The following is a 144,179-nucleotide window of genomic DNA, read 5'->3' on the forward strand; positions in this document are numbered from 1 at the left end:
CAAAATCCCTCATATCATATTCTACAGCTAGCCGTTTGCTTGGTCTCATAACGAAAATTTGTTGTAGCCAGCAAAGGCGAGACCCCAAATAACGACGCTTATATTTGTGCTCATTATGTATAATAGGCATATTGTTTCTCTCACTGATTATTCCTAGAGCCGCAAGCAAATATTTTTTCACACAAAACGCGCGATGATGCATCAGCAACTTGTTGTCGTAGCAGATTGCAACTTGATCCCGTGACTGCTGCTTAATCGCAGTTTTTCTGTAAGCGAGGTCTTTTTAAAAAAAAAGCAACTCAAGTTTCAAAAGCTGTATTTCACGATTTCCTGTAGGAGACACTGCAGTAAGATCAAGATGAAATTTCATATCAGGCTCTCTGTGTAAGTTTACGATAGCTTCGAACACTATTTATATCTTTCGCAAATAAACGTCTATCCGATAAATACTAGTATCTCGCATAATATCTAACTTCCTTCGATAAGGATGTCTGATTCTGATGAAAGCGAAAATGGGAATGTTCGTGGCTTCGACGAATACGACTACGTTTGAAACGCCTATTTACATAACAAAAGAATGAAGCAGAACTATAGCCGATGCGATTTAACTTGTCCTATGAAGAGTTGACGCCTTATAACGAAATCTGTTTCATATGTATCACCAGAAACCTGCCAGGATGAGAAGAATTCATTATGATTTGATTACGTCTTCTAAAATCTAAATTTGATGCTAGATATAAAAAACAAGTCTGCGATGTACAAGCCAGTAGCTAGCAAAAATGTGCTGGAAGAATATGGCGTAATTATTTCTCAGTACCTACCTGCAGACGTTAACATAAATATAATTTCTCTGTAAAACGTAAATATTTTGTTGCAGAAAACCGATATGATTGTTTGCAGTGAGGATATATTGTTTGCGGAATGCAGATATGATTGTTGGCTAACTGCAGATACACTGCTTTTTTCATAGTGTATACTGCGGACGTAATAGATATTTTCCTTCTGTGTCTGAGAAATGTAGCGGAACATTTTTGCTCATAAAATGGTCCTGACGTACTAAGGCCTGCTATCTTGTATGTCATGGCAAATATCCTTAATATTTCTAATTAAACAAAACAAAATTTTAGTTCAAGTTTTCGTATGGCCTTTCCCGAACATTTTGGCTAAGTCTAACTTGTCCACTTTATACTCTCTCCTAAAGAATAATTTCTCTATTACATCGCATTGATTTCCTTTAGCTTATCGTCATCCATATATTCAAGTTTCATGTTATTGTATTTGTCCACTAGAGAAATGATTTCACATATTCTTTAGCGTCCTATTAAATCTTTTAACAGTTTTGCAATTATAAACTTAGAGGACTGAAGGATTCTGTTTTTCTCAAGTCTCTTCTCAAACGTTTTATTATAAGATTCGTCGCCATGAACTACCTAGAATTTTGCTGGTTTACGTAACAAAGATGCACACTAGTCTCTGACAGCAGCGCCTGTTTTACCTTTTAGTGGCGAGATCCAGGCATATGTAAAGAAGACGTCAATAATATTTCGCAAATATTTTACACATGTGTTCTCTCCTTCATGTCTGCACTCCCAATATCATCAACACCATTTGCAATAACTCTACGCCTAAGAAAATATTATTTTGCCCCACTATGTAATTCTTCTGCAAGTATGTCGTCAACTTTCGTTTGGGCGACATATTTTTTATTTGCTGGCTGCTGGTTGGCCGGCCTGCGGGTTTGGGGGTTTTACTGTTACTACGCCAACTTTAAATTTTGAGTTCAAAAGCTTCCTCTGTGCGCTCTGTCATTCCTGTTGGCATAATTGCATCAAGCATAACTTTATCGCATTGTTCTTATTTTTTATCAGTCTCTATAGCAATATGTCGTTTGTGGCGCCTACTTGGTTCCATGGTTCTTGGCCAAGAGGTGGCCGATTATTGACATCAAGCTGTTTGTGCAAAGGATTTTATGGGCCAGTATACTTGTGGCCAATCAGAGTCCAACGGCCTTTTGGCTTAGGACGTTTTCCAATAGTGCACGTAGATCAAAGACGCTGCCGTATATTTTGCGCCGCTTGCAGACGGCGCAGTGGCCAACTATCTTGTTGCCTTCCATACCAATATTTTTGGAGCAGGACTGAGTTATATATCAGCAAAACACAAAATAAAGTTTGTGGACATTCAGTATCCAGAAACATTATAGGCTGCACGGATATGTCAAAGCGGGATTATTTTTTTCTTTTAGATAAAGTTGAATGAAGACTTTTCTTTCTGTACGATAGGCACCATAATGATGTCGAATTTGTGACCTATTATGATAATACGATCTGTCATAAATTAGAGTACTAATCATACTAGTTTTACTCAGCACTGACTGGCCATTGGTCATTACCTTGAATGCAAGTAGTATGTTCCAAGGAAGATTTTTCATGTCACCGTGAACTAATAATTAGCATGCAAAAAAATGGCCGCAAGCTGAGCTATCAGCATGTTCAATTTGTGATGAATTATAAATACATACTTGTTTGACGCCTTAGCTAAATTTTGACAGAGACAGATGGTAGCAGATCAAACGTGTCAACATATTTTCCTTCGTTTCTCAAAAGTTAATTGACGGTCGCTACCGAATTTGTTCCACGGCCGTCAAAATAATTTTCGATGGTGATGATGCAGCTCTCGTCGACATAATTTTCAGCATATTCTTGGGCTGTTTCTAGAAACTTCAAGTGCAATTTTCTTACCGAGAGACAGAAAAACAGAGAGAGGCACTAGCTGCTTGATATCGTATTTCTTTGTAGAATGTTTTGACGCAACTCTAACCAAAACTATATGCTCTCCTTTATGTCTAAACATGCTACTATTTACTTCTCTTGGAAAATAGAACTCTTAAGCAACATCATGCAAACGTCTCTATGATTGTCAGTTAAAGAGCACCGCTAAGCAATTAGAATTTTCTGGGTCGACAATGGCTCCTCTGATTGAGACAACAGCTTTGGCTCCACCACAGCTGGCAACTGCATTTGTCTATTATGATATTTGATATATTGTGCAATGATGCAGGCAGTATTTTACATCAAGCTGATTCATAATTTTTTGACCAAGCATAGATAATTTTGCTTGTTTGCCGTAGCGATTTTATATTCAGTTTCTATAGCAAGCTTGATTTCTTTAAGGCCTCTTTGACGTCTGCAGGCGTAAGGGAATTTTTATGATGCTAGTTTCCCTGCTGCTTGAAAAATCTTTCTTTGAAAAACTTGAGTCAGCAAGGCCAATTATCTTGTTCTGCCTGACAGCATTGGATCTATCCAACCAAATATTAATCGATTTTACGTGAAAGTGCAATGTTACTTGTTTAAGTTCACGCTGTTCCCTAATAAGGTTTGTAATTAACATAGCACATTCTAGTATACTGTACATATTAATTACTGGAGAGTAAATCAGTTTTAAAGGCTTGACTGTCATCAGAGATCCTTATGGTGCCTTGGGACGGAAGCTGAAATAACTTTACTATGGTTTCCATGTGCGTCATACGATCATTCAGCGCATAAATATTTATCAATAGGCTGTTCACTGCGTTAATGTCAACGTGAAAGTTAAAACCGTTCACACTGGTCGTTCTACAGAATTGTTGATCAAAATCCAATCATATATAGGTAACGAAATGGATTTGATAGCTAGAGCGTTCTTCTTGTTTCAGTGCAGTTTTGTTGCTCCGGAATATACTGTCATGATATCTGCTCATGCTTTTGCTGCTTGTTATTTAGCGCCAGCAACAGTTTTGCTAAGACGGCATCAGTAAGATTCTTTTCTTTTATCTGCTGGTCTTGTTTTTTATTGTGTCTCTGTTGTTGTTGTTGTTACGCACTTGAGTTTTATGGTACGTCGGGCCGAATGTCTTGCTCACCAATTTGTTCTGCAAAAATGCGATCACGACGTTGCTGCTGCTCGTCTAAGTACTTGCATATAACAGCAGCTATATCATTCGGCTCCTCTTTCTAGGCAAATGACATTATACTATATCATTTCATAAAATATTAGCAACCCACACAAAATTGTGTCAAAGTAGAATCATTCTGGCAAATAAAATTCGTCAAATCTATAAAAATACATTTACAGCGTGTTCTGCATCTCTTTTTAATGCCATAAAATTAAGTTTGTTGCTTCCTATATCTTAGTGATATCACTGCACACATTTAGCAGAATCTTTTCCACGACAATAATCGCGTGCAATCGAATCGATATCTCGGCTGTGTAGGCCACAAAATATAATAAAACAGCCCGTGCTACGTCTAATGTATTTTTGCACGTTGTAGTAAGAAGTATAACAAATTACAACCCCTGTGTTTTACAGCGAAACGTTTCTTTGTTCCAATTTATATTTTTAAATCGGGGGCCCTGGTCGTCAAGTGGTCTAAGGCGGTAAAATGTATAGATTACTGACGTGTCACCTTTGTTCGCGTCGGATCCAGTTTCGATTCAACCATCGTAGGCTTGTGAAAAAGCTTGCCACTAGCTTTCGGTTGGTTTGTAGTTCTTTCAGAAGTCTTCTTGGGTTCTTCCTCCACCAAATATAATGTCCGCCATGTATTGCACGTCATGTAATAAAAAATGCCGCTGAACCCACAAAATCAAATTTCGTAATTTATTGAAGTCTGTAAATAAAAGTATTTCACACCCACTTTGCGCATTTCTACGGAATATGTATTTGTTTATTTTTCTTTATATCAAAGCTCCTCCTAAACTCAATCGCGGTGTATCAAGTATCAGACCTCCTCCTAAACTCAATCGTGGTGTATCAAGTATCAAAACTCCTCCTAAACTCAATCGTGGTGTATCAAGTATCAAAGCTCATCCTAAACTCAATCGCGGTGTATCAGGTATCAATGCTCCTCCTAAACTCAGTCGTGGTGTATCAAGTATCAAGGCTACTCCTAAATTCAATCGCGGTGTATCAAGTATCAAAGCTCCTCATAAACTCATTCATTGTATATCAAGTACTTCTCATAAACGCATTCGAGGTGAACCAAATATCTTATCTGTGAAGGACATACTAAATGTACTTAAAAGTTTCTCTCTTGACATGTAGTCGTAGACGAAAGATGTTACATTGCTGTATTTATAATGAACGGACTGTGACGTTGATTTGGAGTAATCGTATTATACTAGAAACAAATGTGTCCCGATTCTGAAGCGAATAATATCATACTAAAAACAAATATGCTCCAATTCTTAAGTAACCGTAACATACTAAAAACAAATATGTGGTAGAACAGAATGGTTTAGTAATCAATGATATCTCATCATCTGGTCATGAAATTGTTATGTATACTGACATTTTTAACTCCTAGTACACGATTTTATCTATTTTTATCATTCTTATCCATGGCAGTAATGTGTATAGAATATCTTTTGTTATAAATTGTGTACGTAACCTGGCTATATTTTAAGAACGCAAATTGCGTAGGTTCTATAAATAGATGTTTACGTACGTGAAGAAAATTAGTAATAGTTATCGTAAAAATTAGACTTAAAATGACACCTATGGCGTAGTATCTCATTGACTGATGGGATATGGAAGTTTCGAGAATAATTCGGTTATTTTCCGTTGGTTGCATGAGGTCACGTGAAAATGCTATGTTCAATATGCTATGTTCATCAAAATCAATTGTCTAGGCTGTCACATGGGATCGATTGCGAAGGTCAGTCGCAATCTATGGTGTATATAAAGCGAAAATTATTTTTAGTTTCGTTCCGATTTCGTGTGTCATTAACACTTTTTATGTTCCTGATGTAAGTCTACAGATGTGTTTCAAATTGTGCTTAGATATTTTTCGAGAAGAAAAACATTTGTTTGGACTGTTCAGTGTTGATAGAAAGTGCCCATTATTTGGACTATAAAATTATTCTGGAACTGTTATAAATTATACAAAATAATTTTAGACAACGCCATCTTGACAACGTCACGGTTCCTGGAAGACCAGTTATTATGTTACACGTTTAGACTCTAATAAACTGCAACAAAAGAACGAGTGAAAACAACAAGCTTTGAAATATATAATAAATAATTTATTTCCCCGGATATACACTGTAAAAATGAAAATATAAGAACTTACGGTTTTAAGAATCGAATCCGAAAATAATCCAAGAATAATCAACGAAATAAACATTAGAAGTCCTAGTAATGAAATTTTCTAATGAATGCATGTTCGAGCCCGGACGAAAAATCCAAAATGGAAGGCGATGATGCATCCTGTAGTCACAAACAATATTCAGGGGTTTGAATTTCCGAATAAAAATTTTAAAAATGTCTTCGTCCAAGAATTCTGTATGAGGACTCATATATGTCCAGAAAAAAGAATTAATCTTTTAGAATCCAAAACAAATTGAATAGAAAGTAAAATATAACTCGAACTGGTCACAAAAAAAAACACTTTTCGAGTGTCCATAGTAAAAGCCCAAACAGAGAAATCTCTTTCTAAACAGCATTAATAAATCTAACTACTGCACAATTTCGGAAAACCCAGAATTGCGAAAAAGGGCTGTTTACAATCTAAAATCACGTACTCCCAGTATGACCTTGATAAAAACTAATAAGTGTATTCGAGAATAAAAATAGAAAGTTTTTTACTTGTCTCAGTGATTTCCAAATCAAGCTCGGGAACTAATTCAAAATTCGAAACAATGTTTCTGTTATTAGTTATTTTTGAAAAGATTAAGGTCAGACTGAATTTTCTGGAAAATATCCAATTCCTAGTAAACAAACTTACATTACATTGGCATGTAATGCAATTAAAAATACAAAATTTAAAATTTACAAACAGACAATTTAATTAAATCAAATATAATTTAAATCAAATATACATAACACCAGTACGTTTCCGGCATTGAAAATTAAAAGGGCCTTTTCATTCGTTTAGAACTTTCACAGACCTTTATAAGGACTAGTTTGGATTTACTTCATTATACTGTAAGTTCCTATCTCATTTTTCGTGTATCACTTTAATAATTAAATTGTTTGTTAATGTTGTATAAATTTCGTCTGTTTCGCATCTTTTATCTTATTTAAGTTGGTGACCACATGGTCGTAACGAAATAGTATTCTACACTTCTTATTGGATGACGTAAGCTAAATATCTTATAAACAAGCTTTCTGTGCATTTAAATCCAGACATTCAGAGTGCTTAGTTTTACTCTTGATTTCTTATTCTGTCACGTTCTTCTAACAGAACATAGCTACTTATACAACAAGCAGCAGAGATGGTGAGCATACCACTTGCTTGAAGGTCAATTTTTGAAAAATAAAGTTTCATACGAAAAATCAAAATATAAGGTCAATAACGTCAAACCAAAGCCTATAACTTACCGAGAGTTTCTCTAATGGGATTATTATTTTGTTGCTAAATGTTTGTCGTTTTTGTTTCTCAAAATTTGTGATTACCCACCGTGACACTTATTTGTGGTCGCACCCTCTCTACTGCTATAAATGTGTAAGCAATTAAATCAATCTGTGACCCAAATATTTTATCAAGATCTATACGACATCGCGATCGAGGATCATGTAACTTTATTGTTATAAATCCGTGTGGAGTAGACTGTGCTTTTGAAAAGACGTTTTTGAACTTAATCATGTCCATATCTCCTGAATACCAAGTCTGATGAATATTCCGCAGAGTATGTGTATCGACTCCATTTAATACAACTAAAATATTATAGTTATCTCTGATCACTTTAGGTTTCCTACTTTAAATATTTTCAGCATGTTTATTATGTTTTCTAAATTCATGGTGTTTGTTTTTTGTAATCATATCATTATATATGTTGTTTTTATGTTATAGGTGTTGACTAATGTTGTAAAGCGCTTAGAGCTTCTGAAGATTAGGCGCTATACAAAGTCCTCATTACTATTATTATTATCATTATTATTATTATTATTATTATTATTATTATTATTATATCGCTGAGTAACATAAATCACATCAGTATTGTTATATATGCCTCGAGAAAATATTCTAGAGGGATTTGTTTGTTTGTCCAGCATTACATTATCGCATACTACTGAATTGTTAATAAATCCATCGAGTTCATCTACAGATGGGGCTTCATCAATATCAGTGATAAAATCAATAATATCTTTACCTTCCTCGTCCAATAATTTATTTTTTTCATTAAAACCTTTAAGAACATCGTTGCATCTCTGATCATATACGGATGGTGCCACTAAATATAACTTATCCCACTTGAACTATTTCATTATCAAATTAAGCAGTAAAGGTGTTTTACCCGATCCTGATGGACCTATAATTATAATTCTGATGGAATTCGGTAATGCTGAAATATGTTTTACTGGCTCTTGCTTTCGTGGCGCTGAGAAATCAATGACATGCATGTTATACAAATATAATAAATAATATGGATTTATATTGTGTTCGATGCAGAGCATCCAACCTACAAGTTGATTAACAACAATGATAACAAAAAATAAAAACCGTGCACTAACAGGCAGGTGTCTGAAATATGGCACAAAAAATATAAATTTATTTCTAAAACTAAAATCGGTGGTATTATCGTTTCTTCATTAGGACTATTACCAGAAACCCCATGGACTAAATACCCAGAAGAAAAACATCTTCTAAGTTATAATTATTGTGGTCATGGAACCCGACTTGATATCCGACATGACAAGCGAGATCAACACAGACCTGGAGAGTAACCTATAAACGAAATTGATAAAGCATGTCACGTTTATGATGTAGCTTAAAAAAGTAAAGATCAGCAACAACGATATATTGCAGATGTAAGTTGATTCACTCGTTAAATTCCATAAAAATAAATCTTTGAGAGAATCATTAGCTAATTGGTTGGTCAGATCTGCGATGAAAGGTAAACTAGTATTAGGGGCTGGTAAAATAACCAGCCAGTTATTATAATTATAATGGAATCTATTTATTATAGCCTAATAGGATATGGAGGGGTAGAGCAGCGATTAGTAAACTCGCTGATGTAGCAAATGTTACACGTTCTGTTGCTGCAAATTGGTTAGCGTGACAAGCAATATTGCAGATTTTCCTACCACCACCTAAAACAAATCCGCATGCATATTTTGATGTCAGCACTCCTAACGAAGTTCACCAAGCATATATTTTATTTTTACCACACGGTACTATTAAAATTGGTTGACGTCAAGCACGTACATAAAAATACGCGTTGACTGTCGTTGACGTCGCAAGCAGATATAAGGAAGCAGAGTCGTGATCAGCTAAAACAGCAGCTTGAAGTTGTATCTGCTTTTGAAAGAATTTATCAACGAGGACCCTTGTGATGGACACAGTTACTCTGGGTTGATCCTAGCAAAAACTGTATTAGTGCAATATAATCTCTGATGAAAAAACATAACCTCAAAACACGACGAGGATATATTGCAATTCATCGTCATCAGACAATTCTTGAACGATTTAACTGAACGCTTGCTGAGCGGTTATTTGGATATCAATATGCGCAGGAAATAATTCAGAAAGATATAAGATCCCAATGGCTTGCAATATTACCAAGTGTGACAAATGCATTAAATAATGAAATTACTCGAACAACTGCCATGAAACCCATTTTAATGCGATTACAAAAAACACTTATCAATAAAACGAAATGAATTTTCAAAACAACCAGTATTAGGTAAGGTGACTTTAAGATATTTATTTGAACCCGGTGAATTTAAAGGTGGTTAAATAGAGCGACTGGTCCTATTTGGAGTATTACGACAAATCACATTTCTAGCGTGGTGAGATCCACGGGTAGACATGCAATCTATGGACTAGATTGAACTGCTACTCAACGCGGATTTGTACGGGAACAATTACAAGTAATTCCTGAAGAAACACAATTACTACCGCATTCATTTTTCTAAACTAGCACCGCGACATCGACTACATCCAAGAAAGGTCAGCATCACATTTTCGTATGTGTGACAAAGACTACTATTAATTCTATCTGCGGTTAATTGTCTTGGATACTGCCACAACATTAGTATGTTACAACTTGCAGAGCGATTATGCTGTCGTTGTTTCAATGTCATGATAAATTCTGTATCAATATCAAAGTCGTGCTTATTTTTTCTTGTCAAACTGTTTATAACTAACTAAATTCTTTTATTATATCATCGCCATTGCCAGCAATGGTTTCCTGAATTTAATCATTATTTTCTGTGAAGTCTATGACAATTATCCGCAGTTAAGATATTCTTCTGACTCGATTTAACCATTGGATACGATCATCGACGATCCAAAAATTTGTATCAGAGATGGCTAATCTTTGTGATGAATGAATTGTCATTGCGTATACTATCATCCACAGAGGTTTCTTCCCATAGCACATACAGGAACTAAGACAATATTATTTAATACAAGATTTAGTTTCTCTGACGATCCTGGTATAACAACGTCGATATTTTGTCGTCGCGTATCTGCTGGTCGATAACACAATGGTACAGCTAGATCAAAAAATTTCTTTATGTAACATAAATAATTGTTGTTGAAGTGAATCACGAACTATCTTTATACTTGCAATTATCGAATCAGCTGGTCTCCATAAATTCCGAAAATTGTCAATAGGAGTTTCTATAATTATTTCAGGCATTATTTCATATTGAATTTTATTCGGTTGTAGTCTGATTAATTTTTAAACTCTCTTAATTCTAATTCAAGTGCTCTATGTTCATCAGTTATTTCTACATAATAATCTACAAAATTCCTCAGCCATTTATGTGGAGACAATCCAACAAAGGGTGGTAGTTGACTATAATCGCCACAAATTATAACAGCAGTATTTATTGTCAAAAACCAATCAAGAAATATTCTTAACGTTTCTAATGAAACGGTGCATATTTCATCCCAAACAATAATCATTTAAACATATTTCTCGCCCATTCGTTCAGGAGTCCATTTATCTCCCTTCCTTCGAAAGTATTCATGATAAGTGCATGATTTGATATTCCTTTCTTTAATTTCTCTTGCGAGTCTGTGTGTAGGTGTTAATACAATTATTTAAGAACACCTTGTTAAGAATAATTCAATCACACGAGTTGTTTTACCAGTTCCTTCAGGCCCACTGAGATAAATTGTTTTATGTCTAGTTACAGGATCAAAGAAAGATGGGGCTGATGATACCTTTCAAATTCGATTTGTTTTGGTAATAAAAATCCTTAACTTCAACGTCGGGGGATTCAGAATAATTAAGTATATCTTCTTGTTTTATTCCCCATTTACTCCATAATGCATAAGTGCCAAATATGTAGTTGTTCTAGTAATACTGTATATTTTTATTGATATAAAATGAATCAGTAGCGACTCTGACAGCAAACGCAGAAACTCTATTTATCATCTATAATAGATTTATCGAAACGTGCGCAAGCATTAAAGATCTTAAATGAGTAAACTGCTGTGATTCACCATCAATATAATTCACAATTGTACCTAATTTAGTTCCGTCTGATAAACTAACATTATTTTGACTTATAAATGTGTTTCTACTTGTTGTATCAGCAACTGTACAATCGAAATCAGCATTATTTATAATTAATCTTGTACAATGTCATTTATTTTTCTATCAAGATTTTTTGCGATTTTATTCTCAAAATCAGTCATATCAGGGATTTTCATCATCAGAATATTTCTTTTGTTGTGGCAACCAATCTTCTTTCGTGGAATATACGATATGATTGCTTCACTTACAATCAAGGATATCAGTATTTATACATCGAGAATATATCGTAATAATACTGTTGGTGTCCACATTTTTTCTGGAAAAAATGTTTCCCAAACCAGATATAACAAATAGGATGAAGATCTTTGGCAAACGTAAATGACTCGATACAAGCAAATCCAGTTAGGTCAGAATCCGGGAATGGTCTTTTTATCGATACCCTGGTCATCTCCAGTGTTGAATGTCCAAATCACTCAAAATGCTTAGAACACTGTCCCATACCAAGAAACCGTCTCGGATAACATGCAAACATATCAACCGAAATAACAGCCTTATAATCGTATCTAGTATTCCATAATCCACCGTGTCCGTATTCGACACAACTGCTCTGTATTTCTTTAAAAAAATCCCATCGTGTTGGTTTCCATGAATTTTTCTCTCTAGCAAAATGAGCAGCAACTGACGGAACAGAAAAACAATTACTCAGTAATTGTTCAGCATCGTCATGGTTATATTTCAACGCAAGATTCTTCAATTCTTCATGAAGAGATTCTGCGCGATAAGTAACTCCATTAGGTCGTACAACACTGATCATAGTTTCCATTATCTGAACTTTCAAACAGCCACACGGATACGGGATCTTTCTTACTTATTTCGTTAATACAATCAAACATATCTCCTTTGTAAAATTGAACAATTCGATTTCTGGGAAATATTGTTTCTGCATTAATCCACGCATGCGCATCATGATCAATAATCTCAATTGAAACTCCCTTCCATTGGTACATTGATTCGTATACAAACTCTTCGGTTATTGTTCTTACTTTTATCGGGAATTTTAATTTATTTTCTAATGCAGCAGCATCGTTTATTGTATCTCCTTTATCCTTCACTGATTCATCCCATTTGCTTATTTTTCCACGTCGCTGATCTGTAAGTTTATTTCCACGTATCGCGTTGGTAAAATATTCCGTTACTCGTTCGGCCACACAATTTATTTTTTGAAAATTTCATCGGTTTTAGATTATTAACACTGAGTTTATCATTTCTCGAATACAATCCATAAATAACCGTGGTTACTGGATATACTCTTTTATAATACGGTTTGCCAATACCCGTCAACCTTCCTGATTTGGAATTTTTACTTCATACGGCGATTTGTTTATTATCAAGAACATGATCACGTTTCTCACTGATAATCCAGATATTGTCTACTTCCATAATAAATTTTACTCTGAAAAAATATCTTTGGTTGTCGAGATAATTAATAATTGTCGCCGCTCGCTGGTCCATAATTGTAGCATCCACATTATTGGATATATATATATATATATATATATATATATATATATATATATATATATATATATATATATATATATATATATATATATATATATATATATATATATATATATATATATATATATATATATATATATATATATATATATATATTTAAAGAGAGAGATAGGGAGAGAAAGAGAAAGGCAGGGAGATTAGGACCTAAACCGTGTTTGAAATGTAGTGTTGTGGTTATAGAAGAAACACAGTTGTGTGCTATGTGGTGATAAAAAAATAAAGAGAACTGAAAAGATATTATGACATAAAAACAACATTGATTATAATGACAAGGTCATAAGAAACGCAGAAGATTATCTGGCTAGACTTTCAAAATAATCATTTAGACAAATAATATTATTATAGAAAAGGAAGAAAAAGTGCTAAAAAATAACGGTCGATCATTTCAATAATACTGGTTATCCCATATTCAGTACTGGGAGATATGAAATATATCTGTCATAAATTTATTTACGAGTGTTTCAACGGAGTAATCAAAGACGTTCATGTACTCGATCATGTTAATGCAGATTTTTTTTAAAAAAAAAAAAAAACTTTCCAGATAATTTACTGGTTGCTAGACAGAGTCAAAATTGTAAATTGGGAAACACTAGAAGTTGTAAATCAATTCCAAAAAGGGCGGTGAAATCTATAAATCTATCTATAAACAAAACGTCACAGAAAATATAACCAAATCAGCATTTTCGAAGAAATATCAACAAAAATTTACATTTCAGTATTATTGAAGGGATATAAATCTGTCGCTCTCCGGTAGAATAATTAGGTAGGTATGACGCTTGTTCTAATGTTATATTACTACTATTTATTTAATTTTTTGGTCATCATTCAGCAATTTATTATCTGTGATACAACATTTATTTTATCATTCTGAGGTCTCTATCATCGATGGCAAAAGTATCCAAATTACTATATATATATTTATATTTGTGGGGTTTTCCCCAGTGATGAAATACGCGAGGCATTTTTATGTCAAGTAAAATATCAGGATACAACAGTTATTTTATCATTCTGAAACTTCTATTTTTGAAGGGAGATAACTCTGTCAAGCTAAAACTCTCATCGACAGAGTAATTCGGTAGTTACCTTGCTAGTTGCTACGTAATTGATCTCATGAAGGTAGAGAACTTTGTAACATATCTTTCTCCGAAAGTGCTTCATTTTTGTATCATTGTAAATAATTATTAACTATCTGTGTGATAATTCATATCAGTGGAGTAACATAATTTTATAATAGTTCAAATTAGTAAAAGGATATGTGTCCTTCCTAACTTATCGACAAAATCAAGATCTTGGTTATTCTACCGGACTTTATTCTACCGGAGAAATAAAATAATAATTTGACTTGTGCAATATTTTCTCGATAATTTGAATATACCCATGAAATCGTTAAAATTTTAAGTAGAGAATTATATTCAGATTTTCATTTCTTAAATCAATTAAGTGTCCGGTCTGTCAGTAAGTATGAAAGGTATTCTTGATAATAACGGATTATTACAACGTAGATAAACAGGAATAATGGGTTATTGTACGATGAATATCCAGGAAGTACTTGAGGACTAAAAGTGTACAGAATATATCCATGCTTAGCCTGATTAGATTTTTCATGATCTATTTGATAGCAGCCATCAATTGCATCACATACAAGATTTACTGCGATTGTCGATGTGATATTTACAATTCCCGGTGACATATGTGTGCCGCCACCGTACGGATCATTGTTATGGCTGAAAATATTTGCTGGTGGAGCTATTATTTCCATGATTCACCAAATTTTGGAAAGTTTTAGTTGATAATTTTTTTTTAAAGTTCATCTTTATTAAATTTTGGTACTACAAATGTAAAATCACCTGGTCTTTTCTACTCTTCTTGTATTTTATAATGATTGATAAATGATTTTCTAGTAGAAGAAATAACATTTAAATACTTCTTCAATAACATAATCATAATCTGATTCTACCTGATTTAGATGTTGCATTTTTTCAATGATCTGTTGTTTTATGTCATCATTATAGTGTTGGGATAAGGAAGAAAATTGATTTGGTATTTCATATTATTGATTGATTGATCTCAGAATTTATGGGATCGGAATATATTTTATAAACAACCATGTATCTTTACTCATCACTAAAAGCATAAATATTATATATGTATCAACAGTTCCATTCCACGGATGAATATTTCGATATTTTGGAACGTTTATATAATAAAAAAAATTCATCTGTTGTAAAATCAGTCAGTTTTGGTTCTGGTAGTCCTTTATACTCTGGTGCTATTTCAGGCCATTCTAACACACTTCTGATAGATGATTGATGAATATCTGCAACACAAACTTGCGAATGCATTTCTATCGCAGCTGATAAAGTCGGTTCATGAACAGTGATTGCTATTTTTATTCTCTTTTGATCATAGATTTGCTTCTGCGCTGGAATTCATCATTGATTTGTACAATCTGATAATTACCTGTGGAAATTCTGACAACTTGCCAGTCGGGAGTTCGATCAGCTTTATTTTTATTTGCGAAATCCAGTGAATTATTTGCTGCTAATCCACCGAATGATTTTGATCTAATATTTTGGAAACTATGATATACTCGTAATTGTGCTAGCGCTATTTCTTTTACTGGAATTGCAGTTGGAATGTTAACAGTGAATTCTGGATCATTTGTGCTTATCGATATCATTATAGTTTTTGACGAAGTTGTATTCACGACAATTTGCTGAACTAGCTCGTTCGTAGTTGAAATTCTTATTTAAAGCCTGATTTTCTATACCAGGCATTGATTCTATCACATTCATTGCTTCTTTCTAGATTTTAATCATCACCGTGAAATCAAAATCTCATATTTTCAAGCACTACGGCTTGTTGATAATAACGAGAATAATTTGGAGTATTCTAAAGTCGCTGTGTGTAATTTTATTATATAATCATGCATGTAAATATCTACCATTATACTTTAAGATCTGTTTAAAACGATTAGCGGCTACTTGTATACTCGTGTAGAACTTTATGACGTGGTAATGTTGATGAAGATATAGCGATGAGTACAGCAATTGCTTCATGCCCGCATATCGGTGAATTGGTTATTGTTTCTGTTGATAATGTCAAAAACCACAATGGAGTTTTTAATTTGTTTGCGAATTTAAAAATTATTTTGGTGGAGCCAGGCCATACTAATCAAATAAGTAATTCCACGTTGTTCAGTCGCGTATGCAACCCAATGAGTACCAGGACCAGAAGTTTTATCGAGATTAATGATACCGGTTTCAGTATTGTACGGCTATTTTTGGTAATTGATAACGCATAAAAACACCTTTGAAATTGTTTATATTTAATGTTTTAGCAGCATTAAGTAAATCAAAATTATACATTGGAAATATTAGCGAAGTGTTCATGGAAGTCTCAGACCTTTTCCGTGTCGATAAGAAGTTCCTGGTAATCTTAGACCCCTTCCCTTTTTTAAATCCTTTTCCTGTTATTATATTTTTTGCTGATAATTCAGCAGCAGTTACAGCAGAACCAAGTGCAATAGCTTTTGCAATAGCCGGGACTTCAGCGGCTATTAAACCTGGTATAGCTGCAAGAAGTGGAAATATACCATAAGGCTTGATTGAATCATTAACCGCACCAGCAGAAAGATTGAGTCTAACGCCTGTTTTTGATTGTTTTGTGCAATTCAGATGTCTGAGTTGACGTTCTGACAATGATAGTTTCTTTTGACTACCTGTGATCTGATCATTTTTTAGTGACATGTTTATTTTGCAGTTCTTTGCTGAACTTGATTGAAGTTTTTTTAATCTGACCGTGAGTCAGACTGACACATCATGATATCATATTCCAAATATCGTGAGCGATTTAATTACATGTTTTCTATCGGTGCTTCAATAACTCGCATTTGGTCCACCAGTACCTTCAAGTAATCTTGCTTTGTCCGAAAGAATATAACTGCAATTGCTCTATACTTAACACCACCAGCTGGATTTACGCGAGCTTTAAAATGAATATCAACGACAGATTGTTTAAATAATTATATATGATCCAATGAAAAATAATTGATTAAATACAGATTTTTAACATCTAATTCTGATATATGTAAACCGGTATCCATATTTTGATCACGCCCCATAAATGTCATTAAACGATGATATGCACGTGCTACGTAGTTATTTTCAAAATTTAAAGTCATATCTTCAGATGGTTCTTGATGTCCGTTTATCCGTAAAGAAACTTTTTTAACTCCAAGTTTGTCAAATATCATATGACTAAGTTCTTGATTATCTAGTTGATCAGTATCTTGTAAAGCGATAAATATATATCTTGGTGCAGAAACTCCTTGTTCTGATGCTATATGCCATATAGATAACCCACCAATATTACTATGAGTGCTATCTGTAGTTACTAGTAACCATGATAACAGTGATTTTCCGTCTGAATTCGTAAAACTAATTAATCTTTCTTCTTCACCACTTGTTGGTGTCATTACTGCCATCCATAGTGAAAGTTTAAATATTATTTTAACAGCAGCAACGGCTCGTCGCCAGATAGCATCATTGTCATTACCCTCTCTCATAAGTACAAGTGTATGTTTCGCTCCGAGGATAGGTTCAGTGAAATTTCTACAAAGTCCAAAAATATGTAATAATGGAATTGCACATGAAAATCTTCTGCGATCACCTTTTAACATTGATTTACGTATAGTAAATTTTAGGTTATAATTTGGTTTGGTATTAATACTCATGTTTTCACCATAAATGTCAGCAGCGCCTGCATTGTTTCTTGGTCGTCTTATATTATACTGGTCACTTTCAGGAGGATCAGTGTTATCTTTAGCAAATATCATTGACGAAACAGCTGATTTTGTATAATCATCTGAATATCTTGCTAATTTTATTGTCGTTTTAGCGACATCAACGTCTTTTTGAATTATTTCGATAATTCTTCCATCGATCATGTACGTAGCGCTATCAAACAACGCAATACTACCATTGTTAACGAAACCAATTATGGCATTAGCTCTATATGGGTATTAGCACGACGTTTGTTACAAGTTCTCCTTCTACTTCAAACAAAAGGCTTCAGCAGGTAATACAAATCTGCTTGTATCTAGAACTTGTAACTCAATTCGTCCACGCTGATTTGGTACACATGCTTCATAAGAATAATATTGATAATCGCAAACAGATTCATCTTTAAGAACCGGTGCATCCATATCAAACGCTGGATCGGATATACGCTTGAATATCTTATTATAACTATTTTCGTCTAGCACGAAGACCACTTCATGAAATAAAACTTGTATTTGCCGGCATGATTTCATTAGTCAAATTTGTAGGAACGACTTTATTAACAGCAAACTCTGCTAATTTTTTATTGGCAGCTTGATTTATTATTTTACTGATATTTGCAGGCATAATTTCAGTACTGGGTAATTATACTGGCTGTGGATTTCTTCGTACTAATCGAGCTAATCTTTCTATGATTGATGAAAATGCTTTACCTGCAACATTACGAACAGAACTTAGTGCTTTATCTCGAATAGTTTCAATAGCTTTCATCCCTAATTGTTTTGCAGTCGGTATTGCTTTTGGAGCCATCCGTCTGAATAAACTCATAACTACATCACAAATCCATCTCCGTAAATCGTTTGTACGTTGGCAATCGTGGGTTTAATACCCTAATTATTACAGGAACACGTTCAGCATTGTATATAATTATTTTTAAATACATTTTGATTAATTAATTGTTTTCAGTCGCTATAATAATCAACAACAATTTCATTAATGAGAGAATGATAAACTTTACGATCCATAACACCGCCTGTAAATAATCTTCGGCAAATATCAGATATTTCATTAATAATCTATTTCCTGCACGTTTTCTTCCAATCAGAATCGATTACCATCAGCAAGAGCACTGTCAGATAAAATTCCTAAACCACTTCCTGTTTTTGAACCAAAATATGTTTCGTAAGATTCATCTTCTGCTCAAGATACTTCTTCTTCTCGTTGCAATTCTTGTTTCCTTTCTATTACATTATCATAAAACAGTATAAAGTAATTTCTGGCACGCAAACCAGTCCACCACGGCTGCCCCTGCCTGAAATAGTTGCCCCTTTTGGACATGAAGGAGGTCGCATCGGGCCTCTTCCAAAACCTTGAGTCCGCGTGGGGGCTTAGCAAAGTTGTTAAAATTTAAGTCCTAAATTTACCTCCAAACAGCATTCCTATTTTCTCTGTAATAAAAATTGCGAAACAATATTCCTTTGGATACGTCCATTGACTTACAACAAAATGTTCATATACATGTTTCTTTGGCATCAAAGACAAAACGTAAAGGTATAGATTGTGACCTTTAAACAAATTTCTAGAAACTTTAGAAAAGAATAACTTTACTTTTAGATTTAAATTTCGGTGGCATAAACATTTAGTGGAATGAAAGTCAAAATGATCTATGACTAAGCAAATATCTCCGGTGTACTGATACTTTGTTGTACTGCATCTTATTAAATACCTACAATTGTACCGAAGGTTGTACCTATGATTGTACCTAAGGTCGTACCTGTAACTATATCTTTGTATCCTACTGTAGATGACAAATGATGAAGAGGAAGTATTAAATATACATATTGTGAGAAACAAGTAATGGCAAACAATATGAGCGGGCCCAAGAAGAAATGTCGTGCAATTAGTAATAATGGTGGCAACAGTCCTAAAAGTGGTAATTAAAATTCCATGAACTCTGCTAATTATATTTCAGCTAATTTTATCTCTAGTCTATCAACTCTGAGGACGATCATGATGGTCGCGATACTTTGGTAGCCTAAATGAACTGTTATATAATGGTAAGGATGGATCCGTAACTGATAATTCTGACATGAATTATGAATAACTGCCACACTGTGATCATCGTGACCTAACAGCAAAATCCGATACTATGATCATAAGGATACAAATATATGTGTGTGACCTCCTACTGAGATATATTTATGTGTGACCTCCTACTGAGATATATCGCATTTAAGTATAATGGAAAACGTAAATTTATATTGCCTAGGCAACCAATATGTTATGTCATTCACTTCACTTTTACGGATCTTTGTTTTATTTCTATTAATTTTCAGGGTACCATCAATAATAAATTCACACATCTTGGTTTGTGCCGTGGTATTTAGCATTTTTCCTAATGTATCAAATACATCAGATAATTGAAGACGTTCTCATAAAATCCGATTATGTTGTTTTGCCTTTGCCAACCTCTTCTAATAATTTCGTAGAGTAACGTAACTTTGGGTACCTTTTAACATCTCAACAGCTCACAACATTGCTTGGTCTTCCTTGTTTCGAAAGAAGTTTATTTCATGTGATATATTTATGTCATGTAGAATCCGGTGGATATTTATGATGTGTTTTCTTATTTGGTGTCACCTGTATATGTTCTAGCATAAAATGATTGTCTAGATTTGCCTTTTATTACGTCTTTGAAACAAGCATCAAGAATATCGAATATACTTACCATGAGCTTTACCTAATATCGTTCTTTTCTTTAAAAAAGAGTGACCATATTTTTAATCCTTAATGTATATTTCTCCACTCCTTTAGAATGCATTACTAGCGTAATTATTGATGTCGTCATTTACAATGTCAGTTATTGAAGTCGTCACTTTCAATGTCAGTTATTGATGTTGTCACTTACAATTTCAGTTATTGATGTCGTCACTTACAATGTCAGTTATTGATGTCGTCACTTACAATGTCAGTTATTGATGTCGTCACTTACAATGTCAGTTATTGATTTCGTCACTTACTGTGTCGGTTATTGATGTCGTCACTTACAATGTGAGTTACTGATTTCGTCACTTACAAGTTCAGTTACTGATGTCGTCATATACAATTATTTATATCGTCAGTTATTTATATCGTCACTTACAGTCTCAATTATTGATGTCGTCACTTACAATGTCAGTTATTGATGTCGTCACTTATAATGTCAGTTATTGATGTTGTCACTTACAATGTCAGTCTCGCGGTGAACAAATTTCAGACAGCTTTTTAAACATTACCAGTTTCTTTTCTAAGAAAACTTTCTAAAAACATTGATATTGAACTAATGTCTGTCTAACCTAACGGATTATTGAGGATGAATTCCAGAATCTGCTCAATCCATATCATTACTTTTCCCGTACATTTCGAAATCTCTGCCTTTAGCTACTTTTAGCTATTTAAATGAACAAGATATTTTGATTATAAGGGTATAACAGAAGATAATATAATAGATGAGTAAAATCAAAACTTTAAAATTGGCGTAGCGAGTGGAACATAGAAAGAGATAGTTTGTTAAATACATCTGAGAAAGAGCTGAATAACATGGAAGACCAAGCAGTAAAGAGCAAATATTATTATTTTTTTCTTTTCGATCAGCTAAAATATCCAAAGCTTCATCCGATTTTTTCAGTATTGTTTTAACAACAGTGATGATTAAATTTGTACCGGTTGACAAATTTGGTCTTTTGAAAACAAAGCTTAACGAAGAACGTATGACATCAAATGCTATTCGAAATTTCACACATTTCTATATTTCATGTTAGGAATACCTTTTTCACCTTCAAGGGCTAGTTTGATGCCTCAAATAGGTAGGAAAGGAATAGATAAAAGAGACAAAACTGGTGAATATGGAAGAATAAATGGGGAATGTATTTATAAAATGTACCTGCCGACTTCAGTACTTTTCCTGTAATTATCCAGGCTCACAAATCTTTACAAACCATCACGCAGTACATTCCATTATTGCCTATTAAAGCCCTATCTCTAAATGGTGGTATGTATGTATGTATGTATATATATATATATATATATATATATATATATGCATGTATAGATGTATACACATGTATGCACATCAGTTATGTGCTTTGGTAATTCTGTGAAGCTCCTATATAGAAAATTTAAAGCTTTAGATGGCGGGGAATCTGTCTCAGTACCTTTTCTTTCATATAGTTGAATACTTTTGAATGTTTAATTTTCTTAATATGTTGTCTAATTTCTCGATCTGCTGGCATTTTTACCTCGTATATCTCAGATTTGTTCAGTGCTTACATCTCCTTTGCTGTCAGAATTAACAAAGTCAAAGGATACACAAGGCATGAAATGATGAATATATAAAGTTTATCCGTCTTCAACATATTTTGCCTTTCTAAAGTTCAGCCACCTCCGAAAGTAGTAAATGGATAAGTAAGTTCTGTGCTAGTTTTTTAAATAATCGTTATAGCGCCATATTTTCTCGTTAAGATGATTCATTAATATTCTTTACTTTGTAAATTTAACAGTTTCATGGGCTAACTATGGTCACCTTCATAGCAGTGACCGATTCCCAATCTCTCTAAGATACAATAACTCTATCGTTGTTGAGCCAATTCCACCAAGGAATTCAAAGAACATCGACTGGGTCAAGTTTGAAACACCCTGCAAAATCAGACTTAACAGAGATACTTTTTAAACATTAATGAGCCTGTTAAACATTTTACATTTGTTTTACTCTAGAGTGCAAAGTCATCACCTAACTGTAAAAGAAACCAACAACCAGCAACCAACAACCATGGTTCACAACATACTGTAAAAGAGCCATTAGACAACGAAGAGAAACACAGTCAAAATTTAACAATCGTCCGATGCCCGGCAATTTAAGCATGTACGAATTTGAGAGGGCATCTTGGAAAAACTATTTATGTTTTAAATTCGTCTTCGTCTATAAAGAAAGTATGGGACACGATCCGGAAAATAAGCGGTAACGGAAACAACAATTCCTTCTGTCATCTAAAATTATCATCTAAAATTATCATCTAAAATTATCCAGAAAAGTCTTCAACTCCAAGGACGACATAGGAAATGCTACTGCTGACAGTTTTTCTCACTCTTCATCATGATCCAGTTATTCAGCAGAGTTTTGAAGGCTCAAAGTACAAAAGAGAAAATACATTTAAAAATACCACGTCGGTATTAAAGGCAATGAAACAACAGACTACCCTACTAAAATGGTATTATTTCTATAGCCATCCAATTTTAAACTATAAAACACTAATTTTAAACCTGGTATAAAAAATTCCTTATTTAGTAAGTAGCAGGCATCCTGGAATGATGCTGGCAATAACATGATACACGTGATCAAACTAACTTTAGAAGAATGATCTCCTTCCTACAGAACCATCCGTAAGAGTGAGGTAGTCGTTGCAAGAATACTAAAAAATCCACTCCTATATATTAAAGGGTGAATACCAACCTGAGTATGTTTCCTTCAAGGAGCCCTTCACCTTCAAACACTTTATGATATATTATTTCGATCTCCAACATACACGCAATCTTTTCCTAAATGATTAACAAATGAATACGTGTTGATTCAAGTAAAATGTTTGAGACTTTGTTGTAATATTTACTGGACACCAGCTATGCAAAACACACGTCTTGGTTCAAGAAACATGATTGAGACTTTGTTTCAGTTGTGTACTGGTTAACAGCTATGTCAAATATACATTTAGCGCACACATTAAAAACATATCTGCCATAAAATAACAAGGAACACTTTGTCATAAAATATAAAAAGTATATGTGTAAACATAACAGACATATTGCCACTTGTCAATCACTCTGATTGATTAGCCAGTCAACGAGCGTAAATTAGAAACACCTCCAGGCTACTTGTAGCTATGATGAATTGATTATGATAAATAGTTACATATTTTGCGATGATTTCTCGATCGTTAACGGTTGAAAGAAGCATGTGGGAGCTTTCTGATTCTAACTGTCGATATCCAGTTCGTCTAAATAGAGGAGTTAGATTTATGGATGAATAAAACTTAGGGTTTCCCACACGATCAGCTGAACATGGACACAATTGATAGAAATTAACAGTACTTTAGTTTGCAAGAAAATTATGTATAACAACAAGTCCCTTCTACAATTTGAAGGAAAAATAAAGAAAATAATAATTAACAAAAAATATGTATGTATGTATGTATGTATGTATGTATGTATGTATGTATGCATGTATGTATGTATGTATGTGTGTGTGTATTTGTGTGTGTGTGTATGTGTGTGTGTGTATGTATGTATGTATGTATGTATGCCCTTTTGAAATTTTCTACCTCCTCCCCCCCAACACTTGACATGATGAGGCTCTATATATACAAACTTGTTCCAGAATCGAAACTTAGAATAATACACTCACACGTCAGCACTAAACCCCACCAGACCCCACCCCTATCGTGAATTATCCTTGCTTGATAGGGCTGATCATATAAAGAGAGCGGAAGGGTTGGGATGACCCAACATGGCATAGTATATTCAATTTAGGACATTTTTAAAAACTTTTTGATCATATCTAATCACAAATCGAGTCCAATTCAGCAATAATTCACAGCGGGATGTCAAGAAAGTAAGAAGAAATAGCATCAAAGAGACGCGAACGGCGTTGGGTCAAATTTCTTCAGCAAAATGTAATTTCCGTGTCTGAAATGTAACGTATCTGTTCTAGCTCACCGATTTCTCGTTTTCGTTGCTACAGGTATAACTTCTGCACAGTCAAGCGTTACAAGTTATGAAATCTTATTTTTCGCAGATAAAATAATAAAATATAGTTTTCAGATGTGAAAATATATGAATGAAAAATATGAAAAAAAAATTTCGGCAATAAGTTTCTATATTTCACAATTAAGTATATCTATATGAATAAAAAAATGAAAATTATTTCGGCAATAACTTTCTATATTTCACAATTAAGTATATGTATATCCTTTACTGATCAATAAACTCTCGCCTCTGTGAAGACGGGTCTCGTCTCAGCCAAAATGGGTATGTAGGAAAGCTTGACAGTAGCATCCCGTGGGCTGATGGTTACTACCCGCCATGTATAGCCTGGCTTGTGCTGAAAAATGGCGTTATGTCTACAAAAAGAAACAACCATCATAATTGACTTAACTTTAAAATCTCAGCTTTTAGATAAACTAATTTATTTAATATCGAAAATTGGCGCTGCTGTTGCAGTTCCAGCTGCCACCATCACAACACAATCAGAAACTCAACTCTTGTTTCGATATGTTAACTCTGTCTACACCTTGGCGGATCCAGCAGATATTTCTGTGATCTGGGTCTGTTAATTTCAAAAGATGCGGACGGCAAGATACTTCATCCAATCAAAATTAAGTTGTTCAAATCTGCACAGTGTTCGTTCATGATTAAGACAAGAGGAGCACATAACTTTAATGAACTCATAAATAAGCAAATACACCTGTAAGAGCTTCTGTCTGGTACGTATTCATACGTTCGATGCTAAACTTCCAAAGTATCCTATTTAAATCAACTGCTTCCACCATTTTCGACCGATACACAATGCTCCGCTGTTACAAACTATTGGTTAGTTGGCATTACATACTAAGGTAGGAAACTCATGAAATCCAATAGAAGTCATTAGGACAAATCACTAAAATATTTGCTCGATCCGCCAAGGTGCAGATAGGGTTAACATATCGGAAACTTGGCTAGCGAAGATGGTTTTACTGCTGTAATGTATATTATTCTTTCTTGTGCCTAATCATATTAAATTTACTGCTACTTAATTATCCTCCGCTGTTATGACTACAACCCTTTTTGTAATCAGAGCATTGGCCTTGCTTGGAATACACGTCTTGCCTAGCTCCAGCGGTGAGTGTAATCGGAATATAATATGTGGTACTTCAAATACAGGAGAAAATAGAGTATTTTACCTCTTCACGTTTACTGTCGTAAAGACCGAGGCAGAGAGCATATACATTATATTTGCTGTCTTCGCAAGTGTTACCTGGACACTGGATGAAACGACCAGAAGATGGTGTACAAACTTTCCATCCGGCTCACAAAGTTAATGAGAACGATAGCCTGAGACGTGAGGCCCTAGATAACGTCAGCCGAGAAAAACGTCCGCACAAATTACAAATTATCTAGGTAATGACATTGAAGGCGTTTGGGTGGAGATTCTATAAACATTTCCTAATAATTTTTGGACATCGATTACATTGTTCCAAGAAAATCGAGTGTGTTAATATTATCCGTTTAATTTATTATATTCTTAGTTTTTTATTACTATTATTTGTATCTTTTATTATCAGTCAATGTATTATATTATCGTTTCAATTTATGATATCGGTTTCAATTTATTATATTATTTAGTATCATACTATCAGTTACATTATTAGAACGTTACCGGTGTCTGTAAAATTATTATATGACTAAATCTAATAGACCTTTACAATAAATGCAGTTTTTTTTCTTCTTGGAAACAATGACCGTGCTAATAAGTCCACGTACCAGCAAGAAATAAAGACAGTAAGAATAAATATACATGTGTTAAAAAATTATTTCAATTATTGTTCGTTATATTGCAAGTAAAATTTTGCTCAGTTATGCCTACGAGAAAGTTATGTCGTTTTACAAAATTCTAAGTCGTAATTGTAAGATAATAAGTCGCATTTGCTAGATACCAAGTCGTAATTACAAGATACTATATCGTTTGTACCAAATAATAATGTGTAATTACAAGATACTATATTGTTTTTACCAGATACTAATGCGTAATTACAAGATACTATGTCGTTTTACCAGATACTAATACGAATTACAAGATAATATATCGGTTTTACCTGATACTAATGCGTAATTACAAGATACTATGTCGTTTTTACCAGATACTAATATGTAATTAAGAGATACTTAATCGTCATTACACGTTAAAGAATGTGAGTTCAACTTCTCTTTAACCGTCTTTCCAATTCATTATATCCTGAACTCTATTTTTGTAAAGTTAGACGTTATCGTCGAAGGATCCCTTTTTTTCTCCGGAAATTAAACGTTAACAAATTCATTTGATTTTTTCATCTGAGAAGAGTTTCATAATAAGGTGTAACATGAAACATAGTTGCCAATTACATATGTTATGTAATGCAGCTGGGCAAATCAGACAGAGACGTAAAAAGCAAACCTTACAAGGATTAAAGTGATCGCTGTATGGTGGCATTTGGGATGAAGCATAGTCCTGTTGTTTTGAAAACGATACCTATATTTCGGACACCTCGGTTGTGCTGAGAAGACTCACCAATACAAATCTGTACATCTTCCCAATTTGAAATGCAGTCGACTCAGTAATTCATTTGTTTGTTATTGTATGTAGTACCTTGTCTACACACTTAAGCACAAGTAGTGCAAAATCTTATATATCCTGCTAATTGATCCAGACATCTAATGTTAGACTTTTTTCAAGATTAACCTAAACAATCTGTGAAACACTTGCTGTAACAGTAATGTACCTATAAAAGGTATATATAAAAATACCAATACAAGGACTATATATAAAAAGATCTTAAAATCAAAGTAAATTGATAATGAATGTTTCATTATTTTTGTCCTTTGCGCAGTACACATTAGGTTGCTGTTTTTTTATGTTATGATATCCTCTTTGTAGAATAATAAATAAAACCAGGCTTAATATGATATTATTTTTACGTACCTAATATAAAATTTAACGATATTGTTCAACACCCTGACATGCATCATTAGCGATGGTTATTGGTAATTTCGTTTCAGCCTATACAACCCATTAATCAAGTTACTCACTTGGCACGTATGTGGTCTCTAGTTTGATCACCTAGCAAGCATTTATTACAATAAGTAATTGCCTCTGCGTCATCGAATGTTCGATCCCCAACTTTTTTTCATGTACGAACAATGATACAATACTATCAGATTTTTAAAGCTTTCTTGGCTATCAAACTTGTATAAACAAAATGCCATTCTTTTTAAAATGTCAAAGTGTTCCGTACTGAATCGCATAGAAAGAAGAAACAATTTATGGGCAGGAAGAATGGATTAAAAAAGAAAACAAAATCAAAATAACATGGCAATAAATTCTGACGTTGATAAGTTTTGGAGCTTTCAACACGACACCTGGTTTCGAAAATCAGTGATTAATAGTTGGGTGAGGGAGGTGCAGATAGTAAGGTATAGGAAATACATAAACACTGGGATCATCCTTTTCTCTTAAATAGATATGTACAGAGATGAGAATACTGAGTCGTGCTAATTAGCAGTAATGCTAAAACGTGAACGATGTAGCAACATGAACCATATTAGCATCAATGTTAACAAGTGATTGATGTCGCATTCAAGATAGTATTGACAGTAATGCTAACAAGTTAATGATGTAGCAACAACAATACAATTAGCAGTAAAACTATCGAGTGAATGAGGAAATAACAGAAGCAGTAAAAGTAGCAGTAATACTAACGAGCTAATGATGTAGGAACACCAACAATAACATTAGCAGTAATACTAACAAGTCAAAGGTGTAGTAACGGCAATAATATTAGAAGCAATACTAACTAGTGAACGATGTAGCGACAGTAATTATGCAATATTAGCAGTAATGCTAACAAGTTAAAGATGAAAAACGTCAAGTATCAGAAACATTACTAACAAGTGAATAAACTATTTTTAATTTGAGTAGTAGTAGTAGTAGCAGTAGGAGTAGTGGGAGCAGCAGCAGTAGTAGACTCAACATGTTTTAATACCTGGTAAATATTCAATAATTTACAATAGCATTTCGTAGAAGATGACACCTATGGATATTTGCATCACTAAATTATTTACACCAAATGGTTCGACACTACCACTTACATCGTAAATTCATACATCACCGCCCATGCATCAATAACTGGACAATTCCCAGAAGTCCCACCTTTTTAGAGTTACAATTTAAAGTTAATGAAGTTTTAACTGTTCCCAGCATCATCTCATATTAATTTCCGATTTCTATAGACTATGCTTTGTCACATGACTCTCCTACGTGTGACGCTGGGACAGTTTGTATCAGTGTTTGTCAAACCATCGATCGTAAGAAGCGCACTTTCATGACAAATATTGCCATTTAACGGGCCAATTTGCTGAGGCGGGATTTATCAACCACTTAACCATCAGCCACAAGTTTTAGTTTGGAATAAAGGAGTGGAACCTTAGACTCTATAAATATATGAGAATTCGTGGAGAATTGTAGTTGATATCAAGAAGTTAAACTTGCGAGCACTTTTAATCCTATAAACTTGCTGGCGCTGTGTATCATACACCTGACATTGAAGATAGTATTAACAGGATCGAGTTACACGCTGCGTCCAAGAGATAAAGAGCTCATCAAGTAGCATAGTAAATCCGCTTTCCATCAACGTGACGAAAAATGGGTTGTTCATTAGTATGGAGACAAATATGGACTCTAGTAACACTTATTACCTTAGCAACGTACGGAGCGAACGGGTGCTTTCTTAGAAACTGTCCCCTTGGTGGAAAAAGAACTATCCCTACAGGAGTTCGTTCGGTAAGTTGAAACGTTTTACATTATCTTTTATGTTTTCATTATTTCTTCAATCACCATGCAGCTGAGACTGTTTTCTTTTTTATAATGTTATTTTTGAGACTGAACCGACCCTTTATCCAGTTATATGATAACACCTTTGCATACTTGGATATGTGAAAAGGTAAATTGTTCGGTTAAAAACGCCTTATATTTATGGCAAAAATGCTAAATCCAGTTTATGTATGGTTTACAACGTATGACTGGCTGTTTTAGTCTGGTTAGTTACCTTTGACTCGCATCTATTCTCCTCCATCTCTCTTCTCTCTTTGATATTTTTGTTGTCGATGATTCTACATAAAAACTACCACAAAGTTATGTCCCAAGTCTGTCAAATTAAATGTGTATGAAAACAATATAAATTATGTCTCAAGTCTGTCAAATGAAATGTGTATGAAAACAAAACAAAATGTAGTCTCATGTCGACAAATGAAATGTGAATGAAAACAGTCGAAACATGCGACACAAACAATTTTAATCCTGAATTGCTTTTTTTGACGGTACAAATAGTGTGCACAAATCAGCTTACAATTAACATGCCACCTTTGCTTTTCAAATGCAGGTTTTATTGCTGACAAAATTCATATGACATAGGTATAAATAACTTAATGTTTTTCTTTCTAAGTAATCTTTTTTTATTGCACAAACAGTTAGCTAATGTTTTCATAATGTCAACAACTACTGTTCACGTTCAATAATGGAAAGACAATCTTTCAGATGTTTAAGTTGTTGACTTTGTTCCTTGTTTATGTGCTCCTTAATAACATAATTCTTCTCGAAATTTTGAACTGTAAAGGAAACATTAATAGTTAGGCAAATCTGATTACATAATTATTATTAGCATCGGCCATAAATAAATTGATTACTTGTTTTTTAATTCTCATCTGCTTTTGTTGTGTATGATAGAACACAACAGTCAATTATCATAAGAAAATCTAAATGTACACTAATTATCGTGATGTAAAGTCTTATCGCTTATAAGATTTCCTATTTCAATATTTCAACGTACATAAACATTACGGAAAAGAAAATTTGCTATTATTATTCCGAGTAAGGGAGATCATAATTAAGCTATTTCATCCAAAATGTCATATTAGAGGTACGTTTTCTAGAACGTCAATGCAGAGTATGTGTGTGTGTGTGTGTGTGTGTGTATGTGTGTGTGTGTGTGTGTGTGTGTGTGTGTGTGTGAGAGAGAGAGAGAGAGAGAGAGAAATTGTATTTACCTTAGTTACTTGGTAGGTTACCATATGTTTATCTCTCAAATGAAAATTAAATAACGAGACTACCATTACAAACGAGATTTATGTGGAAAAATGGAATATCATTGATGTACACGACGCAGCTTCTAGTCCGAATGGTTTCTGATGATTTTAAATCAAGGTTGGAATATACGAATGGTTTCTGATGATTTTGATTTAAGATTGGAAAGATACGAATAAAGTGTCAACTTTCCCTTATACACTGACGCTTCGTTTGGATGCAACTCGTATATTAGAAATAGTATACATATACGAAGGAAAATTGGTACAAGTTTCAAATTAAAAATAAAAAATATGTATTGAAATGGCAGAAAATGTCAAAATGCCTTAAATTTACATTGAGAAGTATATTTTTATTACTTTACATTTATTTATTTCTAAATAAAGGCATTTTAAGACAGCAGGTACGATAGTACTAAAAGTGAAATAGTTATGGTGAAATAGCATGATATGTCACTATAATCAGAATTTTGGCAACATATAAATTACTCTCACGTGCATGATTCATCACTATAAACAGAATGTTGGCAACATATAAATTACTCTCACTTGCATGATACATCACTATAAACAGAATTTTGGCATCATATAAATTACTCTCACGTGCATGATACATCACTATAAACAGAATGTTGGCAACATATAAATTACTCTCACGTTCATGATACATCACTATAAACAGAATTTTGGCATCATATAAATTACTCTCACGTGCATGATACATCACTATAAACAGAATGTTGGCAACATATAAATTACTCTCACGTGCATGATACATCACTATAAACAGAATTTTGGCATCATATAAATTACTCTCACGTGCATGATACATCACTATAAACAGAATGTTGGCAACATATAAATTACTCTCACGTTCATGATACATCACTATAAACAGAATTTTGGCGTGATAGGAATTACTCTCGCGTGCATGATACATCACTTTAAATGGAATTTTGGTGTGATAGGGAATTACTCTCACGTGCATGATACATCACCGTATCATAATTTTGGCATTTTAGAAATTAGTGCCAAGACACATCTGAAACATATCATAAATCTATATAAATACAAAAAAAACTCCCCAGTTATAATGAAATATTGTTCGTTTCATACATTATTCATATTTAATCACTATCTAGCAAGGTCAAACTGTGTTTGCAGACGCATAAGCTTTTTTATAATCAAAATCAACAAATATTTTTATAGTATATAATACACATTTTATTGGCTAAAATTAGTAAATAATATACATTTATTGGCCGTAATTACTAAATAATGCATAAGTTATTGATGTAATTAGTAACTAATACACATTTTATTGGCTGTAATTATTTGCTGTTTTGCAAAAACACAAAAGCACCTCTTCACACAAACAATCTTAGCGAAGTGTTTGAGTGCAAATTTGAAATATATTAATTTTAACATTAAAAAATATTTTCTAGCAATCAATGACTAATACTTAATAACGAATTTGCTGTAGTGCACTAAAGTGTGTAAATAAGTGCACGTAACTCTTTTAATCCAAAAGTCACTATTAGCGCCGTTTCCTACGCGCGTTTCTCGATCACATGACTCAAGGAGGGAAGAGGCTGCGAAAATCTGCGCAAAATATCATTTATTTTCATGAACTGAACAATATATTTGCATCATGTTTCGTTACCAATTTATTCTATGTCAACACGGGTATACGTTTACCTTAATCAAGCGTGACAATATTGGGAGAGAGAGAATGCATCTCCAAAGATGAGAGCTCCCAAATTGGTGAAAGGGAGTTAACTCATATGTATATCATGACATTTTCGTTATGGGATCGTCCTTGTGTACTTATTTCGATAATATTAACTTCACGAAATTTACCTAAGTAATAATATTTCTTGTATTTCTTCAAATACGGTATTTTACACTTTTGGAGCCCAGCTGTTAATGTATTTTTGCAGTGACGTCAGACGCTACGCGACAACTGTCTTCCAGAAAATTCAAAATTGTATGAAAAATGAAATCACACGCTTCTTTGTGCGGACTGATTGAGTGATTATTGATAAGGTTATTTACTGATTATTGATATAGCAGAGAAACTGTGTTCTGAGCATAATATCTCGTTATAATGGTTTCCTCACATGGGATGCTGTACAAATACATTTCTCTTTCAAAATCCAAATAGTTCATACACATGACCAAATAAAACAAACATAATGTATCAATTTCCTTAATATCCATGACAACCATATCTGTGGCTCGTTTGTCAATGTATTTATATTGTTATTCAATATAATTAACAATTATAGCTTCCAGACACAAAAATACATATAGTTATTGATGGAGATGGAAGAATAGAGATTCAAGTCTAGCCATTCTAGAGTGTAGATAGTATAAATATTGCATGTTAAATTTGGCAACGATCAAATGTGGTAATTACAGAAGAAAATAAGTTATGATTTCTAAAACTAAATTATTTTAACCTATTTGAAAGCAAATACTCTGATAATGGTAGATTAACATACTCGTTAGTAACAACAAGATATCTGATAAACAATTTCAAAATTATGATAGCTTCATCTCGTTGGATGAAATGCCAAACTATGCTCAATTACGATCTTCTTGGCTGAACTAGAAAGACACTCAACTATGATGTAAAAATGGTATGCAAGCAAGACTGTTCGTTGTTTTTCAGACCAGGCCTAAACTTCTTAAAGACATGTTAACTGTATGTTTGCAGACCATGCCTGGTATTCATAAAAGCATCTTAACAGTATGTTTTTCGGATCAGGCCTGAAATTCATTAAAAAGTCTCAATTTTAAGTCTGATTTATAACCAAAACTCGTTCACTAGAAAGCGTGGCTCTACCCAACGTAAAGATTTCAAAATGTGCAGGAATGCATGTTATATGTATATACAGGAATGGAATACATGTTATCCGTATATACCAAGAATACTTGTTAGCTGTATATACCAGGAATACTCGTTAACTGTATATACATGGAATACTTGTTATCTGTAAACACGAGAAATTCTTGTTATCTATATATACCAAGAAAACTTGTTACGCGTGTATAACAGGAAAACATGTTAGCTATAGTATGCCAGGAATATGTGGTTGGCTGCATATAGCAAGATTACCTAGCTCTTTATACCGGGATTACTTGTTATCTATATACACCGGGAATACTTGTTTGCTATAGTGTTCCAGGAATACGTGTCAGCTGTATACACTAGGAAAACGTGTTAGCTCTGTATACCAGGAATACGTGTTAGCTTTATATACCAGGAAAACATGTTGGCTATAGTATACCAGGAATAATTTTTAGGTGTCGAATGCCAAGAATACGTGTTAGCTGTATATACCAGGATTACGTGTTAGATCTATATACCTGGAATGTGTGTCATCTGTATACACCAGGAATACTTGTTAGCTATGGTATACCAAGATTACTGGTTAGCTATAGTATACCAGGAGATAAACATGTTATTTCACTAATATTAGTAGTTCATGAGATATTTGATCTGGCCAGAAACATTTTAATTTCTCAGTCTCAGTCCTAATAGTGTTATTAATTCAAAACCAGGACAATAATGGTATCCGTGTTAGGTAGAGAAATCCCTACAGAGGACCAGACTTTGTGGGCGGAAACAAGGTTTGATGAGTACATGTCCGCACATTCTGATCCTGGGGGTGGGATTTTCGTCACCCATACAAACGAGATATATGTTATTTTCCTTCTCATTGTTCCCTAAACAATTGTGGGTAAAATGATGCTCTGTCATCGTTCTGGAAATATCTTTAAAAATACAGGAATATATATATATATATATATATATATATATATATATATATATATATATATATATATATATATATATATATATATATATATATATATATATATATATATATATATATATATATAACACATGTACACTGTATCAATGATCTACCACGCGATATACCACGCGCATGGAAATTAGCGTGGAATAGAAACAAAGTGAAATGACGAACCAACAAGAGATAATTAAAATATTTTTATATTTTGACAGTTCATCTAAGTTATTATTCTACTATAATTAACATTTCTAAAGTCTATAAAATTCTCTCTCTATGTCTCTGTCTCTGTTTCTCTCTCTGTGTCTCTCTCTCTCTCTCTCTCTCTCTCTCTTTCTCTCCCCCCCCCCTCTGGACGGCTTGACTAACATTACCATCATTCATAGGTCCAGAGACATCGTCATATGAAACAAGCGAAAATCCCCAACGCTTCTATTTTCATAGAATTTCTCCCGTATCTAGCTACGATAATCCAGAGAGAGAGAGAGAGAGAGAGAATGGGGTCGACCATTTGGTTATTTTTATGTTTGATCAGTAATAATCGATTTTTAGAACAGTATAATAGGTTTAAGAAACAACAACAAAAGATTAAAACACAATACAGTATGTGTGTCTCGTAACTGACAAATTTAACATATACCAATATTTTCAGTCGTGGTAAGACATGAAAAAATATAGTCCCTGCACATATCCAATAAAGACTGCATTGTTCACGTTCTGTTGAACAGCTTTTGGGACTAAATTTCAGTATGCAAAATGACCTTTTACATGCTTTGATTATTTTGTTGAATAGTCAGCAATCGTCAATGATGGGCGTTGTTTAGATTTTGTTTCTTTTTAACAAGAATCAGCAAGACGGTCAATCAGGAAGGCATTTAATAGATTAAAGACAACAGCACCGCTAGGATTTTCTTTGAATTTTCAACTCATTTCTGTCGCTTCGTAGAAAACAGGGAACATTCATCTTGTATTTCTTTTCCAGTGACACCACAATGAAGTTTTATGCAAAATATTCTTGCATGATACAATCATATTTCTAGAACTATTGCTCGTATAAGTAAAAGACTTAGTTTATGATTACTCTTTAGTAAGAAATTCTAGCCAAAAGTGGTACAAAATAATTCGTCTTCTCTGAATAAAGTAAATATAACTCTTTTGCCAAAAATATTTTGACAAAACAAAACTTGCAAATTCATGACTTCTATAATGATTTACTGGCTCTTCCCACAGTCTCTTTTTTGTCTTCCTCCATGGTAACTTAAAATATTGATGCCAAGATATCAATCACGATTCATGCGTCAAGTTACAGCACCGGAAATGAGATCATTTAAAAGAGTGGGTAGTTAAATTCAAGAAGCTTGAAGTATAAACAATAACACAGGTAATCTTACATTCCTAAACTGAAGCGGACACGTGGATTTTAAGGGCCACGGGTCATCTATGTTTTCTGTGCATGTTGGATAAACAGGAATATGTGGCTGGCATGGCAGGGTTGTATTTTGTTGTGAGATATCAAACCCAGTTTCTTTCTTGAAGACGCCTGGTAAAATCAGTATTCGGTCCGTCCCACAAAGAAACAACACAGGAAGTGAGCAAATCACTAACCATTTCGTCTAGAGTGGGATACCGCCTTGGGTGGCAGGTTTAATGTCAATACGAAATACCGGTTTAAATGTACCCATGAAATGGTAAGGTATCAAAATAGTCCAATCCCATATCTGTATTTGCCCACGTAGAGTCAAAGATATGCGTGTACACAATCAGCTGTTTAGGCCCTTCACTTGCATGCCATAAAAGAATCTACTTTGCCTTTTACTCTGTTCTAAACAAAACCCCGCCTTTGAGACTACCCCAGCCCCTTCACACGATAAAATCAGAGAGATTGCTGTCAAGACCAAACACAATTTACTTTAGTTTTACGTATCTATATCATAAGCATACATTTGTATGATATTTAATGAGAAATATTGATTAGCACACACACACAGACACGTACACGGACATTAAAACATAAAAAGTCTTAACAGGTTATAACTTATGAAAACCTTTCGTATTCAGACCTATTTAGTCATTGAATCCTTTATTCTGACAACAGAGAAAATAAATCATTTTCGTTTTATCCATTGGTTCCAAATCACCAGTAAATAATTAAAATGTCTGGCTAGTTAATATTGTACATGTGTAACAACATAGATCTTACGATGTCTCCCCCACCCCACCCCGGTATATCACACTAGACGACTAATGAAGAGATTTCGGCTAAGATGGAAAAGAAAAACGAACTTTATGTATATCACATGACATGCACAATCGAGTAACTTTAAAACAATATGGGGTCTTTAGAGCTATAGTTAACGTTTAGTCTTCGTCCATTCCAAATTTAAATTAGTAGAGAAACTTGACAATAAATAGTTTGTTTATAATTAACGTGTTGCCTTATGTCACTAAAACCCCAACACATCCTGATAGCTATGGGCAGTCGGTTGGCAAAGGTCAAGTGATCATCACGTGATTCATACTCATAACATAAACGTTTTCATTACGCAAAAAAAAGTATCACTAAGTCACGTGAGTTAAACGTCAACATCAAACGCATTCACTGATTACCTAACATGTTGGGCGTGGTTTTAGCTTCACTTCGAACCAGACATTGAATACGGGCATGCAATGGCTAAGATATGGCGATGAATGTAGGCAAGACAATTTAATAATGGAAATAAAATTCAATTTGTTTTATGTGTGTTTGTTCGTTTGTGGTGCCTTTAAACATAACACTTACATTATAAATATACAAAGGCCAGAAGTTGGACAGGTACGTGCAATTTGTGAAATCCACTAGCTTGGTGTTAGTAGTTCCATGACTTGTTTTCAAATGCAACAGTAAATGTTATAAACCACCAATTATACAAAATGTATGTCCAGATTTTTTCTGTCTAATGTATTGGAGTGAATACTGATGTTCGTTATACTGCACCCTATCTGTATATGGTACAGGTTCTCAGCTAAGGGAGCAACAGAACGCTGTAGGACGAATTGAGGAAGTAAAGATGCAATATCTCCAAAGGACATCATTTTGCTGTATGTATATACTAAGGGACAGTATATAGATGATGACAGTTAACATTTGAATTTAAAAATATGTGTGACATTGTGTGACATGTTCATATATAATGCAAGAGACATATATATTTCCAAGACGTTACAATAGAAGAAACGATATCGTCTACTTGATCCTGGCCAATATTGTTATTTCTCACTCACGCGACAGAGAACTCTACTTGTTTTGCTAACCTGACTTTTCATATCTCAGTCTGGTTGTATCAGTCAGGTCATCTAGGCCATTGTGACCATGCGCTACTATCTACTTTCAAAAAAGAAAGTCTTGAAGTCCCTTGCCGTGGATGACAGAATTATTATAAAATCCAGCAAAAACAACAAAAATGGATATATAACAAAAATGAATTCACTTTTAAATCAACTTAAGGTCTCTTCAATTTTGATAAGACTATACAAAACATTTTGACCCCCACCAACCCCGCACCCCCACACAAAGCGTCGCGCTATTTCACATATGCTAAAGACATACAGGCAATACACATCACTGGCCATACAAAACCAACTTCTCTCAAGTGCTACTGCAAAACCGGCAAAAGCCGGAAATGTGTTATGTCAAACTGGTTTCTTCTAACTTTGTCTAACAGCCACAAATTTTCCAATTGAGGCAAATATAATAATGAAATTGCGATTAGAAATGCCCACTCTATTTCCTTTTTGCAATCCCAATATATGCAGTGGTTTCAAAGAAGCAGCTAAAATAAATAAATTCCTTTATATGAGGGCCTCAAGGTAGATTAGTTGATAGCAAATTGTGTTACCCTCTTTAAATAAGGTCATCATCATCATCATTATTATTATTATTATTATTATTATAAATTCCTTCACTTACCAACGAGAGTGGTTCATTCAACAGCCCATACGTTATTCCACAAAAAGATTACCATGTAGTATATCCTTGCACTAGTAACAGCAACACTTGCCATATTTCCAGGACAGGAAAATAAATTTCTAAGAAAGCCATGAATTAGAAATTTCATGATGTCACTACACACTTTGTTTGAACTGTACCCAGTCGGCATATTGTACTGCACAATACCGTAACGTTGCCTTCCATCGAACGTTTTCCATATTAGAAAAGATGAACTAATTGAAGTTAGCATAAATTTAGTAACTCTATTTTTAGCGAAAGTGTATCATTAAAATGTTATATTCAATTTCATTTTTTTTTGTAATTGATTAAATTGTTATATTTGTTTTTTTATTTATATCTCTGCTCAGTTTTTTTAATTAATACCATATTTTATGTTATTATTTATTCGATCCGGGCAAAAACACCGTGGTCGATCATCTCCTAGATAACGATAACCAAAACACCATAAGGAGTGAGGGTGGGTGGGTCTCAAATATAATCCCACCACATTCTGACGTGCTCTGAAATATGGTCTATAGGAGTAGATAGTTAATAAATATTTTTGGTCGAGTTTTGTTATAATATAGAATGTATAAAACTAAGCTACTAGTATGGGGCAAATCTTCATTTTACACAAAGCATTTGATCTGTACTTCATGTTTACCATATTGTCATTATCTTCTGATTTTTGGTATTGTTGATATTGAAAATATATTAAGAGGCAACCTAGTGGCTAATTATGCATGCAAACACAACCCCTGACGAGTTGAAGCACGTAACAAGGGCGAGTAATGACTGATTTACATATTCTTATATTTTTGTCCATAATGTAAATTTTAATTTTGCTTACTTTTGCTGTTTTCATCTGTTTCGTTTTGTTGTTTTGTTATATGTCTTCTTTTATTGTGGTCTTAGGTACGTTTAGAGATTGAGGTTTGTATAGCTAAGTTATGTTACGTCATTATACACTTGAATTGCATTCGTTCTACGCGATGTTACAGTCTAACAAATTTTATATGCCCACGGGTAGCTACACTTGACTATTAAATTTGTGCCTACTTCTTTTTCAGATAAGTGATCTCTCTCTCTCTCTCTCTCTCTCTCTCTCTCGTCATTAATGTGTCATCATTCAAAGTCGTTGAACAAATGCCTTTGGAATGCGCAAGTTAAAACACGCGTGGAACACAGTTTGCTCTAAAGCACTTCTAAAAACATTCATGAGATAATAGAACCGGCAACTATGAATGTTACAAACCACGCTAGGGACATAGTATTTTTGTCAGGCAATTTAATAATTCCTAAGGTCGCTAGGCAGGGGTTAGAAGAGACCAGCGGGTGGGAGATACTCAAAAATATTGACCAGAGTTCTTTGTACGTGCTAACATAAGAATAATGTTATGGGCGACATGGTTTAATCTATTACAAATTTTTAAGAGCATTAGAACCTATGGGATATTTTCCCCCCCAAGTTGGGATTTATTTGGCTTGTATATCGGTTATTGAAAATATTTCTCACTATGCTTTGCAATCAATACGTTTTTATCCAAAGAACAATTTTGTTACAAGATGCCATTGCAACCCGCACAGTTTTTCATACAGTGTTTCAGGATTTATAGCATTTTAACTTACTAATCTTTTCAATATATGTAGTTAATGATCATACATTTTACATGACTGGCTTTTGTAACACGATATCTCCATGTAATTTCTTCTTCTGTATTTTTACCACGTTTATATGTGTACTCAGTGGATGTTTTACATACCAATTTTGCAAGCACTTTGCTTGATGCAAAACTGATTGGAAATGATGGACACGGATACCACATGTACATTAAAAGAAACAAAATCAACAACTTATGTCCTCAGCAAAAGGAATCGTTAAAATAGTATCGTATTTATTCAGTAATATCGCTTTATCACACTGTTTCTTTGCATTTTTAATGATCGATCCAAATATCTCGCGATCTCACAACCGATGTAATGACGGTTCCATTATATCTTACAGATCTTAATTTGATACTGGGTGCAAAATAGGACCACGCAAATAATGATGCTTTTAATTATAAATTTGAGGAGACAAGCAATATTTGTATGTGATGTTGGAAATAAAAGGCGGGGTGAAGAAAAACCGATGGTGGGAGTGGGAATTACTCAATTTAAATGATGGCATTTTCCCTTCAGCATAGCTTTTCTCATATTATATTAATTCAAATAAATCATGATGTTGAGTCTATATTCGTGCTTTCTGCACGTTTTGCTATTTACCTCGTGCCCTATAAATAGTTTCATAATATGTTGTATTAATTGTAAATGAAATTGTTTTGATAGTATGAAAGACGAGACAACGTATTGAAATGTAGAGAAATTTGATAATTTTTTTTTTAGGAAATACTCATTCCAAACGTAATGTGGAAGTTCGGTGGATATCAGTATGGGATTATAATGTAAGAATTTGCTCTGTTTCTTTGAATATTATCTTTTTTTAATAAAAAAAAAGCCCAACCATTTCTTCTACGAACTTAAAGATAAATGCAGAGATTATGGAGACAGTTACATTGTAGTCGATTCCATAAAACAGTAGGAGCTATATATAAGGATAATTTAAATTTAAAGAGCATTGATTTAAAATAAATTTTAAAAAATAGTATATCTTATGCAACAATTAGTCGCGAATGGAATCAATCTTCCTTACCATTGCGATCTCAACTCCTGTATTTATTTACTCGAAAGCAAGCTGTCACGCAAGTTATTTATGCCCGAATTAAGCGATTTGTTTAAAATAAAGCAAATGACAAGGAAGAACAAAAGGAAAAGACAGAGAAAGAGAAATGCTTGATGAGTATGTAGTTTATTGACGTAACAATTGTATGTGCAATATTCCGATATACGGCTGATAATTGAACTGTAAGCCGTACACTTTAATTTCTCTGTACTTAGAGTAACAACTCTTGAAAGTCAAACGCAGTCTTTTTAGTGACATAGATTACATAATTATTATAAATAGATTGCATCACTATTATAAAATCATGAATGAGAAACAATTCAGCAATATCATACAAGGGGTGGAATAGTTGTTACTGGTTAGAGTGATGTTGTTGTCTCTATTGAAATTAAACTTTTCAAGAAAACTGTAAACCCCATTATTCGAGTAAGAATTCTATGATATTTTGTCATTTAAAATATAGAAAAATAAAATGAGAGAGAGAGAGAGAGAGAGAAAGATGGAAATAAACGTAGAGCAAATGCGAGAGGAAAAAAACCCTTAATAATTGAGTTTCAGTTTTAAGCCTGTGTCACGGTCGCAAAACTTTGCGGGTGGGAACGGGAATATATTCATCTTAAAACGAAAGAAGGCGGGCGTAAAGTTCAAAATGCCTATTTAAATCATAAAAAGTCAAAACTTAATTCTAAAATTGACTGAAATGGACCAGAAATTATATGTTTGATAATATTTAGCAGTAGTAGGAAATATTTTATAAACATTATATTAATGTAAATGTTAGAGAAGACAATCCACCTTTGGATTGTGCAAAATTTTTAATATTTAACTGAGAGAGAGAGAGAGAGAGAGAGAGAGAGAGAGAGAGAGTGAGAGAGGAAGACAGACAGAGACAGACAGAGACAGAGAGACAGAGTTACTTAAGGGATCGTAAACATCTGAAGAACTTATTAAATTAATGAAAAGCATGCATAATTGTAAATCACATGACCTACATGTATTCACTGTGGAATTTTACAAATTCTTCTGGATTGATACTGAATCTTTTGTCATGAAATCATTAAATTACGTATACAGTCATGGCTGATTTTTTTTTAAATTTGGCAAGACAACGAATAATCACACGTTTACCAAAATATGTAAAACCGAACAGTTTTTGTAAACTTTGGCGTCCTATATACCTACTTAATGTTGACCTTAAAACTGCCCCCACTGCACTCACTACTCGGATGAAAATCATTCTTCATGAACGTACTGGTGAACTGCAAAAATGGAACTGATGAAGGAGAGATGCATCACTAATGTTTAATTTACTGGTGATTATAGAGGAAGATACATTACCTCCTAAATTTCCAAAAGCCTTTTACTCCCTTTGACGGCCCTTTGTTTCACAACACTCGGCATATTTTTGGTTTCGGAGCGTCCATCAGACATTGCTTCTTAACCCTTTGTATAGATCTTTATACATGTATTCTATACGACGAACACTTGACGTGGTTTTTCATTCAAGATGGTTTAGACAAAGTTACCCACTGTGCCCTTACCTATTCAACTTATCCATTGGAAATTTTAGAACTACTTTTAAAATAAAATGCATCACAATTAATTACTCAGATTAATCGATAATTTATAAATGTTAATGATATGAGACCTATTTTAGATGACAATACAAGGATATTAGTTGGTTCTATGGACATGGTAGACTAATGTTACTCATGTTCTGGACATTGTGAAATAATATTCCTCAAACTCTGGACATCATAGATTATTATTCCTTGTATTCTTGGCATTATAGATTATCATTCATCATATTCTTGACACTCTGGAGTACAATTCATTATGTCCTGGACATTATTGAGCAGTATTCCTTATACATTGTACATTATTGAGCAGTATTCCTATTCCTTATACATTGTACATTATTGAGCAGTATTCCTTATACATTGTACATTATTGAGCAGTATTCCTTATACACTGTACATTATTGAGCAGTATTCCTTATACACTGTACATTATTGAGTAGTATTCATTATACACTGTACATTATTGAGTAGTATTCATTATACACTGTACAATGTAGATTAGTATTATTCATCTTCTGGACATTCTGGAGTACAATGCCTTGTTTCCTCGACGTTATTGAGGAGTATTCATTATACACTGTACATACTTGAGTAGTATTCCTTAAACACTGTACATTAAAAATAATGTTATTATTCATGTCCGGGACATTCTGGGGTAAAATTCCTTGTGTCATGGACATGATTGAGTAGTGTTTATTATACACTGGGCATTAGAGAGTAGTATTCCTGTTATGTTGGAAATAGAAGGGTAGTATTATTCCTTATAATCTGAACTACTCCTGGACATTTCTTGAGTAGTATTCCTTATGTACTATTTTTCATGTCCTGGACATGTCAGAGTAGTATTCCTTATATCCTGGATATTACAGAGTATTGTTCTAGTATAAATTTATATGAATAAAGATAAGGTATGACTTGTGCAAGAGAAAACAGACTTTGTCCAAAATATGAGAAATTGTGAACAGTAAAAAAAAAACTACTTAATAACTGTTCATGTTGTAATCTACCTCACAGTAATTAAGATATCTTTATTTATATACATCCAGTGATGTAATGAAACCTTGTGTGAGAACTTATTTCATCATGTCAGCATAAAATCTTGGAAAAAGGTCCTTTTAATCTCACAGTAATGCACAGTCGCAAATTCGTAAAATAAATTTAAGAAAACTACAAATTTTACCTCAAAAATATTTAATAATATTTGCATTTGTATTGTAAAATCAATGCGTTATTAAGCAATATTAAAATACAATTTAAGTCTCATAGCAATCAGGCTTTAGGGGATGTACTATGTAGGTCATTCCTTGGTCGATTTGATATATGCTGTTTTTCAGCATGCGTACTAATAGATAAATTTGATTTCATTTTCTTCAAGACGTAATTATATATTGTTAATACGAGCATTTATTTGATATAATCATGTAATAGATGCATATAACCACATGAGATATAAAACATAGAGACAGTTTTCAATTTTTGCAAAAATAAGTTAAAAATATTATTCTTTGTTTTTTGTTTTTGAACCAGAAAAATGGTTTATAATTAGATCAATAACAGCAAAGCGAGTAGAAGTTTTGTTTAATCTAATCAAGATCAATTGGAGCTGTCGTTAACAGATGCTTCAATCGCGAACGAGTGTGAAATTTTAATATGTGCATCTTCATCAACATATAGAGGAAAGACCGTTTTGCTTGTAGGCTGAAGGTTTGCAACAAAATTAACAAAACTATTCTTTTTATATGCAAGATCTTCTAACCCATACACTGATGTTTACTTTTAGAGCAAACTGTTTTCCATTTTTGGAAACGGTTCCATGATTCAAGTCGTGTTTAAATATTTTCTTGATTCTCCATTTCAGGCACCTGGTAATGAAAGGAAAATATTTCAAAATCATAAACCTAGTAAACTTTGAAAATATAAATTCCTGCGCCATTCTATCAAAAGCCCATCATACAAAAATATATCTTCACAGTTTGTACCATTTAAACTTATTATGAAGGTAAAAATAATGTGAGCAGAAGAAGGGTTGAATGCAACAGATTCTAGAATGCGAGAAAAGTGTTATGCATCCTATTATTGATATCAGGCATAGAATAAAATCCTGGTCTGGAAACCAGGACACATTATCCTAACAGTGAATCTCCTTCACAATTGTACCATGAAACTTGGAGAAAAGCCTAAATTCGCGCCGTTACAAGCATAAACTGCTTCTTTTGTATAAAATTTATCACTGACTAGCTCCTGCATATCTTCAATACTTGTTTCAGTCGTTATTTATAGATCATGAGACCTACTCTATTCGACCTTCAAACGATCTTTGACCCCCAATGTGTAGAGCGACCTTGTGCTATATATAATTCATTTCTAATATCTAAAATTCGAATACGGTGATTGTTACCCTTGAAGTAAGAAACAACCCTTCAGTACACAATTTAATTTTAAAGCCTACCTGAACCTTGATAAAGAAACAACTCCACGTTACCACTACGCTGGTGATAGAATGTCTCAGATCACGCATGCTACGCTAACAACAAATATATATATATATACGAATCATTAATTTAATAATAAGTATTACTCCTGTGGTGAAATTGAGAATTCTAAACACTTTCTTCTAGACTGTTCCAATTCTTAGAGATCAAATCCTTCACACACTCCCTTTCACTCTTACGATTGAAACATTATTGTTCGCCAACCCTATGCTAACTGTAGAAAACAACACACAACTATTTTTAGCTGTGCAAAATTATATTAGGATTACAAAGAGATTTAATTAATTGACTGCACTCACAACCGCTTGAATCTTATTCGGTGCTATGCCATGTGTGTTAGTGCATGCTTATTTGCTGTAAAACCATTACTACCGGCATCGAGATTATGATGTTACACTTTCTTTATTGTTACTGTTAGAGGGACAGTGTTAATAAGCTTATGCTTTCTTCCGAATCTCTCAGATCATATGTTTGTAAATGCATGCGACACAGTTTCTCAAACAAATACGGTTTAAGCTCAACTATGTAGATTTATTTTCAGTTTTTCTCTATAGTTAAATACCGCAAGTTTGCCTCCTTGCAGACTGGAATGTACTGGCAAAATCGCGGCGAAAACCGGAAGAAAATGCGTAAAGACGCATACTGTTCATAATGTATCAGATAGAGGCTTTTAGTACCTTCTAATGTTGTATTAGGAAGTAAATCTTCCATACAGTAGAACACGCAGTATTTACAAAGGACAAACGGTTAATGTAAAGGAAAATATGGAAGGTCTTGTCATTTTTACTTATAGGTTTCATATAATTTGCGGGTGATAAAATCTGGCTCATTTTCGATGTCGTTTAAAGCCAGTCTTATCAATATGATAAGTAACCTTCGGCATCCTGCACAGTCTGTAAGGTGAAGTGTATTTTCCAGTCACGCCAATGTATATACAGTGTTGTTTGTATGTAGGTGTAAATGTCTGCAGCCACTGCCACGTGTTAAAATATGTTTAGTTTTACTTAATTCTAATTTTAAAGGTAAACATGACGTAAAAATATGGTACACTAATATCGTTAATCATGTATTCTATTTTGCTAAAGGGAAAATGTTTAATTTTGAACAAGTCAAAATTCTTTTTCATTTTTTAAAAGTAAATACCTGTAATGTCTATTTGATACTATCTATTATTTACATTTCGGTCAGAAGATGGCATATTAGTTTTTAAATATTTTACACAAGCTAACATAATTAATTGATTGATTGGTATTTGACCCTGTATCAAGATATGAAGGGTGACGATCTTGTTCAGACAATTGGAATAAATTGGCCTGTAAAGAGATATACCACGCTGCAATGTCTAAGCAGGTTTTGATCCCGCATCCTTCTAGTCGCGAGTCCGGTAAGCTAACCACTGAATCACTGCGACATCATAAGGATTGGAAAAATCTATGCTTTGTATCATAGGTTCTACATTTACACTACTGTTTCTTGATCGGAGTGTACGTAAAGGCTACGGTCATCTTTTCGATCCGACAGGTACTTTATACTTCCTAATACAAATTAAGGAGATCTGTTGCTGTCGAGTCCCTTCAGGATTCCAAGCTGGCGAAAGTTCGGAAAGGTCTAATCTAATAAAACTCAAGCTTTTTGAGAGTTAGAGACAGAAACACCCATCGGAATACTATGATCAGAGAGATTGGTGATTAATGAGATATCGACTGACTTTGTTGCAATGCCTATAATACCTGGATTTTAATTTTTATATTAACTCAACAACTTGTAATTATTTTTCATGTGAAAACATCAACTGCCATTTCTTGTTCGTTTCCGCTTGCCTTGGTTGCGACAAAACAGAAAACTATAGCACGAGCTACAATTAAGTGCATATGTTTCCACATGATAATGTGTTATTAACTACCAGCTACCTCCCATCTATCAAAGAGATTTGAAAATTTAAAATTGGTCAATGCCGTTAGAATGGACATAACCGTAATTGAAAACGTAATCTGCTTATTCTCGCGAGATTTATGTTTCAATCATACATCCGCCGTCGTCATGGAAAGAGTCCATCTTTCAAAGAGATTACACGAGAATTTCGCTTCATGCGAAGTAGACAATCATGCATATGGACCACTGATATCAAGATAAAAGAACTATATATAAACTTTATAAATATTTTTATGACAAATTCTGAAAGCTGAGGGACAGGGCGTTAAGATTGTTAAATATAGTATTTGTCGAAATAGGGTTTGTATCGTGGTGAACTGTATATTTCTCAGTTGTATGTCTCTGTCATAACCACGTTTGACTCACCCAACCATGACAATAAATAAGCTTTGTTTTATTATGTGGGTTGGAGCGGTGGTTTTCTAGTTAATTTTGTTGTCAACGAAGCCTCAAAATACTTTTTGACCGTACAATGTAGTGCCAATATACAATCCACCCCCTTCTCTTCTATCAGTGGAGAGTCCATATATGTATGAGACCCGAATGACTGTGTAGATACATGAGAATTAATTACTAGGTCATCATGCGAGTGTGTCTGCCGCACACGAGTGCATGTAACAATGACTGAGTAACATTATTTTGTGGTGATGTATACTTAGCCTTTAGAGAATATGTGCTCGTGTGTGCATGCAAGGCGATGGGTGCCGTTTACCCGATATGGGTTCGATTCTCCGTAGAGTACGAATTAAACAAATTCTCTAACCTGTATGATAGTCTTTATTGTATTAAAATATTAATTCTGTCCATCATGCATTATTCTATAGGAATCCTGGGATAGCACATATAGGGCAAAGCATTTGTGAAATAACTGTATATCTGAACATTTTTTATGTAATGAGATATACAATATACGTGGTTTGAAAGTAACACTTTAAATTACTGAGACCAAAGAATGAAGTTGTCAGTCTTAAAATAGAATCCACGACGATTGTCTCTGCGAGTTTAATTATCCCTGATTCACAATACTCACTCCTATAAACTAGGTTAGTTAAAATTTGTGTAAATCATCGTTTAATACAGCACATCGCCTACGATGAATGTATTAACAGGTTTCACCTTCATTCAATACATTTCAGTTGACCTCTAATATTAATCAAACAGGTTAAAAAGTTATATTTGGTCCCAACGCACATACCATCTTGCTCAATAAGGAAGTGAAATTTAACACGATTTCTACTTAGAAATGGATCATAGTACTAATTAATTGTAATTGTACACTTACAACTATAAGCCCAACAGAGTGGAAAGCAGCGGATATTTCCTCAGGAATCTAAACGTTTCCAACTTATGACATACCTTAAGAAATAATTTAACAGGTACTATTTGAAGCGAGTGACGCTATTTTGTCATCCATAATCTGTCTTCCGAATCAATGCGGAAGCTGTGATCATATTCTAGCTCTGATAGATCCATATCGCTCAGAAAATGCCGTATTTAAAAATAAGGGATTTGATGACTGCAGGGCCTCTAATACATAAGCAAACATCTGTCTGAATACCTACTATGGTGAAATAGACACGTGATTCGCTGTGTCACCCTTGGATTATGTTAACTGACGCATTATCCGGCTCATGATTACTGAATTTATTCAATTACATTATTGTTTATCATCTGGTGTCATCAATGGGAATTCGAATTGTGTTCCAACCTGATGCATTTTCTAGAAGGATATCACCAGATTAAAAAAAAAAATTATTTCATTTAACCTGACGAAAAGTTAAGCTACAACCTTGCAACAAACCAATGTCACTCCCATGCACCTTTTGATGAGCGTATTCACTAACATAAATTGTAGAAATATAGTTTGTATATAATTAATAATAAGATTAAATATTAATTTTCATATAGTTCTTTAAAACCAGGTATTGAAATAATAGTGCAGACTTTCCTAAATACTGATGAAGAGGTGGATGGAATCTTCTGTACCTGAATATACATCAAGGTTCTTGATTACGTTGGTCTTAATTACGCTGGTAGCTCTGGTTTTAAAACTTTCATTTCATGAAAATTTGATAATATTCAACACAAACTGAAGTGTGCATCCTTATAACTTTCGTATGTACACTTGTTTTTTATATAGGTCTTTTGTTTTTCCTCTTTTTAATCATTTTTATATTTAGGTCACTTTTTCTTACAATTTTGATTTCATTTCGTTATTCCAGATTTCACTGAATGTTTTAAATATATCTCTGGAAATTAAGATCTGCAATTTTCTTCCTTATCAAACTGCTGATTTTTTTTTTATTCTTATAAGAGGATGAGATAGTGGAAAGCATAGCAAAACTGAATATTATTTTATAATTATACTTCAAGGTACCTTAATATTCTGAAAAAGAGAGAGATGATGGATTCGTCTTATTTTTCTCAGAGATAAATATAGACCCATTTCTGGAGAATTCGATATACTTTGATCCTTATTGGCTTTCTAAATGTTCAGTTAAAATATATTGTTACTAACCAAACTATAAGAAAGACATTTTAAAGTCTCAGTTTGAGGAAGGAAATTTGGAATGATGGGCGAGACTTTATCTAGGTAGCCTAAATAAAACCGTATGTCTACGGGCAAAACCTCATATTGGCAGTATACGGGCGAAAAAATTTTTTTTCAGGACAGGAATGAGAATTATCAAAACTTTTGTATCATTACTATTTTATCATTACTATTACATCATTACTAATACACCGTTACAATTATATCATTACTATTATATCATTACTATTATAATATTACTATTATATCATTACTGTTTTATTATTACTGTTATATCATTTCCATTATAATATTTCTATTATATCATTACTATTACATCATTACTAATACACCGTTACAATTATATCATTACTATTATATCATTACTATTATAATATTACTATTATATCATTACTGTTTTATTATTACTGTTATATCATTTCCATTATAATATTTCTATTATATCATTACTATTACATCATTACTAATACACCGTTACAATTATATCATTACTATTATAATATTTCTATTATATCATTATTGTTTTATTATTACTGTTATATCATTGCCATTATAATAGTTCTATTATATCATTACTATTACGTTATTACTATTATAGCCAAAGTTTTTCATTCAACATGGACAACTTATAACTTTTGATGATTTCTATATTTAAACTCTCACATGCTTAAAGCAACAAAAAGTAACTGTTACGAGTCTATACTCTTAAAATAAGTAATATATAAGAGTGAAAAACAACAACCTTTGTAACATTTTACAAATGACTTATTTCCCTAAAATACAAAGTGAAAATGAGAAAAAAGAACTTACGGTATTACGAATTAATCCCCAAATAGTCCAAGAATTATAGACGCAAGTCCTAATAATAAAAAGTTCTGAATAAAACTCAGTTCAAGTCCCAAAGAGATCCAAAATTGAGGGCGATGACGTGTCTTTTAATGCCTACTGAGTGCTGATGTGTAACAGTCTCTTGTTGAATCACATAAATGTTATTCCAGGTTTGAATTCAATATAAATTCTGGTGAATATCTTTATCTTATAATTTTTTCAGACCACGTTAGTATTTCCAGAGAAAATAATCACTTAAATTGAATAATTAAAAGAAAATAAATTTCAGCCCAAACTGGTCAAACATAATACTACTTGAAGGTGCTAGATGTTAAAGCACGACTGACCAAATTCTCACAATCAAAAGATTATATATATCTCTACTTGACCTCAGCTCCAAATAAGCATTTTCTAAACAAGAAAACACATTACCTAATGGATAACAACCTTCTGAAATGATCTAATGTTCCCTGTTTATAAACAACACAATAACCTGTAAAATTCACTTAGGAAACTCCAAAACCCTGACCCAAGTCAACATATTTACTCCTTCTTGTTTGGCTGAAGAATAATCCTGATAGTAAGCTCATACACTGACTCTATTATTAGTTGTTTACATAAAATGAAAATACAAAATAACAAAATCAATCAGTCAATCAGAAATGAACTCAGTTTTGGACAAGGTCAAGTCCAACATACAATGTTACATTACATTAGCATGTAATGAAATAAAAAAAATTAAAGCTAACAAACAAACACTTAAATTAAATATTCATTATAGTAACAAACATAATATGTGATGGAGGCAATTTTTATAGAACTAATACAGATGCGAGAGACTCCATCAAAATTAGAATATCTAATTGTATGCTTTATTTCTTGGACAGGGCTGAAATATCTAGGTAATATATTTTAGTGTAGGAATGAATATTAATTTCACGAATGAGAGGTGAGGGCTGTCGGAGATGGTCTTTTTGTCGAAAACTTCCTGTGTGTAATTTACGACAGATTTATAGAAGAAGGTCCTTGGAGGGTTCGTTCGTGGCCAGCTTATTAAATGCTTACTGATCTGACAAGAATGCGCTGGGGTCTTCTGTCAAATGACTAGCCAAGCTTCATGCTGTTCAAGGGACAGGATGAACGATTATATTGTGAAGGAACTTAGAAAAATGCATACGAAAAATAACTGAAAATATCGGCATTCATATGATAACTATATTCCACTCTTTAATAGGCTAACTTTGTTTTTCTAACCCACTCCCTCCGCCTCTTCCATCCACCTCGTGCTGACTGAATATTAATCGTTGACATCGCGTTCATGCATAAAATAACACATACCTCTTATTACTAGGCTGCCGAAACAATGTATCACGTTTCAACATGAAACGAAATGCAATCAATATCTAGTTTAGTTAAGCTATTGTTCTAATATCTACATTGCTACATTGTTTTTCCTTGTGAACCAATTTGCCAAGACCCAGAATAACACTTCTATTTAGCTTGTTTACATATTGCTGGCAGATTAATAGAAGCAGGAAGGAGCAACCTGGTTAACACATCTTTTCAAAATCTATGGCATCGGCGATTTATTTGATGAAACTTGGTCGGTATTTTAGTCTCCACGTGTACAAAAGTTGGTGACATAAACACTGGATTTGAATTCTCTTCGTTTAGCTGGACGTAAACTTGTACAAAGGGCGGAATTCGCCCATGAAAGGGTCTAACTCCTATTATATATATATATATATATATATATATATATATATATATATATATATATATATATGTATATATGTATATATATAATATATATATATATATATATATATATATATATATAATATATATATATATATATATATATATATATATATATATATATATATATATATATATATATGGTCTTAAAATAAGTAATAGAAAAGAGTAAGAAGCAACAAGCTTTGTAAACTTCAACAATAATTTATTTCACTAGAATGCAGAGTGAAAAATGTAACAAGAACATACAGTATTGCGAATTAAGTCCCAGATAAATCCTAGAATTACTAATACAAGTCTTAATGAATAAAGTTCTAAATAAAACTGTTGCGGTATTCCAAAAAAATGTCCAATGTTAAAGATGTTGATGTGCTTGTAGTGACCTATAGTCTCTAATGTACTAATGTACCAATGGCCTGAATTGTAATGTGCCAACAGCTTTTTGTTGAATCATCGTAATAATAATGCAAGGTTTCCTTGTTTGAATTCAGTATAATTCCAAAGTTAATGTCCAAGTTAATGTCTCTTTCCAAGAATGTTATAGAGTGCTTTGTATTTCCAGTGCAGAATAAGTTAGTTAAATAATTTCACCCAAATCAACATACTGAACATAACAATGGTTGATTTCTGCCCAGATGTTATCTCAGAAATAAACAATTTTCCAGTCAACAAGATTATATATATATATATATATATATATATATATATATATATATATATATATATATATATATATATATATAAAAGAAATGCACAGATGAGGGCCGTACATTTATTTCTAGAACAAATCTAAATAATAATTAGAAGGTCTGTTACTAAAATTATATACTAAAACACATGATAAATAAAATGTTTTTCGACCCTGACTAAGATAATGATCCTGATATTTTAACATACTCTTACAGAGAAATATAAACAGTGTATTCGTTGTTTACAGAATTTTTAAAAAAATCAATGATTTTGGACAGGTAGACAATGAAACTTGATTCTGAACTTGATTCTCGACAAGGTAAGCTACAAAGTACAATTTGACCTAACCCATTGTATACAATGTATACAAAACTAACACACAATGCAACTTAAATATACGTAATACTCCGATACAAAACAGCGTGAAACTATAGATGTACAGTAAGGTACCATTTATTTCAGAAAGCTTCACAAACATGGAGTCTGATGGTCTAACCAGTGACGTTCGTTACTCACCCCATGCCTACCCTAATACATCGTCTGAGACCCCGCAGGTCAAAGGGCATTATTCCACCCAGGCCTACCTTACTACTTCGACTCAGCCCCTGTAGGTCAAAGGACATTATTCCACTCAAGCCTACCGAAACACTTTTCGTCCCTGACCTGCAGGTCAACAAAGCTTTACTCTCCCAAGCCTACCCTACTACTTGTCGTATCAATCCAAATCACACAAATACATACATTCACACACACACACACACACACACACACACACACACACACACACACACACACACACATACATACATACATGCATGCATGCATGCATGCATGCATGCATACATACATACCATACATACTACATCTCTACTTATAGTTTGTTTTTCCCTCCAACATATAAAAAAACATGGGATTTGAAGCTTTTATCATGACTGTACCTAAAAATTATAAACACGTAAAGCATAACGCTCTTTAGATGTTGTTAAAACATCTCTCTCTCTCTCTCTCTCTCTCTCTCTCTCTCTATATATATATATATATATATATATATATATATATATATATATATATATATATATATATATATATATATATATATATATATATATATATATTACCTAAAGAGGGAAACTTAAAATTATATCTTGTAAACTATTTAGCTTAGAGAAATATTTTCCTTTTCCCGTATTCAACATTTGATTCAATCTTCGGTAAAAGAAAATATATGTGCCTTAGTCTAAATTGTACTGTTTTCAAAACAATGTCAAATTTATATCTTTTAAAAAAATGACAAAACAATTTATATCGTTTTCGAAAATTACAAAACTTATATCGTTTTAAAAATTACAAAACTTTACAGTGAAAGTGAGTTAACACTGGAGTTAATGCTCTGTTATTGATCTCATGCTTTTATGACGTGAGAGTCTATGCAGAATCTGTGGTCACTTTTTCCTCTGCGAAATATGTACTTTTTAACGTCAAATATTGTCTTTCATACAAATGATAGGAGTCTTTGGGGATCTTTGCCGACAAGATTCTTTAGGAGGCTAAGCCAAGAATGTATCTACACAACCTTAATTACACATCTTGATTACTAAGAAAATTTCATTCTAACCTGATAAACAAGAACACGTGGGAATACTACAGTCATAGAAATATAATGATTAACTACATGTCGATCGGCTTCCACTTGACACACATTATTTTCATCTTGACTGTTGCATTCATTCAGTAACTTAGCTTAGTTTTCATTTGATAGTAATTTATTATGTACTTACCAAATAGTCTCATGACAGAATGACAAATACACTTAATATAATTGGAACGACATTCATCAGCTCTCACGACATTATATCAAATGATACCTCAGCTCCAACCTTTGAAAGGCCTAAATAATATACATTGCGAGCAAATTAACAACTTCTATATTTAAAGACAAAACTAAAACGCCAAATCCCACCCCTGAAATACTACGGTGGTCGCCATAAGACTTAGAAATGCATTGTTTACCAAACTGCGTTATTTGTGACTCGACGGAGAAGACTTATTCTTAGTCAAAACATACAGAAGATTCTTTCTTTTTGTCAAGCTCGAACTCCATCTGGACTTTGATTTTGTGAAATTTTGCAAATACTTCCATAAAGATATTGTAATGTTTTTGCCATGGTTCAATTCTGGCAAGCATACCCTTTGGAGTTCTTCGACCTTTTCTGGCGGTTTTCCCCTTTTTTACGCTAAATCACTCCATCTAATTATTTCCGAATTGGTATTTTTATAAAATGCAAGAAGAGACAATTCCATTACTATTTAATTTACAGCGTGCTTATTGAATTAGAATAATAATGTTGAATACTATATGAGGCAAATTCATCAACATTCAAGTATCATTAGCAATGAATCACTCCATTTTGGATTTTAGGTGGAGTTTTTAAAATGACATTAAAATAAACTATCAATAATTATGTGTGAGTGTTTTAGAGAATTAGATAGAGTATTAATCCTACTTCAAGTTCATTGAAACCTGGTATTATATCCTGGAATGCAAAAATTGTAATGTAGGGCAAGCTGAATGAGGAAAATAAATGCTGAGGTTCATGATGGAATATTTGACCATATACACTGAACTTGGTGCGGTGAGGTGAGAGGTACACAAGCCAGCAGGACCGTATCTATAATACATGATAAAAATGAATAAACCTGCTGTGAATGTATATTAAAAAGCGATAAAAACATTTAATAAATTAATTGTATTTAACTATTCATTGATCCGCTAATTGATTGACATTGTGCATATAATGTATTTATTTGAAGAAAGATGTAGAATGTGTGGTAAGACAAACAATTATCTACCTAAGTCGTTTTTTGGTTAGTACAGAAAATTATATATGAATACAAAATATTCGGACAATTGTAACTCAAAGCATATTTTTTAAAATTATGAACGAAAATACATTGTGTGCCTGAAAGATTACCTGTGTGAAATACCATTTCGCTGACTATCAATTAATCTAAAAGAAGCAATGGCAAGTTTGTTTCATCAATTAATGAAGCGGTTGTGTAATTGCCCCGTCTGACGTGTTTATCAAGTTTAGTATTTATCTCTACAGAGCATGTATTTATTATAGCTGCATAAAGTATATCTGGTCACGGTTGCAGTGCTATACCTTTACAAGATGTGATTTGCTACGTCTGATCCGGTATTAATGACTTTTATCTTTCTGGGCCTTAGAAAGTTAGATTATGCGTTGGTTAAAAGTTGTATTTCCACGCGAATAAAAAAAAATCGATTAAGGCCTACCAGCAAATCGAATTCTTAAAAGCTCTGTAATTTTTATAATTGTTTCTAGCTCATCCAGTTTTCACACCAGATATTTTTACAGAACTTCAAGCAAATATTACTTACTTGATGTATAGGTTCTAAACTGACAACTTAGAAAATTGCAAGAATGTGGGTGTATGTCTAGACCAATGTGATGTAGGGGGAAAACAAAGGTCTAAATTTTGCGAAACAAAATAATGTATTCATCGTCGATTGTTTATACTTGACTCGGCACTTCCTGTTCCATGCATAAGATTTTGCAAGCTAAGGCAGGATTATGTGTTGGCTTAGGTTAAAACGAAAAAGATCATAAATATTTATGTTCTTTCTCTGCATGTCATTTGGAAATAGTTCGGTTATTTCTGAGAGACAAAAATGCGCCTCGAATGTAGGTTGGCGAAGTACTTTACAGAAAAGCATGCATTTTTTTGCCGGGAATTTCTCCGCGAATTAAACGAAGCACCGTGTATTCTGAACAACATGGTAATTTCTATTCTTGGTTGAGCGTAGGATTCACCAATAGGTTACGAATAAAAAACAAATAGTTCGATCATTCATAATTCCTTGGTCCGTAATTGTTTCTTAGATAGCTGAAATGGTCCGAATGGCAATTATGCATATACAATCAGGACTCTAATGATATACGTTTGATAGCACTTCACACTTTCCACGAAAAAAATACCGAAGTGAATTTAGGTTAGTTTTACCACAATTCGTTCCCTTAATAATATAATCTATTAATTTCTGCATGAAAATGCAAAGAAATACTTGACACGTCTTAAACTTTATTCATGCTAACAGAGATAGGAAGATTCATCAATTATCGGGTAGTGTCAAAACAATCATCCAAAAAATGCGGACGTTTCGGTTTTTACTGCAGACTTTCTCATACAATTTGAAAAAGAGTAAAATGCTTTATTAAGTATAACAGTAATCATTGTATAAGATGTAGCCTAGCAATGGAAGATTGCAAGAGGAACTTCCCTTAAAAGTTGTGATACAAAATGGTGGGAAACGTTTCCATTATTTATTTCTTTTAAATTAGATTATGACTCAGCCATACTTCTGGATATTGACAGGTAAATTGTGGCAAATTTTTTGTTGAACGGTTACTTTAACCTTTTTTAGCAAATGAAATTCATAGTTAATTGTTAATTTTGTAAAGACCGAAGATTCTTTTATTATAAGGTAACATAATTAAGTGTAAAACAAAGGGATAGTATATCTTGTTACTCAGCTTTCCTTAAGAAAAGCTCCAAAAAAGTGCTGTAACTGAACAAAATATTTCATAATCAATTAAGACTATACGTTTCTTGTATTAAATGCTAAGTACAGTTTTTCGAATGACTAATTCGGTACTATTGCAAACGTTTATATGGGGCTAAGTTATCTCAGGTCGTAAAGTGTTGAAACTATTTCAACAATCCAAACAATCATCGAATGAATTCATAATAATCCACAAATATTGATTTAGTTCGAAACTATTGAGAACTTTGTAATTCCAGTGATTAATTTAATTTCTTTTAAAAATCCTCATAAATAAAGAACTAAACAAATTAACAAAACTGCTTCCACTTTTGGATGCTAAGATATAAATTAGATTTTTTGAAGTAACAAACATTTATATAAAACGTTAAGACAATAATAGAGCCAATGAGGGTCAGTTTCCAATCAAATTGTAGAACATTTTTAATTTATACAAAAAAAACAAACTAGACATTGAACTCAACTTCTGTAAACACCTTTGATCTTTAATAATTAATAATGATCTTAGTGTATAATCTAAATTCATAGAGACATATTAGCTATGAAATATGTTGTCTACAAAATAACATGACATTAGTCAGGTAGGCCCTAAACTCAATTACTGACCAAGTTCATTTACACTCTGTAGATAGACATAACATATACTCATGGCGAAAAACCGACGTAAAATGCAAATCAAATATACGTAACACACGAAACGACATAAAGAAACACATGGCATCTTCACTCAATACTTACATGATATGACGTACTTAGACGATATGCTTAACTCACAAATATTGTTGAGGTGGTCGGACTATGAATCAGCTATGCTGGTAATGTTGCTGGTGGTGATAAATTTATGTTTAAATTTTGAAAAACAACTATAACAAGATCGTTGCATATATTGGAATAAAAGTTATATCCCCAGAAAAGCTATAAAGCAATAAATACGGGCTTTATACCGTCAGCGTAATCCATAGCTTGCATCAAAATGAACTTGTTTACAAAGTAACTTTCGAGAAAGGAAGTAAATTTATACCATAGTCACTCAAATGCATTTCAGAAATTTCTCCTTGGTTGTTGTTGTAGTGATTAACGCCATTTTTCAGAACGATATAGGCTCTACATGGTGCCCAGTATAAATGGCGGATAAAAAATCCGGGAAAATCCCGGAAAGAAACACCGACCCACGAGAAGCTACTGGCAAGCTTTCTTACGTACCTACCTGAATATTGCCACTTTTAATAAACGACCTGAATATTGCCACTTTCATAAACGACAATAGCTTATTTAAAAAGTCTAGTGTTTCATGACGCATTTAATAATTATTGAAATTTGCGTGGAAGCAATACCTCCTATATTCTTTCTTGATACATATACAAGAATGTTGCTTTAATTTTATGACCAAAATTCTGTCTTCTAGTCATAACAAGGGTGTGTACGGGTCCCCCTTTGTGCATATTGGGGTACAACACAGTTTTAGTTTGGCGTAATTTTGTGAAGTACTGTGATATCTTATCTCCATTAACTAATATTCGACTCTGTGTGTGCAAGTGGTTCGGCAATAGTCAGGTTTCACATTTCGAAATATTGTCATATCTGCTCAGCCTGTAATGCATTCTGCTGAGTTTAATAATTACCTCTGAATATTTTATGAACGTATTTCAAACGCTTTTAATTGCCACTGTTGGGCCAGTTTCATTTTAATGGAGTTATGGAGACTAAATAATATTTTATGCATGATCTCCGCGTGAAGCTTTCAGTGATATTGCTAAGTGTCGGGGAATCAGAAACGTACGTAAATTGGACAGTAAGCCGACAAAAAACGCTGCAAATAATTGTTATCTTAAGAGAGTTTAATACAAATGTACAATTATATTCTATAGTTTTCAGATGGCATCATAGCTGACGCTTCGGTTAACAATGACATATGAATGAAGAGAGTTCCCATTAACTGGCTTCAATTATATCGCCAATTATCTGGTTAACTCGGGTGCTATACTTTCCACTCACCCCCAAAGACCTAGGTTTCCGTACTGTATATTTTTGGCATCCAAAAAGAGTGTCCAGAAGTCTATAAAACCATGAAGGAATCACGATCTTAGAATAATCAAGCGCTTCTGTAGTTTGTCCTGTATTTAAAACAATTTTTTAATAATGTAATAATAAATAAAAGATATCACTGAAGATAAATAACAACTTGTTATACATCCTGAGCAAATGACATAGTTAATGACTGGAAATCAGCATGGAGGTTAGAGCCTCCGCACCCCTGCAAAGAAAATACATTTTAGAACGTGTCGTCAGTTTTAACATTACAAGTATTAGCCGAATACATGTTATCGCTAACGGAAAAAAACCAGTATGAAATTATTAAAGCTTGTGTCAAAGGAAGCCGCATTGTCCGTACATGAATCCATCTGCATTAATACAAAAATAGATACAGCACCATGGGCCATTCATGATGCCGCTTAAACCAACTGTAATACAATAGAAACAGATTCTATCACAGTTTTTATCACAGTATGTATGTATGTATGTATGCATGTGTGTGTGTGTGTGCGCGCGCGTGCGTGCGTGCGTGCGTGTGTGTGTGTATGTATGTATGCATGCATTTATGTGTGTATGTGTATGTATGTAAGCATGCATGCATGAATGTATGTATGTATGTATGTATGTATGTATGTATGTATGTATGTACGTATGTATGTATGTCTTTGTGTGTGTGTTTTCTTTGTGTGTGTGTGTGTGTATGTCTTTGTGTGTGTGTGTGTCTTTGTGTGTGTGTGTGTGTGTCATTGTGTGTGTGTATGTCTTTGTGTGTGTGTGTCTTTGTGTGTGTGTGTCTTTGTGTGTGTGTGTGTGTGTGTATGTATGTATATAGATGGATGCTTTCATTCATGTTAATGGAATTCGTCCCGGTGGTCCGTTTGATGACTACACTTAAATGATTACAGGCTGCTTGTCTATGGAAGATGAACAAATGGGACAAATGAGTCAAAGTCGATTCATTGGACGAAACCTATTGAAAGGTGAACAAGTATTTTAAAGACATATTATAAATCTAATACTTGCTACTCATATATATATGCCACTACAACCTCCAGGTGAAGCTTGGACAGTTCTTCTATCCTGTGGCAAGATTTTATAGTTTAAAAAGGAAATAAGCCTGTTTTCATAGCGAAAGTGAGAATGGAGTCTTTATATCATTTTGACGCTACGACAACCATTTATAATTTGAAATCAATCTTTTCTAAAGACCTTTCACGCTGTTCCTCTAGTGGTCAGTATGTTGTGGTACCACAGGATATATTTTAAGTGACAATCATGTTCAAGGTCGCAATAATAAAACTACAAGATTTGTCCTGACTAATCCATTGTTAATTGATGCACAATTCAGACCCAAAAGCAACCCAGATTATACGTTTTTAATAGCAAGAAATCGAATCTCACTTTCTAATTATTTTTTTTCTGTAGTGCAATCCCATTTTGTTCTGTTTATTTGTCGATTGCTAAGCCTTTCCATAATACATTTATCCCTTCCCGGTCAGGTTAAGGGATAACAAAAATAACTACCCCATGAAAAGAACGGTATTGACGTTACTACATTGTAATGTATATCTCAGTTTTAGACGTAGTATGATTTATATAATCGTAAAGGTTACATGATTTCAAAAGACCAAAATAAATTAACCTACATGGATGGCATGCATACTGTAAATAAATGTAATAGACATAATTGCAATAAAAGAAACAACTTATATGTAGTCTATATTACATCTTGCATTCGTCAAATCACAACCGAGAGGGAGAAATAGAGAGAGACAGACAGACAGAGACAGACAGACAGACAGAGACAGATTTCCAAACAGACCTAATGGAAAATTGCCAACAATTTCAAATCATCCTTTACTTTGTGTTAGTCCTTAGTGTTAAAGTGGTTAAAATGGGCGGATCTGATGCCTATAACGGCAGTAGGAGGCCATCATCACAAATAGTTGATTAAGTGGTTATCTTACATATCATATTCATCAATTTTTAAATTACATTTGTGTAGTAATTCAACATTAGTGAATTTTATTAAAGAATATAATCATGGAAAATAGACAAATGTATCATGGAAAAGTCAATGGAAAATATCAGATTTATGTGGGAACCCTGTGTATAACAACAGGTCATGCGTGTGTAGTCAATGACAATTCGCATGATTCATGTGGGAACCCTGTGTATAACAACATGTCATGCCTGTTTCGTCAATGACACTTCGCATGATTCATGTGTATAACAACAGATTATGCGTGTTTAGTCAATGACAATTTGTATGATTCATGTGTACAACAACAGGTCATGCGTGTTTCGTCAAAGACAATTCGCATGATTCATGTGTTTAACAACAGGTCATGCGTGTTTAGTCAATGACGATTCGCATGATTCATGTGTACAACAACAGGTCATGCGTGTTAAGTCCATGACAATTCGCATGATTCGTATGGAGATTTCATTTGTAGAAAATAAGACAAGCATATTAATTGAAGCCTACTTCTGGTTGATTGGAGTTAGTTTTTTAGGCATTAATTGATGACGCCTTATTGATGTATACAAGAGGGTCAATAGTCTTGACATATTTCAAAATCTGTTCATCCTGATGTAGACGGGACAGGTGGTTGGTAGCAGCAGCAGCAGTAGAATAAGAAGAAGAAGAAATATACATAAATGTGGAAAAAGAGGTTTGAATGAAATACTTAGAGGCGGATATGTTTCATAAACGGGAAAAGAACGAAGATGAAAAGTCATATTTTTACTATGGCGATAAAAGTTCTATCGCTACTATGGCGGTATTATCAAAACCTTATGATATTTTGAATTACAGAACAACTAGACAGTTCACAAACGGTAGAATTTAATAATTAATGTAGATAATATTCCATTAGAACTGGTGTTTTTTTAAAATATTTATTTGTTTCAAATACTTTTTTAACCTGATCTATGGCGCATGCAGACGAATTGTGTGCTTGTTGGTTTTGGAAATTGGGAAAAATTAGATGTATTGTCTTTATTACTTTCTTTCTGTCTCCTGTATGTGTGTGGGGGGGGGGATTAGTTTACCAATAAAAAATAAACTTATTACGACTTAGTCAGGACGCACACGATTTTACGAAAAACATTCGTTGGATTTATGGTGTCGGTTGTTAAAAAAGTTATTTTTAGACTTTTTTTGCTTTGAGGTGTGTAGGTTTTGCTTTTTGAGAAATAAAAAAGGGTAATTTGTAACTAGTCTATGACTCGTCCATCAAGACTACTTGCATTCATCTTTGCAAGGAAACACCGAACCAGTCAAGTATTTTTGCCGTTCGACATTAATACCTCATGTTGTGGGGTAAATATTTTAAACATTTAAGATGAAAATAATTAGGAATGGCTGAAGAAGCTACCTGCTTGGTCAAGATCACTTGATGTGTTATCCTTGTAAATAAATCCTGATAAAAGTCATTACTTGGATTTAGTTGTGAATTTGATGATATATAAACTATGTGTAAAAGAAACAAAACTATACAAATTTCGTTTGAATTGCCTCTCATCTCAATCCAAGATTGAAAATCAAGTATGGTCTCCTTCCAACCTGGCTGCCTGCTATAATATTTCCAGGTATCTCCTGCAGTTGCATACGTCTAATTAAGAAATAAATTGGAGCCCGAGTGAAATTATCTCGAACAGTTGACCCAACATTACCTTTTATGCTGACTTGGTGAACCAATTATATTTTCTCTACCAAGCACGGTGACGTGTCGATGAATAGAAGATCAGTTTAACTAATGCAGAAGAACCTGGTTTTTCGTTCCTTTCTTGGGGATACATTTTTGTTAATGTGTATTCATGAAAAACAAGAAGAGCTTTTTGCAGTTAGTCAGGGGTGAAAAGAGAACGAACAAGATTCTGTTCCATGGCTTGTGACGATTGTCACTGCACGTTTCTTCTATTTTGCGGCTATTAGGTAGTTCCAGACTAAAAGCTCCAATCGGATGTTATCATGTAAATACATTTTTTATAAAGATTAATAAATCAAGTAGTTGGTCCATGTTGAAGGCTGCACTGCTTACAAATAAAGAGTTTCATTTTTAAAGATTCGAAGCGACATATTTAGATTTATTTTTCTACAAACGTACACATCACATGTTTGCAAAAGATTTTTAATTTAATTTAAACTTACTTGGGATTCAAGCAAAACTTGACTGCATATTTGTTAATGTTTTCTTCGCCCTTGGTGTATTGCAACGGCATGAATAGAACAAATAGGAGTAGTGCAATTGTTCCAGTGTAATGAATGTAACAGGATGAAGCCAGGTTCGGATTGGATTTAGCGATGACACTGAATGAGATATTTATTTATAATGTGATTGACTGACGAATGAATCGGACACAATACCATCCAAAAATGGATTCAACAAATGATGCGCACCAATTAAAACAAGTGCTATAAGGAAATGATTAACATGTAAATTTATCGAGTTATCAAACGAGACTCAGTGTATGAAACTAATAAATAAATATGATTGATATACGGATCTATCACAACGAATGATCAATGTTTAAACACAAATATGAACCATATGTGATTCCATTATCATGGTTATGAAAATATAGGAGATACACAAATATGAATAAGGTATGATTCTGTCACAAAGGGTTACAAAATTACGGAAAGTTTATAAAATATGAATACATGTACTGTATCGTAGCTGATCATATATATATGTTAATAACTTTAAATGTTGCGGGTGTGAAATACATGAAGTCAAAAATCATTTGGGTTTCCCAACAATAAATATTGTTTTTGTGGATTAGAGAAACATTTCCTTGTTTATATAATTCATGGTCATTTTGTATTTTGGCAATGTTAATAAAGTCTCAATGAAGCTAAAATAAAATGCCAAAATTTTAACGGAGTAGATTAGTTGCATAAAACACTGTATTCTAGCAAATATGTTATTCACTGACATAAAACTTAAGTACAAATTATTCGGAAAAAATGGAGCCGATTTCAGTACCATGACATCTTTTTACAATGTTTGTATTTATGCTATAAAACCAGAAATTCAGATTGTTCAATGACCATGGTCATCTTGTTTCTATAACATTGCTATATGTGCCCTTATAAAGACCAAAATAGACACCTCTTTCAGGTTTGCAGCCTTAAGTTTTCCTTACATGACACAAACATTTTGTTTTAGTACCCATTAATTAAATATGAACATTTATTATTCAAGATTACCTCATTATGTTTACTCGATGAACCTGAAAAAGTTAAATTTCAAAAGCTATCTTTTTTATTAAAAAATCACATTTACAACCAAAACATGACAAATAAAATATGAAAATGTCTTCTTTTGATATTGCCCTTAATATACCATAATTTTGTTGATACTAAATTACATTCACAAACACACACACACATAAATGTAGTCCCTACATGGTTCCAATGTCTGCTAGGAATGAATTAAATAATGATATGATAACCTATTCCTTAAAACTGTAATAAAGGTGATCAAATTAACAATGGAGTTGTAGTTAAACCACTTTGTCATTATTTATCTTTAAGTAGATGAAGTTACACAAACTTTGAATGTTATTGGTTTTCTGCAATAGAATGAATATTGTTATATGTCATCTATCAGCCCATGGTCGTCATGGCACGTAAAACAGAAATTCGAAGTTTAACTGTGGGGTACACAATTTCCCATATATCAACATATATACGGCACAGCAGAAAATAGTCCCCCCCCCTTTTTTTGCCCCCCCCCCCCCTTTGCAGCTTTAGACTATTTTCACTCTTGACTGGTAAAGGGCGCTAAGGATTTTTTGTTGTTGTTGTGGGGTTTAACGCCATTTTTCAGCACGATAGGCTATACATGGCGGCCAGTATTAATGGTGGAGGAAGAACCCGGAAAACCCCGGAAAGAACCACCGACCCACGAGAAGCTACTGGCAAGCTTTCTCACATGCCCACATTGGCTAAATCTTAGACTCGAACCGCCCCAGACAGAGGTGAGATGGCAGTGATCCGTAACGAAGAGCGCTTTAGACCACTCGGCCACTCGGGGCCCCGGGCGCTAAGGAAGCTAATAATGTGCAAAAACTCGATTCAAGTTGTAGTATATATGTTTATGTGATAAAGTAAATAAAAATTAAATATCCATACGGCGACCTAAAATTACTTTCAAGAAGATTTGTTTAGTTACCTAAACATAATAACCATGGACATTTTTCTATTTGTCCTGTGAAAGCATGGCTGCAAAAAAGATGTTTTTTTTCCGCTATTTTGTTACATTTTAATTACTTGAAAATAATAGTACTAGTTTGCCGACTTTATCAGTTATTTTTAATACCATTCTATCAGTTATCTGTACAGTGATCCAATCATTTAACTGTACACTGACCCAATCATTCATCTGCACACTGACCCAATTTTATCTATACACTGACCAAATAATCTATCAATTATCTGTACACTGATCCAATCAATTATCTATCACCGTTCGCATCAATGATCTCTACACCGATCATATTATCTCTGTACCTCGTTACGATCAATTATCTCTACACTGACCCTATCAATTATCTGTACACCGAACCTATTAATTATCTGTAAACTGACCCAATCATTTATTTTACAATGACCAAATCGTTTACCTGTACACCGAACCTATCATTTATCTGTACACTGTCTCAATCATTCATATATAAACCACGCTATAAATTATCTGTACATCGATCCTATTATTTATCTGCACACTGACCAAATCAATTATCCTTTCACCGTTCCTATCAATGATCAGTATACCGATCATACCATTTATCTCTACTCTGACCCAGTTATTTACCTGTAAACTGACCCATTTATCTATTATCTGTCCACTGACCCAGTCAGTTATCTGTACACTAATCCACTATCTTGCATCACACTATACATTATCTGTACAGCGATCCTATCAAGTATCTGCACACCGATTCGATCAATTATCTGTACACCAATCATATCAATGATCTGTACACCAGTCCTATCAATTATCTCTACAGCGATCCTATCAACTATGTGTACACCGATAGGATCAATCATCTGTATACCGATCCTATCGATGATCTCTTCACCGACACGATCAATTATCTGTACACCGACCAGATTAAGTATCTATGTACATATCCTATCAATTCCCTGTACACTAATCCTATCAGTTATCTGTACGCCGATACTATAAATGATCTTTTGAACGACATGATCAATTATCTATATATCGACCCGATCAATTATTTGTATACCTGTCCTATCAATTATCTGTATAAATGTCTAATCATTTATCTGTAATCGACCCTATCAATTATCAGTACACCGTATATATCAATCATCAGTGCACATATCCAATCAATTATCTGTACACGACCCTATCAATTATTTGCATACCTATCTTATCAATTATCTGTGCACCAATCCTATCAATTATCTGTACATAGAACGTATTACCATCTGTACACCGATCCGATCGATTATCCGTACACATGTCATATACATGACATATTTACCTAACTTATCAATGATCTATACATTGGCCCTATGAATGATCTATACACCGATCCTATCAATTTTCGGTACACCGACCCTATCAAGTATCTGCACACAGATCTTATCAATAATCTATACAGCAATTATACCAATCATCTGTACACCAATCATATCTATCATCTGTATACCTACCCTATCAATAATCTGTACATTGATCCTACCAAGTATTAGTACGGTCTGATTCATTTACATTAAATTTAAATTTGTCTGATCATCAGATAATATTTTGAGTTTCTGATTGGAACACTCATTAAATGGCCAAATATCTACCAAAAATTAAATGCATGAACACAAATACTAGATTTTTAAAGATATTAAACAGCTAAAAAATCATATGTATTTGTTAGCAGAATCAATGCGTGCAACACGAAAACTCAAAAACCGTTAGCAGATTTCCTTTTGTCCTCGAGACAGTCATCTTTCACGCATTCGAAATATCATTGTTAATAGTACATTTAGTTAACTGGGTCGTTGGTTGATTCAAGCATTTGAAATATAATTTGTTTGTGGTACATTTAATTGGGTCGTTGGTTGATTCACACATTTTAAATATCATTATTCGTAATACATTTAGTTAGCTGGGTCTTTGGTTGATTTGTACATTTGAAATAGCATTGTTCGTAGTACATTTAGTTAGTTGGGTCGTTAGTTGATTCACACATTTGAAATATCATTTGTTCGTAGTACATTTTGTTGGTTTTGTCGTTGGTGGATTCACACATTTAAAATATCATTGTTCGTAGTACATTTAGTTAGCCGGTTCGTTGGTTGATTCACACATTTTTTTCTTCCAAATGTTTCATAAATATCATGCAGATCTCAATTAGATGAAAAGAAAATTATTCTAATACATGACACATGACGTGAGAAGAAAGAAGAAAAATGTCCTATTTAAAACTTCTGAATAAATGGGACAGAGATCTTGACTATAATATAACAACGTGTTCTTTAATTGTAGATTTTGCATTCGCATTCAGTTTTGTTTAAATATAATTGTTCTCAAGATTTGAAAGATGATGCAATTGCATTATAGTTTCTAAATGAAGGCTTTTTTAATTAAGATTCATAGCAACCGGGAACATATTTTGAAAAACGATTAATTGACGACTCGTTTCAGAGCAAGATAGTAGAAATATAAAGCAAGATGTAATAAACTTTTAAATGAAGATTTAATTAAATTTCACATCACATGAGTAAACATTTTGAGAAATGATTGGTAAAAACTTCTTTTCAGAAAATATTCTAGGACCCTAGAACATGACATAATTTACGAATTTGATTTCAGTACCCAACATGATGTAATTTTATTATAACTTCAAATTAAGTCTACGTTGATTAAATGCTAAGCAAAGCAACTCTTTCAGAGATAGAATCCCGGAATCTAAAACTTGACATTATTTACAAATTTAATTTCAGTACTCAGAATGACGTAATTTTATTGTAACTTATATATGAAGACCAAGTTCCTTAAAGTTTATCTCACATGGGTATAGTCTGGGAGAAGAAAAGTAAGACACTCGTTTCAAAGATAAATTCCAACAATCTAAAACATTACTTATTTACAAATTTTATTGTAACGTATAAATCAATACTGCGTTAATTAAAGTTTATATCACTTAGGTAAAAAAAAAAGTTGAGAAATGGTTAGCAAATCCCTCATTTTAAAGAAATATATTAGGAATCTTAGAAGAAGGGAATAATGCAACGATTGTGTGCAGAAACGGTTTCCAGCTGTCACAGAGTTAAGCATCACTTACATGTAATATGACATCGCATCTACTGTGATCAAATTACTGTAATAGTTTGATATGTATTCAATGCAGAGTGTATACAGAGATGGGGCGATTCCGAGTCAGTCTTTATTTATTATCCACATGCAAAATCTGCCAGTCTCGTATAACTGTATTCCAAACTTAGTATTCTCTTCTAAAAAGTGACAAAGCTGCTATTTGGCGGGAGGCGAGAGGGGTGGGGGCTGATCACATAAACTAAAATTTCAACAAAGTTATGAAGCAAAGACTTTTCATTGTATAGTACGATTGTAATCTATTTTAACACTTATTTCTTTCCGGGTAAAATTAGAAGAAAAAGTAGGACTGAGCGAGGCTGTTACAATTTGCATTTGAATCATATCTTTATCAGCTTGGTTAAATTCTTGATTGCATTCAGGTACTTAGACAATTAAGAAAAACAATCTGCAAAAACGAGTTATATAAATTGTAGCCATTTATATGTAATCGCTTAGAATTTTAAATTTTTCTTTAAATAATTTTATTAAGAAATACGTTGATTTCTGGCGTATTTGTAAGTGTTCTGTCCTGCTGGACATTGCAACATGCGACTAAAGTATGGCTATAAAGCTTTCTATTGCAATCTTTTGAAGATTTAAGGAGAGAGGATCAGAAAGTGTAACATTTTAGGGCAAGGTAATTACACATAACATTAGGAATTAAAATTCCTTTAAATGAATAATCAAATAATGATTTACATTTTAAATCAAGATAAGGGAGACATGTAACCAATGCCATTTCTAAGGAACCAATAAAGCGATGAATATTTAGCATTCAGAACCAACCAACCGCATATTTCTTTTGCAATACCAATTCTTCAAGTTGTATTAATTTTCAATTCCACAGAGAAATATTGAGGAAATATTTTGTATTAATCGTCAAGTGACGCATTTGCTGAGTTAAGTAACATAATAAGTACTTAAAATAGGTGTTTTACCTGGCCTAGTTTTATTGATTTTAAGACTTTGCTGTAAATACAGTAATAAAATACACACATGCAATTCTAAATAACATATCAAGGCATACATATTTAAGATTATTAAAATGGTCTTTACTAAACATTACGAAAGGAACAAATCACTGACACAAAACTTGCGTAATCGTTCAAAAGCTAATTGCATAATCTTTCAAATAAGCGAACATGATTGTTTTTGCTATAAATGGGTGAAGTGCTTTTCAAAATTAAACTGAAAAGTGCAAGGAGAAAATACCAACAAAAGGAGATTAACTATCGTTAATACGCTCACGGGTAAATCTGTTTTAAAATCCTCGAACCATTGATTTATATCGTACAGTTATCACCGGAACCCCACGTAATATATCCCTGCAGCAGACGTAGAGTTATTTGTAAAGGAAGCGAATATTCTATCATTTGCACAGAAACAGACAGTTTTCCTATTCCCATTGTCTTTAAATGTTAAAAGTCGATATGGGAAGAACATATTTATATTTTCTTTCAAGGAACATTAATAATTCTCGACACTTTTAATGATTTACTAAAGATGAATATGTACAGTAATCAATACAGAATCAAGACATTTAAAACATTAGCACACAAACATAGAGATAAAATTTGGAGATCATGTATATATTATTAGAGTTAAATATGATACAAGACAATGAAAAGGAGAGGTCATAATTTTGTTTTTCAGCTTTATTAAATGTATCTTCGAATTATTAAAACATATTAGTTGTATCAAGGAAACATAATCAACTTAAGAAAGCTAGATAGTGCAGGTTCAAAGTATTTGATACAATACTTAATCACATTTATAGCTATGAAAAAGAAATAGAAACACAATCCTTCTGAAGACGATTAACCACTGAATTATTTTGATTAAATCCTATCAGTATGAACTAGAAAAGTATTGTTTTCTAACCCGAACGCATGTTTTTGCTCAGGGCAAAGCTTACGATTTCTTAAGATTCAATTTAAAGCTATGTGGTGACGTGTGCCAAATGTAGCACATGAGAACGGCAAAAGACTACACGTACAAGGTACACACAAATATGATATCCTTGTAGAGTAGGCAGAGATTATCCCTTTTGCTTACAAAAAAAGTACACTGCACAATATGATGATAAACTGGACTCCACTATTTTGACAATTTTTTTGGTGTCTATTGTAATTTACAAGGTGTAAATGATACAAATAGTTATTGTAATCGTAATCAACTGCGTGAATAAAACACATGAATCATGCTGAATATTTTAAACTTCATACCGAATACAACATATTTCATAATGAATAGTATAAACTTCACATTGATTATTATATACTTCATGCTGAATATTTTATACTTTATTCCGAATAGATGTACTTCATTCTGAGTAGTATATGCTTCATGCTTAAGAGTCCATGCTTCATACTGAATATTATACACTTCATGCTGAATATTATGTACCTCATACTTCACATTATATACCTCATTCTGAGTATAATATACTTCATACTGAGTATCATATATCTCATACTTCATGCTGAATAATACATTTCGCATAATTCATGCTGAATATTCATGTAATACTTCATGATGAATATTATATATCTCATACTTCATGCTGAATATTATATAACTCATACTTCATGCTGAATATTATATGCATCATACTTCATGCTGAATATTATATATCTCATACTTCATGCTGAATATTATATATCTCATACTTCATGCTGAATATTATATATCTCATACTTCATGCTGAATATTCATTTCATACTTCATGCTGAATATTATATATCTCATGCTTCATGCTGAATATTATATAACTCATACTTCATGCTGAATATTATATATCTCATACTTCATGCTGAATATTCATGTCATACTTCATGCTGAATATTATATATATCTCATGCTTCATGCTGAATATTATATAACTCATACTTCACATTATATACTTCATTCTGAGTAGTATATGCTTCATGCTTAAGAGTCCATGCTTCATACTGAATATTATACACTTCATGCTGAATATTATATACCTCATACTTCACATTATATACTTCATTCTGAGTAGTATATGCTTCATGCTTAAGAGTCCATGCTTCATACTGAATATTATACACTTCATGCTGAATATTATGTACCTCATACTTCACATTATATACCTCATTCTGAGTATAATATACTTCATACTGAGTATCATATATCTCATACTTCATGCTGAATAATACATTTCGCATAATTCATGCTGAATATTCATGTAATACTTCATGATGAATATTATATATCTCATACTTCATGCTGAATATTATATAACTCATACTTCATGCTGAATATTATATGCATCATACTTCATGCTGAATATTATATATCTCATACTTCATGCTGAATATTATATATCTCATACTTCATGCTGAATATTCATTTCATACTTCATGCTGAATATTATATATCTCATGCTTCATGCTGAATATTATATAACTCATACTTCATGCTGAATATTATATATCTCATACTTCATGCTGAATATTCATGTCATACTTCATGCTGAATATTATATATCTCATGCTTCATGCTGAATATTATATAACTCATACTTCATGCTGAATATTATATATCTCATACTTCATGCTGAATATTATATAACTCATACTTCATGCTGAATATTATATGCATCATACTTCATGCTGAATATTATATATCTCATATTTCATGCTGAATATTATATGACTCATACTTCATGCTGAATATTATATATCTCATACTTCATGCTGAATATTATATAACTCATACTTCATGCTGAATATTATATGCATCATACTTCATGCTGAATATTATATATCTCATATTTCATGCTGAATATTATATATCTCATATTTCATGCTGAATATTATATGCATCATACTTCATGCTGAATATTATATATCTCATACTTCATGCTGAATATTATATAACTCATACTTCATGATGAATATTATATATCTCATACTTCATGCTGAATATTATATGCATCATACTTCATGCTGAATATTATATATCTCATATTTCATGCTGAATATTATATGTATCATACTAAGTATAATATACTTTATGTTGCATATTATATACTTCATGCTGAGCGCTAAATGCTTCATGCTGACTATTATCTACTGCATACTGAGTATTAAATATTCCAGGCTAAATATCATATACTGCATGATGACTATTATATACCTAATGCTCAGTGTTATACATTTCATAATGAATACTGTATATCTTATGCTGAATGTTATATACTGTGTTTTCGATCACAATGTAATGTAAGCATACCGAAGTGTAAACTAAATTTGATATCAAACTGATTAGCCCTGATAGTGGAATTGCATTTTTTTTCATGGTTCCTTTATGTAATATGTTTTCTTGGAGAGTTTTACTTAGTGAAATCTATTGCTTGTTAATTGAGCTAATTATGAAAACTCACCCAATGAGCTTTACTTTTTATAACATGTTACTACTTACCTTTAAGAATACTGTTTTAAGTTTTGAAAAATGGGAAAAATACACATGGAAAGGCGTTGGAATTTCAAAATTATCTCTCTTTAATCTTAAGAGGGTCAGAAATTTGATGTGTTTAGAGAAATAGCGTGCATCGTTTCTCGTTAAATAGAAAGATTTAAGTTTAAAGTCTCTATTTATAGGAACAAGTGTATCTAAAAATGCATTGTGTGCATACACGCCATTCTCTTAACAGTGAAGAGGGTAAAATGGAACGTGGAACGTGATACTTTCCGAGAGAAGTAGTTTGTCATTTTCTGAACTGAAACGTTACTTTTGATGCATCTTTTTATGTTCAATGTTATCTTCATGGCAAATCATATTTTAAACTCTACATTGCAGCGTTCTTTTCCTAGCAAATGATATTTCAAACTATGCATTACATAGTTCTCATATCAAATGATGTTTTAAAATATGCATTACATAGTTCTGTTTATATCAAACGATATTTTAAACTATGCATTACATAGTTCTGTTCATATCAAATGATATTTTAAACTATGCATTACATAGTTCTGTTTATATCAAATGATATTTGAAACTATGCATTACATAGTTCTGTTTATATCAAATGATATTTCAAACTATGCATTACATAGTTCTGTTTATATCAAATGATATTTTAAACTATGCATTACATAGTTCTGTTCATATCAAATGATATCATAAACTATGCATTACATAGTTCTGTTCATATCAAACGATATTTTAAACTATGCATTACATAGTTCTGTTCATATCAAACGATATTTTAAACTATGCATTACATAGTTCTGTTCATATCAAATGATATTTGAAACTATGCATTACATAGTTCTGTTCATATCAAATGATATTATAAACTATGCATTACATAGTTCTGTTTATATCAAATGATATTTGAAACTATGCATTACATAGTTCTGTTTATATCAAATGATATTTCAAACTATGCATTACATAGTTCTGTTTATATCAAATGATATTTCAAACTATGCATTACATAGTTCTGTTTATATCAAATGATATTTTAAACTATGCATTACATAGTTCTGTTCATATCAAATGATATCATAAACTATGCATTACATAGTTCTGTTCATATCAAACGATATTTTAAACTATGCATTACATAGTTCTGTTCATATCAAACGATATTTTAAACTATGCATTACATAGTTCTGTTCATATCAAATGATATTTTAAACTATGCATTACATAGTTCTGTTCATGTCAAACGATATTTTAAACTATGCATTACATAGTTCTGTTTATATCAAATGATATTTTAAACTATGCATTACATAGTTCTGTTCATATCAAATGATATTTTAAACTATGCATTACATAGTTCTGTTCATATCAAATGATATTTTAAACTATGCATTACATAGTTCTGTTCATATCAAATGATATTATAAACTATGCATTACATAGTTCTGTTCATATCAAATGATATTTGAAACTATGCATTACATAGTTCTGTTCATATCAAATGATATTATAAACTATGCATTACATAGTTCTGTTCATATCAAATGATATTATAAACTATGCATTACATAGTTCTGTTCATATCAAATGATATTTGAAACTATGCATTACATAGTTCTGTTCATATCAAATGATATTATAAACTATGCATTACATAGTTCTGTTCATATCAAATGATATTATAAACTATGCATTACATAGTTCTGTTCATGTCAAATGATGTTTAAAATTCTACTACGTTTTCTGCATAGAAAAGTACGTTTTAAACTCTACATTACAGCATTCTGTTTATAGCAAACAATATTTAAATTCTGCATATTATTTCAAGTGGAAGACAAATCGAATAAATCCAGTTCTAGCCCACAAATAAAAATAACTAATTTAGTTCTCTTCAACATTACTCTGAAAGTATAGACTATAACAAACAATTGTCTTTACATTCCTATATGTGCCAGATATTTATATCAGTATACATTACCAAATCGTCTTATTTTTATCTCATATTCCTATATGTTGATGGTAGTAATTTCTCATATTGATATATACTTATGGCAGTAATGTTTCAAAATTGTTATTTGTTGATGACAGTTGTTTTCTATACTCCTGTATGTTGATGGCAGTGGTTTTTCATATTCCTGTATGTTGATGGCATTAGCTTTTCATGTTCCCATATGTTGATGGCAGTGGTTTTTCATATTCCTGTATGTTGATGGCAGTGGTTTTTCATATTCCTGTACGTTGATGGCAGTGGTTTTTCATATTCCCATATGCTGATGGCAGTGGTTTTTCATATTCCCATATGTTGATGGCAGTAGTTTTTCATGTTCTAATATGTTGATGGCAGTGGTTTTTCATACTCCCATATGTTGATGGCAGTGGTTTTTCATATTTCTGTATGTTGATGGCAGCGATTTTCATATTCATGTACGTTGATGGTAGTCGATTTTCATATTTCCATATGTTGATGGCAGTGGTTTTTCATATTCCTGTACGTTGATGGCAGTGGTTTTTCAAATTCCCATATGTTGATGGCAGTGGCTTTTCATATTCCCATATGTTGATGGCAGTGGTTTTTTAAATTCCCATATGTTGATGGCAGTGGCTTTTCATATTCCCATATGTTGATGGCAGTGGTTTTTCATATTCCTGTATGTTGATGGCAGCGATTTTCATATGCATGTACGTTGATGGCAGTGGTTTTTCATATTCTCATATGTTGATGGCAGTGGTTTTTCATATTCCCATATGTTGATGGCAGTGGTTTTTCATATTCCTGTATGTTGATGGCAACGATTTTCATATGCATGTACGTTGATGGCAGTGGTTTTTCATATTCTCATATGTTGATGGCAGTGGTTTTTCATATTCCCATACGTTGATGGCAGTGATTATTCATATTCCTGTATGTTGATGGCAGCGATTTTCATATGCATGTACGTTGATGGCAGTGGTTTTTCATATTCTCATATGTTGATGGCAGTGGTTTTTCATATTCCCATATGTTGATGGCAGTGATTATTCATATTCCTGTATGTTGATGGCAGCGATTTTCATATTCATGTATGTTGATGGCAGTGGTTTTTCATATTCCCATATGTTGATGGCAGCGATTTTCATATTCATGTATGCTGATGCCAGTGATTTCTCATATTCCTCTACATTTATGTCTCTCGAAGGATTATTTTATGGATCGATTCTAGTTTCAACGTAGCATTTAAATCTTCATTTGAAATTTGACGCTGAATCTATAATTGCCTTAAATGATCATTATCAGACTGGATTAGCCGTAGTTTGTTGTTGGTAACCATTGAACTTGTTCTTAAAAGAAGATAACAAAAAGCAGTAATAAGAATCAGTTTGTACATACCTAATAATAACTTAATATTGACCACTGGCTACCATTCCAAAGACACAGGAAACGTAGAGTATCATCAATCACATTTTGTTTAATGAGCATAACATAACTGAGCTTACAATACACTTTTTCTATAATAATAAAAAAACGCGCCAGCCGTGTAATTTACGTACACATAATCAAAGTTCACTTGCAAGCATGCTTATTTCGACTGCAACGTACAAATTCTATTAAATGAGTTGTACTCGACCTTACCGGTGAAATTCATTAATACGCAATACGTGATTAGATTCTTTCTTTTGTTATCGTAATTTACGTTATTAAATATGCGAGCAATTACGTAAATGAAGGAAATAGGTTTTGTTCTGTACTCTGGGAAAATATTACTAAACAACATGTTTTGTGTTTGTCTTATGCGTTTCAGACAAAATGTGTCCTAATCACTCCCCCCACAACAGATCTTTTATCTAACGCTCATACTTATATATGTGTATTTAATTGCTATTATCATGCATGAATATATCTATCTATCTATGTGCGTATGTGCGTGTGTGTGCGCGCAATTATATCATAATCATACATGTAGACACATATAATTATGCTGTAAAAATTTCCCAAACAGATTTTTCTTCGATAGATGGACATAACATAAACAAAATGTTTTGAATTCAGCTCTCCATCATGATTGAAGTCGAGTTTTATCTTATACTAATATGGTTAATATTTACCAAATGATTCAAAAATAAGTTAAACACATTGCAAATGTGAATTAGTTAATATTAACATAATAAATCAGAGTGAAATCTTTTTTTGTTTGAAAGAAAGAAATAGATCATACATAATTATGAACGTCCTGTTAATTGCAAACCCCCACCCACCAAAAAATGTCCATCCTAACCACGTTCTGGTACTAAGGTGACATTAATTAATTTAACAAATAATTGAAGTCCGACTTATATGTCTGTAAGATTCCGGCTTATTCCTGTTTTCTTTTTTAAAATGGTCATTAGTTGCATCTTTCCACCCCTTGGGTACTGAAACTTCCTGAAGTGACGTCTTAAATAAAAATACCAGTGGTTTGCATATCTCGTTCAGTACTGGGTACAATATGTTTTGATGGGTCACATCTAAACCATGTGTTTTCGTTGTTTGTAACCTCTAATTTCTCTTCAACATCTTGTCCACTTTCCATGATACGACTTAGATGGACATATATCTCGTCTCTTTCCAAGATGGGTACAATTCAAAAGGGAAAAGCTTATTCAAACTTCTTTCACCTTGTCATTTTAAGCTTTTGGACCATTTTTTGTTTCAAGAATCGTCACGTTTACTTTCATTTTTTTCTAGGACTAAATTACACATGATATTACATTCCTCTTTAGTGTTCACTGAAATTCTATTCTCATAGTCCCTAAATAACTTGTTAGCTATCTGTTCTGCTCTAAAACGTTTTCTGTACTGCTGTATCACATGCTATCTGTACTGTTCTATAACATGTTTTCTGCACTGCTATATATCAAAACATCTGTATTGCTCTATAACGTATTATCTGTACTGCTCTATAGCATGTTTTCAGTACTGCTGTATCACATGCAATCTGTGCTGTTCTATAACACGTTTTCTGTACTGCTATATGACACGTAGGCCTACTGTTCTATAACGTTTTCTGTACTGCTATATGACACGTAGGCCTACTGTTCTATAACGTTTTCTGTACTGCTATATGACACGTAGGCCTACTGTTCTATAACGTTTTCTGTACTGCCATATAACGTGCTATATATACTGCTCTCTATATCAAGTTTTATGTACTGCTTTATAACATTGTATCTTTCTTGCTCTATAACATGTTAACTATTTCTCATACTCTATAACATCTTATCTGTACTGCTTTATATAATGCTTCTATACTGCTCAATAACACGTTATCACCTTTGCTCTATAATATGTTATATGAGATACACTAAACCCTTGGAGTGTATGATTTTGTTTGGTTTTGTTGCTGATGCTGCTATGGAATTCAGACACCGTTGATGCACAATCATATGGATCAGTATTGAATTCTAGGCTTGATATATCACGCACCATTGTTTTATTGTTTTATGTGAGGGGGGTTGGGGGTCTTTTTCAAATTGTCACTAAAGATGATGACCATCCCTAATAATACTATTTCTATCATATTTCACTTCATCTACCTCATCACTTCTATTTTTGAAATAAATTATTTTGCCCGAAATTGAGTTAAATATCAATTAGTCGGTGTAGCCTGGTAGGTTTCAAAGTCGGTGTATTAACTATAAAAAGGGGGGGGGGCAAATATTAAATGTTGCATTTCTAGCTCCAGTAATTCACTTATTATTATAATGTCCGTATTGTGAAAATATCTTGCAAATACAATTTACTAAATGCATTTAATAACAAAATGACTAAGGCTGAATAACTTTATTATATATACAAGGTTGTTTTCCAAAAAGTCATTCCCTGCATGTGTTAATGAAAGATACATGACTAGTAGGAAATTTCGTGGTACAGACTTCTCTGTTCCTTTGTGTAGCCGTTCTCTGCTTGACTTTCTACACAATATTCTGCAAAGGAGGGCTCAAATACAGTGGAATAAATATGTCTTCAATAAATATGAACCTTTCAGTACCATGTTTTAAATGTTGTTTACACAAGTTCTGATGATAGTAGGGAGGTGAAAAGATTATAATTTAGATGAAAACGCAGACCGAGTTGCTTCAGTCCGGAAAAGAAGTCATCAAACGTAACTTTGATGGCTGATAATAACATGCCGAGCTGTTTCTTATATGCTCTACGGGATCAATACCGCTCGAGTTTTAAGTGCTTTAGATTGAGTGTAGCCGTACAAATTATCAGTTTAGTGCGTCCAATGCTCCGCTTAACATATCAATTACCCGGCTGCATCTTAGGTAACGAAAACTGAATGGAGTATTTCACTCCATTAATACAAAGGCCCGATCAGACAGTGGATACGTGTAGTGGCAACAGTTCAACTTGGCTGGACACCTAAAAGATTGGTCATGCTGGACACCTGTAAGATTGGTCATGAACATATTCTTTCCGTAGATATATTTCTAACATGTAAAGCATTGCACTGAAATCAATATTTTGTATAATTGTACTTTTGTATGAGGAACATCGTTCTTGTTATAGTATGTGTGTGTGATTTGGATTTTTAACACAGCTTTAACAATTATTCAGTCACATCGATACGATATCTGTAGTGTGACAGTTTATAGTGATGCCTAGCACTGGGGCATCATGCTGCAGACATGTAGCATGATGCCCCACCCAGTCACATTATCATGACACCAGGCCGATGAGTCCTAACACTAACCTCTTAATGCTGAGCGCAAAGCGAGGAAGCTGTTGGTACCATTTTTTGTAAGTCTTTGGTATGACTCGGCCGGGAATTGAAACCACGACCTCCCGCATCCGAGGCTCTAACCACAAAGCCACCGGTGCGGTATCTTGTTATAGTAACATATGATATATAATTCAGACATGATTCTAATACAGACTCAATCCCCATAATATGTACATGTTTCTTTCAAACTTGTCTGTTTGAGTGACCTTTAGTATGTATTCACTAGAATCGAGAATTGGGTGAACCTGAAACATATCAACCAGGTGTATGTTACATTCTCTGGGGGTAGGTGTTTTCTTTTGCATGTAGATGACTTGAAGTATAGCACGAGTTAGAGTGCACAATCGTTTTTTCACAATTTTAAAATAGTGCTTCGCTTGAGTTTCGTAATTTTCATTTAAGTTTTTTCCCCTGATATTTATACAATATTTAATTATAGGTCTATGTAAATTTACGCTTATTGACTTATAACCTGTAGTTCCTAGTGGGTAATAAACTAATTTGTATGCAAATTTTTTGTAACCAAATGTATATATTCTTGCAGAATGCGAATATTTGTGTGGCATACGTCATTTCAACAAAGCAAGTTTCTTTTAAATTATTATTCGCTTTAGAATGATAGCTACTTCATTCACTGTAGGCAAATAATTACGTCACACTTTATCAGTGTGTAGAAAAGACATATAATGATTTTCTTGAACATTTTATGGGGTGATACCACCAGGAGTGATATTCCAGTGACAAGTCTGGTCATTCTTATAACATAGTTCCAACGGACAATACAGTCAATGTGTTTTATTAGTATTATAATGTATGAAAGAAAAACTAGAGGAGAATTAGATATTGATACCCAATTTGAATTATTTAGTTTTAATTTTCTCCACTTAATACACTCCCGAGGGAAGCGTTGAAAAAGAAGTCTCTTTATGATCAGCGTGGTAATTCAATAAATATTTATTAGATAATAATTGTAGATATATGTAAATTGTACGCATGATTGCTATTTAAGGCATACATTTTAATAACGTTGGAAGTGTTGATGTGCCTCTTGTGGAATGTTTCGTAGTTATGTGCCAACAGTCTTTGAGTGAATCACAATAATACAATCCAAAAATATATCAATATTGAAATTTCACTATAAATCCAAGTCTCTGTTTCCAATAATATTGTTTTAGCACTTTGTATTTCCAGAGAAGATTAACTTGAATTAAATAATGTAAATAAATAAATTCTAGACCAAATGAAACACTGGACACAACAATAATAAAATTGATTCTGCTCAGATCTTACAGCACGAATAAATCAATTTTTTAGCAACACTATTATATAGTCCTCTACCTGACATCGGGCCTTAATTAGTATTTCATATTTTAAAAAAATAAACAAAAACAAACTGTTACCTAACGGAATATTTCATTCTTGAAGGATTCTAGATATTTACAAGATAAAGCCTAGTTATAATTAGAAGGTCTGTTAATAAAATTATAATACTGAATATGGAAAACACAAATTTTCCTTGAGTCAGACCAAGACAGATATGTTTACTTCTTTTGACAATAATCCTAATATTAAACCCATACTCATCAAAAAGTGTAAGCTATATATTAGGTGTTTACAGAGTGAGAAACTGATTAAGGTTAGATTGAAAATGCATTTGTTTTTGGAAAAAGTCAACTTCAAAATACAATTATTCATAACATATAATGAAGGGGAAAAAAAGCTGACAAAAAATACCAATTATATATATATATATATATATATATATATATATATATATATATATATATATATATATATATATATATATATATATATATATATATATATATATATATATTTAACACTGTTCTGTTCTAATTCCTGATTACCGTTTAAAGCTAAATTATCTTTATTTGTAATGATGTAATGACTCTCGGGCGATGCTAACCTAATCTTAAAGTCGAAATTCAAAACATTCAGCTCAAAGAAGGCAATTAGAGTGATGTTAACTAGTTTCTACCAAGGAGCAGTGCAAAGAGCTTGGGGCACAGACGGGGCAATTGCCCTTCGGTCGCATCGCAAATGAGTTGCCGTTTGGAGCTTCTTTTTGGCACCTTACATTTTCAACTTCACCAAAACGTAACAAGGACATTTCCTTCATAAAAAAACTCAAAGTAGCAGTAGGGGAGGAGGGAGGTTGTAATTGACATAAAAACTGTTCTTTCTAATTTAGAAGCAGTACCACTTAAAGCTAGTTGCCCCTCCCCCCAAGTGTATACCATATATATATATATATATATATATATATATATATATATATATATATATATATATATATATATATATATATATATATATATATATGCCAAGATGAATATAATGTACATTTAATGATGAAATTTACATTTGTACTGTTGTAAGATTAGATTTCTTTATTATTTTATTTAAATTTCGATATTATTTTGTGCTAGAAAAGTTTATTTAAAATTACAGTGTGCCTTAACATTGCAGCGGCGTTTTTCAGTAAAATTAAAAATAATGTGGAGTAGAGTTTTATAATTGTTCCATAACATCCCTGTTTTTATATCCTACCTGAAATGTCTATTAATTTTCGAATTCTATGTTACGTTAATACACTCCTCAATTGCTTGTTAAGAGCCCCGGTGCTCAGAACTTAGCATACCTGGGTCGAAACCGAATCGGTGCGGGTTTGAATCCTATCATAGGACCAAACTGGGTCGGCTACCAAGGTTTGTTTGGGCTTGCACTTTACTCCAGTTACCTCGGCACAAATTAACCTGCTTGTGTTTCTCTGCTACAAAACGCCAAATCAATGTATAGAATTATATCTGACAAATATTTCATAAAGACAGGCTGCCATAATTCAAGTGATGGTGACAAAACTTTAAATTATTTATATGATAATTGAAACGTGCAAGCACATATGGTATGTTATTAACGTTAATACACAATACCCGAGAGGAAATCCAATTTTATTGGGGAAAACAATCCCCTGAGAATAATGTATTCTCTTTTATCCCATAAAAAATATTCTAATATCATGGGTTGGGGAATGCAATGCCCAATGTCATTTAGTATGGCTGTCAACAAACCCACTGACATTTGGCTCATATTCATTTTGAAAATATTATGTCTATTTTCCTCTCTTACAATAACATAACGGTTCTTTCATCAACAGGACTTTGACCGACGTACATTATTTTTAACTCTTATCTTCTGCCCATGCCTAGGGTGGCAAATAATCATAACATTGTCGGTTTGTATGAATCTAAATTGGATAGGTAGGAAGGAGGTAGGTAGGTTAATAGGTAAGAATTGAAGTGCATTTTGAGGCAGATATGCATGCGAAAATGTTCTTTCAAGGAGCAATCACACACGAAATGGCACACTACAAAAACAGATTAAAGGTAATTTATGCACGTATTAAACTAGAAAATGAATTCACTAATCAAATCAATTGAACTGGGATTGCGGATATAGTTATTCCTGATCACAATATCCGAGGGCAAGTGACATAAATAATTAAAGTTGCACCGAGAGTTTTAACTCAACACCCCACCCACCCACCCCAAAAACTAAAATGAAAAATAAAATAAAAATAAAAATAGACAAACAAAACAATCAGAGGAAACAAGAAAGATCGTGCAGCATAATTTCAAAGCTACTGCGAACTATGGGTGGAATATTAGTATGAAAGCTTATCCATATATTAGAGACAAAATATGTCTTATCGTTGATTTTCAACACGGAAAAAGAATGATTATTTTTGACACGGAAAACGGTTCTGGAAAAGAGATTGAATATCAAGTAAATATAACGACTGATATTTACTTGTACTAAAATAAGTCTCACTCTTAGGTATCTAAAATTTGTTATTTGTGTGTATATATATATATATATATATATATATATATATATATATATATATATATATATATATATATATATATATATATGTATATATATATATATATATATATATATATATATAGAGAGAGAGAGAGAGAGAGAGAGAGAGAGAGAGAGAGAGCAATGAACTTATTACTTGACTAAGAGGCGTTTTGATTATATATATATAAAGAGAGAGAGAGAGAGAGAGATAGAGAGAGAGAGAGATCAATGAACTTATTACTTGACTAAGAGGCGTTTTGATTACAAGGATAAATAGATGTTCTAATGTAGTTTTAGGATAATTGGCAGTCAGTTTCAATTTAGTTTAAAAAAGACATCATTACTGATGGAAATTATTCCTTAATTATATTGTAAGAGGCCTAGGGTATTTGTTATTTGTATTTACGTCTATGTTTATTGCTTTCTTAAATTGTAGTGATTATTTGTCTGAATAGGAGCATCGGTATTGGGAGTGATTAGCCGATGTCTCATAGCAGACTCCATAATCTATAGTATTTGTGAAACTGTATATGCTGGCTTGGTAAAAAAGGAACTATCAATAATTTCTTAACATATGGAATTCTCTTAATTTTTGTACGCATACGTGTTTAGTAATAATTGTTAGCAGCAAGGGGGTGGGGCGACCGAAAATCTGGCAGCTGATTGTTTTTGGAGGGAGCACCTCATTAAGGCCCCGTTTTGCAAAATGGGGGCTAAAAAATGACGTTTTTGCCAGGTAGTGTTGACTCATTAAACTATCCAACCCGCAATCAGAGGCTTGTATGAGAGTACGCTACAGATTCTTGGGGGGGGGGGGGGTACTTATTGATCTAACCATTGTAGAATCAAATGCTCTTATCAACAATAGACAAAACAAACAATTTTTTTTTTCAATAGCAAAAGAAAGTGCCTGCTGGTAGGCGGAATAACGTTGGCTATCTGTTGAATCTTGGGTAATTATTTTTCTTCATCCATTGCAATTGTTTAATCGCTAAGTACGAAATTTTAGAAATTCAGAGGGTTTTTAGTTTGTTAATTTGTAATCAAGCACACGCACACACCCAAATGACCCCCGGGTACTTTAGAATTGAGCTTTAATTACACGATATTATCAAAATGGCCAAAAATGAATTTGCACAAGATGGTGCATCACGTGTTTTTGCAACGTTTAAAATGGAATGTGATGGTATATAAATTGATTCCACATAATGAATGACACGAGCGTTTACTATTGTTAATAATCTTGTTGATGACAGCCAGTATATATTCAGAATTAAATTTATTGTCGAACACATCAGCGAAAATGTTCCGTCTTGGATTATTCGTGATAAACTCGACCCTGTTAAGGTATCACGTCGACATAACAATGTCGTCACGATAAATTACAATTATAAACCAGGTATTTTAGCAACAAACCATATTACAATAACGCATACCCAGTGTCCGCTGTTGTTTACGCAATTTATCGTAAAAATGAACCAGACACAGATGCTCTTGCACCGATGAAAACAGGCTCGTTAAATTGTGTTGCTCAACGTATGTTTGAGCATTTTGTAAACTCCAAACCTGGAAATGGACATACAGAATCAAGAATAAAAAAATAGCACAATGGAAAAACTTTCTTATCAACGGAGCTAAGATAGATGACGTGGTTATTTTAGAAAAAAACGTTGAAGTTTCCAATAATTATTAAAACATTCACAAGCGAAATTTTGTACTATTCTGGTAAATACTGCAGAATGGTCCTCAAAAATAATTGTATATCATCACAATTTGCATGCTGGACCGACGCTGTGACATAATTTGCAAGAGAGAGAGAATAATACGATTTTACCAGGGTGACATCTACGAAGAGATCTGCAATATACCATCTGAAGTTATTTAACGGAATTAATCACTCCAATAAAATATGAAACATATTTTGGTAACATATAACATAGATAACGATGAATTACTCAAAAACTGTTTTACGGCGTCGTCTGTTGTTGGGCATATATCCCAACAAACAAAATAAAAATTATGGCTACCAACTCCAAAAGAATTTCTGGATGATGTATCACAATCTTGTGTCGAATTTGGTCATGGCGGTCTGTGGAAAACAAACTATAATTCCTCCGATATGACTTCCGTTGACAATGTCACTACTTATCCGGCGACTTTTCTTTGACTTGCCGAGTGTCATCGTTATTTTGAACGATTCGGCCACCCAACACACGAAATGACACTAGTTGCAATAAACGGGCTACAAGCAAATATCGATCTTATTGGATTTGCGGAGAATGGATCATTCGAGTTTTCAGCAAGTTTTCATCCGGCTATACTAATTTGGCTCGGCTGTTTATTTAATAAATCAGATACCAAGATCAACGACTACAGCTCAAAACTATCAGCGTGGTTGGGCTCCAATAGTGTTATTACGGTATATGTTAGACACTAAGATTTTAATGTTGTTAACGGTAACCTCTGCGATGATTTCGTACAAACAACAAAAAACAAGTTTGGAGCACAAAATATAACACATTCAAATGATTTCTGTCGCCAATGTTGCTGATTATCCGGAGGCTTTCCTTGGATTTGGTGAGTGTCATCATTATTTCGAGCGATTCGGGCACTCGACGCATGAAATGACAGGAGCTGCAATAAACGGGCCACTTCCAACTATCGATATTATTGGCTATTTTAACGGGATTGATACACATGCACTACGAAATATTCATCAGACATGGTGTCCCGGCGACATGGACATAGGTAAGGTTAAAAACATCTACGAGAATGCTTAGAAAAAGTCACATGGATTCATCACGATAAGTTTACATGATCCACAAACACGTTATCAAAATGGTCTCGATGAAATCTTTTATTTAAGAAATGCCCTTGTAATATTTGCCCAGATGAGGTATAGCTACCATCGACTGCGTCACACACTAGATTTACAGAAATCGTCGACGTGATATTGACAAAGTCAGCGATACATGACGACCTTTATCCGGATATCCGGATCTTTATTATGTCGGAGAATATCTGGAGGGCACCGTAACTTCTCCCATGCGGCATAGGTCTTTGGAAAATACTCGTCAATTATGTAATCGAGACCCTGCTGCATCTTATCGATGTTAAACTCAGGTAGTTTAAACGTAGGCAGTTGGTCTTCGGTGATCTTGAAACGATCAAGAAATAACTTTTGTTTGTTTCACCACTTTTGGTTGGAATGTCATCACCATAGCTGCTTAACTTTTCTATCATATATTTACGAAGGAGTTAATCATAGATTTCACATGGTTCAGATGTTGTACTATCTTAGTGATTCTTTGTTTAAGATCATCACTTGGATATTAAAGTATATACTGCCCAAGCAGCTTTCTTAGATCATTTTGTGTATTTTTATGCTCTCGAGATATTTTCTAAGTAATTAGCATTTGTCTAACAGAACCCATATAAATTTCCTCTACCATATGTGTTCTCCTATCATATATCCATTCCTTATAATCATGGCTACCTGCGTCTTCCTCTCTAAGGACATCTTAGTCAGCCACTCCAAGTAGAGTCTTTATCTCTCCGCTTGTCAGAAAAAAAAAAAAAAAAAAAAAACATTGTGGGTGGTATCCATACGATGGTTCCTTTATGAATTGTTTGTGTCTGATAAATAATCAGATCGTGGGGGTTGTGGTAATCCAGTATAAATTAGCGCTTTTAGCGGCCATTTCAACATCGTTGTGATTGACGAGATATATATTTCAACGGCATAAGTGGATTCCGCAGAATCTCCGCTGATATTTCAATGTCGGCGCTCAACGTTGGCTCGTGCACTTTGATATCGATCTTTGATTCGTTTCCTTCTATTATCGATTTAATTGTGAGTTGAAGCTCATCATTGATTTGTTCGATTTGATTTGATCCTGTTAAGATTATAACTACTTCCCATATTGGGGCTTGCACACCAGTTGCATCAGGGGAGGTTTTATGCGAAAAAAACAGTGAATTTTTGGCGGATATATCTACTAAATGATTTTTCTCAGATATCTGACCAACTGTAAGAAAGTCTTAATTGTGCCAGTGCGATTTCAAGTGAGCGCCCATTAAGACACACCCTTAAACATTTTTATTTTAATCGCTGCTGCCTAAAACGATGCTCTAACACTTATCGATAAGCGGTTGATCAGCGATGACGAATGGCCAGACCTATACCCATTATCAAGTTTGCCACCAGTAAATAAATGCTGACAAATAGCAGTTGCTTTATTAATGATTTCTTAGAAAGTGTTAACGGCTTGTCTTCCACCAGTAGGAATATATAGCCGATCAACATCAGCGAGGATGTTATTTGGACAAAGTTTATCTTGAATCACCGGTGATTCAATGATCACATTACCACCCTGCTTCCTAAGACGTCTGTCGCGAGTGGCAAGGCCACTTCCGGTCGCTCCTTCTAGTTCTGGTTCAAGAGAGCGCTGCTGGACTGCCTCTGACTCGACTTTTCTCTTTTCCTTCTTGTTTTTAGATTTTACACTTGATTTCTTTGTTTTATTTCTGATTCTTGAAGTTGACGATCAACCTTATTATTTTTTTCTTGTTTTTTTTTTTTTTACTCTTTTCTCTTTTACTATTTCAATATACTCATCTACCGTCCGGTTAAAAAGTTAAAAATTTTCGTCATGATTTTTCACCTGATGTCCACCGGAAAAAATGCGATATGTGTATTTACACCAATTGTCGTGACTTGTAGATTTAGTATATTCGGGTTTTATATATTTTCTCTTTCTTGCAACCAAACGCGAAAATATGTAGCATTAGGATGTTATTCTTGCTAGCATCAATACCTTCATTGGTATGTTTTTCCATAATGCTGGTTTAAACTTTTGATGTAGGTGGTGAGGGTTGATGACGGCCAGCAATATCAGCAGGTAATGTCTCAAGAGTCTTTTGTGATTGATTTAAATAACTGCTCTGAACCTCTGTAAATTCCACCAGAGCTTCCAGCTTGCAGCTGCTGTTTTGCAGAATCACGGTCTGGAAGATACTTCTTAATTGCATCTCGTTGTTGTCGAGCCAATTTAGCTGTACGAGTTTCCATGCTAAGTGCAGAATCACTGATTATTATTTTTAAAACAACGATTTAATTACAGATCACTAAGTCAGCAGATATACAAGGTTTAACTGTATTATGGTAACGTAACGTATCTTTTCAGCTACACAGAATTGCCAGAGTCTCAGTTCTAATTATACTTAACCATACCCGCTATTCGTGTCAAGCCACTAAAAGTACCTATGCGCTATTAATAACACGCAGGCTTTCCCACAACACGGTCACGTGTCTATTGCATTAAATACCTATGTGCTATTAATAACTGGCTGGGATTTACAAGGTAAAAATCGATAATTATGCACCCTATAGGACTCACGGTACTAATTCAGTTCCATAGTAAACCTATGCAAACACCATGATATTAAAAATGCATTAACTTCAATCTTTTCAGTGCTCATGATCAAACCAATATTTATCAGTATAGATGAAACCTGGACGTCAGCTTCTTAGAGGAAAGGATAAAAGCCGCGGCATTTTCTGGACCTTCATGTATTTGAAACATGTGCTTTCCATTCCGCTCCAAAGAGTCAGGTGCTAATTTTAATAATGAGTGCTCCAAACTGAAGACTGTTAAAGGACTGAAATTCCATCAATAAAACACCGTCTCTATGTTTTTTCACTTACAACTGGGATAAGCTCTCAAAAGATTCTTTTTCCTGCAACATAACTTACATTATTAATCAATCCTGGTCAGCCTAACCCATATATAATCCATTTTATGTTCACCAATTTCCAGGCTCGTTCCCATTTTTCCATACCATTAGTACAGTATGTCCTATAGAGAATACTAGCTGTTACATTAAATATAAATTTAAAAGACTAGAATACTTGATAAATAAAATTTACGATCTAAATACGCGTGTATGTTTAATGTTTGTCTGTTTGATTTAGTTATATATTTAATTTCAGCTGTATATTTATAAGAGTCCGGTGGCGAGGCGTACAGACAAAAAAACTAAAAGCCCTCTGAATCTCTAACATTTTGTACTTTGTGATCACACAATTGCAACCTGATCGCAGGATCTTTCTTTCACTACATTTTTAATGATCCTTTTTAAATAAAAAAAATTGAGGGGGGGTCTCTTCTTCATAAAGGGTCTGATTCCACAATGGAGGTTTTATTGATGAGTAACAAAATTTTATCGGCCTCCATTTTTTTCCGTTTTCGGTCGGTCCCACCAAAAGAAATTGATAGCGTACTCTCACACAAGCCTCTGATTGGCCTTTGGACAGTTTAATGAATCAACGCTACTTGGCTAAAACATTTTTATTAGCCCCCCCCCCCCATTTTGCAGTACTGGGCCCTGATGAGAGCTCCCCACCAACACTCGGTCGCCATGTGTATGTGGTTTCCGCTTGATTAGAGTTTTTTTTGGGGGGTGTCTTGTGGTCTTTGGAAATAAGGCCAACATCGACCTCAAATCAGATAAACACAGTAGTTTGATTCGTCGGTAGTGAGGTCTCTACGTTAGACTAAGTTGGAAAGCGGAAATGCTCCAGTAAAGTTCCTCTTTACTCTTTCTAACTGAGCACCACATCAATTAAATTATCCCTTTCTCACTATATAATATAACAAAGATTGTATAACACTCTGGATAGCAGGTTCTTTTGAAAGAGAAAACTTCTTGCTTGATTTTTTAGAGATGTTTGAGTGGTGTGTGTACGTGTGTTTTTGGATTTTTAACGTAGCTTTAACAATTTTTTCAGTCTAACAGCTTATAGCGATGTATAGAACTGGGGCATCATGCCGCAGATATGTGGCATGATGTCCCACCCCGGTCACATTATCCTGACACCAGGCTGACCAGTCCTAACAATAACCTCCTTATCCTGAGCGCCTAACGAGGAAGCTGTTAGTACCATTTTTATAAGTCTTTTTTGTGATTTGGCCGGGGTTCGAACCAGCGACCTACGCATCCGAGGCTTACGCTCATACCACTAGGCCCCCGGAGAGGTCCTGAGTGATGCAAATTGCTGTATTTGTGTGGTGACTAGTTATAGAATCTTCTGATAAAACTAACGATGATTCACGGATAATTTCCCCTGACATTACACCTTTTTCTCACTCTCAGGTTACGCCATTCAGACTTATTTTGAGGTATGATATAATCTGCCTGCAGAGGCGAGGGAATGGCGGAGCAGGCTGCCACCCTCAAAAGAGTTAAATATTCTAAACGTTTCGTACAGCAAATTTCCTCGATAGTTAGATGTTAAAACTGTGCTCTAAAAATTCTCTAAACGATATTTCTGGATCCGCCCCCGGCTACATAAATCAAGCAATTTTTACTCATCAAAGAAACTTCTATAAAATGCGAATTTAAAGTACAAAATATCTTGATTGACAATAACAGATTTTATATCTCTGATTTTCAAGTCAACCATGACTTTGTAATAAGTATGAACCATGAAGAGTTGTTAAAGTTGAACTTCTAAAAATTACCATCGACGCATAGTGTACTATGCGGAAAAATGCAAGGTCTAGATCGTCGTAACGTTTTATATTGTAACGATATGGACTAAAGTAATATTATCGTTTTTTTTGGGTATGTGTATTCCTTGTCGATATACACATGCATAAACCTAACATTCTAGCAGGACTTTTTCTCAAATGCTCTCGCTAGCCATATGGCCGCTCCGTTGCCTAGTGGTTAGAGCGTCCGCCTCGGATGCGGGAGGTCGTTGGTTCGATACCCAGCCGAGTCAAACCAAAGACTTACACAAATTGTACTAACAGATGCCTCGCTTGGTGCTCAGCATTCAAGAGGTTAGTGTTAGGACTGGTCGGCCTGGTGTCATAATAATGTGACTGGGTTGGACATCATGCTACATGTCTACGACATGACGCCCCAGTGTTAAGCATCACTATAAACTGCCACACTGCAGACATCGTATATATATGACTGAAAAAATGTTAAAGCTACGTTAAAAATCAAAACCACACACACACACACACACACAAGAGTCGACTCTGGTGGCATGTTCACTTAGGTCTTTATCCTGCCTATATTGTACTATTTTGTAGGCTAATATATATCATGACTTAGAATGCGTGAAACTGGCAAAGTATCTATCATTGGTCTAAAGCACGATCTGTTTTACAACACCAAGTTAACATATATGTGTCCAATATACCTTGCGATAAATGAATGTTCTTAACTTTTTTTTTTCCTACAGACATAATTTGTCTAAGTTTGTATCCCATTTATCATGAGAATGGAAACAAGATAATTACGTCAACTTTATATACTTAACTGGCTTGGCTCATAAATGTTTGACACTTCAAAAAAGGCTTGAGAGAGTCACTTATCAGTTAATAAAATACAATTTTCTAACATTAATATTACCTAAAAATGTGCGCCTCACTCCACTGCTTTGTAGCAATTGTTCAAATACCCCGAGCTAAAAACAAATAACAAAATAAATTATTACGATGGTTAACTCATTGTACACAGCTGCTCCGAGACATTTTGTAATTCTCGAGACTGATTATTGGGACCCCACCATAGGTTCCATCTCACAGATCCCCTGTCGAGATGGTTGGGCCCCTGCAGTGATATTTCTGGATCCGCTCATTCAATATTGTTGTCATCATCCAAAACTATAAACTCGTAAATGCAGATCGAAGTGGTCATATATAGTGGTCATATATAATTCATTAAATTTTATCATCAGCAATTAATTTGATTTTTTTTTCTGGTACCCCTGTTGAGCTGGTGCCCTATGTACGTGCTTAGTGTGCTTCATGGATAATCCGGCACTATAATTGTCTTTCAAACGAACATAAGTGACGTGTTTCTTTGTTGAATTTGTTTAACATTCTTGTTACGATAATATTAGCAGTAGAAAGAACATTGAAGTAAGAAAATAATGTTTTGAAACGGATATGCTCAAGAACTTGCAATTCTAAAAAATTCTCGTTTAGGCAAATTTTGCGATTATGTTTGTTTTGCTTCCCACAGATCTGTAAACTTGGACGAGATTCGCACAATTTAGATTTCACTTTTCTCTCAGTCTACTATATTTCGTTGTGTCACTTTACATATTTTCCGTGCAATTTTTTTAAAGAAATTATGCCATACAAATATAGGTAGTCTACCCATCTCACCCCTACGTGTATCTGTACTTTGCGATAAGTGGGGGCAGACACATTTCCGTTATTCACGCCGCAGTTGTGATATGCTATCATTGTTGTGCCAGGCTTCTTGCAGCGCACATCATAGGGTTCAATTATTATGAAAAAATTGTTTCTAAACATTAAGTCGCCAAGTGGATAAAAGCAATATGAAGCGCGATACACACATCATATGCGGATCTAATGTAGCCGATCGCAATATTCCAAGGCACTTATTATACGACACATGTTCCGGAAGTGGCTAATGTTTAGCTTTGTAGTCGGGAGAATGATGCCGTTACCTGACATCGTATGAGGCCGCTATGTGGTACAATGTTTGTTTGCATGACAATGGACCTCAGTGTTCACTAACATCATTTATTTCATTGTATGGTTCTAGTTTTACTCAGAAATTTCTTTGATATTATCATCCGACGTTATTTCAGAACATGTTACTTTCATCTGGTATCAATACGTTCGCTTCAATGGCTGATTTTTATTCATAACTCCACACATTAAATTGGAACATGAATAATTTCAAGCGGGGAAACTCCAAGTATAACTTTATTTCACGATAACTATAAAATTTCGACACTACGTGAAGCACTACATAAAACCAGATGCACGCTAAATTTAAGACTCCCACATCTTGATTTACGAGAGTAACCAAGAAGAAACAATCTATTAACATTAGCAATATCACACTGAGACAAAAACTTTACTGCTGTGAAATCAATGATCCCGGGTGGCAACCTCTAAAAGTCATCACACATTTCAGCTGGCATTAGGGTGAGAGTAAACATATCTTATTTCACAAATTTGTAATTAGAGATTACAAGAGCTACAACAGGAAAGAAAATGGATTCGAACAAAAACCATTAGCTTATATTCTCCTTTTCTGATATAACAATTGTAATATCTATCTATCTATCTATCTATCTATCTATCTATCTATCTATCTATCTATCTATCTATCTATATATATATATATATATATATATATATATATATATATATATATATATATATATATATATGGAGATTTTATAAAGTTTAAACAACTAGTAGTAGGTAAAACGCGATGTTAAATAAATAAGGAAAGTAAAATGATAAATTAACAGTTAAAATGTTTCCAGTATTGTGCAGAGTTAAGAAAATACGGATTAAAGAAAAGGTAGTGACAACAATAAATAAATTAATTCCTCAAATAAATAAATAAATAAATAAATAAATAAATAAAAAAGGGACAAAAAGCAGGATTAAAAGTGAACAGTACTTCCTTCTAGAGAGAGTCATTGCGGAGGAGATGGCGAATCATTTGGGAAAATAGGGGAAATTGTTGTTTGCAAATGTTCTGATCCGTGTAAGCGCATGCTTGATAATAGCATGTACGCCTAAGAAAATCTTTTTGACTTTTCAACACAATTTTGAACGGCATCGAAAATACGAATATTTACTTCACAAGGAAGCGTTGTACCACCACACAAGAAGGTAATTAAAGTTAAATTACTAGTAAGGGACTGAACAGTTCGATGTGTTCCCAATACAAAAATAAGTGTTGCACACATTCATCAGATTCACGTCTGGAGATTCGATTTATATTCCTTGTAAATAAATATTGATTAAGTGAATTGCAGCTTGTTCTAACTCGGGCGTGAAGAGGTGGAAATTTTCTTCCACCACAATTAAAGAGTCTGGGAACAAACGTGTAGCAAGTATTTAATGTGTTTTTTGGAGTCTATTTGACATGTCTCCAATAATGGGGTTGAACGGTTTAGGATCAAATTAAGCAGGGAAATATCCTATTACTGAGACATGAGTAGGTAAAGTAAGCTGACTTTCTACCGCTATTGGATATGCGAGTTCCAAAGGCAATGGTTCAGCTAATACAATCGAGACTGGGAAAGACAATGATGTTAAATAATGCATTAAACAAAAGGCTCACATAAGGATGACAATCCATCCCATTACCACGTAATTTTCAAACATTTTTTTTATTCTTTCGGGAAGAATAAGGTCTTATTGATTCTACATGTATTTTTATACATGAAATATTCAGCTGCTTTCTAATGCCAAGATGCCATATTATCCTGGAAAATGACATTAGCAATATATTCTGAAATCGCAAAATTGTAATTACTTTGTTGATAAATGCTTTTGGAACCCTAACAAAAAAGAATTAAGATCAGGATTTAATCTTCATCCTTGTTATCAGTGCGTAATTGCATTTTTATTTGAGAAGCAGATATTTATTTTAAGGGCAGTTTATTCAGCGACATATTATGGGTGGGAAAGAGATGGGGTTGGAATCAGCGACAAATATCAATGTGAAGTATGCAAGTGTTTCGAATACTAATATCACTTTATCAACAAAACGCTTGCTAAAAACACAAACACACACACACACACACGCGCGCGCACGCACACGAAACTATGTACATACATTTTGATTTATTGCTGTTCTATTGAATACTTGACCAACTTCCACATACCAGTGTTCTGTTATTTGGCACTTCCAGAACGGCCAGCTGGTTTGCCAGGCGTATAATCTGCCTGGATGCTTGCGGAATAGAAGACGGTCTGGCCATTACCGGTACAGGCCACTCCATGGGCCTGACTGGACAGACAGATTTCTCACTGAAATCTCCGTCACAGTAAGGGAATGTCGTCGATGGTACGGCTAAATGGACGGCATCTCTTATTGTTTCGTATTGTTGTAGTAATAAAAATATGTTTTTATATGTACAATCATTATTTTCGAAACGTTGACAATGATTAGTATCTTTAATTACTATTTAATTAATAAAACTGCTTCCCAGTGAATCCCTTTGGTGTTTATTGGCTTTTCCATCACATGACATAAAAGCAAGTCCGTTTTTAAAAGTCATTATCGCTGATCAGTTTGGACTGTTGACTATACATAAATAGAATCTAAAGATACTAATAAACATGAAAACATGAAGACTACCCTTTTACTCATGTAACTCTATGAACCTACCTTGCAAAGATGACTTTAACACACACTCACACACGCACATACACACACACACATCCGTTCGCCTTTAAATGTTGAAAATATCAAAATAAAAGAACTTCCGCACTTAGAGACTAGTTACAATTTAAAGTAATTCAAGTACAGTACATTCGTTATGTCCATTTAGTGCTGTCCTCTGTAAAAACTGATATACAACACCTTTTATTTTGGTTTTGAATAGGACAATTTCTGGGACTGTAATTTTGGTGATGCTGACTTTTGATATCAGAGATTAAATTCTTGAAGACATGTCTCGTTTTGACAAATTCATATAATACAAGCATCATTTATATAAGTATGTGTGCACAAAGCTGAAATCGTTTTTTAAAGACTGCACGGATTATTTACCCTGCTTACACCAGGCAGTGAATTAGTGGACTTTGTGTGAAAAATAATCTTCACTGGAGTGAAACATTGCACAATTTTTCACTGGTTGGCAGATGGCATGTATGACATTATAACCATGACATACGAAATTATTCTTAGACGCTTAGGTACTCGATAGTTTCATATGGCCGCCTCCTCCTAAAATAACCCCAGTTTAAATTTTTTTTAAAAAAAACAACAAATTATTCTGTTTTCTTAATGTATTATTACTTTGAATTGGGAAGGAGAACTATGATACTGTTTAGATTTTGTTGTGAATTATCATAAAACACATCACAACATAAACGGTAAACCTCTGACAACGCCAGGGATTCAGTAACAAATCTGCTCCTTCAGTCTATTATAATCGTAAATCTTGCTAGCGAAACGTTCAAAGATAATATAAAAAGACAATTTGCTTGCTACGAGTGAAATAGGGACAAGCATTTTCACCCACTCAATAAAACAAACCCGTTATTCACTTATTTCAAGCAAATATCCTATATACATTCACGAAAACGATCTTCTTTATCTTCGTATTACATGAAACATCCATTTGTAATGTGCAACGAACCCAAATGGCCTACTCCAAGATGAAGGTGAGTAGCTCAAACGGGATTCCAAGCACACGAGAGACTACTTAAAAAATGAAAACAAACACGGACTGATGGGCATCATTTCCAGATCAAATATACTATATTATGTACGAATTTTACCTGTGTATAACGCCAGGATATTTCACCTGGATCTACCAAAGAAACTACAGTGTTTGTATATGGATTTTACCTGCGCATAACACCACAATATTTCATTTAGGTCAATCAGCATATAGGACACGCGCGTATGCTGGCAAATTATTGTCAGCACTGTTCACCTAAGAATCAAAAGTAGAACTAACAGTGTAGATAATAACCTAGCAACACACTGTGAGAAGAACTGTCTGGATCTCCTCTGATCACAGTTGTATTATACGCTGACAGATACGGTAAATGAATGCGCAAAAGGGTAGATTAATGAGATTTAAAGTATGTTATTTTTTCTAGTCCTGGTTTCTAAGCTGCTCTGAACAAAATCGAGATATATATCAAGAGTTGCAGATACTAAGTCATCTCCAGTATTTGACAGCTGAATTCCATATTTTCTGGTATAAACGGTTGAACCTGGGCACTGTATACCAACAATGAGTTTCAGATTCTACAGGATGTCATATTAGTATCATCAGAGCCCCTGGATCTATTCAGAACCACGCTGACTTCTTCGCATATATGCAATAAATGTACATGACTATTGGACTCATTTTAGTACGGAAATGAATCAAATGTACGTGTTGGGAATTACTAACACAGAGTTAAAACTGGGCTAATACTCAGTTTGGTGGAAACAAAATTAATCAGCCCGATTTCAGAAACATGTTAAATTATTAATTAAATATTCTAACTATACTTCTCGTCACTTCTCATTTTCTGCCCAAGAACAGGGTTATTTTTCTTGTTTTTATAGTGTGAGGACTTTATAACGATGATAAAGATGCAGTTGGGTATAGCATTTGAAGCGAACGTAACATTTTGCGAAATTGTTCCTTCTTGTGCGAAGTTGTCTGTGATTTTGTATTTCCGCCAAAACCGTCTCGAATTCAACCGCACTAATTATGTTACCCTCCATTGCCACAAAATACAGTTTACTGATCGTGTTTAGACTACTTCGTGCCGCTGAAAACAGTTCTGAATAAACATGTATTCGTGAATGCAATCGTATCGAATTTTTTTTTTGCGAGCACAACCAGAAACACCGGTTACTATCTAAATAGCCTCGACAATAATTCCTATTGTTGCACTTATGATGATTGTTGTTGCCCTGAGCCCTGTCAACAAGACCAACTGCAAAATCCACATCACAACCATCTTTCCTTTTTTCAGCCAGATAAGTATATATACCACCCATCGCTGTTTTATCTCCTACTCTACATCAAAAGGTACAGTAATATTGAGGCTATGCGGATAGAGTACTTTACCGAAACCATTACTCAACTTTACAGTAACTCAAAATTTTTAATCTGACCTTATCAAACAAAAGGGCTTGTTTGGTTTGAATTAACATACAAGTTTGCAAACGTACATATAAATTCATCTGCAAACGAGAATAACACAAATTCCAGCTTAGTATCCGCCCAAACTAATTAAAATTACCCATCAGTGAATATTACGCTAATTCGTGTACGACGAGACTTTTGTACGTTTATATGCAGTAACATCAAATCTCTTGCATCTTTGGTAAATTTCCTCACTATCTTTTGTTTTGATGCTTTTAATAATAGCTTCTGAACATTGTTTCCGGTGCATGCGTAGCTCCATTTCTGCGTCATCATACCACATTTTAGAGTGATTTTAGATTGCTTTCTTATATTAAAGCCTAAAACAATATTTTGATTTACTTGCTCCTGGATATCTTAGCAATCACAGCTAGAACATCCTCTAAAATCATCAGTCAATTAAGTCTTTGTTTTAGACTCTTCTGACGTAGCGGGTGATTTAGTGAACATTAGACACTTAATTTGTTTCTTGCACAATATTATATAAGCTTTTATTACATTGTTTTGCTGATAAGTCTTGCCTAGTTTAACTCGTTCAATTTCTAAAAATCATTCCTAAATTAATCAGTTAATCAGTGTGTTGAACATGTCGCTGAAAACGCAAATAATATCTTTTTAGCGTCTTTGACTAATCCGTATCATGCAAACAAACGATACAGTGATTGATGTTGTTCTGCCACATGCTTTATATCCCAGGCATTCGGTAGAGTCGTGCACTTGAAAGAGTGTCATCCCTATTGACTTTATGTGATGCTGATTTAAAACAACTTGTACGTATGTCACCACAGATATTTGTTCTGGACGTTAAGCACTGGTATATCTTAAGGTACCACAAAAGCTAAAATTAGTGGCCTAAGTAAGCAATGACAGCGTAATGCAGATTCTAATATTAATTTTGTACTGTAAATCATTTTGCGTACATTTGTGATTAGACCCGTCGCTCCTACCTTGCCTAATAGCGCTGCAGATCAACAGAGAAATGTGTCAGAGTATAAGAAGACATCAGGTATCACCATCAAGTTCCTTAGTTACGAATTATATTATGATCGCCTTTATATGGTATTACGATCTATGTTACAGTGCCAGTCCTGCGGTCCGAACAACAATGGACAATGTGTAGGTCCCAATATATGCTGTGGTGATTTCGGTTGTCACATAGGCACAAGAGAAACTGCCATATGTGAGAAGGAGAACGAAAGCGTCCAACCGTGCGAGAGACGGGGGCAGTCGTGTGGAACTCGGGGGCAAGGTGTATGTGCAGCAAATGGAATATGTTGCGATGACGGTAACACACACACACACACACACACACACACTTCTCTCTGTCTCTTTTGCTTGGAAACGTATTTCAACTACCCATATTATATTCTGTATTTAGAATAAAAAGTATATTGCATTGACAACTGATCCATTCTGAGACTTATGTTATTTAGGAGAATGTCATAAAAGTCCCTTACATGACCAATAGGGACGGTACTACCATTATAGCAAGAGTAAGCAAAGCAAAGGAGCCCAAGAATACAAGGGGCTCACAAGCGCAACCAAACAAACTAATTTTTACGCTGCGTGAAGAAACTAGGAACAGGCTTGATACCACCCATCAAATACAGTAATTTTGGATCCGCTACAAACATTGTATGGGCTCATTGGTAAGCTTTGCATAGGGCCCCAAGTTGCCTAGCTACACTACTGATAACCAATGATGCATGTAGCTCTTAATCGGATTTCAATCGGTTGAAAGGTTGATGCAATCAATTATTAGAAAACGTAATTATCGCAGATTGCAGAACTGTGTTACCTTTGAAATAGAGTTGTCCTAGATATTCATTGTAAGACAAGAGTGTTGCAGAATTCACAACCTACAGTTTACCGACTGGAATACCTATTTCTTTGTTAGCGTCCTGTGCTCAAAAGTGATTTAAAAGACTCAAAGAAAAAAAGTTTTATTTTATTATACGTAGACGGCTCGTATTTATTATTGAAGTATCTATTGGTCATCTATCGAACTCTCACAGCCATGTATTTAAAGATCATAAGCGGAAATGTGCTTTATTTATTTATTTATTTATTTATTTATTTATTTATTTATTTATTTATTATTTTAGATGCCTGTTCACTGAATTCGAAGTGCCGGTTTAACGCTGAAGCTGGTGAAGGCCTTATTAACCTTTTGAACCAGTTACTGCAGAACGAAGATCTTGAAAAGAAATAGAACATCGACGAGAAATGTTAGGACTTAAAGCATATCTTAGTGAGAGATATTCTTTACTTAAAAGGATTGTCTATTTTCTCATATAATAGTAAATGAACAAATTTTGGGAGTTCTATTATCTTTTTTTTTATATGACGGCAATGCTTACATTTCAAGTCCCAGTCTCTTCCATCTTTATAATTTTGCTTTATTTTGGACAATCCAACGACACCATACATGTGTTCGTCGAGCAACCTTTGTATATAAGATGTGGATTGTGTTACATTTTTCTACTAGCTTAATAATTCTGAAGGCACGCTTATAGTTTATGACTTTGAAGTTTAATATTTAATTCCTAAAACTTATAATTGATGTATAAAAGAACTTCAAATCGATAAATAGCTTTGAATGGGATCCATACTTGTTTTGGAACGTAACATTACTAATGTTTTAGATCCTCATGTCGGACAAATATACATACCTTAACTATTTTTACCTTTGCATGACAGGTTGACGAAATATTTGGAAAAAAAATTCGATAAAAAGATTCCATTATTATATGCGCATATTTTGCAATTGAGCTATTTTCTACAAAATGTGAAAAATTGAAGAAAAATCTTGGATAATTTCTGTTTTGTTATTTGAGATCAACAATATATTTCCATCAGTGTCCGATCGATGGTTTCAAAATAAACATCTGTACACTAGTCTGTCATCTTTTCCTTGATTCCCTATACCCACCTTCCTGCCAGCCTAAACCGGTTGCCAACAGTTTTTTATTGTTGTATCTACTTATTATTGAGTATACTTATTTTCGTTTAGCCCTTTATATATATCTGTGAAATTATATTTTATAATAAGAGAAAATATATTAAAAGAAAACTAATTTGTAAAGAAAGGAAGTTTAACAATTATTTAGTTCACGTCGACTGTATACTGAGTCCTATCATTTTATGCATATTTGACGCGTTCTTGATGCAGAGAAATTGAAGAAGGTTTGAAAGAAGAAGAAAATTAAGAAATCATGGAGAAAACGCTTTATGATAACTACTGCCAAATTATTTGGGACCATACACATTCACCATGACTTCTGGGAAGATAGGATTTCATAGCAGTTTAAGAAATATTTTTTGACATATTATACCAATTATGTTATATAGCACAGGTTTTGATGATGATAGTTCTAAGTTACAATGCTAGCTTTTAATCAAATAATCCAATCCAATGTTGTCTCTTTGGTCGCATTGCTTGCATTGCAGCTCAATTCCGTTTTAATAGTTTCATTGCTGGGTTCTAATCCAATGTCGTCTTATGGTATAATTTGAATTCGTGTTTAGTTATCGTCCATTACGGTTGTTCGCAACTAATAATTCAGTCTCCATCATCTTCAAGGCAAATTATATACCAATATTAAATTGTTCGATTTAGACCGATATAAAGTTTTTTTCAATAATGACCGATATAAAATTGTTCGATATAGTTATATCAAAGGAATACGTTTTTTGCAAGACCTGTATCAACGTGGAAATGGAAGGAAATGTAGTTCAGATTGATAATGTTAGCATTTACTGATTAACCGGTATTAAGTCAGACCATCTCTCTCCCTCTCTCTCTCTCTCTCTCTCTCTCTGCACAACTTCAGAACTGAGACGAACATTTTCTCTTAATGAACGAAGCTTCGTCATATTTGTATAATCTTCATTTCAAACAGTTTCTCAGATTCCAACCTTTGATAAAGTGCTATCATGCGCCCTTTACAGAGCTTAAATAAAAAAAGGTACAATGAAAGCAAGTTAAAGCTCTTTTTCTCAGTATTTCGTATTGCAATATGATACATTAGTCCGTCTCGTAACATTGTATGGATCATATAACCAAGTGCTATTGAATGTTGATATAACAAGGACTTAACAATAACAACCATGATAAGAACGCTTGGGGGAGAGGTATGTGATGTGACTGTCTTCTCGAAACGTTTTGAGGTAGAAAATAAAAATCACAAATCTAAAGACAACATGCTAAGGTCGTAAATGAACTTTATCGTGTGAGCATTGGAAGGAAAATTAAGTAGATCCTAAACATTCTAGAAATGTGAAGGTTTTAGATGCAGCTTTGTTATTATTTAAGTATGGGACATTTAAAATTTTCACACTTTGATTCTGAGTTGCAGTATAGTGCACAACAAGTTTGGAGAATACTGTTAAAGGTGTAGTTCATAAATGTCATGAATTTTGCACCACTTTTAAGTCAACAATGTTTCGTTCAAATTGGGCATTTACTCTTGAATTTTAAAAAATAATTAAAGATGACGTGTGTCAGAATCATAATAATGATGATAATGACGATAGTAGTTAAGTGGGGTACATTAGCGACAATGGGAATTAGCATTACAGAGACCCCTGGGTCAGATTAGCGACAATGGAAATTTAACATGGCGAAAAATCGTGGGTCAGATTAGCGACAAGGGAAATTAACATGGAACTATAGTGTGGGTCTGTCTAGCGACAAGGGGAAATTAACATGGGGAATAGAGTTTGGGCTTGTCTAGGGACAAGGGGAATGGAACAGGGGACTATAGTGTGGGTCTGTCTAGGGACAATGGGAATTTAACATGGGGAATAGATCGTGGGACTGTCTAGGGACAATGGGAAATTTAACATTACGGAAACCCCTGGGGGATATAGCCTCAAGGGAATTTAACATATGGAAATTGAACATGGTGGATCTGTATAGCGTCAAGGGGAATTGAACATGGTGGGACTATCTAGGGACAATGATGGTAGAGGGTCAAACACAACAGAGACAGAAACATACATACACTAGTACAAGCGTGGGATTTATATATAAAGCATTACCAAGACCTGAAATCTTTCTGGGGTGTTCAAAAATTTGCATAATTGTAATGATGCTATAAATAGCTATAATCAAGGAAATGCTCAACGACAAAATGGATGCGACTAAAAGTAATGCTAAAATGACGAAATTGTCCCAGAATTTAAAGGAAAATAAACATATCCCTGAAAATTAAGTTACAATGGTTTAGACTAAAATGGATAAAATTAGTAACTACTTACAATATCAACTTCTGTGACGATCGTGGATAAATACCTATGTATCTATAATCAGCTGAAATTCCTATGAAATCCCACTATCTATTTATAGCTCCAACTTGTGGGTTTTTCCTTTGGAAAATCCCACTATCCTTTTATAGCCTCAGCCTGAGTGACGTTCCTGTTTATGAATTCTAGTATGTATGTATAGCTACAAAATGTGGAAATCCCTAAGTCGATATTTATAGTCTCAAAACTTCCAGCGTCAGTGACGTCACTGTACTGAACACTAGGGGATAAATGGCAACAGTGTTGCAAGTGGCTGACCTGAATACGCGCTACTGTAGGTAGGTAGGTAGAGTGTATCTGATAGGGATAAAGTGAGTTTTATAGGGACAAACAGAGACCAATACACACACACACACACAACATACGCGCGCAGACTCACACACACACACTCACACACACACACACACACACACACACACAGAGGGAAGAGGAAAAAACAAACCCCAAAATATACTATCCACACTCGGGAGGAAGAAAAAAAAAACAACCAAATATACGATCTACACAACGTACGCGAACACACACACACACACACACACACACACACACACACACACAACATACGCGCGCAGACTCACACACACACAGACACACACACAGAGGGAAGAGGAAAAAACAAACCCCAAATATACTATCCACACTCGGGGAGGAAGAAAAACAAACAACTAAATATACGATCTACACAACGTACGCGAACAAACACACACACACACACACACACACACAACATACGCGCGCAGACTCACACACACACACACACACACAGAGCGAAGAAGAAAAAACAAACCCCAAATATACTATCCACACTCGGGAGGAAGAAAAAAAACAACCAAATATACGATCTACACAACGTACGCGAACACACACACACACACACACACACACACACACACAGATGGAAGAGGAAAAAACAAACCCCAAATATACTATCAACACAGAAGGGAGATAATACAAACCCCAAATAAACTATCCACACAAACGTACGCGAACGCATACAAACCCCAAATATACTATCAACACAGAAGGAGATAATACAAACCCCAAATAAACTATCCACACAAACGTACGCGAACGCATACAAACCCAAAATATACTATCCACACAACGTCGCTAACGCATACAAACTCCAAATATGCTATCCACACTCGGGATGAAGAAGAAAAAACAACCAAATATACGATCTACACAACGTACGCGAACACACACACACACACACACAGAGGGAAGAGGAAAAAACAAACCCCAAATATACTATCAACACAGAAGGGAGATAATACAAACCCCAAATAAACTATCCACACAAACGTACGCGAACGCATACAAACCCCAAATACACTATCAACACAGAAGGGAGATAATACAAACCCCAAATAAACTATCCACACAAACGTACGCGAACGCATACAAACCCCAAATACACTATCAACACAGAAGGGAGATAATACAAACCCCAAATAAACTATCCACACAAACGTACGCGAACGCATACAAACCCCAAATATACTATCCACACAACGTCGCTAACGCATACAAACCGCAAATATACTATCCACACTCGGGAGGAAGAAGAAAAACAACCAAATATGCGATCTACACAACGTACGCGAACACACACACACACACACACACACACACACACACACACGCACACCACAGAGGGAAGAAGAAGAAAACCATTATACATTATCCACACGCAGTGAAGAAATAACCCTTTATATATACTATCAACAGAGAGTGAAGAAAATAACCCATTATATTCCATCAACATAGAGTGAAGAAGAAAAAGTTTTTTGAAAGCACCTAAACCCTCACCTGCAATGACCAACTCTGCCAAACACCTACACCCCACCCACCCCCACTCCCAACACTACAAAACCCATTTAACCCGTTATTTTATGGCATCAGTGTGTGATTTAGGAAACATCAAGACACAAAATGATGGACGAATAGACTGACTATTGTTTACGGACTTGCATGCCTAAAGAGCGTGCGTGAAGGAAAACATCCTTCCATTTCAATTCTAACTAAAACATGATCCAGAGGGATAGAGAGAGGTGAAAGAGCACAATTTCATAAAGTGTGAGTAAAAACAAAACACGCCATCCTTATTATACAATGTCAAGACCAAGAGACACTTACGTTTTCTTTCTGGTCTATTCTCTTTTAGAAGGTAGTATGAAATTTCACATCAGGGCCAACGCATCGGCTCACATTGTCAATTTTTCCATTTTCATGTTTTTACTGGCACAAGTTCTTCATCATCTTCAATTTCTTCTTCTTCTGAATCCCTCTTCTCTGTTTCGTCTTGTTTTTGTTTCTTCTCTTTTCTCGTAGGGCACTCTGAATTCCAGTGTCCTTTCTCCTGACAACGATATTAGGTATCTTGACTTTTGTCTCTCTTTCTTAGACGAAGCAGGTATTCTAGAGACAAATACCCATTTACCTTGCAGATATAGCAAACTTCATTAGCACTTACACACTTTCGTATGACTCTCATCAAATCAACGACCAAAAGAGTAAGTTTTGTTGCCACTTTCGCATGTGAATTATGCTTTCGTATGACTTTTAGCAAATATTTGACCAGCAGGTCGATCTGTGCTGACTCTTCCATCTTCTTGATCGTTTGAGAGCGGAATGAATACTCTGACGCTAAGATACTCTCCTTATATACATGGACCCGCTGCGTATGAAACCTAGTCAAATGTAATTTTGCAATGAGATGAAACGATTTCATTGAGGAAGTAAAAAGCAATGATGTACCGTATCGCCTCACACAAAACCTGAAGTTTTAGTTCAAATCGGTGTCTGCGATTTCGAAGACGACATAACTGAGCTTTAATCAATGCTCTCCAATTATGACACAAAACCACGAGTCCTGATTCACGCCAAAAGAAATTTCGTTCGGTCCATAAAAAATAGTATCACATCTGAGAAACGCAAAAACGAACTTCCAGAAAACTGAGAACGACGGCTTACACCTACAACGTAAATGTGTGAGTTCAAGTAGTGCGTAAAACTTAGTCAAATTAGATTTTTATAGTCAAGACGAAACGATCTCTTTTCGAACAAGAAAGCAGACACCAAGCGACAATGGCGATCCGTGTCACACAACACTTTTCCAAATGTATATTAACAGAGGTTTGTTCTAGCGATCTGCACGGTTAAATTAAATGTTGATGTATTTTGCAATAAGACGGACACAATTTCCATGGGATCGCCCATGGTACGATTGTTCGTGCATTAGTTTAATTTTTAAAAATATTTTTTTATATAAATCGCCTATAGGATAGACCCAGTAAAGCGTGGCCATACTTAAGTCAATTCGAAGCGAACGCGGTAAGAAAATAAGTATAGCCAATGAAATGGCTTACAACGGGTGATGCATTGTTTTGTTCTAGGGCTGTGTGGCATAATAATCCCTATGTTCTTGCGTTGTTACCATTACAGTGCAGACAGACTGAAATGTGAACTTACAAGCCCTCTTTGTGTGTGTTGTACCATTTCCTCTTACCACATCAAAATACTGAGCGTCACAGTATTGGTTCGCGTTTTCAAGCTGACCATTTTTTTATATCTCACTTAAACATTTCGACATAAACACTCACATCGGTAGAGTCAGAACAGACGTGTTACAGTATTGAGGGGCATGTTATCTTTTCTTTTTCAAACTAATAAATTTGGGGTTTGTATGAAGTAAAGAACCGAAAGTACAGTGAAACTCAAGGATGATGACCCAATCTGTCTGTCTATTGATGCGTGTATTTACTTAAGAAGAAATATGACCTCTAAAACACAAAGAGATACGGCAAGCATGATTAGATTAAACACAACCATGTTTTCCTTCACGCCCGTGTAATTTAGAGTTTCAATCGTCTTTGAAGACAAACTTGGTTTCCTTTTGTAGGGCTTGAAATAATAAAAAAACTGAAAAATCTTAAGCACTTTGCTATAGATAATTTCATCAACAGACCAAACAACATAAATACCGTTACAACAATAGAAAGCCTTAAATCTTCTATCAAAAAGAAATGCATGAAAAAAATTAAAGATTAACGATAACTAACCAATGAAACCGAATTTAACAAAGGCAATAACATGTGAAGAAATGCCTCTCACTTTGGAAAGGTAGGCGAATGTACTCTGTCATGCACCGTCAACTTGAAAAAAATTATAAACAGAGAGAAACCTGAATTCAAAATTCAGTTGTTTCTTTTTCTTCAAAATTATTTCGTTTCTTTTTTCTTTTTTTTTTTTTTGGAACAAATCTAAGCACTAATATAGAGTGGAAAAGGGAAAATGCACATACAAGCTTTGATATTTCTGAAAAAAGGAGGGGATATTCCTAACGTTCATAACCACCTATATATGCTTGGACTTGTCTGTGACTTATCCACAAAACAAGATATACATATTTCTGGTCAAGCTGCAAGTGTGTGCGTGTTTTTGAAAATGGTAAAAATTGGATATACAATTTTCTCATGACACTTATAAAGTGAAGAGTCTGTGCAAGTGTCAAAAGCCAAAGTCATATAAGTTTTGTATTTTGTACGGCTTGTAAAGATTTCTACTTTAGAAAATGTGAAGTATCACAAGTTATTATCACAAACAGAAGTGGAACATAGGGGCTTGCAAGAAAGAAAATAACCCAGACAGTTGGTGTCATCAAGAGTGCTAGAGACGGTACCCGAACTTGCTTGCCTGCTTACTTGAATTAAAGTGATTTTCGCTCTAATGGAGCATGTATCACTGGTTTAATAACGCACCGCGTGATTTTTAATTACTCCTGGGGAAGGAAAGAGAGCCTCATCCCCCAGGCTTTTATGTACTCACAGACTATTTTTAAATTTAGCCACTCAGGTGTAGGACTAACTAGTCCTTAACAACCTGACTGAAAGACTTTAAACATGAGTGGGAATTGTCTCACCACACACTCATTTTTCTGTCCGAGCGTGGTAAAGGAGGAAAAAGGTGCTCAGCAAGACAGCCATGGATGTTAAGTACTCACCAAAACGCTAGCCCGTACTTATTTCAAATCAAGTCCCGTTTTTGCTAATGGACAATAAAAGGTACCAATAATGTGTTAACCACCTGTGCAATTAGTTCAAATCTAACGAGTCTGTTAAATTTCCTACTTCCTAACATATCTGTCTAATATTAGTACTTAGTGTACATAAAAATAGCCATACTGATCTTATTTTAAATTATTATGTCTAAGCGACATATACCAGTTTGGTCACTGTTAGGTTTAAAAAATTAAGTTTGTTGTGGTGTTCCAATGGGTCAAGTTTGTTTCGAGAATAGTTTAGTCAAGGAGGGATACCAAGCCAAATATGGCTCCCTATTTAATAAAAGCAATCTTTTGGAGCCCTAAAAAAAAGTCTGTTTTTTCTGTTAGAAGGTAACACGTCTCTCTTTTGCTTTCACGTTCTTTCCCGCACTCCTAGTCTCATGATTCTTGATATCAGGAAATGCGTAGCCATGATGGGCGGTAATGTAAGCAGCGGTTTCTACCAGTTGACTGAGGGGGTATCCAGTGTAGGCTTGTCTGTAGAATTGGGGAAGAACTCTGACCCCTAATCCCCATTGAGAAGGTCTTGGTTTAAAGGTGTCTAGAGATTTGTAGGCAACGTATTGTATGGCTGTAATAAACTGCCCTGCTATGTTGACGTCATACAATGCTTGATCTAGCCCCATTTCGGTGTACTTCTCAACGAGGGTCAGCGTCCCCCTCCTCCTCAACCGCCTCAATTTCCTCTTCTGGTTCTGATACTAATTCTTCAGTTGAGGTAGATAGTTTCAAATCCGCTGCTATGGTGTCTGTCGCTGTTATTGTTGTTGTGGTTGTTCTTTCAGCTGAGATTGCCTGTAGTATCGGAGTGAGAGAAGAACGTAGTGCCTCCGATAATTACATTTGAGTTTGCCATACCGTTTGTGTAACATAATTGGACCTTTGTTTTGCCACCACTCTTTCCGGGACGGGTTGTTTGTTAGGTATAGTCGGCTGTTGACTAGCTGTTATTTGTGTTCTCGAGGTGGGTGGAGTGCTAACTGGCTAGGTCTGCATTTCTTGCTCCCGCTGCTGTTGCGTATATTTCTTCCCTCCACACCGAGTTCTGGACCTAATTCTTTAAATTTCGTTGTACCCGAACTTACATTATCCATATTATCACCAACAAAAGAAAACAAAACGCACAGACCTAAAAGAAACACTCATTCACTTTTTACAGAACATTACTATTTTTAAAATTTTGATAAGCGACGGAAACGAACAACTTAGAGTCACACTTTCTAACCAAGATAAAGAAATCATGTGCTGATAGACTCACTTCTGTATTTTTTCTTCTAACTGACTAACGTATCATAGGCAATGGAATGTGATTTCTTTTCGAGAGTATGGGGTAGCCCTGAAATTTTTTTTGGGAAGTTGAAGCTATGGCGATCGCTTAGGTTATAAGATGACGGCCTCCTGTGACGACAGGCTTTCTCACAGGATAAGGTCTGCTTCTTCGGAAAGAGAAGAAGAACTCTTTGGTGTCGATAAAACTGTTAACAAAGCCTCTGCCAGGTTCATGCTGCTGCTGCTGTTGCTGCTCTCTCTGCTGTTTATGAAGTCTGTACTTCTCCGTCCATTCTTCTTTCTCCTTCTTGAATTCCTCCTTGAAGAGCTCTTCTTTCAGGTCTTCAGTGACTTTCAACATTATGATATTGTCTATCTCTTCAGGTCTCGGTATCAGACTTGTCATGACCCTATGCAAATTCACATAGGCTTCGTTCAACTTGGCTTATCTTGAGCACATCTTCGTAGGAAGATGAGTCGACAATGGATGGACAGACTGGAGACACAACACAACACAACAATTTTGAATTCAAAAATGTTGTGTTGTGTTGTGTCTCCAGTCTGTCCATCCATTGTCGACTCATCTTCCTACGAAGATGTGCTCAAGATAAGCCAAGTTGAACGAAGCCTATGTGAATTTGCATAGGGTCATGACAAGTCTGATACCGAGACCTGAAGAGATAGACAATATCATAATGTTGAAAGTCACTGAAGACCTGAAAGAAGAGCTCTTCAAGGAGGAATTCAAGAAGGAGAAAGAAGAATGGACGGAGAAGTACAGACTTCATAAACAGCAGAGAGAGCAGCAACAGCAGCAGCAGCATGAACCTGGCAGAGGCTTTGTTAACAGTTTTATCGACACCAAAGAGTTCTTCTTCTCTTTCCGAAGAAGCAGACCTTATCCTGTGAGAAAGCCTGTCGTCACAGGAGGCCGTCATCTTATAACCTAAGCGATCGCCATAGCTTCAACTTCCCAAAAAAAATTTCAGGGCTACCCCATACTCTCGAAAAGAAATCACATTCCATTGCCTATGATACGTTAGTCAGTTAGAAGAAAAAATACAGAAGTGAGTCTATCAGCACATGATTTCTTTATCTTGGTTAGAAAGTGTGACTCTAAGTTGTTCGTTTCCGTCGCTTATCAAAATTTTAAAAATAGTAATGTTCTGTAAAAAGTGAATGAGTGTTTCTTTTAGGTCTGTGCGTTTTGTTTTCTTTTGTTGGTGATAATATGGATAATGTAAGTTCGGGTACAACGAAATTTAAAGAATTAGGTCCAGAACTCGGTGTGGAGGGAAGAAATATACGCAACAGCAGCGGGAGCAAGAAATGCAGACCTAGCCAGTTAGCACTCCACCCACCTCGAGAACACAAATAACAGCTAGTCAACAGCCGACTATACCTAACAAACAACCCGTCCCGGAAAGAGTGGTGGCAAAACAAAGGTCCAATTATGTTACACAAACGGTATGGCAAACTCAAATGTAATTATCGGAGGCACTACGTTCTTCTCTCACTCCGATACTACAGGCAATCTCAGCTGAAAGAACAACCACAACAACAATAACAGCGACAGACACCATAGCAGCGGATTTGAAACTATCTACCTCAACTGAAGAATTAGTATCAGAACCAGAAGAGGAAATTGAGGCGGTTGAGGAGGAGGGGGACGCTGACCCTCGTTGAGAAGTACACCGAAATGGGGCTAGATCAAGCATTGTATGACGTCAACATAGCAGGGCAGTTTATTACAGCCATACAATACGTTGCCTACAAATCTCTAGACACCTTTAAACCAAGACCTTCTCAATGGGGATTAGGGGTCAGAGTTCTTCCCCAATTCTACAGACAAGCCTACACTGGATACCCCCTCAGTCAACTGGTAGAAACCGCTGCTTACATTACCGCCCATCATGGCTACGCATTTCCTGATATCAAGAATCATGAGACTAGGAGTGCGGGAAAGAACGTGAAAGCAAAAGAGAGACGTGTTACCTTCTAACAGAAAAAACAGACTTTTTTTTAGGGCTCCAAAAGATTGCTTTTATTAAATAGGGAGCCATATTTGGCTTGGTATCCCTCCTTGACTAAACTATTCTCGAAACAAACTTGACCCATTGGAACACCACAACAAACTTAATTTTTTAAACCTAACAGTGACCAAACTGGTATATGTCGCTTAGACATAATAATTTAAAATAAGATCAGTATGGCTATTTTTATGTACACTAAGTACTAATATTAGACAGATATGTTAGGAAGTAGGAAATTTAACAGACTCGTTAGATTTGAACTAATTGCACAGGTGGTTAACACATTATTGGTACCTTTTATTGTCCATTAGCAAAAACGGGACTTGATTTGAAATAAGTACGGGCTAGCGTTTTGGTGAGTACTTAACATCCATGGCTGTCTTGCTGAGCACCTTTTTCCTCCTTTACCACGCTCGGACAGAAAAATGAGTGTGTGGTGAGACAATTCCCACTCATGTTTAAAGTCTTTCAGTCAGGTTGTTAAGGACTAGTTAGTCCTACACCTGAGTGGCTAAATTTAAAAATAGTCTGTGAGTACATAAAAGCCTGGGGGATGAGGCTCTCTTTCCTTCCCCAGGAGTAATTAAAAATCACGCGGTGCGTTATTAAACCAGTGATACATGCTCCATTAGAGCGAAAATCACTTTAATTCAAGTAAGCAGGCAAGCAAGTTCGGGTACCGTCTCTAGCACTCTTGATGACACCAACTGTCTGGGTTATTTTCTTTCTTGCAAGCCCCTATGTTCCACTTCTGTTTGTGATAATAACTTGTGATACTTCACATTTTCTAAAGTAGAAATCTTTACAAGCCGTACAAAATACAAAACTTATATGACTTTGGCTTTTGACACTTGCACAGACTCTTCACTTTATAAGTGTCATGAGAAAATTGTATATCCAATTTTTACCATTTTCAAAAACACGCACACACTTGCAGCTTGACCAGAAATATGTATATCTTGTTTTGTGGATAAGTCACAGACAAGTCCAAGCATATATAGGTGGTTATGAACGTTAGGAATATCCCCTCCTTTTTTCAGAAATATCAAAGCTTGTATGTGCATTTTCCCTTTTCCACTCTATATTAGTGCTTAGATTTGTTCCAAAAAAAAAAAAAAGAAAAAAGAAACGAAATAATTTTGAAGAAAAAGAAACAACTGAATTTTGAATTCAGGTTTCTCTCTGTTTATAATTTTTTTCAAGTTGACGGTGCATGACAGAGTACATTCGCCTACCTTTCCAAAGTGAGAGGCATTTCTTCACATGTTATTGCCTTTGTTAAATTCGGTTTCATTGGTTAGTTATCGTTAATCTTTAATTTTTTTCATGCATTTCTTTTTGATAGAAGATTTAAGGCTTTCTATTGTTGTAACGGTATTTATGTTGTTTGGTCTGTTGATGAAATTATCTATAGCAAAGTGCTTAAGATTTTTCAGTTTTTTTATTATTTCAAGCCCTACAAAAGGAAACCAAGTTTGTCTTCAAAGACGATTGAAACTCTAAATTACACGGGCGTGAAGGAAAACATGGTTGTGTTTAATCTAATCATGCTTGCCGTATCTCTTTGTGTTTTAGAGGTCATATTTCTTCTTAAGTAAATACACGCATCAATAGACAGACAGATTGGGTCATCATCCTTGAGTTTCACTGTACTTTCGGTTCTTTACTTCATACAAACCCCAAATTTATTAGTTTGAAAAAGAAAAGATAACATGCCCCTCAATACTGTAACACGTCTGTTCTGACTCTACCGATGTGAGTGTTTATGTCGAAATGTTTAAGTGAGATATAAAAAAATGGTCAGCTTGAAAACGCGAACCAATACTGTGACGCTCAGTATTTTGATGTGGTAAGAGGAAATGGTACAACACACACAAAGAGGGCTTGTAAGTTCACATTTCAGTCTGTCTGCACTGTAATGGTAACAACGCAAGAACATAGGGATTATTATGCCACACAGCCCTAGAACAAAACAATGCATCACCCGTTGTAAGCCATTTCATTGGCTATACTTATTTTCTTACCGCGTTCGCTTCGAATTGACTTAAGTATGGCCACGCTTTACTGGGTCTATCCTATAGGCGATTTATATAAAAAAATATTTTTAAAAATTAAACTAATGCACGAACAATCGTACCATGGGCGATCCCATGGAAATTGTGTCCGTCTTATTGCAAAATACATCAACATTTAATTTAACCGTGCAGATCGCTAGAACAAACCTCTGTTAATATACATTTGGAAAAGTGTTGTGTGACACGGATCGCCATTGTCGCTTGGTGTCTGCTTTCTTGTTCGAAAAGAGATCGTTTCGTCTTGACTATAAAAATCTAATTTGACTAAGTTTTACGCACTACTTGAACTCACACATTTACGTTGTAGGTGTAAGCCGTCGTTCTCAGTTTTCTGGAAGTTCGTTTTTGCGTTTCTCAGATGTGATACTATTTTTTATGGACCGAACGAAATTTCTTTTGGCGTGAATCAGGACTCGTGGTTTTGTGTCATAATTGGAGAGCATTGATTAAAGCTCAGTTATGTCGTCTTCGAAATCGCAGACACCGATTTGAACTAAAACTTCAGGTTTTGTGTGAGGCGATACGGTACATCATTGCTTTTTACTTCCTCAATGAAATCGTTTCATCTCATTGCAAAATTACATTTGACTAGGTTTCATACGCAGCGGGTCCATGTATATAAGGAGAGTATCTTAGCGTCAGAGTATTCATTCCGCTCTCAAACGATCAAGAAGATGGAAGAGTCAGCACAGATCGACCTGCTGGTCAAATATTTGCTAAAAGTCATACGAAAGCATAATTCACATGCGAAAGTGGCAACAAAACTTACTCTTTTGGTCGTTGATTTGATGAGAGTCATACGAAAGTGTGTAAGTGCTAATGAAGTTTGCTATATCTGCAAGGTAAATGGGTATTTGTCTCTAGAATACCTGCTTCGTCTAAGAAAGAGAGACAAAAGTCAAGATACCTAATATCGTTGTCAGGAGAAAGGACACTGGAATTCAGAGTGCCCTACGAGAAAAGAGAAGAAACAAAAACAAGACGAAACAGAGAAGAGGGATTCAGAAGAAGAAGAAATTGAAGATGATGAAGAACTTGTGCCAGTAAAAACATGAAAATGGAAAAATTGACAATGTGAGCCGATGCGTTGGCCCTGATGTGAAATTTCATACTACCTTCTAAAAGAGAATAGACCAGAAAGAAAACGTAAGTGTCTCTTGGTCTTGACATTGTATAATAAGGATGGCGTGTTTTGTTTTTACTCACACTTTATGAAATTGTGCTCTTTCACCTCTCTCTATCCCTCTGGATCATGTTTTAGTTAGAATTGAAATGGAAGGATGTTTTCCTTCACGCACGCTCTTTAGGCATGCAAGTCCGTAAACAATAGTCAGTCTATTCGTCCATCATTTTGTGTCTTGATGTTTCCTAAATCACACACTGATGCCATAAAATAACGGGTTAAATGGGTTTTGTAGTGTTGGGAGTGGGGGTGGGTGGGGTGTAGGTGTTTGGCAGAGTTGGTCATTGCAGGTGAGGGTTTAGGTGCTTTCAAAAAACTTTTTCTTCTTCACTCTATGTTGATGGAATATAATGGGTTATTTTCTTCACTCTCTGTTGATAGTATATATAAAGGGTTATTTCTTCACTGCGTGTGGATAATGTATAATGGTTTTCTTCTTCTTCCCTCTGTGGTGTGCGTGTGTGTGTGTGTGTGTGTGTGTGTGTGTGTGTGTGTGTTCGCGTACGTTGTGTAGATCGCATATTTGGTTGTTTTTCTTCTTCCTCCCGAGTGTGGATAGTATATTTGCGGTTTGTATGCGTTAGCGACGTTGTGTGGATAGTATATTTGGGGTTTGTATGCGTTCGCGTACGTTTGTGTGGATAGTTTATTTGGGGTTTGTATTATCTCCCTTCTGTGTTGATAGTGTATTTGGGGTTTGTATGCGTTCGCGTACGTTTGTGTGGATAGTTTATTTGGGGTTTGTATTATCTCCCTTCTGTGTTGATAGTGTATTTGGGGTTTGTATGCGTTCGCGTACGTTTGTGTGGATAGTTTATTTGGGGTTTGTATTATCTCCCTTCTGTGTTGATAGTATATTTGGGGTTTGTTTTTTCCTCTTCCCTCTGTGTGTGTGTGTGTGTGTGTGTTCGCGTACGTTGTGTAGATCGTATATTTGGTTGTTTTTTCTTCTTCCTCCCGAGTGTGGATAGCATATTTGGAGTTTGTATGCGTTAGCGACGTTGTGTGGATAGTATATTTTGGGTTTGTATGCGTTCGCGTACGTTTGTGTGGATAGTTTATTTGGGGTTTGTATTATCTCCTTCTGTGTTGATAGTATATTTGGGGTTTGTATGCGTTCGCGTACGTTTGTGTGGATAGTTTATTTGGGGTTTGTATTATCTCCCTTCTGTGTTGATAGTATATTTGGGGTTTGTTTTTTCCTCTTCCATCTGTGTGTGTGTGTGTGTGTGTGTTCGCGTACGTTGTGTAGATATAATATTTGGTAGTTTTTTTTCTTCCTCCCGAGTGTGGATAGTATATTTGGGGTTTGTTTTTTCCTCTTCCCTCTGTGTGTGTGTGTGTGTGTGTGAGTCTGCGCGCGTATGTTGTGTGTGTGTGTGTGTGTGTGTGTGTGTTCGCGTACGTTGTGTAGATCGTATATTTGGTTGTTTTTTTTCTTCCTCCCCGAGTGTGGATAGTATATTTGGGGTTTGTTTTTTCCTCTTCCCTCTGTGTGTGTGTCTGTGTGTGTGTGAGTCTGCGCGCGTATGTTGTGTGTGTGTGTGTGTGTGTGTGTGTGTGTGTGTGTGTTCGCGTACGTTGTGTAGATCGTATATTTGGTTGGTTTTTTTTCTTCCTCCCGAGTGTGGATAGTATATTTTGGGGTTTGTTTTTTCCTCTTCCCTCTCTGTGTGTGTGTGTGTGTGTGTGTGTGAGTGTGTGTGTGTGAGTCTGCGCGCGTATGTTGTGTGTGTGTGTGTGTGTATTGGTCTCTGTTTGTCCCTATAAAACTCACTTTATCCCTATCAGATACACTCTACCTACCTACCTACAGTAGCGCGTATTCAGGTCAGCCACTTGCAACACTGTTGCCATTTATCCCCTAGTGTTCAGTACAGTGACGTCACTGACGCTGGAAGTTTTGAGACTATAAATATCGACTTAGGGATTTCCACATTTTGTAGCTATACATATATACTAGAATTCATAAACAGGAACGTCACTCAGGCTGAGGCTATAAAAGGATAGTGGGATTTTCCAAAGGAAAAACCCACAAGTTGGAGCTATAAATAGATAGTGGGATTTCATAGGAATTTCAGCTGATTATCGATACATAGGTATTTATCCACGATCGTCACAGAAGTTGATATTGTAAGTAGTTACTAATTTTATCCATTTTAGTCTAAACCATTGTAACTTAATTTTCAGGGATATGTTTATTTTCCTTTAAATTCTGGGACAATTTCGTCATTTTAGCATTACTTTTAGTCGCATCCATTTTGTCGTTGAGCATTTCCTTGATTATAGCTATTTATAGCATCATTACAATTATGCAAATTTTTGAACACCCCAGAAAGATTTCAGGTCTTGGTAATGCTTTATATATAAATCCCACGCTTGTACTAGTGTATGTATGTTTCTGTCTCTGTTGTGTTTGACCCTCTACCATCATTGTCCCTAGATAGTCCCACCATGTTCAATTCCCCTTGACGCTATACAGATCCACCATGTTCAATTTCCATATGTTAAATTCCCTTGAGGCTATATCCCCCAGGGGTTTCCGTAATGTTAAATTTCCCATTGTCCCTAGACAGTCCCACGATCTATTCCCCATGTTAAATTCCCATTGTCCCTAGACAGACCCACACTATAGTCCCCTGTTCCATTCCCCTTGTCCCTAGACAAGCCCAAACTCTATTCCCCATGTTAATTTCCCCTTGTCGCTAGACAGACCCACACTATAGTTCCATGTTAATTTCCCTTGTCGCTAATCTGACCCACGATTTTTCGCCATGTTAAATTTCCATTGTCGCTAATCTGACCCAGGGGTCTCTGTAATGCTAATTCCCATTGTCGCTAATGTACCCCACTTAACTACTGACGATGATCCAGTACAAAAACAACAACAACTACTACTACTACCACTATTACTACTGCTGCTACCACTACCACTACTATTACTACTATTACTACTACTACTACTAATAATAATAATAATAATAAAGTACAACATATTAAGTACTACAGTTACAGACTTTATTGCAAATGGTTTATACTACAGGAAAGTGCGAGAAACATGATTCATTTCGCATATTATTATACACTTATGAAAATATCTATAGCCGCAGGTATTAAAAAACTGTGGACATTATGAACGCTGTTTAACAAAACAGCATTCTAATTTAGTACAGTCTCTTTAAACGTTTTCGTTGTGATTCTCGCCTGGATGGAAATGTATAAACCAATGATACGTTTCATCGATACACATCGCCTATTTAATACACATCACATATTTAAAACAGACACATAATACGGTGGCATGAAACAGACTCATAATACGGTGGCATGAAACAGACACATAATTTGGTGGCATGAAACAGACACATAATCGGCTGTCATACATTATGTACATCATTTATGGAGGAGCACATGCAGGTTAGTCGTGTTCTGTAACTCATTAATATTTTACGGGCGTTTCGTTGCATTCGGATGACGCAGATTTGGAACTGTATAATTGAAGCATTCGTTTGTCATTGAATTTTGGATATGGGATTAGCTTACAAATCTGAAATACTGGAGGAGAGGGAATTAGGATAAATTACAGGTGGATATAAAAGTGAAAAAGGATAAAGCAACAGAAAACGTTTCCAACTAATTAATACTATAATGTTAGGAATGTGTAAAGTTTATGCTCAAGCTAGACGCTAATGGACGACTAATTTCACAAATTAGTCTGTAGGTATAGGGAAACCTTCCAGACCGGACATTTTCGAGTGTAAGGCATACCTAGCGAAGTAATATTCCAAAAACCTGACTTTAAACCTGGTCATATTCATATTTACATATAACAGTCTTACTTAGGAGTCAAAGTAATGACATTCAAGGAACAGACTGAAGAGCATACCAATTTCATCTCAACCACATTAATATTTAATTGCAATACGTCTGGTGTGGCTCCAAATCAGCTACTCATGCCTCAGAATCAACACTCCTGACAATCTCAATTCTAAGTTTAAGCCTCTCTCTCTCTCTCTCTCTCTGTGTGTCTCTGTCTGTCTGTCTGTCTCTCTCTCTCTTATTTATTAGCTCTAATAGCAAGATCGTTTGAATGAAACAGTATGAAGAAGGAATAAAATATATATCACGTAGATACCACATACATTGAGTTCGTGTTTCATATGTTCTCACCATGCTTTCATTGAATCATCCTTGATTCACCACACGAGATCTTCACTTTATTCTTCAGATTTAGCCTTATACAAATTTGTGCAATTACACAGTTCAGTTACGTAATGTAATTACTCACACCATCTACGTAATTTATCCCTTCTTCATTTCTTGTTAGTCAAACCATCTTCTACCGAGTGCCGCTTTGATTAATTGAAAATATTTTCATTGTCATAGTTTGTTGCATTCATTTTACATCCTGCTGGTTTTCTTCATGCAATGTATGTTTCTATACTTTTATGTATGACTTTGGTCCCGGATAGAGATAGTCCCATAAATTTCTAGTTAGTCCCATACATTTATTGTTAGTCCCATAAATCAATAGTTAGTCCCATAAATCAATAGTTAGTCCCATAAATATATACCTAGTCCCATAAATCAATAGTTAGTCCCATAAATATATAGTTAGTCCCATAAATCAATAGTTAGTCCCATAAATCTATAGTTAGTCCCATAAATTAATAGTTAGTCCCATAAATCAATAGTTAGTCCCATAAATCTATAGTTAGTCCCATAAATCAATATGTGATGATACTGACGAGACTATATATGGATCTGATGTCACAAGTTCATAAATACGTGCAATTTTCTGCATGCAGACATTTCCCGAGCACATCTACGTACACTTTAGATACTTACCGGTATTTAGTACAACCATAGCTAGCGCGACATTAAAATGGCCGCAGGACAGAGGGTTGTGCTATTCCACGTGCATTTGCTCTGGAAATATAATGTATATGTCACCAAACGAACCCTTCAGCCGATGGTAGCTCCACAGCCGCGAAAGTGTATAAAATGTACACCGATGTCTGCATAATTTTGCAGGTTTCAATGAATATGCGATACCGGTCCCTAAACCGCAAGTCAAAATCATCACGGGTGTGGTACTGATTATTCAACCTAGCACAGAGCAATTGCTGTTTATAAAATTCAGCAATATCATTTCCACAGCTGAGACACGCCTTTATATCCATCTGGTGTATTTACCAACGTAGGCATCAAATTATAATTTTTCACTACGGAGCATCTCAAGATAATGTACATATAACTTTCGCTTCCATTCAGATTTGTCGTGCCATTTTTTTAAATAATTGCTTGGTATGACTCTGTCGGGGTTCTCACACGCGACCTCCCGCATCCGTTACGGACACTCTAGTTACTTAGGCCACCGGAGCGGTCTAGCGCATATGATCTTAGCTCACAAAAAAAATGTTACCATTGCACAAAAAAGGATAAAATGAAACCTACATTACTAAATGGTTTAACCTTTAGGAAATGAAATATCTTCGTTTTTGCCAACACACAATTTTCAACCGAGGTGAGTACTACATTAAAATGACCAAAACAATAACTTTGCAATCAGACAGTAAAGTAATGCAAAATGCCAAGACGTCGAAGAAATAAAAAGCACACTAGAGTGTCTCACAGCGAACAGAAAATAAATAATAGTGACAATGGTTAGGAGAAAAAGTCAATCACAGATGTTGTGCAAGTTCCCGCATCGAAGCGATAGGCTGAACAGAAAAGAAAAACAATTTAAACTCTTGGCTATTATATGTGTTCCTATACAAATGGAGAGTCTTATACAGCAAAACGTTTGGAACATTAGCTCATGCAATATTGGTACATCAGCACATTCAATATTCGGAATTCATTCCGGACACTATATTGTTCGACTTGTGATAGAACGTTCAGGATTATTTGGAATTGAATTAACTATCTTGTAAGTTCCTCTTCAATTTTCATTTATAAATTAGAGAAAATAATTTATTTCTTAATTCTATTAAACTTATTGGTTCCGCTTCTTTCTGCAGCTTTGTTTCGGACCATATAATTGTAACAACAGCGTCTGCCACGAGCTACAGCGATGCATTGGTAAGATTCAATAGCCAGATAAGATCTACAGAAAATCTTCTAAATCAGATTATGTTTGTGAGGTTTCTAAATTAATACATCTGTACAGGTACAATTCAATAACATAATTTTTTTATTTCTTTTATGGTTTAATGCTTTTTAGAATCCTTATGTGTAAAGCATTTACACTATAATGTATATGTAACCTTGTTAGTGATAATTATAAGCAGTTATCAAAACAAACCATAAATCAGTTCAATAAAAATGTGAAAAACTTAAAATATTAAGATGTCTTTAAACGATAAATTTCCAGCTAAGTAAATACAATTATGGATAGTGTATCGATTAAAAGTCCAAGTAACTTAGGTTTACTTTCATATTATGAAACAAAAAGAGAAATTGCATCCACATCAATAGGTGTTACAACTGAGAGCGAATTGAAACGGTCAACAATATCCCAACCACAATTGTAAGTGATCCTTATCTTGGACGAAGATCTATTCATGGCCAACTATTCAAGGACCTTATAGTATCTGAAAAAGTAGAAAAAGGAGCCAATAAATTACCACCTAAAAATCAAAATGGTTGCGAAACGGCCAGAATTATCTCAGAACTACAATAAACGATTGATGAAAACAGAAATAAGGGCATAGTCGTCGCAGCTTGCTTGGGGAACGATTCAGTGCTTTATCCAAATGATATGCAAGTCTTACTAACAGCAGGGCCGGATCGCGGAGGGGCAGCGTGACTATGGGATTTCCGGAACCCTCCAGGCAATACAAAATAAACCCTACACATAAATGTTCAATCACTTGCAGCTTGAAATGCGACAAACGTTATATTCTTGTGTATGTTTATTGGGTATTAGTCACACTTTGAGTAATTAGACACTTGGACTTTTTTGCTTTGGTGCCCGTTCTAGGAAAGTCAGGTCCCTTTTGAAATTTGGAACACCTAAAAACATTTCCTGATCCTGGACTGTTAACTCATATAAGGAAATAGCTAACAAATCAACAATATTTACAACCAGTCGAACTCCAGATAAAGTGTGCTAGAAATGCTTTAGAAAGCGACGTGGAGAAGATAACAACAATAAAAATTAATCGCTTAAAGATTGAACCATTTTACATTTTCAACAATTACAGAGAGAGTTAATGAAATCACGCAAAACGATAAAAAAAAGATTAAAGTTTAAAAACACTGAATTGAGTAGCAACTTTACTGCTGACACTGATTCTACGCCAAATTTAAGAAAAATAAAATATGACTTTAAAAAGATTACCAAAAACCTATGCAACGCCAAAAACAAATGAATGTGATTATCAGCATGATTAGATCCATCAAAGCAGTCTATGATTTGTCTATTACACATTTGAATGAAAATAGATTTAAAGATGCTACCATTAAAAAGATCTAACGAGATGCATCTAGAATTTTAACATTCTGAAACAGATACTGGTTAATAATGTTATGTGTCGTACAATGTATAATTGACGAAATAAACGCCAAGATTAAATATATGGAAAAAAATAACTAACTTGGAACAACAGTTACAACAAAACAGATGTGATAGTTAACGCCGAAATAGATCAAAAGACTGTGGTAGAATATACACATTTAGACATATTTAAAACCGAATTGGAAACGGAAACTTATATAAAGAGTATTTCATTGGATGTTATAACTGACCAATTTAAAACGGAAATCAATAAACACAAGGATAAGTATGAAAGCTAAACTTTCAAAAGAATGCACGTTGCTGCATGATTCACAGATGTTTCAGGAGTATCCAGATGGTTTTGTATCAATATTACATGAATCTGGTGCAGAAGGGTAATGTTTCTTTATTTAGAGAAGGTAACTCAATTAGTTACAGAACTAATCTACCTTGAGGACTTCTACTCTTCAAGGTTTGTTAAAGCTTTTGCTAAAATAATATCTCAAGTTTGGACTGATAATTGGGGTTTTAACTATACTCAATAATGTCTTGTGGAATTCAAGCTACAGAACATATATTCTTGACGGCAGAGTTTTATTCAAAAATAAAATATGTCTGGGTTATATACAATTTACATTAACTTGTACTTTTAACTTCCTTAGTACATTTACTTTATTAGATAACATGTAAGCAATAAATGTGTTACATGCACATTAGACGTTAACAAGGAGTCTAATATTTAGTGTCGAAAAGGGTCAGTTATGCAGTAATTAAAAAACCATATGTATTTCAAAATGAAAATATACAAAAGAAGGCCTCTTAAAATGTAAATTAAAAACTGTAGAAAATGCCAAATAAAATGTTTTTCACCTAACAAAAATGGCAGCATCAGAAGTAATTATACGGGAGGGACAATAGTGAACGGTGTATTCCTTCCTTGGCATCCGTCCGTCTACGGGAGACGATGGCGTAGCTCCAAAGTAAGCTGTTGCTTATTCTTCTTTTTAGCTCTCTTTTCAGCTTGTTTTATTCTTCTCTTTTCCTCTGTGTTTTGAAGTCCCTGCCTGACAGCTAGACGCCAGCTGGAACGGTTGTTTGCACAGCTCTCCAAGTCGTTGACATTGACGTTTGCTGTTTTCATATCCTTCTTGCAAACATCGGGTAGTGAACGGGTAGTGAACGGTGTAGCATTAGGATGATCAACTATATTTTCCACTGACTGAATCCAGACTGATGTGACAAAGAAATAATTAAATATGGTATGGCTTTGAAGAAAACCTGGTAAAAAAAGATTTAAGAGAGGACATACACTTGAATACTTCAATAAAAGATTGAGATAACAATGTTTAATGACTCAGAACTGTAACAATCGGAATGATGCGTATGAATATACTCAAAGTGTCATACGCACACGCACCGTGCACGACCAGGACACATCTACCCAGCAACACGAAAGATTAAATTTGAAAACTATCATCCCACCTTTGTGATTTGTACAAGACATCTGATGAACAGGTAAAATACTAGTGTATTTATGTGCTGGTAGTGTACGTTGCTGTGTAGATTGTTTACAGATTTTGTTACAAACAACGCTTTGTGATATAGGCACATGCGCGAAGCACACATTTTGCGCCGTGTTATTGGAATGATAAATTTTTAAACTAGTTAGTATTAGAATAAATAGAATTAGAGACCTTTCTAAGTTGTCATTGGTTTAACAAGTTTAGACATGACTTGAAAAGGTCTATAAATGAATTAGGGACCTCTTCAATTAAAGTACAGAACTCTTTTATTTATTTGAAAAGTTCGATAAATAGTGAGTAGTGGCATGATTGGGCTTTTGTCCATTTTTGGCCCCTTTTGGTCCCGATTAGTCGTAACAGCCTCTATCCCATAGACTTGTCGAGCAAACAACATATAATGTGCAACGAGTGGATGTTTAGCATTAATAATCCACGTTCATACATTTGTGTACGATATCGTTTGTAGATCATTAAAAGGCTGTCACTGCTATATCGATCTCCATGGCTGTATACGCTTGCTTCTAGATTACATCATCCAGTTACAGCCAATGCAGCTATTATCAAAACAGTTGATCTTACATTATTTAAATTGAGAGAGATAAGATACTTTGATTTAATCTGCACCCAGTTAGTACAGCTTTGCTACTATCGACAAATAACTGAATATTTTTAGTGACGAAGCTTAAAATATCCGGTCTTCCCGGGTTTTTCCAGGGTTCTTCCGCCATGCATAGCCTATCGTGTGCTGAAAAATGGCGTCAAACCCAACAACAACAACAACAACAAAAATAATAAAATATCATGTTGACCTATACTTACTATCTATGCTTACCATTACCAGAGGCTGTGGATGTGCATAAACTGTAATGGTGTATTTTAAATTATAGCTGACTAGTGGAGTGGTTACTTGCGTGTTTTCCCGAACATGTTCTTACCGACAAATACCCGGTATTCATTTATTTTCTCAATACAGAACAATGGCCGCGAAAGCTAAAGCGTTAAGGTAATAAACACAACATCTCAGATTCGAGTCATAGCTTTGGGGAAAGTATTTTTTAATATGTAAGAGACTTCCGATAACGAGCTTGTGAAATGTGAAAAATCAAAGTCAATTTTGATGATGTAAAGTCTACGTCAGCGATTGAAACGTGGCATGCATAATCTTAAAATCGTACCTGAAACTGATATGGACTGCATATATTAGTTTGATTGTGAAACCGCACATGTACGGGTTGCAATTAGACACGTGTCAACATTTCACAGAATTTATTCCAATAGCACAGCTTGGACTGAGAAATTTCCTTTTATATTAAAGAATTACATTGTTTTGTAATGGCAAAAAATCAGATTGACTCTTAAATTATTTTGAAGAAGGTCTCTATAATGGTATCAAAGTACAAAATGCATCAAAAAAAACCCCCAAAAGATGTTATATGCATTTTCAGAGGTTTATGAGGAGCACATTGATACATTCATTAACATGGCAGTAATTATAGAACTGGAACGAAATACATTAGGAAAGGCTTAAGAAGAGAAAAATCGGCAACTACGACTGAAACAACGACTGAATTGTATGAAGATTGTAGCGAATCTTCTCGCTGTAATGATGAAGATATCCTGGAGCACATCAATAAAACAAATGTTTTGGGGTATTATATAGGAATGGAATCTAAACCCACCAATCTTCAGTGGATATACAAATGTGAGTACCAACACGTCAAAGAAGATAAGGAGATGCAAGTACTGAACTAATTTTCAGAAGTAAATACTAAAATCAATGGAGCAAAAGTGAGCATATTTAACAATGCTCCAAAACGTTTGTTGTTATTGCATACAGATATACAAAGTCTGGTCGTACTCGAGTTGGCGTAATACTCTGTGATTGGTCATCTGAGTTACTTTTGGCTGATAGTAGCTTGTAATAATATCCGTGTTCGCGGATCAATTTATATCTATGTTGGCAACATTTGATGTCAATACCAAAATGAACAAACGTTTATATAGGAGAAAATCTTATTTAAAATTTTGTATTATCATACGATCACGTAGAAATGGGCCCTGTAAAGTTTCCTTTTATCCATATAGCCACACATAAAGCTCAATAGTGTGGGGACGCAACAAATGCAAAATGGAAAATATGAACTCTGCGCAGAACATACTGTTAAACACATCTGCAAATGTTACGTAAAATCCGGTTCTTGACCATGTCTTTAATGTGGCATCGGAGTTAAATCACGTAATCAACTCTGCTGGATATGTGTTCGAGAAAATTATCAGGCGCGTCAAACACAGCTATCTGTGACTGCAGAAACATCTATCATGTCATAGACACCTCACATACAAATGCAGTAATAAACTAAATTATAGCTATGTTTGAAGCGATGGCAGTTTCTGATCCTTATACGGTACAAAACCTAATATACATTATGAAGGACTTCTTAATTAGAGATGCATTCCCCTTATATAAGAATGCCTACCGTGCTTCAGCTAATACAAATCGCACAACAGTATACAAATATCGGATTGTATTCGAAATGCTGACAGACTTGAATTATTGAGACCTATGCTTGTACTGAATCAACATACTCCACCCCCAGTTACCAATGCAGCAACGATACAACAACTATAAAATTTGCACGTGAGCATACAATACAAACACCAAGAGATGCAATAAAAGATGTCATACTTACGATATTAGACGCGTTTGAACAAAACCGTCGTCGAACTAAGGACGAACAAAAACGCATTCTATTCGCTATTGCTACTGAAGCTGCAGAGTATTTTTGTGCAAAAGCACAACAATCACAAGTAACTGAATTTAGATTTCATACACGGAATGGTGAGTTAGAAACTATTGTGGCAATTATCTCACCAACATACAAACCGTGCAAAGAAGCTCGACAACTGTTAAGATATATGATTTATGGAATTACATCGGTATTACAAAGCTTTAGCTACTCTTAAGTTAAAGCAGATATTTTCCTTAGCGCACATCTATCTAGCTATGCCACTAAGTCGCGAGAAGGATGGATTTAAAACTACTACACCATGGATTCACAGCAGTGCCCGCACAATCATAAACCGTAGCGTCACCAGCACTATCAATGATAAAACTGACAAAGGTATTGAAAGGATCCTTGAGATGTTGAAGAAATAAACAAGCAGGATCGGGATTGATGTTTATTCAAGGATAGCAAAGGAAATAGTATTGGTCTTGATAAGGAAGCTAAGAATCACCAAAGATCACTTATAAATATCCATTGCCCTAACGAAGGTTCTCCGATTTTTTAAATTTTTGTTTATGTAGTCAGGTCAATTATCAAGTAGTACAAAAATCCAACCACTGTAATCTGTGCAGACTGAAACTTAGTTCAAGTCTGCGATATAGATGTATACAATTACAGAATATTAAATAGTCCGAAAGTAGTTGGGAAGACAGTACTAAGCGTAATAGAAAAGAATTACATCTCAGCGATCCGCCGAGACTTTATGACCCGGATATTAAACAGTATACCTGGATTCAGAAAAGTCCATTCACAAAGGCACGTGAAGATTTTTTCTTGGTAAACGAGAGAGTTTACGTTTTATTGATATTAAGAATACAATCATGTCCCAGTTATACATTTGACCATTCTCCGATTATATTCACCTTTCTATGTATACAATTTGAAAAGGGATTAGGCTTGTGGAAAATCAGTAGGTAAAGCAGAAGTTAGAAATATAAAGTTACTGTATGTTGCTAATACAACTACGATCTACTAGTACTTCTACTACTGTTAATAGTACTATTACTGATATTAATAGTAACAAAAACAACAACAACAACAACAACAATAATAATAATAATAATAATAATAATAATAATAATATGGATTAATAATTATTCTTCGAAATTCTTTTGTTAAAAATTCATACCTTCACAGTAGAAGATTCTTTTTATAGAAAAAATGGAAGAAAAGAATTTTGAAGGAAATCGATTATTTGCAAAGTGGATTAGAAAGTTTTGATTTATTAAGTTAGGAGGTACTTGAACGTTTGAAAATTCGGCCTGAAGAAATAAAAAAAGAAAACATTAAAGGGATGATTGTTCAATCAAAAATTAAATGGATAGAAGAATGAGAAAAAACGACAACATACTTTTTTAAGCTTGAAAAAAAAACATTATATGAATAAAACAATAACAAAAGTGAAAGATGAATCGGGGCAATAAGTACTTATCAGTGAAAAAGTTTGAATGAGGTAAAAAGTTGTATGATACGTTACTTAGTAATCAAGATAGTAATATAAGTATATTTTTAAAAACTAGATGGTATGTATAATGGGATGATTTGAGGTTCCTAAATTGACAAACGATGAATTAAAGCATTTAAATTCAATCAATCATGGATTCAAAAAATGGATTTGATCTGCAACACAGATGGAGAGAATGATTACATCATTGGCAAAGGAAAATAAATGTAGATATTTATCGAAAAATCGGAGATCTCTTACTTTGTTAAATATTTTCCATAAAATAGTCTCATCAGTTATAGCTACCAGATTTATAATATATTTGCCAAATTTAATATATGAAAGTCAAAAAGGATTTATGAACGTTAAGTATATGGGGGAGGTTGCAAGACTTGTATATCATAGTATATGCTTTATCGAAGAAAATAATATAAATGTTATTATTTTACAATCGATTTAGAAAAAGCTTTTGAACCTTCTCTTGGAGATATATGCAGTAAGTGATTTATTTCTATTTCTTTCTTTAATTTTGGTGAAAATTACGAAATATTGTATATATATTCTACAGAAATTCAAACGTATGTGTGATTCAAAATGGATTTGTATCGCGTTTTATGTTATAATGGACGTGGTTGTCGTCAAGGAGATCCACTCTCTCCGTATGTTTTTGTATTAGTAGCAGAAACTGTAGGGATTACTGTTCGGAACAGTAATGATCTTAAAGGCATATTCATAAATTCATACGAAAATAAACTGGCACAATATGCTGATGACCGGGCGTTCCTTTTAACTGGATGGAGAGGACTTTTTATGCCTCGGCAGAAATATTAACCGCATTTGCATCAATGTCGGCACTAAAGGTGAATATCAACAATACAAAAGTTATCAAAAAGATAGGGCCATTATGACCCAGCTGCTAATACAATGAAATATAGCAATTACCCCACCAATGTCCAAGTGTGAATCGCCAATAACGGTATCATGACGTTGTTGGACAATACACGTTATTATATCGATAGAAAGGAAATCTAATCAATTCTCGACAAGATTGATGTTGCTACCTCAAATATCGGACTTGCTAGACACAGCTATGATTACATGAGAACAACCGGCCAAACAATGATACTTGTCGAAAATGCAACTGATCATACAGATAATTGACCGTAGACGTTTGGAAACATCAGAAACACTGAAGAAGATGCTCAAACGCCTGCTAAAACTAGCGCTAACGCTAATTTCAGTCTTGGATTTGGACAACATCAATCACTACTCATTGATGCTTCACTGAGGTTTACTTGTGCCATTCCTCTCATTGATATATTTGGGTTTTAGAGATGTTCGCAGGGTTAGTTTTGGAGCCAACCACAGTCACCGTATTCCATCAGAACAACGAGAAGAATGTAATTTGGCGTACAGGAGGTACTGATGGTCAGGTTGAATTATCGACATTGACTTTGTGGCTGCCTGTGTTAATAGCTTCATTGATTAAAGAATCATGCTGGGTATCGTCTCTCGCACAGACCGTAAACACGCACCCACCAACACGCTCCTACTGCAACAAAACACGTGTTCGTAACGTTTCAACTTACAGAGCGATAAATGACCAGGAACATCAAAAAGTGGTATTGGACCACTTACAAGTGACGATGGTGTCTTTGCTGATAAACGGTCATTAGGAACCCTCTGATGAAATTCAATTTAACTACAGAGATGTCGCTTCTAATATTGCACGTGCCTAGCATAATTTGTGGTCGTTTTTCGACTGGTATCAAAACGTTGACACGACTCTAAATTTCCAAACAAGACTTTCGTACTTTATCTCAGATTCATTACTTTTCATTGGAACACTTGCAGTTGTACCGGCAATACGTTGTCGACATATATTTTCATGCACGTGTAGGTAACGCTAGCTCTGATTAACACTGTTATCTTGTGATACTTTCCGACATGACTATGTTGCTGGAGGGTGCTATTGGCCGAATGAGGGTTATCGATGTACCTGTGAAAATTACATAAAATTCATAATTGAACTCGCTACGTATTTCACTAATAATGTCCTATCACGAAGTGAAGGTTAGCCTTAATGAAAAACAACTTGCTAAAATCAAACACTATTAAAAATAATTGTGGGGTCACTTTGAAACGTTCTTTCCATCGGGCAGAAGTCTCTGATTACTCTGTAATCACGCAGTAGGCCACTTGTCAATTGGCAAACCTTGATTTACTCGCGATGGCAAAATCAGTCAAGCATTACGTTGTATCTTTATGTGGAACGAACTTGCAACTATTGTGTCACACACGTGAGACCGGTATTGTTCATCTCGATTGGACAACAGGACCTGGCACTCACTCAAGTGGTGACATCTCGACATTGTATTTTGACTGGTATTGACTGGTATTGACTTATGCCACCAGTAGAACTTGTTTATTATTTAATCAGGTGCGGCAAACCACCACTGTCTGTTTCTACTATAACAGTGCAAACTTGGTTGGATGATCCTATATGCGGTCATCTTTCTCTTGAAGCGTTGCGTGCACATGAGCGCTCACCAACCCCGCAAACATTTATTGATTTCACATTAGGAACTTTTAATGTTATAACAATGTCTATTAACATTTAAGGACGTTACTTAGCTTGGCAACACGGCGCAGATTTGGATCTGATATGTGACACCAAAGCAGATTACGCAGATTTGATTGAGATTACTAGTCGTTTTGTTGCTGACTTTGATCCAAATGAGCTTGTGATTTTTGAAGATCAAACTGATAAACTTAAAACGTAGAAAGTACAGATTTAAGACATTATTGTCAAGTTGAAAGGCGCTGTCGCAAAGACCCTGTAAGAGGTTTCTGAAAATGGAGGACTCAGAGAATATGGGGTGCCAGTTGCGCTTATCAAAGACGATGTCGATACATTCAGTGTAGCAGCAGAGAGGGTGAACAGACCTTTTCCTGAAACGTCATTTTTGAAAAATAAACCTTTTCTAAGAAAACTAAAAAACACATAAGGTCAATATCTTCAAAGCGATGCCTCTAACTTACCGATAGTTTCTCTAATTGGATTAACTTACCGATAGTTTCTCTAATTGGATTAGATTTTTGTTACTGTATCTTTGTCGTTCACGTTTGTCTAAATTTTTATGTGCGTTCGTTCATTGAGGTCGCACCCTCTCTGCTGCTATAAATGTGTGAGTAATTAAATCATTATTATATCAATAATGGAATCGTACACTAGTAGATTAGCTAGAGAAATATTAGAAGCAATTTCAAGATATATTCCTGTTCATGATGCTCTCAAACAAAAACTACAGGAACGTCAATAAGCACAAGTTGAATATGCAGAAGGTACAGAACAATTATTTAAACATGTTACAAAGGTTACTGAAAGAGTTGCAGAAGCTACTGAAGGTCTTCTTCCGGCACCAAAACCAACGGCTGAGCAAAATGAAAAGATAGGGAGAAGAACTAAACAAACAAGAAAGATTTTAAGAGATCTTCCAACTGAACCTCCACCTGCTTCTCAACTTGAAGAAGAACTTGAAGGTGAAGAAGAACTTGAAGGAGCTGTTGTAAAAGAACCAGAACCAAAACGAGCAGGAATCAGAACTAAATAAAATGATAAATTTTCCGATATGAATATTTCCTACATAAAAAATATTGAAGAGGTAAGATTACCTGCACCTGCCGTGCACAGTTATGATAATAGAAAAGTATTTCTGAAACCTGAGTACGCTAATAAATATGTAAGTCGTAAAACCTGGTACAAGTTGATTTATAAAGTATACTATGAAAATGATAATGTCAAAATGTTGATCCAAAATATATTGAATTTATTGATGGGATACATAAACATCTTGAAAGCTTACAACGACCACAAAACTACAATAACATCAACAAAACAAGACCAACAATCAAAGCATCCAGTCTAAAAGAAAAGTGAGAAACAACGAGAACCTACAGCAGAAGAAGTAATTGATGAAGCTTATGATAAATATCTTGGTCCAGAAACAGGAAGTGGTTTAGAAATTTGTCCAGACAGTGTTCTTGCCGATGTTGATCGCTTAGAAGTTCTGATCGCAGGAAAACGTGCAGGAAATAATTCTCCAGAAATTATTGATGAATTATCTGATATTTGCCGAAGATTATTTACAGGCGTGTTATGGATCGTAAAGTTTATCATTCTCTCATTAATGAAATTGTATGATTATTACAGCAACTGAAAACAATTAATTAATAAACATGTAATTTAAAAATGATTATACACAAGGCTCAACGTGGACCTGTAATAGTTAGGGTATTAAACTCACGATTGCCAACGTACAAACCGATTTACGGAGATGGACTTGGTGATATTGTTACTGGTTTATTCAGAAGGATAGATACAAAAGCCGTGCAAATGCAAAACAATTAGGTATGAAAGCTATTGTTTTTGTTGGAAATAAAGAATTATGTTCTGCTGCCAATCTTACTGGTAAAGCAGTTTCATTTATCAAAGAAAGATTAGCTCGATTAGTATAAAACCCTCAACTCCACAGCCAATTACTCTTCCTAGTACTGAAGTTATGCGTGCAAATATCAGAAAATAATAATCAAGTTGCAAATAAAAAGCTAGCAGAGTTGGCTGTTAATGAAGTCGTTCCTGCAGAACTGCCTAATAAAATTATACCTCTAGCTAGACCAAAAGAAAATGAAAAAAAAAATATATCAGCAAGTTTAACGGGTGGAAGTGGTCTTCGTGTTAGACGATAATAATTATAATAACATGTTTAAGCCTTTGTCCGATCCAGCGTTTGATATAGACGCACCGGTTCTTAAATATGAATCCTTACGCGATTATCAGTATTATTCTTATGACGTACGTGTACCAAATCAGCGTGGTCGAATAGAACTACAAGTTCAAGATACAAGTAGATATTTTCTACCTGCTGAAGCATTTATCGAAGTAGAAGGTAGACTTTTGAAAGCAGGTGATACAGCATACGGACTTTTAGATGACCTGGTTTTGTTAATAATGGTGTCATGGCATTATTTAACAGTGATATGTACATGATTGACGGAATAAATATTGAATCGTGTCTCGAAAATGTTGATATTGCTACGACGATATTGGGTCTGGCAAGATACAGCGATGATTACTGAAGGTCAGCTGGTCCGTCAATGACGCTTGCAAAGGATACCACTGATCACCCCTAGAGTAGCAACGTGAGACTAAATGCAATTGGGGACGCAGTTGCGTCGATGAACTAAAATTTCAAGTTAGGATTTGCCGCACGTAGATCAATGTTAAATGAAGAAGAAAGTTTTTCGTGTATGATTCCATTATCACATATCTTTGGATTTTGTAGAAATGTTAGAACAGTTATATTTGGAGCTAAACACACTGTGGTACTTGTAAGAAAAGCCACTGACAATGATGCAATCTGTCGACCCAACGTAGTTGATGCTGGTAAAGTAATACAAAGAAAACCGTCACTGTGGATGCCGGTAAGGACTCCTTCGCTTGCTGATGAAGAAAAACTACCATGGTTAACAATGACTACAGATAGCGTTCAAAGTAATGCAGCTGGAATATTCAAATGGCAGATAGCATCACAGCACGGAGTTTTTGCACCACGACTTATATTTATTTCTTTTCAGGAAAATGCTAGAATAGATTCACAGGAACGAAATCCAATGGTATTTGACACACTTGGAGTTTCTGAAGTTTCTTTGAGGATAAATGTACATCAAGAACCTTTTGAAGAAGTTTTGTTAACTTTTGATCAAAATCATGTTGCATGTGCTTGTCATCGGTTGATGACATTTATGGGGCGTGATCAAAATGTTGACACTGGTTTGCAGGTATCTCAGTGGGATTTCACAACATTTTATCCAATCTATTACTTTTCATTGGAACATTTAGATTTATTCAGGCAATTTTCGAGCCCGTGTAGCTCGACTACCTGCTGGTGGTTACAGATAAATCGCTGTTATTTTCTCAGACATAGCAATACTACTTAAAGGTGTTGGAGGATGAATGAGATGTATTGATGATCCAGTAGAAAACATGTAATTAAATCACTCACGATATTTATAACGTTATATCATCATGGTAGTGTCAGTCTGACTCCTGGTCAGATTAAAAAGCTTCAGTCAAATTCAGCAAAGAACTGCGGAATAAAAATATCGCTAAAGAACATCAGATGACAGGTGGTCAAAATAAACTATCATTGTAAGAACGTCAACTCAGATATTTCAATAGCGCCAAACAATCAAAACAGGCGTTAAGCTCAATTTTTCTGCAGGTGCGGTTAAAGACTCAATTAAAGCAGGTTTTATATTTTCACTTCTTGCAGCTATACTAGCATTAATAGCCGCTGAAGCCCCAGCTGATGAAATAACAGCTGCACTGTGTGCTGTTGGAACTGCTGCTGGGATGGCATAAAAGAAAGCAACAGGACAAGGATATAAAAAAAGGGAAAAGGGTCTAAGATTACCAGGAACACCTTATTGATGAGGAAAAGGTCTGACACTTCCAGGAACACTTTGTTACTCCTTCCAATGTCAAATTTTGATCACTTGATGGTGGTAAAAAATTAAATATTTAAATGTTAGAGGTGTTTTTATGCGTGATCAATTACTTACACAAACAAACAATATTGAAACAGGCATTATTAATCTCGATAATAGTTTTGGTCCTGGAATTCATTGGGTGGCATACGCAATTGATCCACGTGACATTATTTACTTTGATTCGTATGGGTTGGAACCACCAAAAGAATTTTTAAACTACGTAAACACAATAAAATCTCCAGTCTAATATTCAACATAACCAACACAACAATGACCGATCCGCCAATATGCGGGTGTGAAGCAATTGCTATACTTGACGCTATATCTTCATCAGCATTACCGCCTCATAAAATTTTGACGAGTATACAAGTAGCCATTAATCGTTTTAAACAGATCTTAAAGTATAATGGTATATATTAACGGGAGATCTTCTCTGAGCAAAACTCAAGGCAAAAGTCAAGGCGACTTATCTAAATATGCATCCCTTGACAAGGTCAAGGATGAACTCGCTAATCTTTTGAGTCTTGCATATGTAGACTAAAATGAAGTCGTTGATTTTCAGGATAAATAAGGGCGATGATTGACGAGTAATATCCCGTTGGCAGATATTATTCTGCGGGTTCCAGATGCAACAGAAGATAACTTAGTTGTGTTAACTAAAAACGGTAAAATTAAAAAAATCAGATGAATCGATTCTATCAATCATAAGAGAAATTGCTGGACGTATTAGAAGAATTAGAAATATTATGTACGGCGACCTCAATATGAGTAAAAATAGTTCTTAATGTGAGAGAACGAAAATCAGATAATGATGTGGTAACAAAAAGATATGTAGACAGCAACAACAACATGATCAGAACTGAGATCAATGATCGTTTATTAACCGCAGGTGATACACTGACAGGTTCTCTCAATACTTATAATAGTAAAATTACTGGTCTTGGATAACCAGAATCAAGCGATGACTCTGCAACGGAGAAATTTGTCGATGATAGCAATATTCCGCTGATGAACTCGTTATTGACAAGCAACGATGGAAAGACAACATTTAGATCGGAATATTCTAATTATGAACAAGTGTATACAAAATTTTTGTAGAAACATAGAGCCATTAACGAATTTTTTGGAAATCCACCAGACATCGCCATTAAACTCTCTGATATAAAAACAAAGCGTAGTGTACAGTAACATCTGGATCAGCATTATGGTCACCACTCAATAAATCGATTAAACATCTCGCTGAGGTTACCGGTATATATAGATTCTCGATACTCGGCATTACAACATATAGAATATCTCCTACACTTTCACGGCATTTTCCTCTAACTGGATCCACTGGATTTATGTTAGTGATATTTGATCACAACGACGAGGGAATATTCGTGGTGGAACCTGAAGAAAAAGGCAACCCCATGTTGTATTATCGGTGTCTTGAATTAGTTGCTAAATTCCCACCAACTTAAAATATAATGAGCTCCCGAATCAACGTTCAACGCTTTAGATACAATCAAGCGCGTGAATGGCAAACAAGACTAAACAATATCGTTGACGAATATACAGGTAAAGTAAAAAAATATCGCAGACTTGTAGTTGCTGTTGACATAATTGTATATTCGGTGTCTGCTGTTAATGCTGGAATCGGAGTATTATTATCAACAATAACAATGACATCACCAGCAGTTGTCACAATTTGTGTTTCAGATGCAACTACAATTATTGGCCTTCTTAATATCATAGCAAAAGAATATATATATATATATATATATATATATATATATATATATATATATATATATATATATATATATATATATATATATATATATATATATATATATATATATATATATATATATATATATATATATATATATATATATATATATATATATATATATAGATATATATAGATATATATATATATAGATATATATATATATAGATAGATAGATATATATATATATATATATATATATATATATATATATATATATATATATATATATATATATATATATATATATATATATATATATATATATATATATATATATATATAGATATATATAGATATATAGATATATATATCTATATATATATATATAGATATATCTATATATCTATATATATATCTATATCTATATCTATCTATATATATATATATATATATATATATATATATATATATATATATATATATATATATATATATATATATATATATATATATATATATATATATATATATATATATGCAAAATTGCATGATTATATGATAATATTATACACATCGACGCTAGCATACTCCAAATTATCCTCGTTATTAACAACAAGCCTTAGTGATGGAAAAATATCAGGTTTTGAGTTCACGGAGATGATTAAGATTTACAAGGAAGTAAAGACTTTGATAGAATCCACGCCTGATTTAGGAAATCAGGATTTAAATAAGAATGTCAACTCCGAACGAGCTACTTCAGCAGATTGTCTTTAATACAACTCCGTCAAAAACTACGATGATATCAGTGAGCTCAACTAATCCTGAATTTAGTGTTAACTTTCCAACAGCAATTCAAGCGGAAGAAATAGCGCTAGCACAATTACGAGTATATTACAGCTGGCCAAATATCAGATCAAAATCATTTGGTGGATTGCCAGGAAATAATTCACTTGTATTTGCAAATAAAAATAAACCAGATGGAACTCCCCATTCGTAAGTTGTCAGAATTCCCACAGGTAATTATAAAGTCCAACAAAACAACTATGAATTCCAGCGCTGAACCAAAACGATAACCGAAAGAGAACCAAAAATAGCCATCACCGTTCACGAACCAACTTTATCAGCTGCGATAAAAATAAATTCACAAGATTATGTTGTAGATATTTATCAATCATCGATCAGAAGTGTATTAGGGTGGCCTGAAATAGCACCAGAGTATAAAAGACCGCCAAAACCTCAACGAGATGATTTCTCTATTAAAGAAATATTTTTTTTTTTTATAGATGAACCACAAAATTGAGAAGAAGCTAAATCTCCATTGCATTCTGTTTTTCACGTTTTATATCCTGCTTCTTTATTCATAAGTGATAAAAACGATTGCATTTTGTTAATGAAAGAATATTCAAATTGTTATCTAGCAAAATATTAAAGATGAACATGCAATTATATCAACAGCACTAGAACGGTTATCTAAAAATTATAATCCGGAGTATCCTAATGACAAAATGAAAGAGAAAATCGTTTAAACAATACAACATTTAAATCAAATTACATCAGACCTTGAGTATATTAATAGAGCAACCGTTGATATTTTTAAAAGTAATCAAACATTTTTAACACATTATTAAAAAGAAATTAGTAATAAAGAAATATTTCTCAATCATAATAAAATAACCGAAGCAAATCTAGCAACATTTATAATACCAGGATTTAGTACGGACGAACTAACAATACAGTTCAATGATATTATCAATGAACATTTTCCACATTTCGTTGAGTCATGCAGAAAAATAGCCTCGTTATCAAATATTCTCAAATATAACAATGATCTGCAATGTGGCGGCATACATATTTCACCAAGAATTGTAAATAGCACATCAACAATCGCAGTCAATCTTGAATGTGATGCAATTGATGGCAGATATTAAATAGATCTTGAAAAATCAAGTCAGGCCCTGCAATGATTTTTATTTACATTTACACCTCAAGTACCTCCTGGATTTTTGATTGTACAAAAACCTATTAATTGGGCCTTTTTGCAATGTGATAATTCGCTAATATCAAGGATACATTTTAAACTTGCTGACGAATCCGGACGGTTACTTGATTTACGAAATGGCAATCTAAATGTAAATCTATACGTTAAATCGTAACGATTTCAAGCTATATTCAGTTTATCGAGAGAAAATAATTGCACAAGTCAAATTATTTTTTATTTCTCATTTAGAATAAAGTCAAAGGATAATTAACCACGACCAAAACTGCCATTAGTTTCATTTTCACAAGTAACATTTTCACTATTTTCACTTTCAAAATCCCCTTTACTATTTTCACTTTCACTTTTGTCATTGTTATCTGACAGAAGCTTTCTAAGCTGTATGATGCGCGTATTAATATTTTTTGATTCGTATTCCTGAGCTACTTCTGACCTAATTTTCTCAATCACGTTAGAGAAAGATACACAAGTTTTAACTTTCACAGTAGCCAAAGATTTGAACCTACATTGTTGCATCTGCTTTATAAATCTATATTCAGCTGGTAGTGTATATATATCTTCAAATTTACGTGCTTGTAATAATTTAAAATTACAAATAATTTTTTCTGGATCAGGTTTAACTTTTATGCTGTCTTTTTCTTAATTTTTTAACTGCAGAAATAATACTATTACTATTACTAATTTAGTAATTCATTATACAATATATAACAAAAAATAAACCGTAGCATGATGAGTGCATATAACCCATGGGGTCCCTTCATATTACCCTTTGTGCCTTTCCATGGGGTCCTTTGTGAGCTCTTCTTATGGTCTTCTCGTCACCCCACGAGTCTTTTCTTTTTGGCTGACATTCTTTCTGAATGTTTTTGTGTGGGATAGCCCTCAGTGAGCTTTATAGCTCACATCACGATACGATTTATATTTGGAGGCCCCACAATTTCTTGAATCGACATTCCATCCCCTAGACAATCCCTAAACGAAACGAAACTTTAGAGATTCAGAGCGTTGTCTAGGCATTTAAATTTCATGCACACACATACACCCAATATCAAATCCCGGGAAGAGTGCAAAACGGCACTCACCACGTTGTTTGACGTGGTGAGGAGGTGTATATGAAATCCCTTTTGGGACTGGGGCTACCATCCTTTTAGAAATATCGCGATAGTATGTCCAGTCACGGGTTTCGAACGACAACCCTCGAATTATAAAGTTACATATCCTAGAATTCCTACAGATGATTATTATGAGAAATAAATCTGAATGAGATAAAATAGCATACTGTGAATTTATTTTCATTTTCCAGAACACACTTATTAAAATAAACGGAGCGTATATTTCTGCCTTTGACTCTGTCAAGGTTAAGATACGTGTATCTCTGTATACTGCTTACCTAGAGATCTAAAAATAACTCAACTGTATTAAACATACACGCGGTACGTATTTTCTACATTGTCTTTGTCAAAAAAAAAATGAAATTAAGATGTAGATATCCTTTCATTAATTTCAATTATTACAAAATTATATTACTTCACTGATACTAATTATCACCTTGACGGTTAAATTATTGTAGTATGATGACACAAAAAAAAGATAATAAATAGTTGCGCTAAGTTGATCTGGCAGTAACAAGCGAGATAACTAATTAATTACTCTACCCGAGAGAATTTAACTTGACAAAGTTATCTCCCTTCAACAATAATGAAAAATATCTTTTCTTTATACTTTTTAGAGAAAGCAGATTTGGTAATATCATCTGCAACATATTTTACCGAACGCCCTGTAATTGATTGAAATATAATTTCTTTACCAAATTCTGTATTTACAGACCTAACAAATTTTGCAATTTTTGAATGTTTTCCAGTACTACCAATTCTGTTGTTTTGGTTTTGTGTAATGGCTGCCAAATTATCTAAAGAGTTAACGAGTTTCTGCCATTAATATGATCGATCACAAAACCGTCGTAGACAAACCTATGACTGGAATAATGTTTATTCCCCTTAGTATTTATCATAAGATAACCAGTATTAGTGACATTACCAACTGATTTTTTTAGTCGACAGTTCCAGATTACACCATCACGAGTTGCGTCATAATTATTGATGACAGGATGTTTTACAAATTATTTTGTCTCCATTTATATAATAATATTATTTGTTTAAATAATGATTTGTCTAAATCTTTTTTTTTTTTTTTTGAAAATCTGGCAAGAGCATCTTAAGCAAATTTATGACTGTCATTATAATCAGTGCTATTTTTTTATCATAATATCTTTTCAGTTCTCTGTATTTTTTACCACCACATTGCACACACAACCGAATTTTTCGTCTAACCCAAACACCACATTTCAAACACGGTTTAGGTCCTAAACTCCCTCTCCGTATACTTTCTAAATGATAACCACATAATTCGTTTACGGAAACTTTGTTACAAGGTGTTGTAAAACTTATCATAAGCCATTTGCATTTATTCTTTGTTTGAATTATATATATATATATATATATATATATATATATATATATATATATATATATATATATATATATATATATATATATATATATATATATATATATATATATATATATATATATATATATATATATATATATAATATTTCAATTTAAATATTTGTATTAAGCATAATATGGATGAATTATGAGCGATTAAGATTAACCTTCTGAATATGGATTCGATCTTCATAGAAGAAACCCTGATTAATGAAAGAGAGGTCTGTTTAATCCGAAGAAAATTCTGATTGAAAGTATTCCTAATACTAAAAAACAATTTCGCAACGATAATACATCTCATGTGTGGTCACCATCTAAAACCATGCGCAACACCGATGTTATCGATGCTACAATGAAGGACAAATGAGTAGCGACGATTATTAATGATCTCGACAAAGATACGTTTTCGGAGTAAAGTTTATTAAGGAAGTAGACTATACTTGGATTATGAGTGACAAACGTGATCCTGTCCTTCATAATAAAAAATTGCTGTATTGAGTAAAAATTCCTAACCAGTAATGTTGACTGGTATTGACAAACCGTATTATGAAAGATCGTATCCTGTAACCGTGGTTATTTATGGAATTTATCCGATAAATGATAAACCCAGCGTTAATAATCTAAAACTGATGAAGTTTTCGTCCTCGACTTCAAAAAGTTAAATTTTGGAACCGAACGAGTAACGGAACATTTTACAAACGCTATACGTGGAAATGTTTTAACGGATCAATGACGTGGAAAAAAATAAGCAATGGGCTGAATCAGTCAAGGATAAAGGAGCTACAAAAAATAGATGTTGCTGAATTAGGAAAAAAAAAAAAATTCCCAATAATTGTAACATCGATATTGGAGAGATTTTGTAGGACTCAACGTATGAATCGAAGGGTGCTTCGATTGAAATTATTGATCATAATGCGCATGCGTGGACTTATACAGTAACAATATTTCAAGAAATCGAATTGTTAAATTTTACCAGGGAGATATATTTGATTTTATTAACGAAATAAGTAAGAATGATCCTGTATCCGTGTGGATGTTTCAAATTTCAGATAATGGAAACTATGATCAGTTTGTACAGCCTAAGGGCGATATTTATCGATCAGAATCTCTCCATGAAGAAATAAATATTGCGTTGAAATATACCCATGACGATGCTGAACAATTACTAAGTAATTGTTTCACCGTTCGGTCAGTTGTTGCTCATTTGCTAGAGAGAGAAATTCGTGGAAACCAACAGGATTGGATTTTTTTTTTAGAAATACAAAGCAGTTGTGTCGACTACGGTCACGGTGGATTATGGAATACTAAACACGATTATAGGGGTGTTATTTCGGTTGACATGGTTGCATGTTATCCGGGAGGTTTTCTTGGTATGGGAGAGTGTTGTAAGTATTTTGAGCGATTTGGATATTCAACACACGAGATGACCAGAGTATCGATAAACGGACCATTACCAGATTCTGTTTTGACTTGATTCGCTTGTACAGAGTCATTTAAGTTTGTGAAAATCTTCATCCGATTTCTTATGTCTGGTTTGGCAAAAACTTTTCTGAAAAACTGTGACCACCAACAGTAGTATTCCGATATATGCTCGATGTGAAAATACTATTATTGTTAACAGTAAGTGAAGCAGTTATATCGTATCTTCTGCAGAAACGTTGTTTGGTTACCACAAGAAAAGAAATATTCTGACGATGAAATCCTGATGTAACCGATTTTGAAAATAAAATAACAAAAGATCTTGGCAGAACAATAATTGGCAAATTTACCCATGTATGATCATATCATCATAAACGACATTGTACAAGATCAATTATAGATGATGCTGAACTAGATTATATAATTACTGATACAACGAATAGAAACAAATTTTAAGTCGAAGTAATGTTCATTTATCAGACGGAACTAAATTAAGTACAGTTGTGACTTATATTGATGGTGAGTCACCGCAGTTTACTCATTTAAGACCTTCAATGCTCGCGTATGTTTCGATAAATCTATTATCGATGATAAATAGAGTTTCTGAGTTTGCTGTCAGAGTCGCTACGGATTCATTTTATATCAATAAAAAATATAGGTCTGCTAGAACAACAACATATCGGCACATACGCATCATGGAGCGAATGGAGAATAAAACAAACATTTACTTAATTATACCGAATCTGCCGACGTTTAAATCTAAAAGTTTATTTTAAAAAATCAAATGTCAAAATTTTCGTCAGCACCATCTGTATATGATCCTGTAGCTATACATATAACAGATGGGCGTGGAAGTTTTGGTAAAACAAATCGTATGATCGAATTATTCTTAAACAATTGTTCAGAAATAGTTGTATTAACACCACCACACATACTTGCAAGAAAAATGAGAGAAAGAAATATTAAATCATGTACTTAAC

At 34.2% G+C, this 144,179-nt stretch overlaps 1 protein-coding gene across 1 annotated transcript; it reads left to right on the top strand.

Annotated features, from left to right (window-relative positions):
• The first annotated feature begins 28,933 nt into the window (after positions 1-28,933).
• On the top strand, positions 28,934-101,717 carry LOC149774565 (conopressin/neurophysin-like). The gene is made up of 3 exons (XM_089945039.1): positions 28,934-29,436; positions 99,900-100,104; positions 100,925-101,717. The coding sequence occupies exons 1-3, from the start codon at positions 29,299-29,301 to the stop codon at positions 101,029-101,031; spliced, it is 450 nt and encodes a 149-aa protein (XP_089801165.1). The 5' UTR covers positions 28,934-29,298; the 3' UTR covers positions 101,032-101,717.
• The last annotated feature ends 42,462 nt before the right edge of the window (positions 101,718-144,179 follow it).

This window comes from Sinohyriopsis cumingii, unplaced genomic scaffold (genome assembly GCF_028554795.1).
Source record: "Sinohyriopsis cumingii isolate HCF-2022 unplaced genomic scaffold, ASM2855479v2 utg000198l, whole genome shotgun sequence".
Lineage (NCBI taxonomy): Eukaryota > Metazoa > Mollusca > Bivalvia > Unionida > Unionidae > Sinohyriopsis > Sinohyriopsis cumingii.

Bases quoted from the DNA above. Each gene is read 5' to 3' on its own strand.
- LOC149774565 (XM_089945039.1), top strand. From the start codon at position 29,299: ATGGGTTGTTCATTAGTATGGAGACAAATATGGACTCTAGTAACACTT. The intron at 29,437-99,899 runs GTAAGTTGAAAC...TCTATGTTACAG, and splicing joins TCCCTACAGGAGTTCGTTCG to TGCCAGTCCTGCGGTCCGAA. The intron at 100,105-100,924 runs GTAACACACACA...TTATTATTTTAG, and splicing joins TGGAATATGTTGCGATGACG to ATGCCTGTTCACTGAATTCG.